General features: G+C 42.5%; 3 protein-coding genes across 7 annotated transcripts in view; 1 reads left to right on the top strand and 2 right to left on the bottom strand.

Annotated features, from left to right (window-relative positions):
* Positions 1-12,413: 12,413 nt before the first annotated feature.
* LOC139542106 (phosphatase and actin regulator 3-like) lies at positions 12,414-67,711 on the top strand. Of its 2 annotated transcripts, none has more exons than XM_071347144.1 (12): positions 12,414-12,761; positions 40,932-41,096; positions 44,160-44,324; positions 45,133-45,351; positions 46,615-46,834; positions 47,548-47,717; positions 48,928-49,081; positions 64,888-64,943; positions 65,589-65,650; positions 65,961-66,101; positions 66,515-66,591; positions 66,996-67,711. In XM_071347144.1, exons 1-12 carry the CDS (start codon positions 12,650-12,652, stop codon positions 67,009-67,011), a joined length of 1,557 nt encoding a protein of 518 aa, XP_071203245.1. In that variant the 5' UTR covers positions 12,414-12,649; the 3' UTR covers positions 67,012-67,711. The 2 variants fall into 2 exon arrangements, with proteins under 2 accessions (XP_071203245.1, XP_071203244.1); XM_071347143.1 differs by having other exon boundaries at positions 12,416-12,761; positions 47,476-47,717.
* Positions 67,712-96,554: 28,843 nt separating this feature from the next.
* Positions 96,555-106,961, bottom strand: LOC139542105 (cytochrome c1-like). 2 transcript variants are annotated; one of them, XM_071347141.1, is made up of 4 exons: positions 106,540-106,957; positions 100,455-100,796; positions 100,042-100,150; positions 96,555-98,029 (listed from the first exon to the last, which is right to left on the bottom strand). In XM_071347141.1, exons 1-4 carry the CDS (start codon positions 106,604-106,606, stop codon positions 98,023-98,025), a joined length of 525 nt encoding a protein of 174 aa, XP_071203242.1. In that variant the 5' UTR covers positions 106,607-106,957; the 3' UTR covers positions 96,555-98,022. The 2 variants fall into 2 exon arrangements, with proteins under 2 accessions (XP_071203242.1, XP_071203243.1); XM_071347142.1 differs by lacking the exon at positions 96,555-98,029 and having other exon boundaries at positions 100,038-100,150; positions 106,540-106,961.
* A 6,837-nt stretch (positions 106,962-113,798) lies between these two features.
* Positions 113,799-116,040, bottom strand: part of LOC139542104 (forkhead box protein J3-like) — a 91,530-nt gene continuing 89,288 nt past the window's right edge. For 2 of the 3 annotated variants that reach the window (XM_071347138.1, XM_071347139.1), the window contains exons 11-12: positions 114,465-114,653; positions 113,799-114,201 (exon numbers count right to left, since the gene is read on the bottom strand). In XM_071347138.1, the coding sequence (XP_071203239.1) occupies positions 113,921-114,201; positions 114,465-114,653 (470 nt within the window). In that variant the 3' untranslated portion in view covers positions 113,799-113,920. The remainder of the gene's footprint in view (positions 114,202-114,464; positions 114,654-116,040) is intronic. The other variant, XM_071347140.1, reaches the window with a different exon arrangement.

Raw genomic sequence — 116,040 nt, 5'->3', positions numbered from 1 at the left:
TGACATGGAAAAGTGCAAAGAAAAAGGACTATTTAAAAAAGAACAACCTGGGGTTCAAGGAGGATCTGACTGCATTTGATAAAGAAGCTCAGAATCGTCTGTGGCCAATGATTGAGAGAGCAAGGAAGGGAAAAGTGCATACTTTGAGTTGGCCAAGGGAAATTCACGCTGACTCCTAGCTTGTTGACTGCTGGATTTATCAAGTGAGTTGTGCAGGACTGAGTTTTATTTGCATCTGATAAAACTTTATATTTCTTGATTAAAGGGCATTGTTTGTGTGAGCTTAACTTTTTTATGGCAGGGAAATTCGCACTAACACTTAATGTTAGCTTGATGGCTATTCGTTTTACCAATCTATGGTACAATGTTATTTGCAATTGTATAAAAAAAAATATATAATTTAGGTCAACCACTTGCGTGGTGCAAAGGACTGTTTTTATTTGCAACTAGTAAGAACTTTTCTTTTTGTGAGAACACGATTCATGTGAACGTATACAAGTTTAATATTCTTCATATAGACACTGTAATAGTAAATGTCCATTTCTGTTTTTTCTATTACTGCCAGGGGAATCCGTAATATTTTGAAATGGAAATCTTTATTTTTGTATTGTAAGAGTGCCGACTTTTATTTCATTCAAGAAACTCATGCCTGTTCCACGGATACTGCGTTTTGGAAGTTTCAATTGGGGAATGATATTTGGTACTAATCGGTCAGCAGGTGTCGCTATTTTAAAAGGCAACTTTAAGGGTCATATATTGAGTCATGAAGCAGATAATACAGGGATATGGATTATGCTATTGGTAGATGTCAACCACGTTCAATTCATTGTTGTAAATATTTATGCTTCCAATAACAAGTCAAGTAACTGTATTTTATTTAGAGACATTGAAAAGAAAATAAGTAAAATTATGTCTAAATTTCCATTGGCCAAAGTAATATGGGGTGGAGATTGTAATACAGTATTACATGATCATCTAGATATATGGCTTCCTAAGGATAGCAATTACGTTTGTGAGATAAGGAATATATGTCTAAAGTTAGGTGTTCTAGATATTTGGAGACATAAGAACAAAGATAAGATTATGTTTACATGGAGTACCAAAGATGCAATCCCGTATTGATTTCTGGCTGATATCTGAAGATTTGGCTGACAAGGTTGATACAGTCTCAATTGAACCATTGATTTTAACAGACCACAAAGGGATCTCAATAAAGATAAATATGCATGGTTTGTCAACCCAAAAAAGTTAGTGAAGGTTACTGGAAAATGAACAAGACTTTACTAGAGAATGAAGTATTTAAGAAGGAAGTAGCAGGAATTATTGATAAATACTGGAATTGTGCCTGTGTTATGAATACATTTGGAAGTTACTGGGAGCTAATGCAATTTGATAAAGGCTTTTGGCTATTTCAATGGGGAAAGAAATTGCTCGTGCCAAGAGAGAGAAAGAATATGACATCATAAAGGGAATAATGGATTATACTAAAAAAAGTGAACTAACTAATCAGGAATTACTGGGGCTATCATCATTGCAAATGCAGTTAGACTGTATCTATGAGGAAAAGGCCCGGGGAGCGTTTGTAAGATCAAGACGAAAATGTATGGAAGAGGGAGAGAGAAATACAAAATATTTCTTTAATTTAGATAAAAGGGCAGGTGAAAAGACTTCCATATGTAAATTAATGATTAATAATACTCCCAATGAAAATCCAAAAGAAATCTCTCAGCATGTTGCCCAGTTTTATCAGAATCTGTATACATCAGCCCAGCCAACTTCCAATATAGATATTTTCTTAGACAATGTAGCAAACATTGCTAAGAAGATAGATGATGATTTCAGGGATTTTTGTGATGAGTTATCTGAAATTGAGATAAAAGACTATTAAAAGCCTTAAGGACAATAGGTCCCCTGGAAATGATGGTTTAATAAGCAAGTTTTATAAAGCATTCAATGATAAATTGATTCCTTTCATTCTTGCAATGTTTCAAGAATCAATAGAAAAAGGGGAGCTACCGGCTTCCTTAAAGCAAGGTGTAATTACTTTGATTCCCAAACCTAATAAGGATACTATTTTTTAGACAACTGGAGACCCATTAGCCTGTTGAATAATGATGGGAAATGATTTGCCTTTGTATTTGCTAAGAGGTTGAAACAAGGCTTGCATCATATAATTGATGAAGAATAATCTGGTTTTATGCATGGTCGACACATTAGTAATAACATCAGGCTGATCTTAGATATGATTCACTATAATGACCTCATCCTTGATGATAGTTTTCTTATGTTTGTTGATTTTTATAAAGCTTTTGACACTGTAGAACATGAGTTTATGTTCAAAGTTATATGTTTTCTGGGGTTTTGGTGACTATTTTTTTGAAAGCAGTCCAAACTTTATATAGTGGTTGTACTAGCTCTGTAAAATTAGCTCACGGGACATCCCAAAGATTTGATATTGGCCGTGGCATTAGGCAGAGCTGCCCAATTCGTCCATTTTAATTTTTATTGATTACTCATATTATGGCTCTTCATATCAAGAAAGGGAATTTAAGGTGTTTCAGCACTTGGCAAGGAATTTAAACTATGTCAATTGGCTGATGATACCACCATATTTTTGAGAGACAGGAATGAGGTTTCTAAAGCAGTTTCCTGTATTGAAGACTTTTCAGTAGTTTCGGGTTTGAAAATGAATACCAATAAGTCAGTCTTATTTCCACTCATCGATTGTGTTTTACAGGAAGTATATGGTATCCCAGTTAAAGATAAGGTTACTTATCTTGGAATTGTTATATGCAAGGATGAAAAACAAAGGAGTGAATTAAACTTTAACCCCATTATTGAGAAAACAAAGAAGAAATTGAACCTCTGGTTGATGAGAGATATTTCATTATACGGTCGGGTTTTATTTATACTCTCAACCAGCTTTTCCAACAGTGTTGAAGGAGTTCCCACATATGCTGAGCACTTGCTGTCTGCTTTTCCTTCACTCTGGTCCAACTCATCCCAGACCATCTCAATTGGGTTGAGGTCGGGTGATGCAGCACTCCATCACTCTCCTTTTTGGTCAAATAGCCTTTACATAGCCTGAAGGTGTGTTGGGTCGTTGTCCTGTTGAAAAACAAATGATAGTCCCACTAAGTGCAAACCAGATGGGATGGTGTATCGCTGCAGAATGCTGTGATAGGCATGCTGGTTAAGTGTGCCTTGAATTCTAAATAAATCACAGACAGTGTCACCAGCAAAGCACCTCCACATCATCACACCTCTTCCTCCACACATGCGGAGATCATCCGATCACCTACTCTGTGTCTCACAAAGACACGGCGGTTGGAACCAAACATCTCAAATTTGGACTCATCAGACCAAAGGACAGATTTCCACCGGTCTAATGTCCATTGCTCGTGTTTCTTGGCCCAAGCAAGTCTCTTCTTATTATTGGTGTTCTTTCGTAGTGGTTTCTTTGCAGCAATTCAACCATGAAGGCCTGATTCACGCAGTCTACTCTGAACAGCTGATGTTAGGATTTGTCTGTTACTTGAACTCTTTGACGCATTTATTTGAGCTGCAATTTCTGAGGCTGGTAACTAATGAATTTATTCACTTTAGCAGAGGTAACTCTGGGTCTTCCTTTCCTGTGGCTATCTTCTGCATACCACCCCTACCTTGACAGAACTGATTGGCTCAAATGTATTAAGAAGGAAAGAAATGCCACAATTTTGGGGGGAACAGGGCACACCTGTTAATTGAAATGGATTCAAGGTGACTACCTCATGAAGCTGGTTGAGAGAATGCCAAGAGTGTGCTAAGCTGTCATCAAGGCAAAGGGTAGCTACTTTGAAGAATCTCAAATAAAATATGTTTGGATATGTTTAACACTTTTTTTGGTTTCTACATGATTGCATATGTGTTATTTCATAGTTTTGATGTTTTCACTATTATTCTACAATGTAGAAAATAGTAAAAAATAAAGAAAAACCCTTGAATGAGTAGGTGTGTCCACATTTTTGACTGGATATGTATATACTGTGAGAGTTCAGTGACCAGCCGGAGGAAGACGACACGACAGCATCCTCAGGGGATAGGTACTCAGTGTAAAGCCAATTAGTACACAGCTGGGCCCACTAATTGCTTTGTGTCTTCCTCTGTATAGGTGTGCCAGGAGAGGAGGTGTTTGTTGTGTTACTCTCCCTTTTTGGCCACAGCCTTTTGGTCAACGGCTTAGTTTATGTTTTTGCTTTGTTACGCTGCTGTTTCAGCAGTGGACATTCCATGTATTTTTCCACTAACCCTACCACCTCTCCCCTAATTAGAGTAAACGAATGAACAACAACACTTAGGCTTCTACTTCCAGCTTATACATACTATATACATTTTATGGACACAGCTATTGTAAAACAGATGATATTTTGTTTGTTTTTACTCCTATCCTTCTGCTACCCTCAACCCCTCCCATCTATTTCTGAAGACCATCCAGTTTGATTTCTTTTTGCCATATATTTTTAACTGTGCTGTTTCACAAGTTCTGAACCTATATATATATTTTATGGACATAGTATATTTTACATTAGTTACCTTGTTATTAGTCCCACCCTGCATTTTGGCTGAGCGGCCAGCTCCAGGAAGAGTCTTGGTGGTTCCAAACTTATTACATTTAAGAATGATGGAGGCCACTGTGTTCTTGGCTACTTCAATGCTGCAGAAATTTTTTGGTTCCCTTCCCCAGATCTGTGCCTTGACACAATCCTGTCTCGGAGCACTACGGACAATTCCTTCGACCTCATGGCTTGGTTTTTGCTCTGACATGCACTGTCAACTGTGGTCCCTTATATAGACAGGTGTGTGCCTTTCCACATGTCCAAACAAATTAATTCACCACAGGTGGACTCCAATCAAGTTGTAGAAACATTTCAAGGATGATCAATGGAAACAGGATGAACCTGAGCTCAATTTCGAGTCTCACAGCAAAGGGTCTGAACACTTATGGAAATAAGGTATTTGTTTTATTTTTAGTAAGTTTGCAAACCTTGTTTTTGCTTTGTCATTATAGGGTATTATGTGTAGACTGATGAGGGGGAAAACATATGTAATACATTTTAAAATAAGGCTGTAACGTAACAAAATGTGGAAAAAGGGAAGGGGTCTGAATACTTTCCCAATGCACTGTATGGTGTTATTCCATGGTCAACTGAGGTCTGCAGTACGTGCCCAGCAACACTTTCTATTCCACCCACTCCATTGGTCCCAATACAATACAAAAAGGCCTATAAATTCCATATTGGCTTACAGAGAGAGAACTAATCTAGGTGCCAAAGTAAAATGTATGTATGCCGATGTATGTGCTGCCCCTCATCTCTGATTCTCTGCAGGGCGCGCAGTAGCAAGTGACCCTATATTTAGTGTGGTCTCAGTCAAATGATCCATAGCCTATACTAGGCAATAGGCCTAGGCTATATGAAGTGCATGCTCGGAGAAGCACAGGGAAAAGGTATATTTCTAAGAAAATGTACTTCCTTCCCAAGTTTTGCACTGCTGGAATGATGTAAATAAAACTGGCTATACTTCATTACACACTGGATGGATATCCCAATCCTAAACCCTGACCGGCCCTGCTCTTGCTGATGTAAACCTTTTCGTGCTGCCTAACCAATGTGTATGGTGGCACTTCAGGAGGTGAGTCAAAGACTTCTTCTGAAAATCATTTTTGATTTGTAAAAATATCCTTGCAAAAGTATTCATCCCCCTTTTTCCTATTTTGTTACGTTACAACCTGTAATTAACATAGATTTTTATTTGGATTTCATGTAATGGACATACACAAAGTAGTCAAAATTGGTCAAGTCAAATTAAAAAAATTACTTGTTTAAAAAAACTCAAAAAAATGTAAAACTGAAAGTGGTGCATGCATATGTATTCACCCCCTTTGCTATGAAGCCCCTAAATAAGATTTAGTGCAACTAATTACCTTCAGAAGTCACATAATTAGTTAAATAAAGTCCACCTGTGTGCAATCTAAGTGTCACATGATCTGTCACATGATCTCAGCATACACCTATTCTGAAAGTCCCCATAGTCTGCATTACCACTAAGCAAGGGGCACCACCAAGCAAGCGGCACCATGAAGATCAAGGAGCTATCCAAACAGGTCAGGGATAAAGTTGTGGAGAAGTACAGATCAGGGTTGAGTTATTAAAAAATATCAGAAACTTTGAACATCCCACGGAGCACCATTAAATCCATTATTAAAAAATAGAAAGAATATGGCACCACAACAAACCTGCCAAGAGAGGGCCGCCCACCAAAACTCACGGACCAGGCAAGGAGGGCATTAATCAGAGGCGCAACAAAGAGACCAAAGATAACCCTGAAGGAGCTGCAAAGCTCCACAGCGGAGATTGGAGTATCTGTCCATAGAACCACTTTAAGCCAGCCGTACACTCCACAGAGCTGGGCTTTACAGAAGAGTGGCCAGAAAAAAGCCATTGCTTAAAGAAAAAAATAAGCAAACACGTTTGGTGTTTGTCAAAAGGCATGTGGAAGACTCCTCAAACATATGGAAGAAGGTGCTCTGGTCAGATGAGACTAAAATTTTACTTTTTGTCCATCAAGGAAAATGCTATGTCTGGCTCAAACCCAACACCTCTCATCACCCCAAGAACACCACCCCCATGGTGAAGCATGGTGGTGGCAGCATCATACTGTGGGGATGTTTTTAATCGTCAGGGACTGGGAAACTGGTCGGAATTGAAGGAATGATTGATGGCGCTAAATACAGGGAAATTCTTGAGGGAAACCTGTTTCCGTCTTCCAGAGATTTGAGACTGGGACGGCAGTTCACCTTCCAGCAGGACAATGACCCTAAGCATACTGCTAAAGCAACACTCCATTGGTTTAAGGGGAAACATTTAAATGTCTTGGAATGGCCTAGTCAAAGCCCAGACCTCAATCCAATTGAGAATCTGTGGTATGACTTAAAGATCGCTGTACACCAACGAACCCATCCAACTTGAAGGAGCTGGAGCAGTTTTGCCTTAAAGAATGGGCAAAAATCCCAGTGGCTAGATGTGCCAAGCTCATAGAGACATACCCTAAGAGACGTGCAGCTGTCATTGCTGCAAAAGGTGGCTCTACAAAGTATTGACATTGGGGGGATGAATAGTTATGCACGCTCAAGTTTTCAGTTTTTTTGTCTTTTTTCTTGTTTGTTTCACAATAACAAATATTTTGCATTTTCAAAGAGGTAGGTATGTTGTGTCAATCAAATGATACAACCCCCCAAAAATCTATTTTAATTCCAGATTGTAAGGCAACAAAATAGGAAAAATGCCAAGGAGGGTGAATACTTTTGCAAGCCACTGTATCTGTGGAGGGACTGGTAGAGGGTGGACCTAGTGCTATAGTAGGAGTTGACTGTACTGATGGTGATGCTGTTGTCTGGTGATAGAGTTAACTGTGGAGTTGACCCTACTGATAAATGCATAGATCAGAATAATTTGACACAACAGATGATAAATGAAAATAATGCTGTTGAACCACCAAATCTGAAACATAAATTGTATGGGAGTGGCAGGGATGCTGCGGAGGATCAGAAAGTTAAGAATCACAAAAAATGTAGAAAAAATGTAATAAATGTTTGGATTACCATGCTATTTCAATGGCAATACATTCCGTTATGCAGCATAATGAAAAATGTGATTTCCAATTTTAGGAGGAAGTTGCCAAAACGTGTTGTCACTCAACGTAGTGTCAAAAATCTTAGGAGTATGTGGGACAAGAATAGAGGTTACATTCAGTCTTGTTAAGCAGATTGAGGAACAGGTTGAGTTGACCATCTCTTTGAGCCCGTCACCCATATGTAATGAAATAGGAGATGAGGGTGACAGCACAAGCTAAGTCAGTGCAACACAATCAAAGACAAACTAATTGATACAAAAACACCAATCAAACAGAGAGGAGAAATGGATTTAGTCTTAAAAGAGAACTGTGACACATTTATACATTCTATTGCTAGTGACACCAAGGTGAAATGAAACAACATGTTACAAACCCGAAAAGGTAAATGAAGCTCAGGTACAACACCTATTGCTTGTGGAGAGTTTAAATGAGGGGAGGTCAACTGCTCAGAGAAGACCCTCAGACTCCCAACTTAAAGGCTAAATGTACACACGTTTGAGGATAAAGACCCTGATTCTGTACTTCATCTTGATGTAACCAATAGTTCATATTGGGACTGAACACTTCCACTTAGAGACAGAAAGCTGTGGTAGGGGTCTATCAGATGAGGAAATTGTAAGCTCTATAACAACGCAATCAGATGAGCACTATGTAACTGGAAAGGTTGAAATCGAAATAAGCAAGGATACACTGAAATGTGTTTTGTCAGTTGAGGCCAATATTGGAGGATTTATGTTTACCACCTAAAATAATAGTGTGTTTCCCCTGACTTGTGACAAATGGGACAGGGTCCATTCAGAAAGAATTTGCACCTCTGAGAAAAATGTGGTCTAGAAAAGTTATTCTGCAGCCTCTGCTTTTTTAAAAAGAGTAGCGGCTGTGGTGTTTGTGTGCTTGTTCTCTAAAGCGGTCTTGGAGCAGGCAATGTGAATACAACATTTCACAATGGCATGCAATACTATATTTTACTTGAGTTATTGGAGAGTAAATGACTTAGTTGAAAGAAGTTAAGGTTTTAAGCTTGAATGATACAGCAGACTGATGAAATTAAGCTATATGCTTAATAATTAAATGATGTTTAAATATACATTTGTTATTTATTTCATGTAGTGGTGAGCACCAAAATCGATAATTTGATGTGATATTGGTATCGTTTTATATTGTTATGAGCAAGGCATATCGTGATATTGGTTTATTCTTACTGTTAACCTACACTATTCTGTAAAAAAAGCATACATGACTATTCCTGTATGCACAAAATCCTCTCACAGACCTTCTCACAGGCTGCTTAGCATACTTAAAAGTGCTAAAACGAAAAACAGGCTGTTTAGCGTACCCATCATTGCCTGATGATGGGCCATCAATTGTGGATGGGCTTTCCATTGTCTTAACACTAGTTGGATAGGTTTATACCACCAGAACACACCTGGCCCAGGTGTCTGGACTTCACAGAAAAGTGAACATTCACACAGTTGCAATGTATTTTCTCCGAACTGATATATCAAAATCTAATTTAAAAATGCAACTGATATTGACATAGATTTTCCATATGAAACAAAATGGTACATCACTAATTTAATGGATGAGGGGTTGAAACTACCTGTCCTCCAGGACACCTACACCACCCGATGTCACAGGAAGGCCATAAAGATCATCAAGGAAAACAACCACCCAAGCCACTGCCTGTTCACCCCGCTATCATCCAGAAGGCGAGGTCAGTACAGGTGCATCAAAGCAGGGACCGAGAGACTGAAAAACAGCTTCTATCTCAAGGCCATCAGACTGTCAAACAGCCACCACTAACATTTAGTGGCCGCTGCCAACATACTGACTCAACTCCAGCCACTTTAATAATGGGAATTGATGGAAATTATGTAAAAATGTACCACTAGCCACTTTAAACAATGCCACTTAATATAATGTTTACATACCCTACATTACTCATCTCATATGTATATGTATATACTGTACTCTATATCATCTACTGCATCTTGCCATCTTTATGTAATACATGTATCACTAGCCACTTTAAACTATGCCACTTTATGTTTACATACCCTACATTACTCATCTCATATGTATATACTGTACTCTATACCATCTACTGCATCTTGCCTATGCCGTTCTGTACCATCACTCATTCATATATCTTTATGTACATATTCTTTATCCCTTTACACTTGTGTGTATAAGGTAGTAGTTGTGGAATTGTTAGGTTAGATTACTTGTTGGTTATTACTGCATTGTCGGAACTAGAAGCACAAGCATTTCGCTACACTCGCATTAACATCTGCTAACCATGTGTATGTGACAAATAAAATTTGATTTGAAACGAATGAATGTATCATAAAGTGTGTTAGACCATAAATTTAAACTGACACATTTAAGAAAATTGTTGACTGTAGTGACTGTACCCATAGCCTGGTTGATATTCATTACATTTACATTTTAAATAAATACGATTTTCGTTTAGACTAAAAAGTTTGCCTTATGTGTTTGATTTTGAGTGTTGATAGTTTAGTGTGTATATAAGCATTAACTACTACGTGGATAGCACCGGGTAATTTGGAGGTGGTTTCTATAGACCGTATTGAGTTTTTTGTCTGGGTATGATATTTGTGCGTCTGTAACTTTCTCACTCATCATTATTAACGATTCATTCAGGACAATCCGTCATCATGGTAGCATCCACATGAATGTAGAGGTGTTTAGAAACATATTATATTCTTATTTACAATTAAAGTAACTTCAAAATGACACAATATATTATTTACCATTTATTTATATTGGGCACAAATAATCTGAAACACAATCAAAACAAACTGCAAATGCATCCAACAAATGTGTAGAGTCAAGCTTGATGTAATCATTGCGTGCTAGGAATATGGGACCAATATGGGACCAAATACTAAACTTTTGACTACTGTAATACACATATAATTGAATTTGTCCCAATCCTTTTGGTCCCCTAAAATGGTGGGACTATGTACAAAAAGTGCTGTAATTTCTAAATGGTTCACCCAATATGGATGAAAATACCCTCAAATTAAGGCTGACAGTCTGCATATTAACCTCATAATGATTGTATCATTTCAAATCCAACGTGCTGGAATACTGAGCCAAAACAACACAAAATGTGCCACTGCCCCAATACTTTTGGAGCTCACTGTATATAGGTTCTACAGACCCTAGTGAGTAATCCTATACATAGCTGTCTCTCTATAAACCAATATGTAATACAGTGATTTGAATTGTGGCCAATGTAATGGGCGGAGTAAAAGACCAGCAACACTCTGTATTATTCCGTGCTCCATGAAATGACACCATACATACATTCTCCAGACCCTACTCTACGGAGTATTCCCAACCCCACTTTTACATCGGCCCATAGAATAGTTTTTTCTCAGTAAGACAATATGTACATTTAGATTTTCCCCATATGTAGTTTTAATTTTGTATCATTATTTTAACATTATGCACTATTATTGATTTCGTATCATACGCATAGCGTTTTACCGCAGTCTTTTATTTTGAAGCAAAATCAGATAACCAGAAGTCTCAATGTAGCTGCCGGAACGCGAATGTTGCTGCAGTAACGCTAATACGGAAGACGGTACAGTAAATTCTAATACCAGACAGAGAGAGAGAGAGTGGCCCAACTAGGCGGAAAATCTGTGTATTTTCGTACACCAATCACAGTGATTTGATATGGAGGTTAAGAGTTTCGAATTTGGTCAACAACAAAAAACGAATGACTTATTTGCTGCGTGAGGTTTATTTGACTGAATAGAAGTTTCGTAATGCTTAAGCTGTTAAGAGTGTACTGATATAAGTAGGACACGTGACATCCCGTCAAGAAAAAAATACTCTATATAGGAGTTGTCTCGAGATGGCTATGCATATTAATGCATGAGGCTAGCGACGTAGTGTCTCTCTCTCGCCATTCATTGAATACAGGCGGTTGACGTCAACAAACTTCGACTATTCAAAAATGTTTACAACAATGAGATGTATCCACCAATCCAAAGAAAGGATAGGCGGGAGCTAGACAGTCCACCGTTCCACTTTGTGAACAACGACACCAATTTGTTAGGGCGGAGACACTTGTATCTTGTCAGTATATCCAAAATCTCTGCAACGGCAACTACTTCCTCATCGGCGCGTCATAGCAGGGTTGACCAATAGGATGAAAGGACTTCCAATGGACAATCATCAAGGCGCAAAATATGCGCATAAGGTCTACCATACATACATTTTCAAGTATTATTAATTGTTTGGTCAATTGAACCTAACATATTTACATTTGGAATATAATATAGTAATGTATGTGTTTTTCATGTACAGGTACAGTCGTTGAGCAGGAGGCTTAGGCTACATTGTCGTTTCTCATGGTATTAAAGCCAATGTTTGACATTTCTGTTCATTTCTGTCTATTACGCTCTCTACTATATCAATAGGCCTACTGATCTCCCTTCAGCCAATACCACTAGGCCTATGCAGCTGTTGTCTCTGAATACCTGAGATTTATTCAATGAACCAATTTCACCACGTGTTGATGTTCTGCTCTATACAACCTCATCACCATTCATATAGACCAAACCAGCATCATAAATCAGTAGGCTACATTAATAAATTCAGATTGTGTAAGTAGGCAGCCTGGCCTAAATTTGGGTCGCCGGCTACAATGTTGCGAGGAAAAATCAGGCAGTAGTGACATATAAACCGGCACATCCGTATCACCCCTCCCACGTCCACACGAGCGCGCACAGACACACACGCGCGCTTCAACCGTTCTTATTATACGTCAGTGGCTCCAACATACTAGGAATTTCTGCTCAGCACCCATGGCTCCCCATTAGATGCTCAAAGCGGCTGTTGTCAGAACGAATTATATCTGCACTACTGCTGCTTACTTCTGACCTTGCCTGCCTCTGGTAGGGTTTTGAATATTTTATTTTATTCATGTGCTCTATCCCCAATGGCTACATCCGATGGAAATGGAATAGATGTCTGTCTTCTGCATAGAGGCAGATCTCAAAGTGACCCAAACCTACTCACAGAGTCCGGCATCGATCTAGTGCACAGCACAGGTAAGAGACATGTTTTTTTGTTGTCTGGATATTCAAACGTTATAGGCTATGGTATTGGCGTTTTATTATCATCGTTTTGGCGATAGGCTACAGTAGTCTCCTAAAGCCATCCCCAATTGCTAAATGGGATTTGAGGACCATATCATAATAATAAGCACTCCATGCTTCCATTTGACAGAAAATACAATAAAAACAGAGATTCGCCGACAATTGGTAGGAAAATATCATGACGCGTTTGCCATTTTCCTCCAGTTCTATTTAAATTAATGGATGCTCTCCCAAAATAACCTGTTTGTTCGTGAAATGCTATGTAGTTTTGCAGTAAATGTGAAGATTATAAATTAACTTGAGCCTATAATGCAAAGCCTATTGTACACAAACCCATAATATTTCAGACATCATTGCATCAATTTGAATATATTTATATATAGGCCCAATAAGATTGGACGCAAAGATGACAGGCTACAGTGAAGGAAGCTCATTGTGTGGTCCATCATTTTAGGCGAAATGTCTAGACACATTTTTGCGTCGCTAGGTTATATTAGGATTCAATGTTACATTGAGCGCACAGACACTGACATTGAGCAGACACATTTATAATGATTATTTGAGCAATTTCGTTCTGCATAAGCCTCGGTTTCGGTGGTAGCTTATATTGGACCTTCATTCAATGGACCCTTGCCTATCCCGACTCGGCCACTGCGCTTGGCAGCATCAATTGGATCCCATGTTGAGGTTGAGCTGATCAAACAGTCCTATGATCAATGGCCCAGCGTTCCACGTGATGTATAGGATCAAAGACTTCGACGTCAGTGCTGCCCTACATATAGAAGAACATCAATTCCCTATGGTGTGGACCATGCAGGTGTGCACAGAGCACCTAGAGCAATCATAGGCTATTCCCCTTTAAGATAAATAAACAGGCCCTCCCTGCCTAGAAGCATGTTATTTACCAACCAAGCATTTTTATTCTCAAGTGCTTTTAGGCATAGTCTGCAAGCTTAATGGCATTTTTGTTATAATATATTTTTTAAACAGTTTAATAAAGTATTTTATTGGACAGCTATTAAGTATTGGTGCCAGGCTGTATCTGTTTAAGAAGACAGTATGTTTATGGCATATTTATGGCTAAATTGAGTGGGTTCTTCCTTTTACTGTTCCCTCTCCTTTTCTAACACACGCACGAACCCACGCATGCGCACACAAGTACAAGTTAACAGGTAGCCTAGTGGTTAGAGCCTTGGGCCAGTAACTGAAAGGTTGCTAGATCAAATCCCCGCGCTGACAAGGTATACATTTGTCGTTCTGCCCCTGAACAAGGCAGTTAACCCACTGTTCCTAGGCCGTCATTGTAAATAAGAATTTGTTCTTAACTGACTTTCCGAGTTAAATAAAGGTTAAAAAAAGACCGCTACAGTGCCTTCAGAAAGTATTCATACTCCTTGACTTATTCCACATTTAGTTGTGTTACAGCCTGAATTCAAAATGGGTTAAAGTGATTATTTTTCCCATCCATCTACACACAATACCCCATAATGACAAAGTGAAAACATGTTATTTGAAATTTTTGCAAATGTATTAAAAATAAATTACAGAAATATCTCATTTACATAAGTATTCACACCCCTGAGTCAATACTTTGTAGAAGCGCCTTTGGCAGTGAGTACAGTTGTGAGTCTTTCTGGGTAAGTCTCGAAGAGCTTTTCACACCTAGATTATGCAACATTTGCCCCAATTCTTTCACAATTCTTCAAGCTCTGTCAAATTGGTTGTTGATCATTGCTAGATAACTATTTTCAGGTCTTGCCATATATTTTTAAGTAGATTTAAGTCAAAAACTGTAACTCGGCCACTCAGGAACATTGGTAAGCAACTCCAGTATAGATTTGGCCCTTGTGTTTTAGGTTATTGTCCTGCTGAAAGGTGAATTCATCTCCCAGTGTCTGGTGGAAAGCAGACTGAACCAGGTTTTTCTCTAGGATTTTGCCTGTGCTTAGCTCCATTCCATTTCTTTTTTATCCTGAAAACTCCCCAGGCCTTAACGATTACAAGCATACCCATAACATGATTCAGCCACCATTATGCTTGAAAATATGGAGAGTGGTGCTCAGAAATATGTTATATTGGATTTGCCCCAAACATAACACTTGGTATTCAGGACAAAAATAAAAAAATTTGGCACATTTTTTGCCTATTACTTTAGTGCCTTGTTGCAACAGGATGGAATATTTTAATTCTGTTCAGGTTTCCTTATTTTCACTCTGTCAATTAGGTTATTATTGTGGAGTAACTACAATGTTGTTGATCCATTCTCAGTTTTCTACTATCACAGCCATTAAACTCTGTACCTGTTTTAAACTCACCATTGCCCTCATGGTGAAATCCCTGAGCGGTTTCCTTTCTTTCCGGCAACTGAGTTAGGAAAGACGCCTGTATCTTTGTAGTGACTGGGTGTATTGATACACCATCCAAAGTGTAATTAATAACTTCACCATGCTCAAAGGGATATTCAATGTCTGTTAAAAAAAACTCATTTACCAATACGTGCCCTTCTTTGCGAGGCATTGGAAACCGTCCCAACTTCTTTTTATATAATTTGTAAACATTTTCAAAATATATAATTCCACTTTGACATTATGGGGTATTGTGTGTAGTAGGCCAGTGACAAAACATCTCAATTTTATCAATTTTAAATTCAGGTTGTAACTCAACAAAATGTGTAAAAAGTCAAGGGGTTTGAATACCTTCTGAAGGCACTGTACAATAATGATTGAAGCAGTGGCTATGATAACCGTGTCTTATACTTGAATGTGCCTACACATGTAGCCTGCACCCATTCACAGGGCACTGCTAATGGACTATCCCGTAAATACAGTTCTGTGTCATTCAAGAGAGCAATAGCAGTGTCTGGTGACCCAAAGTACACATTGTCCATCCTCAGTGTATCATCACTGTGTGAGTGTCGCGGCTCACAGTCTTTGCCAAAGGATTACTAAGACTTTTACACAGTGGCCTTTGCAGCTGCAGAGACTGACACTGGAGAGAGAGAGAGAGAATGAGAGAGAGAGAGAATATTAGTTGTAGAACGTTCAAGGCAATTTTACCCTCCATCCTTGTTGGGGCAATGCACTGTATCACTAAGTTTGTATTATTTCAAGGACTGATTTGTATTTAAAGTACTATGGCTTGTATGAAAGGTTTAAAAAACAAATATTAGTCTGAGGTGTTGTTGCCAGGACAGGATGTTACTTTGGGGGGGTTTGCACCCCGCTTAAAGACCTTTAGGGAAAACACTGCAGGGTCTTATATTCCAATTGGAATGTATATGTAATACTAGCCATTGTTGTGAACAAACCTATGTTTGACACAGTAATGCAGGGCTCTACACTAACTTTTTCAGTTAGTGGCACCAGCACATGATTTGGTCACACCAATATTTTAAATAATTTATAATGACCTGGCCTGTGTCCCATAATATAACCGCATTCCATACAGAACAAGGCTAATAATGACTAGCCGTATTTTAAATAAGCAACATTGGATGTTCTAAGTCCACAACAATGCTTAAACCACATCTGGGGACAATTTTTGGGGTCTGGGAAAAATCTGAGAAATTTAGATTTCTTTCTGTAGTTGGCCTTTAAGTCAGGTAAGCACCAGCATAAGTTGTGTTTGTCTAGCAGTGTTGCGCAGTTGTGATGGGAGTTTTCAAAACAAATGACCACTGGATTGATGCGAATAATCATGATTCTGCCAGGTAGGCATAGGCTACTTTGTAGTTACCTTTTATTTGCCTTTCCATCTACCCGCAGATGTTTAGGCTATCATTAACATTGCTAATGGCTACACACACTGCACACACAGGGTTTCGACATTCAGGTAAATTTGCCAGCAGTCCGGGCCAGTGTCAACTGAAAGCTATTGGCACGAGTTTAAAAAATACTGACAATAGCAGATGATTTTATCTTTCATTTGTGGGCTGAGCAAATGTGTGCCTATGTGCCTCCTCTTCCCCGACCTGACTGAGTTCTTCTCTGCCTCCTGCTCCTGAGCACCAGGGCACCAAATAAAGGAAGACACGGGGCCGTATGTATCAAGAGTCTCAGAGTAAGAGTGCTGATCTAGGATCAGGTCCCCCCTGTCCATGTGATCCTATTCTTTGTGATCTAAAAGACATCATAACCGCCATCGATAAGAGACATTACTGCGCAGCCGTATTCATCGATCTGGCCAAGGCTTTCGACTATGTCAATCACCACATTCTTATTGGCAGACTCGACAGCCTTGGTTTCTCAAATGATTGCCTCGCCTGGTTCACCAACTACTTCTCTGATAGAGTTCAGTGTGTCAAATCGGAGAGCCTGTTGTCCGGACCTCTGGCAGTCTCTATGGGGGTGCCACAGGGTTCAATCCTCGGGCCGACTCTCTTCTCTGTATACATCAGTGATGTTGCTCTTGGTGCTGGTGATTTTCTGATACACCTCTACGCAGACGACACCATTCTGTATACTTCTGGCCCCTCTTTGGACACTGTGTTAACTAACCTCCAGACAAGCTTCAATGCCATACAACTCTCCTTCCGTGGCCCCCAACTGCTCTTAAACGCAAGTAAAACTAAATGCATGCTATTCAATCGATCACTGCCCGCACCTGCTCGCCCGTCCAGCATCACTACTCTGGACGGCTCTGACTTAGAATACGTGGACAACTACAAATACCTAGGTGTCTGGTTAGACTGTAAACTCTCCTTCCAGACTCACATTAAGCATCTCCAATCCAAAATTAAATCTAGAATCGGCTTCCTATATTGCAACAAAGCATCCTTCACTCATGCTGCCAAACATACCCTCGTTAAACTGACCATCCTACCGATCCTCGACTTCGGTGATGTCATCTATAAAATAGCCTCCAACACTCTACTCAACAAACTGGATGCTGTCTATCACAGTGCCATCCGTTTTGTCACCAAAGCCCCATACACTACCCACCAATGCGACCTGTACGCACTCGATGGTTGGCCCTCGCTTCAATCTCGTCGCCAACCCACTGGCTACAGGTTATCTACAAGTCTCTGCTAGGTAAAGCCCCGCCTTATCTCAGCTCACTGGTCACCATAGCAGCACCCACTCGTAGCACGCGCTCCAGCAGGTATATCTCACTGGTCACCCCCAAAGCCAATTCCTACTTTGGTCATCTTTCCTTCCAGTTCTCTGCTGCCAATGACTGGAAAGAACTGCAAAAATCACTGAAGCTGGAAACACTTATCTCCCTCACTAGCTTTAAGCACCAGCTGTCAGAGCAGCTCACAGATTACTGCACCTGTACATAGCCTATCTATAATTTAGCCCAAACAACTACCTCTTCCCCTACTGTATTTATTTATTTAGCCCCTTTGCACCCCATTATTTCTATTTCTACTTTGCACATTCTTCCACTGCAGATCTACCATTCCAGTGTTTTACTTGCTATATTGTATTTACCTCGCCACCATGGCCTTTTTTTGCCTTCACCTGCCTTATCTCACCTCATTTGCTCACATTTTATATAGACTTATTTTTCTACTGTATTATTGACTGTATGTTTTGTTTATTTCATGTGCAACTCTGTGTTGTTGTATGTGTCGAATTGCTATGCTTTATCTTGGCCAGGTCGCAGTTGCAAATGAGAACTTGTTCTCAACTAGCATATCTGGTTAAATAAAGGTGAAATAAAATTAATTAAAAAAAAATACTATAAAAATAAAGTAAAACATTTTTTTTTTTGCTAAACAACTGAAATATCACATTTACATAAGTATTCAGACCCTTTACTCAATACTTTACTGAAGTACCTTTGGCAGCGATTACAGCCTCATGTTTTCTTCGGTATGACGCTACAAGCTTGGCACACCTGTATTTGGGGAGTTTCTCCCATTGTTTTCTGTATATCCTCTCAAGCTCTGTCGGGTTGTATGGGAAGTGTCAGTGAACAGCAATTTTCAGGTCTCTCCAGAGATTTTTGATCGGGTTCAAGACTGGGCTCTGGCTGGGCCACTCAAAGACATTCAGAGACTTGTTCCGAAGCCACTCCTGCGTTGTCTTGTCTATGTGCTTAGGGTTGTTGTCCGTTGGAAGGTTAACCTTCACCCCAGTCTGAGGTCCTGAGCGCTCTGGAGCAGGTTTTCATCAACGATCTCTCTGTACTTTGCTCTGTTCATTTTCCCTCGATGCTGACTAGTCTCCCAGTCCCTGCCACTGAAAAACATCCCCACAGCATGATGCTGCCACCACCATGCTTCACCGTAGGGACAGTGCCAGGTTTCCTCCAGACCAGAGAATCTTGTTTCTCATCGTTTGAGAGTCCTTTGGGGGCCTTTTGGCAAACTTCAAGCGGGCTGTCATGTGCCTTTTACTGAGGAGTGGCTTCCGTCTGGCCACTCTACCATAAAGGCCTGATTGGTGGAGTGCTGCAAAGATGGTTGTCCTTCTGGAAGGTTCTCCCATCTCCACATAGGAATTCTGGAGCTCTGTCAGAATGACCATCGGGCTCTTGGTCACCTCCCTTTCCCAGATCTGTGCCTCAACACAGTCCTGTCTCGGAGCTCTATGGACAATTCCTTCGACCTCATGGCTTGGTTTTTGCTCTGACATGCACTGTCAATAGGGCAGTGGAGGTCAAGAAATTTTGTGAGACGGTAATTGTCAAGCAAATAACTGTCGGTCTCACAGTAATTGACCGTTAATTAACATAAACATTTAGCATCTCCTGGCTTCCAGCCTACAAGCCACTGACGCTGACCTTTGGAACATCTACATTTTAAAAGTCTAATAAATCCATGTAATACAGCCTACACCATCACAATAAATACATTATTTATTTTAGACAGGTCTAAAGAAGCATGATATGAAGAAAATGTAGTCTATAGCAGAATAGCACACTCTGAGTTGTCCTTATGTCAGGTCCTGATCTGGCTATGCCAAATGGCTGTGGGCTATACTAGTTAATTTAGCAGACAAGATTTTCTTAGAATTCCGTGGCATTATTTTAATTTGAGAGCACATGCGGGCAGCTATTCTGTGTTGAGGGATTAAAAAAGAAATAGGTTCTCCTATATGCTTAATTTAGAGTTATTATTGTAACTTTAGGTTTTCTACAAAACGTTGGGATATATGTTTTGACTTAATATATTGTAAGGCTGTAAGATGATTTGAAAAAAGTTGCTTGAAAGGCCTGAGCCCTGCTTTGTTTTTTTGCGCAGGCTGTACACACTTCATTAGTCTCTCATTCACAATTTGACAATCACTTGATAATGACAAAAATTTCACAGCGGCATCCCCTTTGTGGCTGCATTGCACCCTAAAAAAATCCATGCCTTTTGCGGCCAGTGGCTGCGTTGTGCCTTTCTCCCTGAGGGCAGTTTTGTATGCTGGGCATCATTCACAAGTGATAATATTTAATTCACAAGTGATGGGATCCATCTCTTTTTCGTAGAGGTTTTCTGGGCTCTCATTAAGTGTTTTAGTTTCTCAAAAACATTTGCATTGATGTCAGAGTGATTAGAGGGACAATGGAGTGCTGAGTACCAGGCAGGCAGTCAGCACGTTTGGTAGGCTACTAATGCCCATCAGCAGCATCAGAGCTTGGAGAAGTCTAATTACCATGACTAAACAGTCATGTGGAATTTGACTGCCTTCATGACTCGTGACCGCCGGTGTGGTGGTAATATGGTCACCGCAACAGCCCTAACTGTCAACTGTGGGACCTTATATAGACAGGTGTGTGCCTTTCCAAATCATGTCCAATCAATTGAATTTACCACAAGTGGACTCCAATCAAGTTGTAGAAACATTCCAAGGATGATCAATGGTAACAGGATGCTTATGTAAATAAGGTATTTCTGTTTTTTATTTTTAATACATTTGCAAACATTTCTAAAAACCTGTTTTTGCTTTGTCATTATAGGGTATTGTGTGTAGATTGATGAGGAAAAATTGTATTTAATCAACTTTAAAATAAGGCTGTTACATAAACAAAATATGGAAAAAGTCAAACGGGTCTGAATACTTTCCGAATGCACTGTATATGACAAGAATGAGCACAAAGCTCAAACGTGAGACTTTATAATATAAGTCAGGCTTCAATCTGATCGAACTTTGACCGCAATGCACGTTTTAAAGTAACTTTAATTCATATCATTATTAAGTTGTACGAAGTCTCTTTCACAGACATGTCAAATGAGAGGGTAGCTAAGTCAAATGATTGGTTCATTCAACTCGTGTTCATAATAGGCCTACCACATTCCAACCATATTTTTAACAAAAAATATGCTCAGCATGTGGTGGAAACATGGAAATGACCTGAATGAAGCTAATATATGACAGTATTTCAAGTGCCACAGATGCCTGGGGTTATTGATAAACATGCCTAGAAGTCTCAAGCCGGTTACTCAGAACGATAGTAATTGAAAGCACCTTCAAGCGCAGTTGAAAAGACAGACATGCTAGGCTTCTACAACTTCCAGTCCATTGTCTGCATGACTTGACTGACAGCACTGAGCACATCATGACTACTTCTAGTTCAGTGCTCCTGACTACAGGTCCAGGCTGGTGGCAGGATTCCTTTCCAACTGTAAGACATTTTCTCACTGCTGCTGTCCCATCTTGTCCAGTGAGGTCTTCACCATGGGCCTCGGATCTGAGGCATTTTCCTAATGCCACTTCCTATTGATACCAGCTTTTCTGCTAAAAGAGCTAGGGCCGTATCAAGCATCTCAAAGTAGGAGTGCTGATTTAGGATCGGTTTTGTCTTTTAGGACCTTGAGCGTGGCTGAGGCGAACCCATGACCAGCTCTGAAACCAGATTGCATAGCGGAGAAGGTACAGTGGGATTCGAAATGGTCCTGTTTGATAACTTGGGTTTCGAAGACCTTAGAAAGGCAGGGTAGAATAGATATAGGTCTGTAGCAGTTTGGGTCTAGAGTGTCTCCCCCTTTGAAGAGGAGGATGACCGCGGCAGCTTTCCAATCTTTGGGGATCTCAGACAATACAAAAGAGAGGTTGTTAAATATATTTAATACATTTTCATTATTACATTAATAACATCTCTAAAAACCTTTTTTTGCTTTGTCATTATAGGGTATTGTCTGTAGATTGCTGAGGGGGGGAAAACAATTTAATCCATTTTGGAATAAGGCTGTAAAGTAACAAAATTTGGAAAAAGTCAAGGGTTCTGAATTCTTTCCTGAATGCACTGTATACTACAAGACCGAAAGTATGTGGACACCTGCTTGATGAAACACTGAACAAAAATATAAACGCAACAATTTCAAAGATTTCAGGTCTTGTAAGGAAATCAGTCAATTTAAATAGATTCATTAGGCCCTACTCTATAGATTTCACGTGACTGGGAATACAGATAAGCATATGTTGGTTACAGTACAGATACCTTAAAAAAAAGGTAGTGGCTTGGATCAGAGAACCAGTCAGTATCTGGTGTGACCACCATTTGCCTCGTGCAGTACGACACATCTTCTTCGCATAGAGTTAATTGGGGCCTGTGGAATGTTGTCTCATTCCTCTTCAATGACTGTGCAAAGTTGCTGGATATTGGTGGGAACTGGAACATACTGTCATGCACGTCGATCCAGAGCATCCACATGTTCAATGGGTGACGTGTCCAGTGAGTATGCAGGCCATGGAAGAAGTGGGACATTTTCAGCTTCCAGGAATTGTGTATAGATCCTTGCAAAATGGGGCTGTGCATTATCATGCTGAAACATTAGGTGATGGCAGCGGATGAATGGCATGACAATGGGCCTCAGGATCTCGTCATGGTATCTCTGTGCATTCAAATTGCCATCGATAAAATGCAATTGTGTTCATTGTCCGTAGCTTATGCCTGCCTGTACTATAACCCTACCGCCACCATGGGGCACTCTGTTTACAATATTGACATCAGCAAACCGCTCACCCACACACGGTTGTGAGGCCGGTTGGACGTACTGCCAAATTCTCTAAAATGGCGTTGGGGGCAGCTTCAATTCAATTCTCTGGCAACATATCTGGTGGATATTTCAGCATGCTAATTGCACACTCCCTCAACATTTTTGACATCTTTGGCATTGGGTTGTGTGACAAAACTGCACATTTTAGAGTGGCCTTTTATTGTCCCCAGCACAAGGTGCACATGTGTAATGATCAGCTTCTTGACATGCCACACCTGTCAGGTGGATGGATTATCTTGGCAAAGGAGAAATGGTCACTAACAGGGATGTAAACAAATTTGTGCACAAAATGTGAGAGAAATAAGCTTCTTGTGCGTTTGGAAAATGTCTGGGATCTTTTATTTCAGCTCATGAAACATGTCGACCAAAACTTTACATGTTGCTTTTATATTTGTGTTTAGTGTATTTATACATACACAGTGCCTTCAGAAAGTATTCATACCCCTTGACTTATTCCCCCCCCAAAAAAATTTTTTTTTGCCTAAAAGATTTTCTTTCTCAACCATCTACACACAATACCCCAAAATGACAAAGTGAAAACATGTTTAGACAATTTTCCAAATGAAATACAGAACTATCTCATTTATCCTAAGTATTCACACCCCTGAGGCAATACTTTGTAGAAGCACTTTTGGTGGCGATTACAGCTTTGAGTCATCATGGGTATGTCTGTATTAGCTTTGCACATCTGGATTTATGGGGATTTTCTCCCATTATTCTTTGTAGATTTTCTCAAGCTCTTTAATAAGTTATATGGGGAACAGCAATCTTCAAGTCATTCCACAGATTTTCATTGGGATTCAAGTCTGGGCTTTGGCTGGGTGTAACGTGTGCGCTGAGAGTCAGGAAGCAAGTTCAGGGAGTGAGTGTTTTAATAAATAAAATAAACATGAAACACAAAACACAAACAAGGCACCGACATGAAAACAGAGTCAATAACACCTGAGGAAAGAACCTAGGGGAGTGACAGATACAGGGAAGATAATCAAGGAGGTGATGGAGTCCAGGTGAGTGTCATCAGGCGCAGGTGCGCGAGACAATGGTGACAGGTGTGCGGGATAATCAGCAGCCTCAAGGACTTTCACATTCTTGTTCTGAAGCCATTCCAGCATTGCTTTGGCTATATGCTTGGGGTCATTGTCCTGTTGGAACGTAAATCTTCCCCCCAGGCTAAGGTTGTTTGCACTCTGAAGCAGGTTATCATCAAGGATTTCCCTGTATTTGGCTCCATTCATTGTTCCCTCTATCCTTACCAGTCTCCCAGTTCCTGCCTGGTTTTCTCCAGATATATACTTTGCATTCAAAACAAATAGTTAAATTTCTTGCATCATTAGACAACGTAATCTTTTGCCTTATGATCAAAGTCTTTCACGTGCCTTTTTGCAAAGTTCAGCTGTGCTGTCATGTGCTTTTTTTTCAGGAGTGGCTTCCGTCTGGCCGCTCTCCCAAAAAGCAGAGATTGGTGAAGTGCTGTAGAGACTGTTGTACTTCTGGCAGGTTCTTCCATCTCAGTCAAGGAACGCTGTGGTTCTGAGTGGTCATTGGGTTCTTGGTCACCTCCCTGACCAAGGTCCTTCTTGTGCAGTTGCTCAGTTTGGTCGGACGGCCAGCTCTAGGCAGAGTCTGTGTAGTTCTATATTTTTACCGTTTCCCAATGATGGAGACCACTGCTCTTCGAAATTTTAACACCGTAGAAATTGTTTTATACCCTTCCCCAGATATATGCCTCATTACAATTCTACAGACAGTTCCTTGGACTTCATGGTATAGTTTCTGCTCTGACATGCATTATCAACTGTAGGACCTTATATAGACCGGTGTGTTTCTTTATAAATCATGTCCAAACAATTGAATTGGCCACAGGTGGACTCCAATCAGAAAGGATGACTAAAGGAAATTGGGTGCACCTGAGCTCAATTTGGAGTGTCATAATAAATGGCTGTGAATACTTAAGTTGAATATTTCTGTATTTCATTTTCAATAAATGTGCAACATTTTCTAAAAACATGTTTTCACTTTGTCATTATGGGGTATTATGTGTAGATGGGTGAGTAAACAATTATAGTTTGAATTCAGGCTGTAGCACAACAAAATGTGGAATAAGTCAAGGGTTATGAATACTTTCTGAAGTCACTGTATAATACTCAGTATTAGTGACATTCTACATTTTCATGAGGTGATAGGCCTACCACTGTTTTCTGTCAGTATCATTCATACCATCTCACCTCACATGCAACTAGTTCATTTCAGGCTTGATCGAAGGCCTACTTGGGTTTCTGTGTTTGTTCTTGCTCTAGCTGTGAGTCTGTATTTACTGTTTTACTATTTATATCTGATCTGTAAACCACATTTAAACAGATATTCACATCTCAGTTTCCAGCCCCTCAGTTTAAATTTCTCTCTGACCACCTCCCCACATCTACATTTTTCACTCATTCCTTCTCTCTCTCCCTCTGGCTGTCTATCTCACCTGCTGCTTCAGTGTGTCACAGTAACCCTGGTCTTGAAGCCTACCTCTGCACCTAGCTCTGCTGGGTGTCCCACACTCTCGCTGCATGCAATGTCAGGGTAATTGACGAGTCAGAAGCAGGATCAACTTGGACTCGGGTAGACGTAACATAGTAAATGTTACGCCAATTAGTATGATAGGCTACGTTTTGTATGGTACTATGTATTAATTTGTGGATGTCCAGCATCCATTCCGTATGATATGTTACGAATTCCAATTTGTTGTGGCTAACCTTAACTAGGTGGCTAATGTTAGCTAGGCTAGGGGTTTGGAGTTAAGGTTAAGGTTAGGGGAAGTGTTAGCTAACATTCTAAGTGTTTGCCAAATAGCTAAAAAGTAGTTGGAAAGTTGCTAATTAGCTAAAATGCTAAAGTTGTCCATAATGACATTTGAACACGCAACCTTTGGGTTGCTAGCCATTCACGTTATACACCTACCCATCCACCCGACCAACCACCCTACTTTAGTTTTTGTCTTAAGTAACCTTCTGTCAGATGTATTATTATTTTATTTTACCCCTTTTTCTCCCCAATTGGTAGTTACAGTCTTGTCTCATCACTGCAACTCCCGTACAGTTGGGAGAGGCGAAGGTTGAGAGCCGTGCGTCCTCCGAAACACAACCCAACCAAACCGCACTGCTTCTTGACACAGTGCCCACTTAACTTGGAAGCCAGCCGCACCAATGTGATAGAGGAAACACCGTGCACCTGGCGACCGTGTCAGTGTGCACTGCGCAGGAGTGGCTAGTGCGCAATGGGACAAGGACATCCCTGCCGGCCAAACCCTCCCCTAACCCGGACGACGCTGGTCCAATTGTGCGCCGCCCCATGGGTCTCCCGGTCGCGGCCGGCTGCGACAGAGCCTGGACTCTAACCCAGAATCTCTAGTGGCACAGCTAGCACTGCGATGCAGTGCCTTAGACAGTGGTCTTCTGTCTGATGTAACCATAGCGAATGTAACATATCATACTAATTTGAGTGTCCCGGATTTACGTTTACTATGTTATATCATGAGACCAAGCGGGCAGGATATGAGTCATCACTTTTGTTGCTAACTGGCTGCTAAAAAGAGCACGGCCACTACAGGGTGGGAGGGAGGCCCTTCTCCGAGCTTCTCTTCCCACCTCATTTAGATACTGTATAACAATTGTTGGGTTATCAATAATGGACTTTGGGTGAACTAGCCCTTTAAACCCATTTCTATTATGGAACTAGAGCTGTAATTCACAATGCTGTCAGCTCACGACTCATTCATCTCAGCCTGCCAAGATTGGGATGCCAGTTAAGGCCACCTGTTTGTTGCGACAAGAGCTCTGCTCATTTTCCTCTTGAGCCACTCATGTTCTCCATAGAGGACAACAGAAGCACTTTTAGCTTGAGAAATATCACAGAGGAACTACTAAGAAATACAAAAAAAAAATGCATACAAATATTAGTTTATATATTGTTTATTTATCCAAGTAATCCCATGCAGGTTAAAAGACTGTTATTGAGAGATGTGGGCCACGACTTGTACACTTGATCCATGAAAATGTATTTCATCAGTTGGTTGTAAATGGAGCTGCTACTTTCAAAGTGAGTGACTGTGTCTCTTCAGCTCTACACTTGGTAAATGAGAGTGAGTGCACGGGAGCATCTGTACCGCCCAGCATCAGTCACACAAGTATTGCCACTACAGTACTGTTATACTGTCCCCACTGACACCAACTCGCTATGTTCTTACCATTCAACCTGTACTGTAACATCACTGCATGTGGTACTGCAATATTGTAAATACAAGAACTGCAAGTGAAGTGAATGGGACAAACTGTTAGTGTATGCCTTGTCGAGCACTGCTCACTGTGGGATCGCTGTATTTCCCCACTAATGAAAATGGAACACAGCAGCAACAAGCCTCATGGTTATGCTTATTCCCTGAGGTAGTCGAAGCAAATTAGGCATTTTACAATGTGTGAACGGTGTGTGTGTGGTGTGTATGTGCGTGCGTGCATGTGTCTATACGCATACATCGACTTACGAGCATGTGTGTGTGTTGATGTGTTGGAGAACGGGCACGCCTGCCTGAGCTTGTGCAACACCGAAAAATCACAGATGGAATCAGACTGAGTGGGAAAGCAGTCAGCAGACAGCCCTTTGAGACCGTGGTGGAACTAGGACCCAAGCAAAGCATAGGCCTCAGTGTTAAGGGAGAAAATAATGGAGCTAAAGACAGGAATTTAGGAGGCCAAGCTACACTAGAGTAGAGCTATAAGAGGAAAGCTCTAGTTTTGGCCCTTGTACAACAGAGGACGAGACAGCCTCTGCCTGTGTGAAAAGCCAGAGAAATACTGTATTATTGCCCTCCTGGGCCTGCCTGCTATCTGGCCAACATTACAGGGATAGACTGTGTGAATCTGCTGTAAATACGCTTGTTGTAAAGTTACCTGAGCTCTATTGGATAGTTTCTGTATTCATCAACATCAATCAACAACTTCTCACCTTTTTTGAGGCTACATACCAATACCATGCTCTTGTATCCTTCTATTGTGTTTTCCCTTGTATCCTTTCCTTAGTAATTTTCCAATCAGAAACAAAAACCTTGGTTTGGTGAAAGCCATATGGTACAATTAAAGCCCACTATCCAGCTGGGTAGGAGGTTGCTTTCAACTATCCAGTCCTTTCTAATCAAGGGGAGCAGGGAACAGAATCATTGTAGACTAAGGGGCCTCACTCACCCTTTGCTTTGGCTGGTATTACAGCCAATCGTTCACTTATAGTATCCCATTGAAATCGATGCATTACTTAGTGAAAATTCGACTTAAGTGGAAGTTAGGATTCTCCCCACAATCTATAGTCTGGGTTTCCCACTCTGACGATGTGGCCGATTCTGTCAGAGATAGATGATCAAGGGAGAGGGAATTCCCAGTTCCTTACTCAAATAAACACTGTCTGGGCTGGGAACACAAGGGAATAGAAAGAAGGAGAGAAGGAGGGGGGAGGGGTGGACTGAAAAAGAACAATGAGCCCAAGGCGGACGAGGTAGAAGAGTTAGTCTTCCCAGCCACTCAATGGGTGCCATCATCGAATCATTACCGAGTGAGAGTAGAGGAAGCCCTTTCAGAGTAACTGTTAGCTTGATAAGCACTTACAGTAGAGCAGTATTGAACACAACAATCCTCACAGGCCCTCTCTAGAGATGGTAAATTAAATACATAGCTGTATTAGATGACAGTGATAGAAGGAATTTGGTTGTAAGGGAAATTAATTGATCTATTCATTGTCTCGCCGGACTGTTGTGAGTGTGTGGTAGGATGCAGGGCATTTGTGTATGTGTGTGAGAGAGAGGGAGAGAGAGAAGAGAGAGAGATGTATAACACTATTGTATGGATGGTGGGCATTCTGTATGTTTACATGGCAGCATTGGGGATTTCAGCACCATGGAGAGCAAAACACTCGCATTGCAGTGGAACTCCTAGGCCTGTATTCACAAACCTTATGAGAGAGAGAGGTATCAATTACAATGTTACCTGGGTCACCTCTCTATATGCACACACACAATGGATCATAGCTACTTATTCTTACTCATGGTTTATTTTCCCAACACACCCAGTTCATGTCTCTGTCTTCTTATGGCAGATATGACACATCTCTCTCTCTCTCTCTCTCTCTCTCTCTCTCTCGCACGCACGCACGCACGCACGCACGCACGCACGCACGCACGCACGCACGCACACACACACCCTAACCCTAATTGTGACCATAAACCTAACCCCTAAGCCTAAAATAGCCCTTCTCCTTATGGGGACCGGCAAAATGTCCCCACTTGTCAGAATTGTCCTTGTTTTACTATCCTTGTGAGGACTTCTGGTCCCCACAAGGATAGTAAAACCAAACCACACACACACACAGCTGCCGTTGACACAGTAATGTACACTTGCTGTCTGTGAAAGCTAACGCTTTAGTACTGTCTGCTGTATTCAGTGTCCAACTGAATATGCCATGTGTTTGTGTATTTGTTGAGTCAGAGCATTGGGATCCAGCATCAGAATATCTTTTTACACGTTATTATTCAGGATACATCATTCCCAGACATACTGTAGCCCATAACAAGGTTATTGTACTTGCAATAGTATACTGACTTAGTTTATCAATATAATGCTCAACCTATTTCTGAATCTATTCCTTATTCGTGGATATACATGACTGTAAAACCAGTATGAATCAGAGTCAAACCATTCCACGTAGGTATCATAAAATGTAAATGGTAGTGATTTTCCGTGTTCTGTGCGCCTCTCTTTGTCTTTCCTGCCTCGCCACAATGAGGCTGTAGTGTAGACTTCCAGTAGTGTGTTGCCTGCAGGGGGCCCAATGGAAGAGAGCCATTCACACTCATACACACTCACTGGTATGTGCACACCACACACACCTACACTCATGCACATGCACTGCGCACACATGCACACAGACAAATAGGTTTCAAGGGTCTACACGGAGAAATGTGCAAACTCCTAACGCATGCACATACATTCTCACACTTATGCACACACGTATGCACGCACACACACAAACACTCATGTTTTATATAAATCTGTCAGGCATTAACTGCAATAAACAAGCACACACCTACCTGATCCTGCTAGTCTCTACAACTATCAAGTAGACAGAAACCACCACCATTCACAAGAGAAAGGGGGCCCAAAACACCTGAAACTACTTTTTCCTGCAATCTAGAGCCAAAGATATGTATATTTTTCTGCATAGTCATCTAAGCATACCTCTTCACCTGTTCAATTGTAATTTTAACCAATAATGATGCACATTTATTCTTTTGAACTTTTATGCCTTAGGAGTTTGGTACAACTGCCGCACTGGTATATAGTTTCATAACCCAAGAATGAAAGCAAGTTTAGTATTCTCTAAAGTTTAGCAACCTTTCCAGCAGGCATGCCAGCTAAGATAGTCAGACAAGCTACTTTAACTTGATTCATAGCCTGAAATGGCTTGGTAGCTAGTTATGAGATTGGTAGATTTGGAACCTATCTAGCTGGATAAAGCCAACTTCATAAAAATGCTAGGTTGGCTAGTATTACATTTATCATTATATTATAATTTATTCATAAAGTTGGAATCGATAGGCTACATAGATTGATCAAATTCATTTACAAACGTACCTCCTGCGAATCATGCCCATCACCGGCAGCTAAAATAAAATAAAAAAAACTGTGCGTGTGTGTCACTCTACACTCTCTCTCCCCTCCACTGACAATACTGTTTGCGCTCACTAGAGTAGCTAACATCCTGTCTCGCATATCTTTGCTCCTTGGTGCACCTTGGAAGGAAACACTTACTAGGAAGAATAAGAGATGGTGGTACTCTTTGCCGGGCCCAGTTAGTGTGCCCCCCCTGCAAAGTACCGCTGGAAAAACATGGGCTAAAAACCCTTAAAATGTTTAGTAATTCATTTAATATCTGACAAATTAAAAAACAGTACACATCTGAGGGAGAAGATGCCCTTGTGCCACCTATGGGCATGATGCCTGTCTAGTTTTTTTCTCCCCAATTTCGTGATATCCAATTGGTAGTTACAGTCTTGTCCCATCGCTGCAATTCCCGTAGCGAAGGTCGAGAGCCACGCGTCCTCCCGAAACACGACTCTGCCAAGCCGCACTGCTTCTTGACACACTGCTCACGGAAGCCAGCCGCACCAATGTGTCGGAGGAAACACAGTACGCATGTCGATGTGTCAGTGTGCATGCACCCTGTCCGCCACAGGAGTCGCTAGAGCGTGATGGGACAAGGACATCCCGGCCAGCCAAACCCTCCCCTAACTCGGACGACGCTGGGCCAATTGTTTGTCGCCTCATGGGTCTCCCGGTCTCGGCCGGCTGCGACACAGCCCTGGATCGAACCTGGATCTGTAGTGCCTCAAGCACTGCACCACTCGGGAGGCCGCCTCTGTCTACTCTGATAACTGTTGGAAACCAAAGACCTGTGGGTGCTCTCTCTTTTTCTGGCTAAAATGACACATGTCTATTCTTAGTGCCTGAGCCTATTATGTGGGTGACAGGAGTTGGGCAAGAGAGACACTTTTAGCAGGACTGGCTACACTGGCTCCCACTGGGTGGATCTGTTGGCCCTGGCTTTCAGGGAGATGCTGGATCCCTAGGGTGGTAGTGTGTGTGTGTGTGTGGGAAAGATTGTATACAACACACATTACAAATATGAGTATGGGCCTGTTTTATGACTGTCTGGCTCTGTGGTCACTGTGTGTGAATGGAACATACACTGTCCTGGTCAGTGGTCAGTGGGTACACCACGGTATGTTACAGGTTTTACCCGCAAAGCAGTATGCCAGGTTCAGGCTATGTGACAATGGTGTGTGTGTATACGTGTTTGTGTACGCGCATGCGCCGTGTTTGTGTATACGTTTGTGTGTAGTGTACTTGTGTGTGTCAAAATCAAAACCAACTTAGCTCTTAACCTAAGCAGCATACAAACCAAGATACTAACCAAAGGGACAAAATAGGCCTCATTGAAAAGATGTTAAACAAGACTTGATCCTAAGTGTTTTGTAGTGAGGCTGCATGCAGTCTCTCCTTTAAAGCCAGTAGCCCACACATTTGAGAATACCACACATAGACTGGTTTCTCAGAGTAAATGTACTTTGTATTTGTATTTATTATGGATACCCATTAACAGCTGCCAAGGCAGCAGCTACTCTTCCTGGGATCCAAACACATTAAGGCACTTACATCACATATAAAACAAAATATAAAATAGTACATCATATAACATTATTCCACCACTACATACAGTATATACAATACAAAATGTATAATACCACCATAAAACAATATTACAATGTACATGTGTGTAGAGTGCGTGTGTCTGTACCTTTGTGTGTGTCTCTTCACAATCCCCACTGTTCCATAAGGTGTATTTTTACTTGTTTTTAAAATCTGATTCTACTGCTTGCATCAGTTACCTGACGTGGAACAGAGTTCCATGTAGTCATGGCTGTTCTGAGCCAATTGTAATTTTCCTAAGTCCCTCTTTGTGGCACATGACGACACGACTGAACAGTAGTCCAGGTGCGATAAAACTAGGGCCTGTAGGACCTGCCTTGTTGATGGTGTTGTTAAGAAGGCAGAGCAGCGCTTTATTATGGACAGACTTCTCCCCATCTTAGCTACTGTCGTATCAGTATGTTTTGACCATGACAGTTTACATTCCAGGGTTACTCCAAGCAGTTTAGTCACCTCAACTTTCTCAATTTCCACACTGTTCATTACAAGATTTAGTTGTGGTTTAGGGTTTAGTGAATGATTTGTCCCAAATGCAATGTTTTTAGTTTTGGAAATGTTTAGGACTAACTTATTCCTTGCCACCCATTCTGAAACTAACTGCATCTCTTTGTTAAGTGTTGCAGTCATTTCAGTTGCTGTAGTAGCTGACATGTATAGTGTTGAGTCATCTCTGTACATAAACACTCTGGCTTTACTCAAAGCCAGTGGCATGTCATTAGTAAAGATTTTAAAAAGTAAGGGGTCTAAACAGCTACTCTGGGGAATTCCTAATTCTACCTGGATTATGTTGGCAAGGCTTCCATTAAAGAGTACCCTCTGTGTTCTGTTAGACAAGTAACTCTTTATCCACAATATTGCAGGGGGTGTAAAGCCATAACACATACGTTTTTCCAGCAGCAGACCATGATTGATAAAGTCAAAAGCCGCACTGAAGTCAAACAAAACAGCCCCGCACGATATCTGTATCATCAATTTCTGTCAGCCAATCATCAGTCATTTGTGTAAGTGCTGTGCTTGTTGAATGTCCTTCCCTATAAGCGTGCTGAAAGTCTGTTGTCAATTTGTGGTCTGTAAAATAGCATTGTATCTGGTCAAACACCATTTTTTCCCATAAGTTTACTAAGGGTTGGTAACAGGCTGATTGGTCGGCTATTTGAGCCAGTAAAGGGGGCTTTACTATTCTTGGGTAGCGGAATGACTTTTGCTTCCCTCCAGGCCTGAGGGCACACACTTTCTAGTAAGCTTAAATTGAAGATATGGCAAATAGGAGCGGCAATACCGTCCGCTATTATCCTCAGTAATTTTCCATCCAGGTTGTCAGACCCTGGTGGCTTGTCATTGTTGATAGACAACAATAATTGTTTCACCTCTTCCACACTCACTTTACGGAATTCAAAAGTACAATGCTTGTCTTTCAGAATTTGGTCAGATATACTTGGATGTGTAGTGTCAGCGTTTGTTGCTGACATGTCATGCCTAAGTTTGCTAATCTTGCCAACGAATAAATCATTAAAGAAGTTGGCAATATCAGTGGGTTTTGTGATGAATGAGCTTTTTTCCCCAAAATTTAATTTAAGGTGCTCTAAAGCTTTTTACTATCATTCTTTATATTTTTTATTTTATATATTTACATAGTATAGTTTATTTGCCAATCGGTCATGCTGCCACTTTTATTTGCCATACCTTTCTCAACCATAAAATGTTTAAATTCCTCATCAATCCAAGGGGATTTAACAGTTTTAACAGTCATTTTCGTAAATGGGTGCGTGCTTATTAGTAACTGGAATAAGTAGTTTCATAAATGCATCAAGTGCAGCGTCTGTTTGCTCCTCATTACACACCACAGACCAGCAAATATTCTTTGCATCGTCAACATAAGAATCACTACAAAATGTATTGTATGACCTTTTATACACTGTATTAGGCCCAGCCTTTGGGAACTTTGGTTTTCCTAGATATGGCTACTATATGGTGATCACTACATCCTATGGATTTACATACTGCTTTAAAGCACATTTCTGCAGCATAGTAAAGATGTGATCAATACATGTTGATGATTTCATTCTTGTGCCGTTTGTAACTACCCTGGTAGGTTGACTGACAACCTGAACCAGGCTGAAGGCACTGGCCACAGTTAGAAATTTTTTCTTGAGTGGGCAGCTTGATGAAAGCCAGTCAATATTTAAATCACCCAGAAAATACACTTCTCTGTTGATCACATACATTATCAAGCATTTCACACATATTATCCAGATACTGACTGTTAGCACTTGGTGGTCTACAGCAGCTTCCCACAAGAATGGGCTTTACTCCTGAATGGGAAAACTGAAAAGCATATTGAATGCAGAATCTCGATTGAACATGCTTTTAAGTTTAGGGTCCGTATTCATAAAGTGTCTCAGAGTAGGAGTGCCTTTAGATCAGTGCCGTTTCAATCATAATGAATAAGATTACATGGACAGGGGGGACCTCATCCTAGATCCGCACTTCTACTCTGACACGCTTATTGAATACGGGCCCAGGAGTAGAATAAATCTAGTTGATATGTTATATTTCTGATATAGCTCTACCTCACAACAGCCACTCACCCATTGACTTTGCATAAGGATGCATCTCAAAATAGCTTTGTATGGAAAGGTCTGCTGTTTAAAACTGTTTATACAGTAATTTGTTTAAGGGAGAGGATTGATACCCTTTTCATTCTCTGTAATGATATATATACAGTCCCCCAGTGAAAGTCTACACACCACTTGCACAGTCTTGTAACGGCTTTCGTTGGTGGTATGAAGAGTGGACCAAGGCGCAGCGTGGTAAGTGTTCATGATTCCTTTATAAAAATTTAAAAAACACTCAAACAAAATAACAAACGTGAAAACGAAAGCGCACAGTTCTGTCAGGCAGAAACACTAAACAGAAAACAAGATCCCACAACCTAATGGTGGGAAAAGGGCTGCCTAAGTATGATCCCCAATCAGAGACAACGATAGACAGCTGCCTCTGATTGGGAACCACACTCGGCCAAAAACAAAGAAACAGAAAACATAGAATGCCCACCCAAATCACACCCTGACCTAACCAAATAGAGAAATAAAAAGGCTCTCTAAGGTCAGGTCTTCACATTTTGCTGCCTTAAAATGACATCTTAAATGGGATTCAATTCGATTTTTTTGCGATCTATCTCGACAACCTACTCCACATTTTCAAAGTGAAAGACAAATTATAGAACATTTTCCAAATGACTTAGAAATACAAAATGAGGATGTATTGATTGCATATGTCTTCACACCCCAGAATGAATCCTTGGTGGAAGCAATTTTGACAAAAACAATGAACATATGTTGCCCTAAGAGTTGTGCATATAATATTATTCAAAACAATTCACAGCTCTAATGGCTGCGAAAGGTGTTTCCACCAAGTATTAACTCTGGGGTGTGAAGACATCAAGACATTCGTTTTTTTATTCCTAATTAATCTGGAAAATGTTCAATGACTTTCTTTCACTCTGAAAAAAAAGTAGGTTGTGTAGAACTGTAGGAAAAATAATTTAATCCCTTTTTAGATTAAATGTTTAGGCAGCAAAATATGAAGACTGTGCAAGGGGTGTGTAGACTTTCACTAGGCACTGTATATACAGTGGGGAGAACAAGTATTTGATACACTGTCAATTTTGCAGGTTTTCCTACTTACAAAGCATGTAGAGGTCTGTACTTTTTATCATAGGTACACTTCAACTGTGAGAGATGGAATCTAAAACAAAAATCCAGAAAATCACATTGTATGATTTTTAAGTAATTAATTTGCATTTTATTGCATGACATAAGTATTTGATCACCTACCAACCAGTAAGAATTCCGGCTCTCACAGACCTGTTAGTTTTTCTTTGAGAAGCCCTCCTGTTCTCCACTCATTACCTGTATTAACTCCACCTGTTTGAACTCGTTACCTGTATAAAAGACACCTGTCCACACACTCAATCATACAGACTCCAACCTCTCCACAATGGCCAAGACCAGAGAGCTGTGTAAGGACATCAGGGATAAAATTGTAGACCTGCACAAGGCTGGGATGGGCTACAGGACAATAGAAAAACAGCTTGGTGAGAAGGCAACAACTGTTGGCGCAATTATTAGAAAATGGAAGACGTTCAAGATGACGGTCAATCACCCTCGGTCTGGGGCTCCATGCAAGATCTCACCTCGTGGGGCATCAATGATCATGAGGAAGGTGAGGGATCAGCCCAGAACTACACGGCAGGACCTGGTCAATGACCTGAAGAGAGCTGGGACCACAGTCTCAAAGAAAACCATTAGTAACACACCACGCCGTCATGGATTAAAATCCTGCAGTGCACGCAAGGTCCCCCTGCTCAAGCCAGTGCATGTCCAGGCCCGTCTGAAGTTTGCCAATGACCATCTGGATGATCCAGAGGAGGAATGGGAGAAGGTCATGTGGTCTGATGAGACAAAAATAGAGCTTTTTGGTCTAAACTCCACTCGCCGTGTTTGGAGGAAGAAGAAGGATGAGTACAACCCCAAGAACACCATCCCAACCGTGAAGCATGGAGGTGGAAACATCATTCTTTGGGGATGCTTTTCTGCAAAGGGGACAGGACGACTGCACTGTATTGAGGGAAGGATGGATTTGGCCATGTATCGCGAGATCTTGGCCAACAACCTCCTTCCCTCAGTAAGAGCATTGAAGATGGGTCGTGGCTGGGTCTTCCAGCATGACAACGACCCGAAACACACAGCCAGGGCAACTAAGGAGTGGCTCCGTAAGAAGCATTTCAAGGTCCTGGAGTGGCCTAGACAGTCTCCAGACCTGAACCCAATAGAAAATCTTTGGAGGGAGCTGAAAGTCCGTATTGCCCAGCGACAGCCCCGAAACCTGAAGGATCTGGAGAAGGTCTGTATGGAGGAGTGGGCCAAAATCCCTGCTGCAGTGTGTGCAAACCTGGTCAAGAACTACAGGAAACGTATGAACTCTGTAATTGCAAACAAAGGTTTCTGTACCAAATATTAAGTTCTGCTTTTCTGATGTATCAAATACTTATGTCATGCAATAAAATGCAAATTAAATACTTAAAAATTATACAATGTGATTTTCTGGATTTTTGTTTTAGATTCTGTCTCTCACAGTTGAAGTGTACCTATGATAAAAATGACAGACCTCTACATGCTTTGTAAGTAGGAAAACCTGCAAAATCGGCAGTGTATCAAATACTTGTTCTCCCCACTGTATATAAATATATATATAAAAAACAGCAGCCCAAATCTGCTCTTGGTCAACCCTATTTGGCCTGTTAGTGGAATATCAGATAATTCAGATTTTTGGCATCTAAAAAAGATGCAATTATACAATGTTATCATTCAAGGCAGTACTATGCAATGACTAAGATATACGGGACCAGTTGCTAGCATGGGCACTCCACTCTTCATAAAGACTGGGTCACTCTGAACTCTGCACCTCCCTTTGTGTAATGGTGGTGCAGCTGCTCGCTAGTCTCTCTCAGATCAGGGGTCTTAAATCAACGTGTGGCTGCTCACTAGGAAGCATAGACACAAGCATCCTCTCACTCTCTTCTGGTAGTTAGCTGTGTGTTCAGACTGTGACAGGCCCGTAGGCCATGGCCAGATGGCAGCACAGTTGCAATGCCAGGGGGGTAAGTGAGGAGGTTAGCTGGCATGGCATGGCAGTGGGTAAGGAGGTGGCCTGTTCAAGGGCACATTGTTAGTCCTCCAAGTGAAGAGGGTGAGGGGGGTGGGAGGAATGGATTTGAACAGGGCTGACCTGAGAAGACCCTGAATCCCAAATCAACCCCTAGCCCCTACCCCGTATACACTTGGATAGATAAGAGATGATTGGATAGGTGAAAGCGATATGGCAACAATTCCACCTGGCCTATCAGAGGGCATGATGGAGCAATTGACATATAAATATCTAGACAAAGCCATATCCTGAGCTTTGAATTGATTTCTGAAGGTTGGGGCGTCCATTCGTTTTCACTGTGAAACATGTCACTCTACAAGCCATGTGTACTGTATATGGTGTGTGTGACCTCCATCAATTGTGACATTGCACCATGAAGTGTCCTTCAACAAATGCCCTTGAAACATGCTCATAAGGCATATGTTTGGTCTACTTATGTCATTGCACCTATGAACAGCCCACCTTTCAACTCTACCGTAGGACAACAGCCGTTTAGTTACAATCGTGTCTGTCGTGCATTCTGTCAGTCATGTTTTACGTCAGGTTACTTTTGTCATTAGAGAGACAGCTGGAAATGAATTGCAATTATTTGTTACAGCTGGCAGTATCTCACTCAGTGTAACGTATTACTGAGATGTGTCAGGGAAAGGCAAACTAAGTAGCACCAAATACAGAGCAGGGTCATGTTCATTAACGCACACAACATAACACATTTTATCATGATCTGCATTGGAAAACCAGCATTTATTATTGGACAAGTCTAACTAGTCCCTCCTTGTTTCAATCTGTTTTCTTCCATTTGGTAGGAACATGACCCTGGTCTTGAAGTGTGTGAACAGTGAGGGAGTTCATCTTGGCCAGTCAGCAGGGCACAATTTGAAGAACTCTTAGCTACCACAGCTTCCACAATAACAGGGTATACATTACAACATATTAAGGCCTATATAAGATGCAAACGATGTTGTATGTTTTTCATAGTTTTATATATATTTTGCTCTATATCTGAGCGTCACACATATATCTCTGTTGATTGTGCACTTTGCCTTGATTCAAAGAGACACTGGAGTCACAGGAAAATAGAGTGTATTAACATTGGATGTGCAGCAGCGATAACATATATTATTTTAGGAGGGTGAGATGTAGCTCAAATCTTCTTCATGTTGAATTTTGAATCTGTCCTGTCATATGTCCATGAGTGGCAACCAGAATGTCAGTTAAAATTACATTTGCTTTGTTCTCCTCACTTTCACAGTAAAATCCTCGCTGTGGAGCTATACAGAGCAGGTTTGCTCTGTAGAAATGTTCCGGTTTTGAATTCACTGACAGCATGGTTAAACGGGGTGGGGTCCCCAGTGACATGCAGTACCACTGTAGTTCTGAGTTTAGTACACTAGGATTCTTTATTGAATCCTCATCATTATTAGGTAACATTGCAATGAATATGGATTTCTCCTATATTCTTCATATTTCTAACATCCTTCTTAAAGTTTATAGTAGGCTAGCACGTGTGAAAACTAGAATACTGTATGCAGAGTCTACTATGAAAATCATTGGACTCTCATGAACACCTCTTATGCTGCAATCATAAGATCCCCCCTTTTTTCACACAAAATGTATTTTGCCTAAATGTGATAGGTTGGGTAAGTCTTCCAGACTTTTAGCACTTGTAGGCTAGACACTCGCAACAGCTGGAAGACTAATACATACTGTGGACAATGTACATTACTGCAAAGAAATGGGGTGCTGCCTAAACACGATACCTGGATTTAATTCATCCAAATGTACATTAGCATATTCATTGAAATTGTATTGTTCACCACACGTGGTACAGCCCATTCACGATGGAAATTTTACATACTTTTTTAATATATCCCCATCCGGTGAAGAAACAAATTCTGAGCTTTCTCCAAATTCAATGTTATCTGTTACTCCATTTTTTAAAACAGGTTTCCCTCTATGGAAAATGTAGAAATACTTGATATACATTATGAATTACTGGGCTCTGATTGGCTACTGGAGATTCTCCTTCCGTATGGCAACAGCCTAGAATCCCCCCTCAACTCTCCTCTCCTCCCTCCCACCTAGCCCCCCCCTCCCCTTTTCTACTCACTGACCTCCTCCATGCTGCTTACCCCCTTCCCTGCATGCAGTTGGGCTGCTCTGCCTCCAAGGAGGCTCCTCTCCACCGACTGACTGCAGCATCTGGATGTTGTCGCCATGGCAACAGCAATGCCCCCCCCCTTCCTCCTTTCTACCTCCTCCCCCCTTCTCTAATCTCGCTGTGCTCGCTGCCGCGCGTCTTCAGGCTTGACCTGGATTCTGTTGTGTGCTGGTTGACAGTTAGTCGGCCAGACGTGCGTGCCGGTCAACTGACTCGTTTCTCCATTATTTGGGGTCAAACTCCAGAGCCCGCTTCTCCTCCACATCCCATCCATCCACATCCATGTTGCACACGGCATCGGGGCTCTGTCCACCCTCCCTCTCCTCCACTGTACTTCAACAACACTCAGTTCCTCAGTGAAGTGAGGTTTTCCAGTCATTTTCCCCCTGTTTTGTTGAAAGCCTCTGTAGCCTGTACTGACTACAGAAACCAAAATGTCTGCCTCCTGCCTGTTCCTGTTGTAGTGGGTTTAGTCACACTAATGTTTACCGCTTGGATTCTTTCTGGTCTATTTATTTATTTATTTATTGTATGTATGTACCCTGTTTGTTTGTGATTGAATGTGAACACAACACATCAGTAAGACTATGTGTACATCAGTGCAGCTGTTGTGTGGGCCTGTGGCCTTATGACTCACGCGGTAATTCAATGAAACTTGGTTCTCTTCTGATGTTGAGGAGGTGTTGATGTCAAATCAATCACCCCGGACGGTTTTCTGTACATACTCTGGTTATGTCTTCATGAGAAACTTGTTTGGGTTGATGCAGCTGTTTTGCTCTTGGCTGTGGCTTCTATATCCAGTGCTCCATCTTTAGTAGCTGTGGAGTCTTGCTGTAGAGTTTCTCTTCTCTAGTGTTAAAGGGGAGAGCTATAGGGAAACCATCTGTTAATCAAAATCAATTTATTTAAAGTAGGTTTAATTTGCATAATGAATAGGGTGAACATTGACACAAGACATGATTTGCATAATTGCCTGCTAACTAATATCCATCCTCCCTGTCTGCTACACACCCCTCTGGTTGCAGTGGAGGTGATGGACCATCAGAGGGTGCTGCATACTGGCTGCCTGGTGTCGGGGGTGCACACCCCGCCCATCCGCCGCAACAGCAAGCTGGCCAGCCTGGGGCGCATCTTCAAACCCTGGAAGTGGAGGAAAAAGAAAAACGAGAAGCTGAAGCAGAGCTCCACAGGTGAGCGAGAGAGAGAGATGGGGGAAAAGAGAGAGCGATATGGAAACTACACAAACATGCACACATGCAGACGTAGTAGATGATGAGTAAAAGGACTCGAGTAATGCCCCAAATCTTTAAAATGGCTTTCTCTATCTCAACTCACCATGACCCCAAATAGGACTCTCCATTTCTGTCAGATCAGGGGTCATGAAAGAAAGGACACAAAAAGGAAGCCATTTCAGAATAGGGTCGTTCCATTTGAAATTAATCACTTTTTGACAGCACCCATATTGTATACCCCACCATACCATGAGACATCCATGTCTTCATCAATGAAAAATATTAACGGTTTGATATAATTTAAACGGTTACAATCAGGTTAGTCAAACTATTTTATAATTTATTTTTTAACCTTTAACATGAATTTTCTTAGTGCGTGAACTCTGATGTTTTTCATTTTCGCATATGCTGTAGCTTAGACCCTAATTTTCATCTTCTGAGGTGTTTGTGTTGTGCACGTCATCGGTTGAGACAGCTGCATACCCTTGAATACAGGGTGCGTGTAATTTCAATCACTTCAGGCCACTACAGTTTCGCTGGTACACCATTGACATTTAAAACTACCACAAAGATGTCCGCTGGTCTATCCACCGCCGAATGTCTACTTACATTTGCATTTATATTCTATTATCTATATTTCTATGATTTCAATAGGTTTCCTATGGAAGATTGTCAGTATAATTTAAAACAAATTATATTCCCATTCAAGTCAACATTCTCTGATTCTCTATTCAAGAGTATGCTAAGTCTCAACCGATTGCAGGCACAACACAAACACCTCAGGTGATGTAAATTAGAGTCTAAGCTACAACATATGCACAAACAAAAATGGGTGGGTGTATAACACGAACGTCAAGCAACCCAAAGGCTGTGAGTTTGAATCTCATCACGTGTAACTTTAGTATTTTAGCCTCCCCTTCCCTAACCGTTACCCTTTAAACCAACCCTAACTCCTAAACTTAACCCTAACCCAGCCAGCTAACGTTAGCCACCTAGCTAGCATTCGTAACAAATCATGCATTTTGCAAATTCGTAACACAATGTACATGTTTTGCTAATACGAAATGGGGGGTGGCCATCCACAAATTAATACATACAGTATTTTTTTATTTATCCTTTATTTAACTAGGAAAGTCAGTTAAGAACAAATTCTTATTTACAATGATGGCCTACCGGGGAACAGTGGGTTAACTGTCTTGTTCAGGAGCAGAACAGACATTTTTACCATGTCAGCTCGGGGATTTGATCCAGCAACCTTTCGGTTACTGGCCCAACGCTCTAACCACTAGGCTACCTAACATATCATCCTAAATGGAGTGTAAATTGTTTTTCTCCCTCATCAATCTACACACAATACCCCATAATGACAAAGCGAACACAGCTTTATAGAAATTTTTGCAAATTTATAAAAACTGAAATATTACATTTACATAAGTATTCAGACCCTTTACTCAGTACTTTGTTGAAGCACCTTTGGCAGCGATTACAGCATCGAGTCTTCATGGGTATGATGCTACAAGCTTGGCACACCTGTATTTGGGGAGTTTCTCCCATTCTTCTCTGCAGATCCTCTCAAGCTCTGTCAGGTTGGATGGGGAGCATTGCTGCATAGCTATTTTCAGGTCTTTCCAGAGATGTTTAATCGGGTTCAAGTCTGGGCTGTGGCTGGGCCTCTCAAGGACATTCAGAAACTTGTCCCGAAGCCACTCCTGCGTTGTCTTGGCTGTGTGATTTGGGTCGTTGTCCTTTTGGAAGGTGAACCTTTTACCCCAGTCGGAGGTCCTGAGCGCTGTGGAGCAGGTTTTCATCAAGGATCTCTCTGTACTTTGCTCCGTTCATCTTTACCTCATTCCTGACTAGTCTCCCAGTCCCTGCCTCTGAAGACATCCCCACAGCATGATGCTGCCACCACCATGCTTCACCGTAGGGATGATGCCAGGTTTCCTCCAGACATGACGTTTGGTATTCAGGCCAAAGAGTTCAATCTTGGTTTCATTAGAGCAGATAATCTTGTTTCTCCTGGTCTGAGACTCCTTAAGATGACTTTTGGCAAACTCCAAGCGGGCTGTTATGTGCCTTTTACTGAGGAGTGGCTTCCATCTGGCCACTACCATAAAGGCCTGATAGGTGGAGTGCTGCAGAGAATGTTGTCTTTCTATAATGTTCTCCCATCACAGAGGAACTCTGGAGCTGTCAGAGTGACTATATGGTTCTTGGTGACCTCCCTGACCAAGGCCCTTCTCCCCTGATTGTTCAGTTTGCCCGGGCGGTCCAGCCCTAGGAAGAGTCTTGGTGGTTCCAAGCTTCTACCATTTAAGAATAATGGAGGCCACTGTGTTCTTGGGGACCTTAAATGCTGCAGCAATGTTTTGGAACCCTTCCCCAGATCTGTGCCTCAACACAAACCTGTCTCGGAGCTCTACGGACAATTCCTTCAATCTCATGGCTGGGTTTTTGATTTGACGTGCACTGTCAACTGTGTGACCTTATATAGACAGGTGTGTTTCTATCCAAATCATGTCCAATCAATTTAATTTACCACAGGTGCACTCCAATCAAGTTATAGAAACATCTCAAGGATGATCAATGTAAACAGGATGCACCTGAGCTCAATTTCGAGTCTCATAGCAAAGGGTCTGAATATTTATGTAAATAAGGTATTTCTGTTTTTTATTTTGTAATACATTTGCAAACATTTCTAAAAAACTGTTTTTGTTTTGTCATTATGGGGTATTGTGTGTGATTGCTGAGTTTTTATTTGATTTCTATTCCCTTTTTGAGTAAGGCAGTAACTTAACAAAATGTGGGAAAAGTCGAGGGGTCTGAATACTTTTAGAAGGCACTGTATGTATGCAAAGTTTTGTTCAAATCTAAAGGGGTGCAAAAAGTGATTGAAATCAAAGGACCGACCCAATATGGAGATAATGTAATGTAGTCATGCTATGGAGACCATGAGCGTGAAATAGAAGGTAAAACGTGTAGAATACTGCAGACTAAGCCCTGTACGTTGTCTCCCTGCAGATGTGGCATTGTCCAGTGGGTGCATCTCTCCCGAGCCCGGCTCCCCCTTGCAGGGCTCCTCAGACGGGACAGGCATGTTGGGGAGTTTTGGGGGGTCGCTCAGCGCCACTCTCACGGTCAGCAGTGTGGAGTACCTGGGCCCAGAGGAGGAACTCCCCCCGCCAGGTAGGACAGCCCAAAAACCCTACAAAGCAAACTAAGACCCAATCCTAAATCCTATGGTTTATTATGCACTTATGGAGATATGAGAGGATTTGATTGGTATATATGATGAAACTTCCACCTCTTAGCCTGTCATAGGTCAAGGTGGAGCTACAGTTTTTGGACAGCGAAGCAATTTTTTTTATTTTGGCTGTATACTCCAGCATTCTGGATTCGAAATCAAATTAGGAATATGAGCTGAAAGTACTGAATTTCGCCTTTTCTACTTTGTACTCCTTTAGAAGAAGATTAATTATTTGACACAGGATAGGATAGCCGAGAAGTCTACCATCAACCGTATTGCTTTCGCCAGTGACACATTTCAGAGTAATCAAACTTACAGAGGGCCATGGAATTCGACTGAATCCTTCGTGTGTATCTTTGATAATAGTTTATAGGCATGTCAAAGGGACTATATAGACTTTCAAAATATATCTTCTAACCACAATTGTATTTTTTCTTTATAATTATAAACAATTATTCATAAACTTTTGACAGTATTTACAATAGGAAAAACTCAAGATACATGATCTATGATATGGAGCGATCACCATTTTATTATTCATGTTCTTATACTGTACAAATTATTCAAAGTAGGTTACGTTTAGCCACATGATACTCACAAGAGCCACTAGGGGGCAACGGAGAAAATGTATAAACAACCAGAATGGTACTTATAATAGCATCGTTCATTCACTGACAACTTTCTCACAGCGAATGGTGGCACCTGATTTAAACTTTGATTTAACTTAATTAAACAAATGTCTTTCAGCGGCTGAGCCTCCAGAGGATTGTGAGCCAGAGGAGGAGAGCAGTCAGAAAACAGAAGAGGAGGGAGAAGAGGAGGCGCAGCCTAGTGCCGATGCCTCCGATGAGGTCCAGGAGGGCATAGAGGAGACGGAGGAGAGACTAGAAGAGGAAATACCTCGAGGAACCACGCCACCTCCAGTAGCGGCCAAACCGGTGATGCCACAGCTGAGCAGTGGCGAGGGTGAGCAGGCTAGTGTAGTGTTTTCAGGGTAGGGGTCAATTCGAATCGAACTCATTCCAATTCCAATTTTTCCTCATTGAAAAGCATTGAGAAGAATTGGAATTGATTGAAATGGAATTAACCCAGTTGGAGTATATTAATAGGAAGGGACCATCATGCCAAAACACATAGGCCTGCGAATACATACACATGTACTGCACTGCCCTCTCAGACAAGGGTAGTGTGAACCCCACATGTACAAGCACACAAACACCCAAAAACATGTGACGGAGACCATCCATGTACGGCCGACCAGGATTCGATCTCACATCAACAATGACACAAAACTACAAAAGCTAGCATGCTTCCTTCCTACCATTACCTTACCAATAGTTTTGTTTGGCTGAGGGTATCACTACTTTGTCATGGCATGATGGGTACTACTAGCACACACAGCTAACTAGCTGACATCTGCTACATATACTTAACACAACACACCAAAGGATCACACATCTGTGCATGAAGAGGATGGACCACCCATACCACTAGAGTAAGAGTTTTTAAAATTCACATTGAGCATGCGATTATGGCGGATAGTCAGGTTGATATAATAGTTTGATTAAAACGTTTACATGCTTTGCAAGAAGGCCGATTTCCCATAATAATCCTGTTTACATGGATACATCTGAAATCAGGCTACCTGATGGCACTCTGATAAATGCAAAACATCGGCAATCAAAATAAACGTTCTACCACATCGACCATGTTATTTTTGGGAAGCATATTTGATTCTGAAAACTACTTCTAAGACGCATACATTCAGTTGTTCCGAACTCGGCTCGCTCGGCTGGTGCTGGCACATGCACAGATCAAATAAATTGCTGGAACGCCGATTAAGGTGTTTACATGTCCTAATAATTTGAAAGATTGCTCAGAAAACCAGGTGTTTTAATCGGCATATGCTTACTTCGTTTTTTGACTTTACACCGATTAAGATAAGCTGAGTAAGGTGTTTACATGACTATTGCATAATCTGCCTACTGCCATAAACAGTTTCATATGGAATTATTCCTGTACATGTAAACGTACCCATTGTGGACCACTCAAATCGTTTTTTGACACTGTGCTGTCATAGACAAACAAAGTACAGATTTTAATTTGGAGTCATCATCATCTAAACATCATTGGTATCAGTTATTACATTGTACATAAGGTCATCTATACATGCATAAACAAATACAAAGTACAGTAGATACCTGACCTCTGTCTTTCTTTGCCCCTCAGACCCATCCCCTGTGTCCTCACACTTGGCCAACTCTTTCCTGCCTAAGGAGCCTCCCAGGGCTCCCGAGAGCCTGGCCCCCATGGTGTCCCTGCGAGGGCCCCTCTCCAACTCCTCAGGGTCTCCTCACCTCACCAATATTATGCACCCTCCAATGCCCCCTAGCTGTATCATGGAAGAACTACAACGAGCCTTTGCCTCAAAAGCGAATCGGCAAGAAAGGTGAAGAGCACCACCCATTCACTGCAAACAGCCATATAATCTTCCCATCATGTGACCGGGAGTTCATGTTGTCTCTAATGTTTGGTAAAACTTAAAGCCTGTGGATAGAATTCTTTATAACTTGTTATAAGCATATATGAGCCTTTTATAATGTCTTAAAATAAAGTTTATTATAATATGTTAGGTCTCTGTATCAACAGTTCCACTGACTCAAAATGGCTGGTATTTAGTCATGCTCATTATGAGACGATGATAGGACATTATAAACACGGTCACACATGCGACTAGACATTCTCATGTCTTACAATGCATTATAACTGGATCATAATGCATTATACCTACTGGTGTTGAGTAAAGTGTTATTTAATGTTCAACCCCACATCTAACCTCAACATCATCCCTTTCAGTGATGTTACAGCCAATTAGCTTACTACCTCCATGTTGCATTTTCACTATCCCATAATTGAAGAACCCAGTGTTCACTCCTATGGTATCTTCACCACATGCTCACCCATCCACGTTAACTCCTACCTGTTACCTTTCAAATTGACCAAATGCTACCTCCCATACTAACCTGCACTGCCTTGCTCACCCGTCCATTAACCCCCCCATGCTCCCTCCTCCCTCCCGTGTCCCCTCAGTGTGCATGGGCCTGCTGAGCTGTGCTCGCCCCCTTGGCGGCGCTCTGACGGGCGGATCTCTCGCTCCTCCAGCTCGGAGAATCAGTCGGTGGCGGGTGGTGGCGTTGTCGACTGGCTCCACCAAGCGGAGAGGAAGATGGAGGCGGAGGAGAACAAGGAGAATGTGCGGCTGGACCAGTGCTTCTCCGACAGCTCGGGCCTCCCCCATGATCAGGACGACTGGAACGACTCTGTCATATCCGGTGTGTCCATTCTTAAAGGAAAGATCGCATAAAATGATATCCACCAAATGAACAACATAGATTAATGACATCCCCCTTGTTAAACTAATTCCCAAGCAATATACAGTTGAAGTCGGAAGTTTACATACATCTTAGCCGAATACATTTAAACTCAGTTTTTCACAATTCCTGACATTTAATCCTAATAAAAATGCCCTGTCTTAGGTCAGTTAGGATCACCACTTTATTTTAAGAATGTGAAATGTCAGAATAATAGTAGAGAGAATGATTTATTTCAGCTTATATTTCTTTCATCACATTTCCAGTGGATCAGACGTTTACATACACTCAATTAGTATTTGGTAGCATTACATTTAAATTGTTTAACTTGAATCAAATGTATTGGGTAGCCTTCCACAAGCTTCCCACAATAAGTTGGGTGAATTTTGGCCCATTCCTCCTGACAGAGCTGGTGTAACTGAGTCAGGTTTGTAGGCCTCCTTGCTCCTTGCTGGTCTACAATTATATTTCTGAGGTATTGGCTGATTTCTTTTGATTTTCCTATGATGTCAAGCAAAGAGGCACTGAGTCTGAAGGAAGGCCTTGAAATACATCCACAGGTACACCTCAAATTGACTCAAATTATGTCAATTAGCCTATCAGAAGCTTCTAAAGCCATGACATAATTTTCTGGAATTTCCCAAGCTGTTTAAAGGCACAGTCAACTTAGTGTATGCAAACGTCTGACCCCCTGGAATTGTGATACAGTGAATTATAAGTGAATTCATCCGTTTGTAAACAATTGTTGGAAAAATGACTTGTGTCATGCACAAAGTAGATGTCCTAACCGACTTGCCAAAACTATAGTTTGTTAACAACAAATTTGTGGAGTGGTTGAAAAACGAGTTTTAATGACTCCAAGCTAATGTACTTCAACTGTAGTTGAAATAGACTTTAAAAAATAGACTTTCATTTTTTAACTTTATAACTCCTGGGCTAAACTTTTTTGGGGAAAACAGACAGACACAAATGGCAGACACAGCAGTTTTAATCTGACAAATTGAAAAAGCTTGTTTTGTTTTTGGTGGGCATTATGGACTCTCCTAAACTTGAGATGTCCACGTGATTTACAAGAAGGTTTAAGTTGCATGTGAACATTTTAGGTTAGGTTTCTGTCCTGTGAGAGTGATCTTGAAGTGATCGCTGACGTCGTTTGTGTGTGTGTGTGCAGGTACACTACCTCGCAGGCTAAGGAAGGAGCTGTTGACGGTGAAGCTTCGGAATCGGCCCAGCAAGGAGGAGCTGGAAGACCGGAATATCTTCCCGGCACGGACCGAACAGGAGCGTCAGGATATACGCCAGCAGATCGAGATGAAACTCGCCAAGTAAGTAGTCATCTTCTCTCCTCACCCACTCCTTTCTCACTTCATCTTTCCATAATACCTCACATCGTCTCGTCACCCCTTTTTCTCAAAAGGCATTGGAGAAGAAGGTCCAAGGAAAGGGACCTTGATCTTCTTCTCCAATATGGTTGGGAAGGAGGCAAGGAGCAAGGAATGGCGAAAAGGCCAATTGAGAAAAGTCCCATCTAGATCACATCCTGTAGGCCGACCTCAATGACACCTCTCCCTCTTCAACATCTTTCCTACCCTAGAACAGGGGTACTACTAATTGAGAAGGTCCAGTGTTCACAAATTCCCTAGATGGCAAACGTACGGATGGATATGGTCCTTTATCAGCACTGTGGTACAGCGTAGTAACAAACATAGTCATCTAGGACTTAGGAAACATGTTGTTATATAAAATGTACATTAAATGAGACTAAGAATTTGAATTAATTACAATTTCTTTCAAATGTAAACATGTGCAAAATTGCATCAACATTGCTGAGGAACAAAACATTTAAATAAAATCAAGTGCATGTTTTCTGAAGAACAAAGAATAAGTTTAACAAAAATAATAATCTTAATGCACAGAACGTCACTGTGGGCCATGCAATATTCATGTATAAGTCACTCTGTGCCTTGTCCTGCATTAATGAGAGAAATGACACTTTCTGTCTCCTGCCAATGCTTTGAACTTAGGCACAAATGGTGTGAGAGCAACTCTGAGACACTGGTGCAGGTGTTCATTAGTGAGCCTGGTGCGGTACTTGTTTTTAATGAAGTTAATTGTGGAGACGGCTGATTAACCGCTGTATGTGGAGCCAAACATGGTCAGGATTTAGTGGCAGTTTCTTGAGAACATGAGAACATCAGCTGCAGGCACTATCTTTCCCAGAAAGTGACAGGGTCCATCACTCCATTTATAGTGATTTAACATCTACCCATCTGAAGATCTGTTTTGGTTCTTCTGACAACCTTGTCACATTTGTGACCAAAAAGGTGTTCTGGATGAGCAGAAGCAGTTCTCTTCCAAAAGTGAAATCATTAAAGCGAGCCTTGAAGTTATCCATCAGCCATCAGCCTCCAATCAACATGGTTGGGAACAGCTTTATCTCGCTGTGTTTGCACCAGAAGATTGGGGAAGTGGACAAGTTCTCCCTGGAGATAATTCACCAGCATTACCAGCATTACGACCAAGAATACGACTTTCCCGAATCGGATTCTTTGTTCGTACCCACCAGGGCAATTTAACTGATTCCAGAGGCTGTTCCAAAACACTGCGGGCGGAAAAGAAGTACTCGGAGGGGACTTTTAGTCCGACTCAGGAGTTGCGCACAACACCGACCGCTTCCGAGTCTATTACTCGCTAATGTTCAGTATCTGGATAATAAAGTTGACGAGCGCAGGGCGAGGATTTCCTTCCAGAGAGATATCAGGGATTGTAACATACTCTGTTTCATGGAAACATGGCTCTCTCGGGATATACTGTCTGAGTCCGTACAGCCAGTTGTGTTCTCAGTTCATCGCGCAGACATGAATAAATATCTCTCTGGGAAGAAGATGGGTGGAGGTGTATGTTTCATGATTAACTACTCATGATGTGATTGTGATAACATACAGGAACTCAAGTCCTTTTGTTCACCTCACATAGAATACCTCACAATCAAATGCCGACCGTATTACCTCCCAAGAGAAATATCTTCGGTTATAGTCACAGCCGTGTATATTCCCCCTCAAGCCGATACCACGACGGCCCTCAAAGAACTTCACTGGACTTTATTCAAACTGGAAACCACATATCCTGAGGCTGCATTTATTGTAGCTGGGGATTTTAACAAAGCAAATTTGAGAAAAACGTTACCAAGTTCTAACAACGCATTGTTTGTAGTATTCGCGCTGCTAAAACACTCGACCACTGCTACTCCAACTCCCGGGATGCCTACAAGGCCCTCCCCCACCCTCCCTTCAGCAAATCTGATCACGACTCCATTTTGCTCCTCCCTTCCTATAGGCAGATACTCAAACAGGAAGTACCTGTGCTAAGGACTATTCAACGCTGGTCTGACCAATCGGAATCCACGCTTCAAGATTGTTTTCATCACGCGGAATGGGATATGTCCCATACATAAACTCAGTCACCGTATCAGTCTATCAGGAAGTGTATAGGAGATGTTGTACCTACTTTGACTATTAAAACCTACCCTAACCAGAAACCGTGGATAGATTCACGCAGCATTCACGCAAAACTGAAAGTGTGAACCATCGCATTTAACCATGGTAAGGTGACTGGGAATATGGCTGAATACAAGCAGTGTAGTTATTCCCTCCGTAAGTCAATCAAACAGGCAAATCGTCAGTATAGAGACAAAGTGTAGTCGCAATTCAATGGCTCACACACGAGACCTATGTGACAGGGTCTACAGACAATTACGGTGTACAAAAGGGAAAACCAGCCACGTCACGGACACCGTCTTGCTCCCGGACAAGCTAAACACCTTCTTTGCCTGCTTTGAGGATAACACAGTGCCACCGACGCGGCCCGCTACCAAGGACCGGCACCAAGGGCTCTCCTTCTCCATGGCCAACGTGAGTAAGACATTTAAGCGTGTTAACCCTCGCAAGGCTGCCGGCCCAGACGGCATCCCTAGCTGCTTCCTCAGAGCATGCACAAACTAGCTGGCTGGAGTGTTTATGGACATATTCAATCTCTCCCTATCCCAGTCTACTGTCCCCACATGCTTCAAGATGTCCACCATTGTTCCTGTACCCAAGAAAGCAAAGGTAACTGAACTAATTGACTATCACCCCGCAGCACTCATTTCTTTCATCATGAAGTGCTTTGAGAGACTAGTCAAGGATCATATCAACTCTACCTTACCTGACACCCTAGACCCACTTCAATTTGCTTATCGCCCCAAAATATCCACAGACGATACAATCGCCATCACACTGCACACTGCCTTTGTCCATCTCGACAAGAGGAATACCTATGTAAGAATGCTGTTCATTGACTATAGCTCAGCATTCAACACCATAGTACTCTCCAAGCTCATCATTAAGCTTGAGTCTGAACCCTGGGTCTGAACCCTGCCCTGTGCAACTGGGTCCTGGACTTTCTGACGGGCCTCCCCCAGGTGGTGAAGGTAGGAAACAACACCTCCACTTTGCCGATCCTCCCCACAAGGATGCGTGCTCAGCCCCCTCCTGTACTCCCTGTTCACCCATGACTGCGTGGCCACACATGCCTCCAACTCAATCATCACGTTTGCAGACAACACAACAGTAGTAGGCCGGATTACGAACAATGACGAGACAGCCTACAGAGAGGAGGTGAGAGCCCTGGGAGTGTGGTGCCAGGAAAATAACATCTCATCCAACGTCAACAAAACAAAGGAGCTGATCGTGGACTTCAGGAAACAGCAGATGGAGCACCCCCTTATCCACATCGATGGGACCGCAGTGGAGAACGTGGAAAGCGTCAAGTTCCTCATCGTACACATCACGGACAAACTGAAATTGTCCACCCACACAGACAGTGTGGTGAAGAAGGTGCCTCTTCAACCTCAGGAGGCTGAATAAATTTGTCTTGGCACCTAAAACCCTCACAAAATTTTACAGATGCGCAATTGAGAGCATCCGGTTGGGCTGTATCACCGCCTGGTACGGCAACTGCACCACCTTCAACCGCAGGGCTCTCCAGAGGGTGGTGCTGTCTGCCCAACGCATCACCGGGGTCAAACTACCTGCCCTCCATGATACAGCAGCACTTAGACCTTCTGCACAGATTCTGTCAGACCTGGGCCCTGACAGTAAATCTCAGTAAGACAAAAATAATGGTATTCCAAAAAAGGTCCAGTTGCCAGGACCACGAATACAAATTCCATCTAGACACCATTGCCCTAGAGCACACAAAAAACTATACATACATTGGCCTAAACATCAGCGCCACAGGTAACTTCGACAAAGCTGTGAACGATCTGAGACAAGGCAAGAAGGGCCTTCTACGGCATCAAAAGGAACATAAAATTCGACATACCAATTAGGATCTGGCAAAAAAATATTTTTATTTCACCTTTATTTAACCAGGTAAGCTAGTTGAGAACAAGTTCTCATTTACAACTGCGACCTGGCCAAGATAAAGCAAAGCAGTGCGACAGAAACAACAACACAGAGTTACACATGGAATAAACAAGCGTACAGTCAATAACACAAAAAAATAAAGTCTATATACAGTGTGTGCAAATGGCATGAGGAGGTAAGGCAATAAATAGGCCATAGTAGCAAAGTAATTACAATTTAGCAGATTAACACTGGAGTGATGATGATGGTGTGTAAGTAGTGATACTGGTGTGCAAAAGAGCAGCAAAGTAAATAAAAACAATATGGGGATGAGGTAGGTAGATTGGGTGGGCTGTTTACAGATGGACTATGTACAGCTGCAGCGATCGGTTAGCTGCTCAGATAGCTGATGTTTAAAGTTAGTGAGGGAAATGTAAGTCTCCATCTTCAGCTATTTTTGCAGTTCGTTCCAGTCACTGGCAGCAGAGAACTGGAAGGAAAGGCGGCCAAAGGAGGTGTTGGCTTTGTGGATGACCAGTGAGATATACCTGCTGGAGCGCGTGCTACGGGTGGGTGTTGTTATCATGACCAGTGAGCTGAGATAAGGCGGAGCTTTACCTAGCATAGACTTATTGATGACCTGGAGCCAGTGGGTCTGGCGACGAATATGTAGTGAGGGCCAGCCGACCAGAGCATACAGGTCGCATTGGTGGGTGGTAGGGCGCTTTGGTGGGTGGTAAGGCGCTTTGGTAACAAAATGGATGGCACTGTGATAGACTACATCCAATTAGCTGAGTAGAATATTGGAAGCTACTTTTTAGATGACAGCGCCGAAGTCGAGGTTCGGTAGGATAGTCAGTTTTACTAGGGCAAGTTTTGCGGCGTGAGTGAAGGATGCTTTGTTGCGAAATAGAAAGCAGATTCTAGATTTGATTTTGGATTGGATATGTTTGATATGAGTCTGGAAGGAGAGTTTACAGTCTAGCCAGACACCTAGGTATTTGTAGTTGTCCACGTATTCTAGGTCAGAACCGTCCAGAGTAGTGATGCTAGTCGGGCGGGCTAAATACTTGAATCAGTTATAGAAACCATTGCCCTTTATGGTTGTGAGGTCTGGGGTCAACTCACCAACCAAGAATTCACAAAATGAGAAAAACACCAAATTGAGACTGCATTCAGAATTCTGCAAAAATATCCTCAGTGTACAACGTAAAACACCAAATAATGCATGAATAGCAGAATTAGGCCGATACCCGCTAATTATCAAAATCCAGAAAAGAGACGTTAAATACCACAACAACCTAAAAGGAAATGATTCCCAAACCTTCCATAACAAAGCCATCACCTATAGAGAAATTAACCTGGAGAAGAGCCCCCTAAGCAAGTTGGTCCTGGGGCTCTGCCACTGTGTACTCTCTGTTTAGGGCCAAATAGAATTCTGTTACTTGACACATTGAAAAGAATTTACAAAAAAACAGAGCAAACTAGAATGCTATTTGGCCCTATACAGAGACTACACAGTGGGAGAATACCTGACCACTGAGACTGACCCAAAATTAAGGAAATCTTTGACTATGTACAGACTCAGTGAGCATAGCCTTGCTATTGAGAAAGGCCGCCGAAGGCAGACCTGACTCTCAAGAGAAGACAGGCTATGTGCACACTGCCCACAAAATGAGGTGGAAATTGAGCTGCACTTCCTAACCTCCTGCCAAATGTATGGCCATATTAGAGACACATACTTCCCTCAGATTACACAGACCCACAGAGAATTTGAAAACAAATCCAATTTAGATCAACTCCCATATCTATTGGGCGAAATACCAGTGTGCAATCACAGCAGCAAGATTTGTGACCTGTTGCCACAAGAAAAGGACAACCAGTGAAGAACAAACACCATTGTAAATACAACCTCTATTTATGTTTATTTATTTTCCCTTTGTACTTTATTTAGCACATTATTACAACACTGTATATAGACATAATATGACATTTGAAATGTCTTTATTATTTTGGAACTTTTGTTAGTGTAATGTTTACTGTAAATGTTTTATTGTTTATTTGACTTTTGTTTATTATCTGTTTCACTTGCTTTGGTGATGTAAACATGTTTCCCATGCCAATAAAGCCCCTTAAATTAAAACAAATTTAAATCTATCCCCCTTTGTGTCAACTTCCCTTTGATGGCCTCATGGATATCCTCTCCCATGTGTGTGTGCTTCCAGATTTGTTAAGCCCAACAGCTCCTCACAGGATTCCTTATTTTTAAAATCTGACAAACACCAGAAGCTGGGCATTATCAGTGTTATTCATCCACAGCTAATGAAATGCATGGTGCATTCTGAATGGCCTCATCAACTTGTGAAGTTAAATCTTCAGCTAATATTTCAGTTCTCCTTATTGCTGTGGAATCTGACAGTGGAATATGTTTGATCTTTTCCCCGAGTTCATATTTTTGTTTACCTTAACCTCACTAGGGTATGTGGGACGGTAGCGTCCCACCTCGTCAACAACCAGTGAAGCTGCAGGGTGCCAAATTCAAAACAACAGAAATCCCATAATTAAAATTCCTCAAACATACAAGTAATTTACACCATTTTAAAGATACACTTGTTGTAAATCCAGCCACAGTGTCCGATTTCAAAAAGGCTTTACGACGAAAGCACACCAAACGATTATGTTAGGTCAGAGCCAAGTCAAAGAAAAACACAGCCATTTTTCCAGCCAAAGAGAGGAGTCACAAAAAGCAGAAATAGAGATAAAATTAATCACTAACCTTTGATGATCTTCATCAGATGACACTCATAGGACTTCATGTTACACAATACATGTATGTTTTGTTCGGTAAAGTTCATATATATATATCCAAAAATCTGAGTTTACATTGGCGCGTTATGTTCAGTAGTTCCAAAACATCCAGTGATTTTGCAGAGAGCCACATCAATTTACAGAAATACTCATAATAAACATTGCTAAAAGATACAACTGTTATGCATGGAATTTTAGATCCACTTCTCCTTAATGAAACCGCTGTGTCAGATTTCAAAAAAACTTTATGGAAAAAGCAAACCATGCAATAATCTGAGTACGGCGCTCAGACGACAAATCAAGCCAAACAGATATCCGCCATGTTGGAGTCAACAGAAGTCAGAAATAGCATTATAAATATTCACTTACCTTTGATGATCTTCATCAGAATGCACTCCCAGGAACCCCAGTTCCACAATAAATGTTTGTTTTGTTCGATAATGGCCATCATTTATGTCCAAATACCTCGTTGTTGTTCACGCGTTCAGTACACAATTCAAACTCATGACAGATTATTGCATGGTTTGCAAGTCCAGCGGAAAGTACCGACGAAAAGTCCAAAAAGTTATATTACAGTCCGTAGAAACATGTCAAACGAAGTATAGAATCAATCTTTAGTATGTTTTTAACATAAATCTTCAATAATGTTCCAACCAGAGAATTCCTTTGTCTGTAGAATTGCAATGGAACAGAGCTCGCTCTCACGTGAACGCACGAGACTGAGCTCGTGGCTCTCTGGCAGACCTCTGACTCATTCCCCTCTCATTCGCCCCCACTTCGCAGTAGAAGCATCAAACAATGTTCTAAAGACTGTTGACATCTAGTGGAAGCCTTAGGAAGTGCAATATGACCCCATAGACACTGTGTATTCGATAAGCCAAGAGTTGAAAAACGACAAACCTCAGATTTCCCACTTCCTGGTTGGATTTTTTCTCCGGTTTTTGCCTGCCATATGAGTTCTGTTATACTCACAGACATCATTCAAACAGTTTTAGAAACTGTCAGAGTGTTTTCTATCCAAATCTACTAATTATATGCATATTCTAGCTTTTATGGCTGAGTAGCAGGCAGTTTAATTTGGGCACGCTTTTCATCCAAAATTCCCAATGCTGCCCCCTACCCTAGTGAAGGTAGGTGTCAGCTAGGTGTCAGCAACTTCACACATGCGTATTCTTTTACCATCTCAGCGTCTGAATTATTTTTCGTTTTCCCAAAACCCAAACTATCCTCAGTGAACACTCCATTGCACGTTGTTGGGCTGTAAGGGAATTGACAAGGACTTTAGTGGACTTCTCATATTGGGATTTGAGTTGGTTAATCTTGTTTGTTCTCACCTCCGTGTTCAGGGGATACGTCTGATCGAATGTATTATGCCTGGTGCCATTATGGCGTTTAACATGGGCCCTTTTCACGAGAGCTACGGCATATCAGGCACATTGGTTTTGTGCTAGTTGCGGGGAGAATGAATACTGTTCCGTCCACTCGTCTTTGAATATACGGTTTTCAGGGTCAACTTTTTTTTTTAACAAGCCATATTAAGAAAGATAAAGGTAACTAAGCTCCTATCTGTGATATTGAAAGTTGAACCGCGTTTAAATCTTTCTGTTTATTTCTGCCTACTTGTCCCAAGGTTCCGCAGAGGATATTTGGATTAATGTGATTGGGTAAAACGCGGCCTCTTGTAATTGCATATAACCACTCGATTGGATTAGACGGGGCACTAGTAGAGACGGGCGTTGCTTTGGGAGAAAGAGAGAGAGAGTGAGAAAGAGAGGTTGCTGAGTTAAAGAGGCCCGCTGTGTCCGGTAGATAAAAAAAAAAAAGCTGTCTAGAAACATTGGATTGACTTTTATATAACAAAACAGACCACAGTCCGCCAGTTGAGTTGGGCGGCCCTAGAATGTATGTAAGCAGACCTGGGTTCAAATACTATTTGAAATCTTTCAAATGCCTGCCATATGGGTAGGGTTTGCAGGTCTGGAACTATTCTACTGGTAATCACAAATAAAGTATTTGAAAAATTATAAAAAATAGTTCTTGAACCCAGGTCTGGATGGAAGACATTAACCTGAAGGCTCTTTCGGGACATAAGACCACACCATTGATATTGATTGCATATGAATGTCAATATAAATACAGTAAATTCCAGAGTGACTTACAGGAGCAAATAGGGTTAAGTGCCTTGCTCATGGGCACATTGGCAGATTTTTCACCTATGAATGTCCATGAGAGGAGAGTCTGAACGGTGAACAATGAGTGATAGGAAGGGATGAAACTGTAAACTTAATGGTAGTGGTTATGTAATGTTGAACGGTGGAGGGTTTAGAGCGGAGGTGAGAAAGACAATCTGATCTAGGAGGATTACCTCATTGGCTTGCATTGACTTGATTTGCGTCCGTCAGTTAATCTGGCATTGTTTTGTACATACTCTGGAATTGATGCTTGGACTCGGCCAATCCTGATCCTGGATCAGTCGCTCTATTGTGTTGGATTAATTTTACAGCGGCCAGGTGCTAAACCAGCTGATTGAACTAATCAAGGTCTTGACCAAACCAATCCCTAGTTGAGGAAGAGAGATTTCATCACCAATTGGAGTAAGATCCTGCAAACTTGAAATGTGGTTCATTTGTGGACCTGAGTTATACAATTAGAATGTGGTTCACTATGGTGGTAAAATACCCAGATTCCTTTTCAAGAGCAAAAACTCTTTGATTTCAAGAATGTTACTGGAGAGTTAAAGATAAAAAATCAGGAATCCTGAATTTCCTGTTTTCTATTGCCTTGTTTGTGTACTGTTTAGGTTCACTGTATGTGCCAACCACACACAATACATTCCCTCACAGGAAGTTATTAGAATTCAAACTTCCAGTAACAGTCTTAGCTATGTACAGGCCAGTGGGACACTATGGATGTGGATACATCACACTTCTCTAAACAAAAGCATTTAGAGAATGTTCTCGTACTGTATGGTTTCTTATTTGCGGAAAAACACAACAGTTTGCAACGAGGGCAGAATGTGAAGGAATTTAAGAACTATAACTGCTGTTGTTTCTCATCACCATTTTGTGAAGCTAGGGGTACACCATCATGTTACGTAACCAGCCATGTAATAACTCACAGTTGAGTGCTACTCATCTTCAAGAAAAAGATTTAACAGTCAGACTCCCATGGAAACGATCAACATCAGGCTATTCTTAGTTCCCGCTCGGACCACAGGGTCCTCAAAGTGTAATATTGTCACTGGACAACAAAAACAATTCACTACCGGCTGCAAACAAACACCTTATGTAAAAGGCCAGAGCAAAGCAGCATGACTCCGGCTTGCGTAAGAGCCCCAGGCAGTGTGCTCTGTGAAGACAGGGGGTTCCTCTAGCATGGGAGTGAGATGTGGAGCTGTCTGGGGAGAAGGTCACGTTGAGTGCACCATTGTAGGCTAGTCACACAAAAGACCACCGATCTGCGCAAAAACTACCATAAAGCATTATAATTTTTTCATTTAAATGGATGTATTCGATGCACACAATGCAATTGCAAGTTGTATTTGGAACTTCCGTCGAATAATATGCTTTCCTGTCTATTTGAAATATTATAGTTATTTTGCTCACTGCTCAATGGTCACGTGCACTGCCATTTGCTTCTGCGAAATTCTGTCTTGAGTGTGTAAAGAACTGGCACCAAATCCTGGTCTTGGAGAACAACTGTGTGTCCTGTAGGCAATGTGTACTGAATTAGGCCCATTGAGATGAACTGCTGAACACAATTCAGGGGACCGCTATACATCTAACATTTCTCTCCCTAAATGTCTTAGTTTTGACCGTTGAATTAAGCCTGGTTATGATGTGATTGTTTGGTTGAAACTAAAACCTGCATACACAGTGGGCCTCCAGGACCAAGACTTAGAGTCCTGAGAGATCACTGTGGAAGATAACTCACAGGAGCATAGGGCACAACTCAAGCAGCCGGTACCAATTAGTTTCCTACATCTTCCTCAGTGGCTCCCTGTGAGTTTTGCAGGGTGGAAGCAATGTGGTGAAAGCTCCAACACTACATTGCTCCTACCTATCCAGACTACTGAAATCAGCAAACATTGAAAGGTAAGGGGAAGGGGCAGGTGTAGGGATCGGTTTGGGATTATCCTACTATATTGCAATTTGTGCTCCCATTTTCTAGCCACGGTTACCTCCAGACAAAATAGAGACCACATATGAAAAGGTCCACTGTAAATTAGTAAACGTTCCGATTCCCACACCAGTGTAGACATTTTGTTGAGGTCATGAGCTGATTATTCCTTCTTTACGTGGTGCCATTAGTGCGTACAGTGAATACGGAAAATATTCAGACCCCTTGAACTTTTTCCACATTTTGTCACGTTACAGCCTTTTTCTAAAATTGATTCAATTGTTTTTTACCCTCATCAACCTACACACAAGAATACCCCATAATGACAAAGCAAAAACAGGTTTTTCTTAAATAACTGAAATATTATATTTGCGTAAGTATTCAGACCCTTTACTCAGTACTTTGTTGAAGCACCTTTGGCAGAGATTATAGCATCAAGTCTTATTGGGTATGACACTACAAGCTTGGCACACCTGTATTTGGGGAGTTTCTCCCTATCTTCTCTGCAGATCCTCTCAAGCTCTGTCAGGTTGGATGGGGAGCATCGCTGCACAGCTATTTTCTGGTCTCTCCAGACATGTTCAATCAGGTTCAAGTCCGGGCTCTGGATGGGCCGCTCAAGGACATTCAGAGACTTGTCCCAAAGCCACTCCTGCATTGTCTTGGCTGTGTGCTTACGGTCATTGTCCTGTTGGAATGTGAACCCTTGCCACAGTCTGAGGTCCTGAGCAGGTTTTCTTAAAGGATTTCTCTGTACTTTGCTCCGTTCATCTTTCCCTTGATCCTGACTAGTCTCCCAGTCTCTGCCGCTGAAAAACACCCCCACAGCATGATGCTGCCACCGCTTCACCGTAGGGATAGTGTCAGGTTTCTTACAGACGTGATGGTTGGCATTCAGGCTAAAGAGTACAGTCGTGGTTTCATCAGACCAGACAATCTTGTTTCTCATTGTCTGATAGTCCTTTAGGTGCCTTTTGGCAAACTCCAAGTGGGCTGTCATGTGCCTTTTACTGAGTGGCTTCCATCTGGTCACTCTACCATAAAGGCCTGATTGGTGGAGTGCTGCAGAGATGGTTGTCCTTCTGGAATGTTCTCCCATCTCCACAGAGGAACTCTTCTTCCGAACTTCTTCCATTTAAGAATGATGGAGGCCTTCCCCAGGTCTGTGCCTTGACACAATCCTGTCTCTGAGCTTTACGGACAATTGCTTCAACGTCATGGCTTGGTTTTTGCTCTGACATACACTGTCAACTGTGGACCTTATATAGACAGATGTGTGCCTTTCCAAATCATATCCAATCAATTGCATTTAGCACAGGTGGACTCAAATCAAGTTGTAGAAGCATCTCAAGGATGATCAATGGAAACAGGATGCACCTGAGCTCAATTTCGAGTCTCGTAGCAAAGGGTCTGAATAGTTATCTAAATAAGGTATTTCTTTATTTTTATACATTTGAAAACATTTCTTAAAAACCTGTTTTTGCTTTGTCATTATGGGGTATTGTGTGTACATTGATGAGGGGCAAAAAATATTTGATACATTTTAGCTGTAACGTAAAAAAATGAGAAATAAGGGAAGGGGACTAAATACTTTTCGAATGCACTGTATAGGTGCCCGTTTGCCGTGCATGCTCCATATTTTGGTTACACTGCGCTTTTTCAGAGAGGGGAAAGCCCAACTATATTTAGCCCTCAAGATGGTGGAGAAGAGGGAAGCTTAATGAAGGAGTAAAGTCTATTTCCCAAGGGTACTCTTAATGAATGACCAAATAGTCTATAACTCCGGGCTCAGATCTCCCAAGATGACTGCTAGCTTAGATTGAATCGTCTTTTTCTGAGCCTCTTTCCACGTCGGGGAGAAACCGCCAGACAGGAAAAAAAGCTGATAAAAAGATGCTGTCCTAGCTTATCACTGGGATAATGACACCTTGCCTGTCCGTTGTCACAGAGTGAGATGACCTTTCCATCTATAGCACTCTGCTCTCTGCCTGCCACTTCTGCTGCGGTGGCGCTTCGCCGGTGCTATTCTTAGCTTGGAGACTATTGAATAATACATCCCGGTGCACTCCTATCTCTCCGCCTCCCTACTCCTCCTCAAATGTGTGTTATTGAGGAGTTATGTGAGGAGAAATGGTGGGGGGAGGGCAATACAGTTACAGTAGGCCAGAATGCAGGAGATGGGGTTTTTCCATTTTAAAGGAGAGCGGAATTCCGAACTCATTCTTTTTTTTTTTTATGACAGGATAGGAGCAGAAGAAGGGAGACAGAGTAATGGCAGCAGAAATGTGTAGAGTTCATGCCTCAATAGAACCGGGATCCCCACTACAGGGGAAGTGTATGGTTTCGGAGGCGAGAGCATTACCCGCTCGACCAGACTCCGGGCCAGCAAGAGGTGTGTTTTGTGGAGAGCTGGTTTATTGTGACTGCTCGCTGCAGTTTGGCTGCCAATTTGTGGCTGAAGGAGAAAAGGAAGCTAATGCCTATTGCAACCACCCACTCAAGGTTGTCTATCCTTTTCTCTCCCGTCACAAGCAATGCTTTACATATTTATACTAGTATTGAGAAATACCCATCTAGCACATAACATTCTGAGAACCATGTTTCTTAGTGGTGGTTGAGTTTTGTCTGCACCAGATAGGTCTGTCACGGTTTTCTTCCTGGGATGAAGGAGAGGACCAAAATGCAGCGCGGCTAGTGTTCAACATGTTTAATAGACGAATAAACAGTAACACTAATACAAGTAACAAAATAACAAATGTGAAAACCGAGACAGACCTATCTGGTGCAGACAAAACTCAGAGACAGGAAACAATCACCCACAAAATCCCAACACAAAACAAGCCTCCTATATATGATTCTCAATCAGGGACAACGATTGACAGCTGCCTCTGATTGAGAACCATATTAGGCTGGACACAGAAATAGACAAACTAGACACACAACATAGAATTCCCACCCAGCTCACGTCCTGACCAACACTAAACAAGCAAAACACATAAGAACTCTGGTCAGGACGTTACAGGGGGTTTATTCTCCAGGTCTTTAACCGTTTTCCAGAACTTCTTGGGTTTAGACCCACAGGGAGAGAACTGCTCCTTAAAGTAACTAACTTAGGCCTTCTGGATAGCCTAAGTGCAGTTATTTCTCATTTGCCTGAATGAGAGCCAGTCAGCCTGAGTATGTGGGTGCCGAGCCTTTCGCCAAATGCAATTCTTGAGGTGGAGTAACTCTGCAAGATCACGGTAGAACCAGCGGCTGAACCTGTTTTTAATTCTCATTTGCTTTATGGGGGCGTGTTTGTTAACAATACCACTGCAAATATTTGAAAAAGGTCCAAGCCTCTTAGACAGAGGAGATCAAGCTGATTCTATACCATTTTACAATTGAAGCCATTGTATTTTTGATGCTGTTCAATGTCATCATCCATCTCTTATGATCAAACCCTAAGACAAACAGTACAATGATGACTAAATGTAATAACATTGTTTACGTCTAGTCGTCTTGCCGTAATAGTCGTACCATTAAATACATTGTCTTGAATACAAGCATGATTATTCTGTATTTTGCATTTCATTGTATGCATTTGGTATGTATATACGTTGCCTATAACTGTTAGGGCTCCAGCACCTTGATCACCTCTTCAGAGGGAAAGAGCAGCAGTGTGGCAGGGCAATGGGCACTACTGCCACAATACCCAGCTGTGGCACGTCAGTGGCGAGCTCAGCGCGTGCCACTTCAAGGTGTGTGACCTGACTTTTGTCCTCACTCAGAGCTCTGGAATTGAGGTTTGAAGTTGGTCGGGGGCGAGACATGCTGTGAGGTTGTGTGGTGCACTCTGTCTCGTTACCTTTATCTTTTGGGCGGTGAGTTTGCCACATGCACTGAGGGCTGAGCCCTATCTATTATTGATATCAAAGTCTTTGAAATGCTCACATGCACAGGTGACTCCAAAGTCATGGGCATTTGGTTTTTGTGGACTGTTTGAAGCTTTGATGGTGAGGTTTAAGCAAACATGAATTAGTCATTATTTTGATTGCTTATTTGTATGACCCGGTGACCATCTTATTAGTATCCCATCATTTTTAATGACATTTTAAGAAAAAAAGTATATACAGTTTTATAATCAGATTGAGATAGGCCTATAGATGTGTTGTAGCTAGCTACCCATATCAGGAGTACATACATTTTGATGGGTGAGTCAAGATACTAAATAAAGGTTAATTGTAACCTATTTTACAATTCGAAACAATAGTATTTGAACAATAGAAGCAATTTTGTGAAACTGAGAAATGTTGTCTGAGTGATCGTGGATAACTTGAGTGGGAATCTCGTATGCACCTCCTCCCGACAGCAAATTATACATTCAGTCGGGAAAGGGGGGAGGTTCGCCCGAGTAGCGCATCACGACTCAGTTCAAGAAGGGTGCTGCCTGTGTGTGTGGAGTAGACTGCAATGGATGAGAGTGAAGCGAGCAGCTGCACATGCAACAGCAGACGATAGTAGACCTAGTGTTTGTTCCTCGTCTCTCTGATATTACAAGATTTGAGACAATAAGATAAGACAGCCAGCGGTTTCAACAGCGGTAAAACGTGAAATACAAAAAAATCGCGCGTCTGTGGTTATTCCAGATGTGGGGGGTGCCTCTAGTAAAGCATCATAGTCGATGTTTAGACGCGAGATGGAAAAACAAGGTGTTCCCCAATAGAACGACTACATTGAGGAGAATGATAGGCGAACTTGGTTTAAAAGTATACTTATTTGATGTTGACCTAGCTTGAATCGAAAATGGTTCAGAACGTGGTTCTGGTATTTTTTCGCAGGAGACTCAGCCAGAGGCCGAACGTTGAGGAGTTGGAAAGCCGGAATATTCTAAAACGTGAGTTGTAAAACTGCCTTTTTATTTACATTTATGCACTTTTAATCTTTCTTTTCATTAAGTAATGTGAAATTCATGCGCAGGTCCTAAATGAATCTACCAAGGTAGACAATACATACGTGTATTATGATACACACATTCACTCGTGCAAAATTCAGGAGAGGGAAAGGATGAGCACACATTGTTTTCCAACATACATAATGTAACATGACTTTGTGTTGAGAAATTCGTTTAGAGAATTGACCAACAGCACATATTATTTTGGGCAGGCTACAGCGTTCTGTTTCTCTTACATACGCGTTTTAATTTCGAGATTCTATGTGAATTTGGATCTGACCCAGAGTGAAACAAGATTTACACTTAGACCAAGAATTTATGTTTAAAATGTTCAAATATACATATATATCCCCATAGATTAGACTTGATTTGTAATATCTGAATCGGTGTCTACAGTCAAACACAGTGGTACACTGGTATTGATTTCATAATCATTCACCCATAGATAAGGTTTAGGGTCAAACAGTGACATCACTGACATGTGGATTAGGGGGAAAACTGATGAAAATCAGTTGATACCTCAAGTGTTCTTATCAGTGTCGTTGTCTTCGGCCTATCACTAATTGTATTATTCTCATTGGTTTAAAGAGAGAAATGACCAGACCGAACAAGAGGAGAGGAGGGAAATCAAACAGCGGCTCAACAGAAAGGTATGTTACACTTTTTTATTACAGTACTTAGTTACTATGTATAATTATTAATTTATTGTTTTTATTGTCAATGTAATAATACACTGTGCAGACATCCCATTACTCCTGACTGAAGTACTTGTTCTGTTTTTATACTTTATTTCATGCTATACACTAGTTGCATCAATGTTTTGGGAAGTGCTCTGGATAAGACCATAATAAGAAATCTTGTATAAGCCTACTATGGCAAAATCGTTACTTTTATGAGAGCAGCATTATGATGCCAAAACCACAGATGAATACAGGAATTTCAGACCATTGTGTATTTCAGCTCAATCAGCGGCCCACAGTCGACGAACTACGGGACCGAAAGATTCTCATCCGCTTCAGCGATTATGTCGAGGTAGCCAAAGCTCAAGATTATGACAGGAGAGCAGACAAGCCCTGGACCCGGCTTTCGGCAGCCGACAAGGTGTGTGTGTGAGAATGTCAACAATGTGAAAAATAAGGATCCTTCGACTGCATCTCCCATATTTCACATTCCACACAAAATGTATGATTCCCCACTCAAATGGCAAAGTGACTGGCACATACCCTTTTTTTAGCATTTTGTGATGTAGGTTACATGTCCTATTTATTGCCCTGGCTGCCTCCTCCATAAAGCAAGAATGTCTCACTGTTTTCTAGCTAGCTTCAGCTTTTTTTCTCACTCCATATCTCAGATTGTGGCTAAGACCTTGTCATTGTCATCTTTCTTTTGTTTACTACGCTCCCGGTGCTGAGTTTTGCAGACTGTGGGTCGATGCATGCGAGGGTCGATGGGTGCGTGGTAAGCCTCTGATTAAGAATGCTCTCTAGTCTAACGCTCGTTTTCTTCCTCTGCAGGCGGCTATCCGAAAAGAGCTGAACGAGTTCAAAAGCACTGAGATGGAGGTACATGCCTCGAGCAAGCACCTTACGAGGTCAGTGTGTGTTCTGTGCTTGCTTCTATTCTTGGCTGCGGCCGACTCTATTTTTAGCTCCTCTTACATGTCTAGAAAAGGTCCACAGCGCTAAAGATAGATGCGTAAAAGGGGAGGAGGGGAGTCCGTGCTTACCTTCCCCACGGCCTGATATTGGCAAGAGAAATTACAAATGCTGTCTGTCCCCAATTAAGTGTGTGCGGTAAACGAATGTCCTCCAGTCGATTTGTACCAATGATCTAGGGAGACAGCAGCCCCACTCTCCCGGTACACATAGCCGTGCTAAAAATAGCCTCACAAGATTGATGAATAGCTGTAATCATAAGTGGAGGGATTACAAAGGCACCTTCTGAGCTCATGACTCTTCCTCCCCCTCACTCTTCCCCCTTCCTTTCCTTCTGTAGGTTCCATAGGCCATGAATACGAAGGGGAGATACTTCTATGAAGAAATACTGCTGAGCCTAGAATTTTCGGTTGCTGCGTCGGCAGCGGTTAGAAAACTGCCGGAGCACTTAAGCCATTCTTCCAGAGCCCGGTCCTTTGTCTGCAGGGTGTCCTCGATTCCTCCAGCACGCCCCTGGCCTTCATCGATAGGAGGGGTGGACGGATGGTGATGTTTGGGTGTGTGGCAGTGAATCCCAGAGGCTGTCTCCCCACTGTGGGAGCTGCCTGGAGGCAGAATACTAAAGACGGAACCCCAGACTCCGTCTGTCTGTCTGCCCATTGGTTAAGATGGAGCCGAGGGAAGAACAATGTACTTCGGTCTGTGTGCGTGTGTTTTTTTAACAGTCTCCTTTGAGAAGGTGGCAAATCCGTATGGGGAAGATGACGGTTGTGCATGTGACCAGCTTCACCTTTTACATTTAAAAAAATAAATAAGTGTCACTTGGGGGGGGGGGGGGGGGGCTGTGTGGTCGGTCAGGGGTAGATTTTGTACCAACTGTATATGTCAATCTGAACCGGACTGTCAATGTCTTTACTGAAAATAGAAAACCTTTGTAAGCACTACTTGTCTTCAAAATACAAGGTCTTTAAAAAATGTTTTTGCCTCTTATTTTTGGTAATTAGCATATTTTTTGGAAAGTATTAATAAACTGATTGCTAGGCAGCTGAACAGAGAGCATTAGTAATGTCGTCTTTTTTGGGCACTAACATAGGCTCACTCCGTCATGGCACGTTGGCCAAAACATTTATGTTTTTGGGGGGGGGGGGGGTTTGGATAAAGGTCTGTGGTAAACACAGAACGTTTTGTTCTATGAGATAATCTTCATCAGCTAACATAACTTTTTGTGAACTTGTAAGCATTTATGTAATCAAAACAAGCTCATAAAGGCTTCATAATTCATAAAAGTCATGTTAATTGACTGATACTGTATTATCTCATAGAACAAAATGTCTAAGATATCCTAAGCCTGTATTAACCTCAGACCTTATTTTTGGCATATATCCCAAAACCCCTATCTTTCCCCATGAATTTCCAACTAACTGGAGGTAGAAAATGAAAACTCATTTCAGTTTTTTAGGACTACAAGCTGGCGAGCTCTATATGTAAGAGCAAAGCCTCGATCCAGCCTTCCCCTTTGTGTTGCTCAGAAAGTACTCAGGTACAGTGGTAAGCAGGGTGAATGTGAGACTCATGAGTCTGGCAATGTGAGATTATGTAAAGTATAACAGTTACTCAGACACTCAAACTGATACTCAAATGGATATTTGTCCATTAGAATAACGTGAATAAGTTGAAGTACTACTTTCATATTTCCCTGCCAAATAAGGTAGTTTAGTTTATCTGAATTCACATTATAAAACATTTTAAAAGTGAAATTAACTTCAGGCAATGTTAACAGCAGGCATGCCATTAGAACAATTTTCACAGAAATGCATTATATATTTTGAAAATACTACTCGCAGCGAGAGACGGTTAAAACCATAAAAAAGCTATTAACAGTGTCAAACATCACTGCAATAATACATAAATTAATTCATAAATATACAAATTATATATTAATATCATATAAATGAACATTTTATACTTTTTAAATAAGGCATCTAGATTTCTTTTAAGTTATGCTCAATATATTTAATTGATTGCAATTAACGTAGAATGACGAGAAAACTTAATGGAGCACAAACATATCTTATAAATGTGCAGAAACCCACTTGATTTGGGTTTAGAACCTTAATCCCCTCAGGCAGGAAAAGAGCCTGTAGTCCTCTCCTCACACTCAGTATGTCCTGTCTTGTTAATGGGAGAGACACAAAACGCAGCACTCAAATACACTCGCAACACCTCAGGGGGTGCAGTCAGCACTTTGAGTATGGCCTACAAAAGAGGGACCTCTTTAATGCTGCGTGAGTGGAAGGGCAATTTTGTTGTTGTTGTTGTTTCTAGCCTAGTCACGACTGTCATTTACACTCACCATCTTCTTGAAGAGTCTGTCCTGAACTGACCTCATGCCTTTCCTCGTCAAGCACATCTGCAAACAGCAGGTGACAAAACGTTTTCGAAGGGTTTGAACTCTTCAGTGCCAGACAGAGTAGACAGAAGAGGAAATGGGGATAAGCACAATGCCATATAGATCTGTCATTCTCATTGAAAGCAAGTCTAAGAGGCGGTAGATCTGTTCTATGTACGCTATGTCTATGCTTCCCAGTCTTAAGTTTTGTTTTTCAGTCTTACTTTCAGTTTGGTAAATCAGCTTGAAACAGCTGAAAATACAATATTTTTGGTTATGGGAAAGATATTTCACAGCGATTTAGATCGTACAATGATTCTCTACACTACACTTGCTTGTTTTGTCACATAAACTGAAATTAGGCAAACTATTAGAATTTTTGCAACCAGGAAATGGCGGAGGGATTTCTGCATAGTGCATTTTTAAATAAAATCAAACTGTATTTAAAGTGCATTTAAAGTTTGATTTGATTTAGTCCTATTCTTTAACTTAGATTGTTGGTTGAAATGGAGATGTGATTTAATTAAAGCCAGACTCAGTGGCACAGATGGAGCTGTCCAAGCAGAAGATGCATCTCTTTCAAAAGTTGATATTTGGTTGCGTTGTCAACCAAGCACAATTCAATATTACTTTTGTAAGACCAAGAATAGCTAAATGTTAAGGCAATCTTACAAACTACTAAACCTTAAAATGAGTAACACATCCATGGCTACATTTTGAGTTTACTATAACAAATGTCTTCTTATGTAATCATAGAAAGTGTGCATGTAGGTCTGTGGAAATCTTCACAATTGCTATAATAATCTGCACATGCATGTAGCCTACTTTAATGTCATCTCAATGACTGCAATCCAGGTCATTTGCTTGTGCTATTAGATCAAGCACAGTGATAACACATTAAGTTGTATAAATAAACAAAATATCTGACATTGTTTTTCCATTTGAACTTTAGTGTGCTAAACCAAAAATCTGACATTGTTTTTCCATTGGAATTTGGTTGAGCTTTTAGATGGTTGAAAGCACAGTGATAACACATTTGGAACAAATTCCTGGCTGTCTTTTTGAGTTAGTTCAAATAGGTTGGAATCTGATTGATCAGCGTACCTACCAAATATTACCCAATTCACAACGTTGAAATGATGTGGTGTGCCCAGTGGGTTGGCTGTTCCTCTTTCCCTATTCTCTGTACTTATTCCACATGGAATTGTTTGATTTATGACCAACATAAGAGGGCTAAAGTTCGGATGAAGTAGGGGGCTAAAGTTTGGATAGAATCCACATCTGAGAGGTGAAGATCCTCTCCTTGTACTCCAGGCTGTGACACACGTTGGTCTGGAAGTTGGTTGAGGCTCTGCAGTCTGATGAGGGCACAGGAAGAGAAGAAGAAGAGCCCACGAAAGAGCGAGCGAGCCAAAGGTCAATGTGTGTGAGAGAGAGAGAAATGAGAAAATGAAATATTAAAATACAAAACCAATACCACATTCACATGTGCATCTTTCTGTGGTGTTGTGAATAAAACATTTAAAAACACAAATTATGAATCAATAAAAAACAACTAACTGGCAGTGACTTTCTTCTGCCGATTTTTTGTTGTTGTTGATATTTATTGAACTGTCCACAAAATAAACGTTTCGATGTAAGGGTCAAACGTGAGAGAGAAGGCCCTAATACGACAATGGGAAATGAGACCAAATGTTATTTCTCATCACAGGAGAGATCAGGTATTTTTCTTATTCATTATGTTTTAAATGGGGGCTAAACTCAGTTTTCCTCCTAATGAAGAAAAAGGGCAATTTGCATCTTGGGGGTGTGGTTTGACACATTTTGTTATGTTTGCTATATCCTACCCTAGCAGTTATTGTTGTTTGTTTCCTCTTCACTCACTGTAGTTGAGTTACCCCAAACAGCCTGAGCCACTGTATTATCTATGACTTTGACTAAAGGAATGATACTTGTGTTTGTGATGCTAACGTTAGCTCACGAATGTGTAAATGTTTGAGTAGGAGAGAAATTTCAGCCACACCCGTTGCTGACAGCTATATAGAATTGAGCACACAGCCACGCAGCCACACACAGACAAACATTGGCAGTAGAATGTCCTTACTGAAGAGCTCTGTGACTTTCAACATGACACCGTCATAGGATGCCACCTTTCCAACAAGTCAGTTCGTCAAATTTCTGCCCTGCTAGAGCTGCCCAGGTCAACTGTAAGTGCTGTTATTGTGAAGTGAAAACGTCTAGGAGCAACAATGACTCAGCCGCCGAAGTGGTAGGTCACACAAGCTCACAGAACGGGACCACAGAATAGTGAAGCGCATAGTGTGTAAATATTGTCTGTCCTCGGTTGCAACTACTGAGTTACAAACTGTCTCTGGAAACTACATCAGCACAAGAACTGTTCGTCGGGAACTTCATGAAATGGGTTTCCATGGCCGAGCAGACGCCAAAGCCTAAGATCACCTTGCGCAATGCCAAGCGTGGAGCAGTGGAAACGCATTCTCTGGAGTCATGAATCATGCTTCAACATCCGGCAGTCCAACAAACAAATCTGGGTTTGGCGGATACCAGGAGAACACTACCTAACCCAATGCATAGTGCCAACTGTAAAGTTTGGTGGAGGAGGAATAACGGTCTGGGGCTGTTTTTCATGGTTCAAGCTAGGCCCCTTAGTTCCAGTGAAGGGAAATCGTAATGCTACTGCATACAATGACATTCTAGACGATTCTGCGCTTCCAACTTTGTGGCAACAGTTTGGGGAAGGCCCTTTCCTGTTTCAGCATGACAATGGCCCGTGCACAAAGGGAGGTCCATACAGAAATGGTTTGTCCAGATCGGTGTGGAAGAACTTGACTGGCCTGCACAGAGCCCTGACCTCAACCCCATCAAACACTTTTGGGCCTAATCGCCCAACATCAGTGCCAGACCTCACTAATTCTCTTGTGGCTGAATGGAAGCAAATCCCCTCAGCAATGTTCTAGAATCAAGTGGAAAGCCTTCCCAGAAGACTGGAGGCTGTTATAGCAGCAAAGGGCGGTCCAGCTCCATATTAATGCTCGTGATTTTGGAATGAGATGTTTGAAGACCAGGTGTCCACATACACTACATGATCAAAAGTATGTTTCGTTCGTTGTCTCATGTCAATCAAACAAGTCCCGAGGGACTGTGTTATAATGACTCAATTGGGTAATTCTGCTGTCTGTAAAGAAATGTAGGTTGATTCTGCAGCTACGATTGGAAAGCGTGGGGCATGCTCCGACCATTTGGGTGCTGCCAGACAGCTGTTCCGTGTTAGGGGGCATGATTGGAATCCAGACCCAACCCTCAAATATTGGTAACATCATTCATTTCCTAAATCTATCAAATCTCTGTTTTGGAAAATGTTGTCTTATAATGACCAATGTTAGTCAATTTCAGGACTAGAATTTATGTTTATGACTACTAACGATGCCACATTTACCATTGTGCTGTCGTGAGAATGATTGTTGAGAAATCTCCACCTAATAGATTCACTGTTGCTATCGAAATCATTCCAAAAGGTAGGTTCAACAGAGCAAATGAAATGTAACCATATCAATCATATATCATCAATTATGCTATTTAGGCATATAGCATTTGGGAAGTCATCAACAGCTATTGTTGAAAATCAGCCCAGGATTCAATTAAGCAATACTACATGAGAAGCCATGTGTTATGACATTTTTATCATGGCTGGTAGACCACCACAGCCATGATAAAAATGTCATAAAATTGTATATTTTTTTATTTCACCTGTATTTAACCAGGTAGGCCAGTTGAGAACAAGTTCTCATTTACAACTGTGACCTGAAATATGGACTTGAGTGTATAATTTATTTTATACAATGGGTTAACTTCTTGACGCTAGGAGGCAGAATTCTTATGTTTGGAAAAATAACATTCCCAATGTAAACGGCCTATTTATCAGGCCCAGATGCTAGAATATGCATACAATTGACAGATTAGGATAGAAAACACTCTAAAATTTCCAAAACTGTCAAAATATTGTCTGTGAGTATAACAGAACTGATTTTGCAGGCGAAAACCTGAGGAAATCCAACCCGGAAGTGCCTCTTATTTTGAAAAATCCCTGTTCCATTGCCTGCCTATCCTCCATTTAAAGGGATATCAACCAGGTTCCTTTTCCAATGGCTTCCACAGGTTGTGAACAGTCTTTAGACATAGTTTCAAGCTTTTATTCTGAAAAATGAGCGAGATTTATCAAATCGCGTCAGTGTCCTTGATTAGTTCTTGTGCGCGAAAGTGGTAGCTCGACATCTTATTTCTGTCTTGTATTGAATACTTTACCCTCCGTTCTAAATATTATCGATTATTTATGTTAAAAACAACCTGAGGATTGCTTATAAAAACGTTTGACATGTTTCTACGAACTTTACGGATACTATTTGGAACTTTCGTCTGCCCTTCATGACCGGAACGAGCCTGTGGATTACTGAACATAACGCGCAAACCAAATGGAGGTTTTTGGATATAAAAATCATCTTTATCGAACAAAAGGAACATTTATTGTGTAACTGGGAGTCTCGTGAGTGCAAACATCCGAAGATCATCTAAGGTAAGCGATTAATTTGATTGCTTTTCTGACTTTCGTGACCAATCTACATTGCTGCTAGGTGTTCGTAAGGTCTTGTCTAGTGATCGACAAACTCACACAAACGCTTGGATTGCTTTCGCTGTAAAGCATATTGACACGACAGGTGGATTAACAACAAGCTAAGCTGTGTTTTGCTATATTGCACTTGTGATTTCATGAATATAAATATTTTTAGCAATTTTGTTTGAATTTGGTGCTCTGCAATTCAGCGGTTGTTGATGACAATTATCCCGCTAAAGGGATCCGTGCGCCAAGAGGTTGTTAACGGCATTAAAAAGCAAGATTATTTCCCAAACCATAATTATTTTTACAAAATGTGACGCTACATTCACTAACACTGGTTGTCAAGTGCAATTGTATGTGCTCACTGGTCGTTAGTTCTATTAGTGTTGACTGCCATGTAAAGCAAAACTACCTAATCGCCGATTGATAGTTCTAGAACTTTGCAGGTCGCTATGGCAAACAAAACTTCCCCCCTTGCTAGCTAGCCAACTAGACAGCTAACACAATCACTTCAGACTGAAGCTGGAAAGAGCAAACTAACTGCGTTTCGATTTACCAACATCAAATAATGATCGACATATTTTCATTAAAAAAGCTATTTTGATAAATATATTTGTACTATTTCATCCTTCCACAAGATATAGTCCCGACACAAATCTAGGGTTGCTAGAGACGCGACCCAGTCGTTCGTTCTTTTTGTTCTGCATCTATGGACGCGACCCAGTCGTTCGTTCTAAATGTTCCATTGCCATACTCACTGGAAACGTTCTTATCCCTTGCTTGCTAGCTAGCCAACTACGGCTACTTTACAGTCACGTCAAAAAGTACAGCCAGAAAAACAGCAAAGTAGCTGCATTTGTTTAAGATGTTTTCTAGTGAAATTTATTTGGATACATCTATAACAATGAGCTAATGAAGCACAATTTCCTCTGGCATAGAAAATGTGCTCCCTCGTTAGGACGCTGTTGTTCTGAGGAGCTAGCCAACAACACAGCTAACATAATCACTTCAAACTGAAGCTGGAAAGACTGCCAACTAGCTGCATTTCATTTGACCTGTTTTCTATTGACATTTCTTTGTATATATCCATAAAAATGCCAGTTTATTCACGATTTCGACTGGCTGAGAAAAGCTGCCTGTCTGTCACATTCATTACTATGGGACAGTTGGAGATCGAATTTCAATATTGAAACAATGTTCCAAATTTCGGAGAGACAGACAGCAAGGTTTATACAGTTCTCCGCTATTGAAAACCAAATGTTAGTCTAAAAGAAATGGGAGATAATGTCTAGATGTTTTTTATAGTGGAGATCAAGTTAATGAATTGCCTGGCTGGGCTGATGAGGCAGTGGATTGCACAGTGAGATGGAACAGAGTAAATAGGCATGTCAACGTCATAGCTTTAACCGGTGGTAACTTGTTTTAACCAATCAGCATCCAGGATTTGACCCAACCGTTGTATAACTAAAAACAGACAATACATATAGGCCTAGGGTTTCAACACTTGGTTGATTAGAAATATATCAATATAATAGCTTCACCTTTACAGTTGAATGAGAAGTCATTGAAAATGTACTCTTTTTGGGTGGATTACTCAATTCCAATTTGACTGACCTCAATTCGAATACCCTGATAAATTTAACGAGCACACTTTCTAAGAACATTTTGAAATAATGTCGTTTTGTTCTGAACAGTCATGTGACTAGGCATGCTATGACCACATCCTGAAGAAACAAGTAACTATCAGTTCTTTGGAAACAGATCCAGCATCAATGACAACAGATATACTTGTATTTTTGGTCACAGTTAATTTCCCCTAAGTTATAAATTGGGCAATGTGTTATATGGTCCTTTTGAAATGGAGCAGGTGATGACTCAAGGCTAGATTGCAATCTTTGCAGTGTGACCTTTTGAGCAGGTGGAACAACGTTTTTCCACTTTTCCCACACATTTCACACTCCCCGAATATGGCGCACACACACACACGAGTACACAATCTCTCACCTTCTGGTCTCTTTCTCCTGGTATAAGCGGAAAACCACAGACTACTTCCTCCAGTGTGTCTAAGGAGAGGCGAATTGATAACAGTGATTAAATCAACATACCGTCAACTAAAGCCCAGGAGGACTTCCCATAAACAAACCAAAACTGAAAATGTTTTGTTATTTGGAATACTGCATTGTCAGAGATGTATCTTACTATTAAATAGAGTTTATGTTGGAGTTCAACTATGTTGAATCTGTTGGGCTAGGTTGGTATACCCTTTAAAAGTAATGCAGATACATATTACATGGGCCCTGTCATTGTTTACAGCACATACACACGACCAGTTGAGAGCTAATACAGGTGTTCTCAAAGTGTGGTCCACAGGTTCTGCAGAGGTACTGTAGTGGGTCCGCGGGCAGATCTCAATATATATACAGTACAATACATAACCAAAAGTATGTAGGACACCTGATGGTCGAATATCTCTCCTGCTATAACAGCCTCTACCTTTCTGGGAAGGCTTTCCACTAGATGTTGGAACATTGCTGCAGGGACTTGAAACAGGAAAGGGCCTTCCCCAAACTGTTGCCACAAAGTTGGAAGCACAGAATCATCTAGAATGTCATCGTATGCTGTAGCGTTAAGATTTCCCTTCTGGAACTAAGGGGCCTAGCCCGAATCATGAAAACAGCCCAATACCATTTGTGGAAAAGGCCCATGGAGTTGGTGGAATCGCCCTTTAATTCATGGCCACTTGCGCAACTGGGACAGAGAGCTTTAATTAGGTCAGCTGGAAAAGTCTGACAGCTCTCAACTCATTAAAAAGAGGAAATAGCCACCGCCCGACCTCGCTGCTTTCTCTCCCCTAATGTGTGCTTCCGCTAATCAACGTAAGCACATAGAATCAGTTCTCTTTCATCTGAACTATCTGCTGCGATCGGGAGAGCGGGCCATCAGTTATTGTTTATAGTAAATACCACAGAGCGCGGCTTGGAGCGCACGCTTCAAACCTATTGTGTAATATCAATGGGCAATGATCACGGCCCTACGGATCATCACCGGACAATTATTCCATTTACATGTGGTTAAAATTTAACAAAATGACATGTACATATGAAGAAGCTAGAGTGGAAGCTAGAGTGGAAACCGGTCGCATTCCGCTTCGCTCCTCAGGTAGTATCACATTTTCACATTCTCATTTCATTTCATTACAGTACAACGGTTTGATTTGTTTAATCTTAGCTAGCTACTTAGCCGTCTTTGTATCAAAGATAATTGCGTAGCTAGCCAGCTATTCTTCGTTCTTTTAACGTAACTTTTAACGTAACGTAGTCAACACTGCTACCTAGCCAGCTTCGCTACCTTCCGCTTCGCTCCTCAGGTAGTATCACATTTTCACATTCTCATTTCATTTCATTACAGTACAACGGTTTGATTTGTTTAATCTTAGCTAGCTACTTAGCCGTCTTTGTATCAAAGATAATTGCGTAGCTAGCCAGCTATTCTTCGTTCTTTTAACGTAACTTTTAACGTAACGTAGTCAACACTGCTACCTAGCCAGCTAGCCACCGAACAGCAACACTGTAGTAACTATTACATTCAACGGAACGACTCGATTAGTGTAGTGTTAGCTAGCTACATAGTTGTCTTTGCTGTCTTTGTTTCTAAGATAACTGCGTAGTTTAGACTAATTCGGTTAGCTAGCCAGCTATTTTTCGTCCTTTTAACGTAACGTAACGTAGTCAACACTGCTCGCTAGCCAGCTAGCCACCGAATAGCAACACTGTAGAAACTATTACATTCAACGGATCAACGGAACGATTGATTAGTGTAGTGTTAGCTAGCTACATAGTTGTCTTTGCTGTCCTTGTATCTAAGACAATTGTGTAGTTTATACTAATTAACGAGCCAGTTACCGAGGTTACATAGCTAGCTACCGAGGTTACCTAGCCAGCGACACTCTCAAACAAAGTCAACAACGCAGCCACTGCTAGCTAGCCCACTTCCGCAGTACTGTATCATTTTAATAATTTTGGTCAATAAGATTTCTGCAACGCAAGCTTAACTTTCTGAACATTCGAGACGTGTAGTTCACGTGTCATTCCAATCCCCTTTGCATTAGCGTAGCCTCTTCTGTAGCCTGTCAACTATGTGTCTGTCTATCCCTGTTCTCTCCTCTCTGCACAGACCATACAAACGCTTCACACCGCGTGGCCGCGGCCACCCTAACCTGGTGGTCCCAGCGCGCACCACCCACGTGGAGTCCCAGGTCTCCGGCAGCCTCTGGAACTGCCGATCTGCGGCCAACAAGGCAGAGTTCATCTCAGCCTATGCTTCCCTCCAGTCCCTCGACTTCTTGGCACTGACGGAAACATGGATCACCACAGATAACACTGCTACTCCTACTGCTCTCTCCTCGTCTGCCCACGTGTTCTCGCACACCCCGAGAGCTTCTGGTCAGCGGGGTGGCGGCACCGGGATCCTCATCTCTCCCAAGTGGTCTTTCTCCCTTTCTCCCCTTACCCATCTGTCTATCGCCTCCTTTGAATTCCATGCTGTCACAGTTACCAGCCCTTTCAAGCTTAACCTCCTTATCATTTATCGCCCTCCAGGTTCCCTTGGAGAGTTCATCAATGAGCTTGATGCCCTGATAAGCTCCTTTCCTGAGGACGGCTCACCTCTCACAGTTCTGGGTGACTTTAACCTCCCCACGTCTACCTTTGACTCATTCCTCTCTGCCTCCTTCTTTCCACTCCTCTCCTCTTTTGACCTCACCCTCTCACCTTCCCCCCCTACTCACAAGGCAGGCAATACGCTCGACCTCATCTTTACTAGATGCTGTTCTTCCACTAACCTCATTGCAACTCCCCTCCAAGTCTCCGACCACTACCTTGTATCCTTTTCCCTCTCGCTCTCATCCATCACTTCCCACACTGCCCCTACTCGGATGGTATCGCGCCGTCCCAACCTTCGCTCTCTCTCCCCCGCTACTCTCTCCTCTTCCATCCTATCATCTCTTCCCTCTGCTCAAACCTTCTCCAACCTATCTCCTGATTCTGCCTCCTCAACCCTCCTCTCCTCCCTTTCTGCATCCTTTGACTCTCTATGTCCCCTATCCTCCAGGCCGGCTCGGTCCTCCCCTCCTGCTCCGTGGCTCGACGACTCATTGCGAGCTCACAGAACAGGGCTCCGGGCAGCCGAGCGGAAATGGAGGAAAACTCGCCTCCCTGCGGACCTGGCATCCTTTCACTCCCTCCTCTCTACATTTTCCTCTTCTGTCTCTGCTGCTAAAGCCACTTTCTACCACTCTAAATTCCAAGCATCTGCCTCTAACCCTAGGAAGCTCTTTGCCACCTTCTCCTCCCTCCTGAATCCTCCTCCCCCTCCTCCCCCCTCCTCCCTCTCTGCAGATGACTTCGTCAACCATTTTGAAAAGAAGGTCGACGACATCCGATCCTCGTTTGCTAAGTCAAACGACACCGCTGGTTCTGCTCACACTGCCCTACCCTGTGCTCTGACCTCTTTCTCCCCTCTCTCTCCAGATGAAATCTCGCGTCTTGTGACGGCCGGCCGCCCAACAACCTGCCCGCTTGACCCTATCCCCTCCTCTCTTCTCCAGACCATTTCCGGAGACCTTCTCCCTTACCTCACCTCGCTCATCAACTCATCCTTGACCGCTGGCTACGTCCCTTCCGTCTTCAAGAGAGCGAGAGTTGCACCCCTGCTGAAAAAACCTACACTCGATCCCTCCGATGTCAACAACTACAGACCAGTATCCCTTCTTTCTTTTCTCTCCAAAACTCTCGAACGTGCCGTCCTTGGCCAGCTCTCCCGCTATCTCTCTCAGAATGACCTTCTTGATCCAAATCAGTCAGGTTTCAAGACTAGTCATTCAACTGAGACTGCTCTTCTCTGTATCACGGAGGCGCTCCGCACTGCTAAAGCTAACTCTCTCTCCTCTGCTCTCATCCTCCTAGACCTATCGGCTGCCTTCGATACTGTGAACCATCAGATCCTCCTCTCCACCCTCTCCGAGTTGGGCATCTCCGGCGCGGCCCACGCTTGGATTGCGTCCTACCTGACAGGTCGCTCCTACCAGGTGGCGTGGCGAGAATCTGTCTCCTCACCACGTGCTCTCACCACCGGTGTCCCCCAGGGCTCTGTTCTAGGCCCTCTCCTATTCTCGCTATACACCAAGTCACTTGGCTCTGTCATAACCTCACATGGTCTCTCCTATCATTGCTATGCAGACGACACACAATTAATCTTCTCCTTTCCCCCTTCTGATGACCAGGTGGCGAATCGCATCTCTGCATGTCTGGCAGACATATCAGTGTGGATGACGGACCACCACCTCAAGCTGAACCTCGGCAAGACGGAGCTGCTCTTCCTCCCGGGGAAGGACTGCCCGTTCCATGATCTCGCCATCACGGTTGACAACTCCATTGTGTCCTCCTCCCAGAGCGCTAAGAACCTTGGCGTGATCCTGGACAACACCCTGTCGTTCTCAACTAACATCAAGGCGGTGGCCCGTTCCTGTAGGTTCATGCTCTACAACATCCGCAGAGTACGACCCTGCCTCACACAGGAAGCGGCGCAGGTCCTAATCCAGGCACTTGTCATCTCCCGTCTGGATTACTGCAACTCGCTGTTGGCTGGGCTCCCTGCCTGTGCCATTAAACCCCTACAACTCATCCAGAACGCCGCAGCCCGTCTGGTGTTCAACCTTCCCAAGTTCTCTCACGTCACCCCGCTCCTCCGCTCTCTCCACTGGCTTCCAGTTGAAGCTCGCATCCGCTACAAGACCATGGTGCTTGCCTACGGAGCTGTGAGGGGAACGGCACCTCAGTACCTTCAGGCTCTGATCAGGCCCTACACCCAAACAAGGGCACTGCGTTCATCCACCTCTGGCCTGCTCGCCTCCCTACCACTGAGGAAGTACAGTTCCCGCTCAGCCCAGTCAAAACTGTTCGCTGCTCTGGCACCCCAATGGTGGAACAAACTCCCTCACGACGCCAGGACAGCGGAGTCAATCACCACCTTCCGGAGACACCTGAAACCCCACCTCTTCAAGGAATACCTAGGATAGGATAAAGTAATCCTTCTGACCCCCCCCCCCCCCCCTTAAAAGATTTAGATGCACTATTGTAAAGTGGTTGTTCCACTGGATGTCATAAGGTGAATGCACCAATTTGTAAGTCGCTCTGGATAAGAGCGTCTGCTAAATGACTTAAATGTAAATGTAAGACAAACATGAAACTATGAAACGTAATTATTATTTGCTAAATTGATAATCCTGAAATAAAACTGAGATTATAGATTGAATAATTGATAACTGATTGATGTATTTGCATTATCATGATTATGATAAACGGTTATGATCCTAAACGACTCATGTTTCATATTGAACAGAACTGTTGAATTACTTCATTATGTTAATAATGAGAATGATTGTTGTTATGATTTTACTTTTGTGATTATGAATTTGATTTGATACATGTTATTCTTGTTTACGTGCTATAGACTTGCTTACGTGCCGCTGTGCGGTTTGTTGCTAACCTTACTTTGTTACCTGCCAACTTTAGTTTTTACTTTTGAATTAACGTTTATATTTTTAGTTTTTCCCTAACTCGACTTTTTTCATTCATCTTTTTCATGCCTTCTAATTGCAGTCGCTGTACTCATAATATACAGGAGAACGATCGCCTTATGGCGAGGATAGCTGTGCTGCAAGCCCAGCTTCAGAGGCAGTTGTTAGGCAAGGGTAATTTAAGTGTAGGAAAGGATGAAACAGCGTCTGTGCCACCAGTAAGTACAGATAGTAGTATAAATCCCCTCGCACAGTCCCTGCAGCCGGACAATTTTCTCATGGCTTCTGGAAGGAAATGCTGTAGGAATGCTCAAATCAAATCAAATTTATTTATATAGCCCTTCGTACATCAGCTGATATCTCAAAGTGCTGTACAGAAACCCAGCCTAAAACCCCAAACAGCAAGCAATGCAGGTGTAGAAGCATGGTGGCTAGGAAAAACTCCCTAGAAAGGCCAAAACCTAGGAAGAAACCTAGAGAGGAACCAGGCTATGAGGGGTGGCCAGTCCTCTTCTGGCTGTGCCGGGTGGAGATTATAACAGAACATGGCCAAGATGTTCAAATGTTCATAAATGACCAGCATGGTCAAATAATAATAATCACAGTAGTTGTCGAGGGTGCAGCAAGTCAGCACCTCAGGAGTAAATGTCAGTTGGCTTTTCATAGCCGATCATTAAGAGTATCTCTACCGCTCCTGCGGTCTCTAGAGAGTTGAAAACAGCAGGTCTGGGACAGGTAGCACGTCCGGTGAACAGGTCAGGGTTCCATAGCCGCAGGCAGAACAGTTGAAACTGGAGCAGCAGCACGGCCAGGTGGACTGGGGACAACTGGTCTAATGAAACCAAGATTGAACTCTTTGGCCTGAATGCCAAGTGTCACATCTGGAGGAAACCTGGCACCATCCCTATGGTGAAGTATGGTGGTGGCAGCATCATGCTGTGTGGATGTTTTTCAGCAGCAGGGACTGGGAGACTAGTCAGGATCAAGGGAAAGATGAACGGAGCAAAGTACAGAGAGATTCTTGATGAAAACCTGCTCTGGAGCGCTCAGGACCTCAGACTGGGGCAAGGTTTACCTTCCAACAGGACAACAATCCTAAGCACGCAGCCAAGACAACGCAGGAGTGGCTTCGGGACAAGTCTCTGAATGTTCTTGAGTGGCCCAGCCAGGGCCCGGACTTGAACCCGATCGAACATCTCTGGAGAGCCCTAAAAATAGCTGTGCAGCGATGCTCCCCATCCAACCTGACAGATCTTGAGAGGATCTGCAGAGAATAATTGGAGAAACTGCCCAAATACAGGTGTGACAAGCTTGTAGCATCATACTCAAGAAGACTTGAGGCTGTAATCGCTGCCAAAGGTGCTTTAACAATGTACTGAATAAAGGGTCTGATTACTTATGTAAATGTAATATTTCAGTTTTTTTTTTACAGTTGCAAAAAATTTTACTTCTGGATCGGAGTCAATTAAGGTGGGTTTGAGGCCATGTTTCACAACAGCTTCCAATTCTAGTTCAGTTTTGATTTGGCGTAGAAGAGGTGATGTGGCAGTTCTAACTTTTGTCAAGGGTTGACCAGGTCTCTCTTTTCCTGTGCGGGTAGCAGCCTCTTCTTTAAGAGCCTGACTGATCTGGGCAAGATTAATAATCACCGCATCCAGTCCAACTACCTCACATTTACTGACAGTGCTTGTTGACACAATCTTCCCGTCAATATAAAAGCTGAGGTTCTCTGAGATGTTACTAGAGATATTCAGCATATATTGCTCCTCTTGGTCCCCTACATTCTTAAGAAATGCTATTGAGCTCGTGTTGGAGGGGTCGTGTTGAGATGTAATAGGAGTTAGCTTCAGAGGTTTTGCCTCCTGCAACAGAGGGGCTTCCTTACCTTTGAGCCACAGGTGGCGCTCGTGGATCCTGCACTGATGTTGTTGTATGTTTGTATGCAAACCAAAAACCTTTTTACATTACTTGCAAGTGTGACCACCCTGCAAATTATCTATGTTCATGTGATGTGGATGCCTGTTCTCCCTCTGTCAAAACAGAGGCACTGGAGCTACTGGGAGAAGAAACACGTTCTGGACCGTCACTCTGAGGGGAAGAACTTAAAGGGCCCACAGGCTTTATTAAAGATCCAGGCCTTGCCTTAGCATTTTTGCGTCTCCTCTCATGCCGTCGCCGGCCAATCTTAGAGCCAAAGGACTTGATGCAGTACTTACACTTGAATATGTGTGCATGGTGATTAGCAAATGTGTTCTAAGACTTCCTTGCTGGTAAAATGTCTCTCACAGAATTGGCAGGCAAATAAGTCCTGGAGCTCTACATTAGGGTTGTGGTCAGGATCCTGTAGGATCTCAGGGATTGTCGAACGGTAGACCAATTCTAAATCCTGCTTCAGACCACAGCCTTTGGCCTTAGGTTTTTGGCAACTCGTGTTTGAATCTGCCAGATCATCAGTTTCCATGGGCTTAAAATAAAGATTGCAGTGACTTTCCTCTGGCTCCTTCTCCCCATCTCCTCCTCCTCCACATTTTCATCATCCCTCAATTCTGAAATGTATAAAGTGTGAAAGTTGTCCATGGCCTTGGGAAGCTGCATTCCCTTTTCTGTGACACAGAAACTTTGTGCAGGGATCGACAGGAGGGAGAACATATATACAAATTAAGATCCTGTAATTTAATATCTATTCAGACTAAGGGCCCCATATTGACAGTGCAAATATATCACACTAGTCAGGACTCAACATTTCCACTTGCCTGTTGGCCCGACAATGTCTTCTGAACATCGGGCCAGTTAATCAATCTTTCCAATGGCCCGCTCAGACCAGTACACTTTTAAAACTGCACAACAGAAAACAAATATTTAAGGGACAATCTGGGAATGGTGCTCTGAACAAATTAAGGGAATCATTCACAAACATTGGCACATTCTAAGATCCGATGACAGTATCGGTAAGGTTTTCGGACCTGCCCTCTTTTGTATTCTCGTCGGGCAGAAATCTCTGGGATCAATTGGTAAACTCTGATTTACCAACCCAGAATACCCCTGCACAATGTCTATTTGCAACTCTACAGGATGAAAACTAGAAGTATAATGGCTGTACTCAAACCAATGGCACTTACAAATGTACAGTTGAAGTCTGAACTTTACATACACTTATGTTGGAGTCATTAAAACTCGCTTTTCAACATCTCCACAAATTTCTTGTTAACAAACTATAGTTTTGGCAAGTCGGTTAGGACATCTACTTTGTGCATGACACAAGTCATTTTTCCAACAATTGTTTACAGACAGATTATTTCACTTATAATTCACTGTATCACAATTCCAGTGGGTCAGAAGTTTACATACACTAAGTTGACTGTGCCTTTTAAACAGCTTGGAAAATTCCAGAAAATTATGTCATGACTAATTGACATCATTTGAGTCCATTGGAGGTGTACCTGTGGATGTATTTCAAGGCCTACCTTGGGAGCAATTTCCAAACACCTGAAGGTACCACGTTCATCTGTACAAACAATAATACGCAAGCATAAACACCATGGGACCAAGCGGGCGTCATACCGCTCAGGAAGGAAACACGTTCTGTCTCCTAGAGATGAACGTAATTTGGTGTGAAAAGTGCAAATCAATCTCAGAACAACAGCAAAGGACCTTGTGAAGATGCTGGAGAAAACAGGTACAAAAATATCTATATCCACAGTAAAACGAGTCCTATATCGACATAACCTGAAAGGCCGCTCAGCAAGGAAGAAGCCACGGCTCCAAAACCGCCATAAAAAATCCAGACTACGGTTTGCAACTGCACATGGGGACAAAGATCGTACTTTTTGAAGAAATGTCCTCTGGTCTGATGAAACAAAAATAGAACTGTTTGGGCATAATGACCATCGTTATGTTTTGAGGAAAAAGGGGGATGCTTGCAAGCCGGAGAACACCATCCCAACCGTGAATCACGGAGGTGGCAGCATCATGTTGTGGGGGTGCTTTGCTGCAGGAGGGACTGGTGCACTTCACAAAATAGATGGTATATTGAGGAAGGAACATTTTTGGGATATATTGAAGCAACATCTCAAGACATCAGTCAGGAAGTTAAAGCTTGGTCGGAAATGGGTCTTCCAAATAGAAAAGGACCCCAAGCATACTTCCTAAGTTGTGGCAAAATGGCTTAAGGAAAACAAAGTCAAGGTATTGGAGTGGCCATCACAAAGCCCTGACCTCAATCCTATAGAACATTTGTGGGCAGAACTGAAATAGCGTTTGCGAGCAAGGAGGCCTACAAACCTGACTCAGTTACACCAGGTCTATCAGGCGGAATGGGCCAAAATTCACCCAACTTATTGTGTGAAGCTTGTGGAAGGCTATCTGAAACGTTTGACCCAAAACAATTTAAAGGAAATGCTACCAAATACTAACAGAGTGTATGTAAACTTCTGACCCACTGGGAATGTGATGAAATAAAAATATGAAATAAATCACTCCCTACTATTATTCTGTAATTTCACATTCTTAAAATAAAGTGGTGATCCTAACTGACCTAAGACAGGGAATTTTTACTAGGATTAAATGTCAGGAATTGTGAAAAACTGAGTTTAAATGTATTTGGCTAAGGTGTATGTAAACTTCCGGCTACAACTGTAGATCCTTTAAACACCCCCAAGCAGGGAAACGTATCCCAATCAAAGGCGTTATCACGTGCTCCACTAGGGCAGTTATTTATAACTTATAACTTGTCCTTGTGGTAAAAATGATGTGGGTAAAACGAAGCGCGAATTAAAAATATTAATCTCGGAGCATCAGAGCACCATTAGGTGCAAAAACTCGACGTACCCAGTTGCGGCCCACTTTTTGGAAGCGAACCACTCGATTTCATCCCTATGTTATATCGGCATCGAACATGTCACCCTCCCTAGGAGAGGGGGTGACCTCAAAAATATATTGTTAAAACGAGAGGCTGTCTGGATCTTTCATTTAAAGACCATTGCTCCCCTCGGTCTCAACGTAGACTTTGATCTGAAGCCATTCTTGTGATTTCGCTATTAATTGTAAATGTTTGTAGGCCTATGTCGCCAAATTGTATCTATGATCGCATGCTATCCACTCATGTTTTTTGTATGTTCTATTTATAATTGAAAATTAACCAATGATATCAAGCCACACCCAGCCATGATTACAGACACCTGTGTGTGTCATTTGACACTATACAAACTAGTGTGTGTCATTATCAGGACAAGACCCAGATGCAGACAGTTCAAATCATAGATGTTTATTTACAAAACAGGGGGCTGGCAAACAACAGGTCAAGGGCAGGCATAGGTCAGTAATCTAGGGAAGTGTCAGTAAGGTACAGAACGGCAGGCAGGCAGAGGTCAATGTCAGGACGGTACAGAGCGGCAGGCAGGCTCAGGGCAGGTAGAATGGCCAAAACCAGGAGGACTAGAAAACAGCAACTATAGACACTCAAACACAGGATAACATAATGGTAGGATTTGACAAGACAAACTAGCATTAGACCAACAGAAAACACAGGTATAAATACACAGGAGATAATGGGGACAAATGGGAGACACCTGGTGGGGGAGGAGACAAGCACAAGACAGGTGAAACAGATCAGGGTGTGACAATTATACCCTAATGAAGACAGCTTGTCTGTCAAAACATTGGTTATTATTGCATCTGAGCTCCTAGAATGTGCAGTTCTCCTCTTCTTTTTCAAGCAATCTGGGAATGGTACTGTACATATATTTTGGGACTTTAAATTATATAGCCATTGATCCTTGAAATATATAACTTATGAATGCCTAATAAGCTTAGTACAACTATAACTTCAAAACATGGTTAACTACAATTTTTATGTTATGGATGGTGAGTCCTTGCATCTATAGCTCAGCCTATGCATTTGAGTGGTTGCATTTCTCCAGCCCCATCCCTCAGCTGTTAACTGCTTTGTTTATGTGTGACTCCCATATTTCCACTTTAATCTTTCACAATCTTCCTGAAACAAATGAGGATCTGTTGAGGTGCAAACTTGGCTTGGAAAATTGCCTAATGTTACTTGTACTAAACATGAATCTCTCACTGAATGGGATGTGTGAGATAGTGATCAGCAGTAGTTCAGGTCTTTGGGTGTTAGTTACTGGTTATTTGGATGTATCAGGATTGGGTGAAGATGTTGCTTAAACTGCTTCACTTCGAGTTCTTTGTGCATGTGCCCACACGGATTGGGTGGGGCCTTTGGCTGAGAGTTTCCTTTTGAAGTTTCCATTCTCACAAACTGCCTGAACTCTTTCTAAGTATAGACCCACAAGTTAATCATGCAGTTAACCAAATTATGCAAGATTTTCCTTCCGGGTTAACCAAGAATGAAACAAGAGATGAATCAAACATGAATGGCTGTAAGTCTGACGCACAATACTTGGTTGTTATGCATCAGCGAGTCCTGGGCAATTCCACGGTAACAGAATGATGCTGAAACTCTGATTTTCACTTTAAAAGTATGCCAAACAAAATCCATTGATTCAAAGTTAAACAAACCATACAACTCTATGCACAAGGACTACTTTAAAGTTTAACAGAAACTATACTATACTATTTGACTATACTATTGATGGATTCAAGGTCGTTTTTAATTGTTCTCAGATTCTCAATTTGTCAGTGTCAAAGTAGCTTGTCATTTCGAATGTCATGATATGCATGTAATGCTTTATTATAATGGGGATTTTTTTTATCATGCTTTCTCATCCTTTCGCGCTCACTTTTTGTACTGGCACGTCTCAATTTACAAATGAAGCACTGAAGTCCTCATCAGCTCATCGACAATACAGTAAAACCGACTATTCAAATATACCTTAGATGGGGTTTAATGATGCATCTGCTTCCTCACCTGTAAACAAACATTCCAACAGAGCTTGCCTGAAGGCTGTAATTGACCTTGCAGAACTTGTATTTTTTAAGACTGTCAGCTCAAAAAGTCTCTTCTATTTCAGAGGCATTCATATCCGGGCCTTGAGGTCTGCAGTGCTGCAGGTTTTCTTTCTTATGTCCTTTGACTAATCAAAGCCCACACACCTGGTCTAAATTGGTCCAGATCCAGGATTAGAGGGGAAAGATGAAAACCAGCAGTTCTGCAGACACTGATCATACATGCATTAGCTTTATTCTCCACTAGAGTGCAGTATGTCCCAATGTATAGAAGGAGATAGACCACTTTCTCCAAAGTCAGCATCTGATACTGCAGGCTACATATAGCAAAGAATACCTTGCTTTGTTTGGAAACATAATTATGTAGCTCATTATACAATAAACAGGTAGTAGAAAATAGTAGTAAATGTTAAGATGTTAAAGGCATATAATATTGAATCTGTTGTATCCTAGAGATTATGTAGACCTACATTTATACTGAACAAAAATATAAACACAATATGTAAAGTGTTGGTCCCATGTTTCATGAGCTTTGCCAAGATAATCCATCCACCTGACATGTGTAGCATATCAAGGAGCTGATTAAACACCATGATCATTACACGGCTGCGCCTTGTGCTGGGGACAAGAAAAGGCCACTCTAAAATGTGCAGTTTTGTCACAATGCAATGCCACAGATCTCAATTTGAGGGAGCGTGCCATTGGCATGCTGACTGCGGCAATGTCCACCAGAGCTGTTGCCAGATAATTGAATGTTCATTTTTCTACCATAAGCCGCCTCTCCTACAATCTTTTTAGCTAGAGAATTTGGCAATGCGTCCACCCGGCCTCACAATCGCAGACCACATGTAACCATGCCAGCCTAAAACCTCCACATCCAGCTTCTTCACCGGCGGGATTGTCTGAGAGCAGCCACCCGGACAGCTGATGAACCTCTGGATTTGCAAAACCGAAGAATTTCTGCACAAACTGTCAGAAACCGTTTACTTAGTAGGTCTGGATTTACTTGTGGTGTCAGTCTCTCAGAATTAGAGCTTTTTTTGTGTGATAGTGATGTGTGAATTTGACCCAATTTTACTCTGCGTTTGCTAGAGGTTCACATCTCGCTGGTATATTCATGGTACTTCAATCAAACTGTTACATTTCCTAAACGATACTGTACCATTGATAAATAATGCCTATGGTTCAAATGCTGCTTTAAAGCCGTGCCAAACCAAAAAATGATGTCAATTTATCAAACCTAAAGTAGCTGTAACACCATCTGAAAAGAAGTTCATTTGGATTCACTTTTGACCTTAGTTGTAAAGCATCTGTATTTCATAAGTAGCTCTACAGCCGCCCTTCTTCTGTTTGATTTAATGGGCATATACTGTATGTTAATATACCATAATGAGATTAAATGAATGAGGACCACACACAACTGAAAAAAACAACAATGGTGTCTAACTAGTGCCAGACAGCCACATAACACATGCCTGATAATAATCCAATATTACTCAGATTATGGAAGAGGAATTAGAAATCTTGCAAAGTCTTACTCTTATCTATATAAATCAGAGTAGGGTCTTAATCAAAGTAATCATACTCTGATTAAAACGCATAGAATATCAAACAGCTTGGAAAATTCCAGAAAATTATGTCATGGCTTTAGAAGCTTCTGATAGGCTAATTGACATCATTTGAGTCAATTGGAGGTGTACCTGTGGATGTATTTCAAGGCATACCTTCAGTGCCTCTTTGCTTGACATCATGGGGAAATCAGCCAAGACCTCCACAAGTCTTGTTCATCCCTGGGAGCAATTTCCAAACGCCTGAAGGTACCACGTTCATCTGTACAAACAATAGTACGCAAGTATAAACATCATGGGACCATGCAGCCGTCATACCGCTCAGGAAGGAGACGTGTTCTGTCTCCTAGAGAGGAACGTACTTTGATGCAAAAAGTGCAAATCAATCCCAGAACAACAGCAAAGGACCTTGTGAAGATGCTGGATTCTTGGGCCGACTCTCTTCTCTGTATACATCAATGATGTCGCTCTTGCTGCTGGTGAGTCTCTGATCCACCTCTATGCAGACGACACCATTCTGTATACTTCTGGCCCTTCTTTGGACACTGTGTTAACAACCCTCCAGACGAGCTTCAATGCCATACAACTCTCCTTCCGTGGCCTCCAACTGCTCTTAAATACAAGTAAAACTAAATGCATGCTCTTCAACCGATCGCTGCCCGCCCGTCCAGCATCACTACTCTGGACGGTTCTGACTTAGAATATGTGGACAACTACAAATACCTAGGTGTCTGGTTAGACTGTAAACTCTCCTTCCAGACTCACATCACACATCTCCAATCCAAAATTAAATCTAGAATCGGCTTCCTATATCGCAACAAAGCATCCTTCACTCATGCTGCCAAACACCCTCGTAAAACTGACCATCCTACCGATCCTCGACTTCGGCGATGTCATTTACAAAATAGCCTCCAATACCCTACTCAATAAATTGGATGCAGTCTATCACAATGCCATCCGTTTTGTCACCAAAGCCCCATATACTACCCACCACTGCGACCTGTACGCTCTCGTTGGCTGGCCCTCGCTTCATACTTGTCGCCAAACCCACTGGCTCCAGGTCATCTACAAGACCCTGCTAGGTAAAGTCCCTCCTTATCTGAGCTCGCTGGTCACCATAGCAGCACCCACCTGTAGCACTCGCTCCAGAAGGTATATCTCACTGGTCACCCCCAAAGCCAATTCCTCCTTTGGCTGCCTCTCCTTCCAGTTCTCTGCTGCCAATGATTGGAACGAACGACAAAAATCTCTGAAACTGGAAACACTTATCTCCCTCACTAGCTTTAAGCACCAGCTGTCAGAGCAGCTCACAGATTACTGCACCTGTACATAGCCCATCTATAATTTAGCCCAAACAACTACCTCTTCCCCTACTGTATTTATTTATTTATTTATTTTGCTCCTTTGCACCCCATTATTTCTACTTTGCACATTCTTCCACTGCAAATCTACCATTCCAGTGGTTTACTTGCTATATTGTATTTACCTCACCACCATGGCCTTTTTTTTGTTGCCATTTTCTCACCTCATTTGCTCACATTGTATATAGATTTTATTTTTTCGACTGTATTATTGACTGTATGTTTGTTTTACTCCATGTGTAACTCTGTGTTGTTGTATGTGTCGAACTGCTTTGCTTTATCTTGGCCAGGTCGCAATTGTAAATGAGAACTTGTTCTCAACTTGCCTACCTGGTGAAATAAAATAAATAAAATAAAATGGCGGAAGTTATAATCAGAAACATATACTGTACAGCGCATTTTCTATATTTGCGGGTTATGATTGGAGGCAGGTGTCAGATTTTCACTTTATCACATAGTCGTGCGGATGGGTTATTAGCAATTGCAGGTGAACAAACAGCTGACCCGCGCATCATACACACAAAAACACACACACACCCTGCTCAGTGCTCTACCTGTCACCCACACTTGCCCCCCCCCCCCCCCTACACACACACACACACACACACACACATTTTCCCCACCCTCTGCCACAGCTGTCTGCTGTACTCAAGGCCTATGGACTGATATTCTCTCCATGACATCAGGATCTCATGCATTTTCACATTCAGGCATGTGTCACTCCCTGTCATGTGCAGTGTACACACTGGCCCATCAAGCCCACTAGCAGAGCAAGCCATGCATTCATGCCAACTCCCTGTGGAAGATATGGGCATACTAGCCACATGTATGGAAAAATACACACGTTCATGACATGGGCGACCTGCCTACAACTGTAATATACATTGGTCCAAATGATGGTTGGGATATATTCCGTTGTATTATGTTGTTATGCAGAACAGATAGTATTGTCTGAGACTTAATGTGAAATGATCTTTTATGAGGAATATAACTTATAATATGCTAATTGTGTTATTGTTGTTATTTTGCCACCTATGTGAACGTCAATTCATTTCTGTATATTTGAAATACAAAGTTACAATGACATACACAAGTAGACTGGTATAAAATGACTTCGTCCGTTTCCCTCGAACCCATTTTACCTCAAATCAACTAACCTCTGTTGTCATGCAGATTGTGTTGTCTGCTGAGATGTAACTTCCAATATGCTCTTTTTTTTTTTAACTACCTCAGTGAACAACAAGTAGTACTGTTACAAAATGGCTTTATTAAAAAATGTTGTGCTCAACATGTGTATTCATTTTTAACAATATACAATACACACATACCAGAGGATCACATCACAGATATCAGCAATCATGACCATACACATAAAACAAAATGTACTTTTATAGGAACAATAAAACTATTTACATACTGTCAAGGGTTTAGATCATAACACAGAGTGCATAGATTTGATAATCATACAAGGAAGGTTATATATAACTAATAAAAAAAAGATGTTCTCTCTTCCTTACCAACTAGGTAAATTGTTTAGGATCAAGAATTGTTAAGATCTGTTAGTTTGTCATAGTCCTGTGGCTCCCAAACTTTTTATAGTCCTGTACCCCTTCAAACATTCAACCTCCAGGTGCGTACACCATCTAGCACCAGGGTCAGCTCACTCTCAAATGTTGTTTTTTGCCATCATTGTAAGCCTGCCACACACACACATTATACAATACATTTATTAAACATAAGAATGAGTGTGAGTTTGTCACAACCCGGCTTGTGGAAAGTGACAAAGAGCTCTTATAGGACCAGGGCACAAATAATAATTAATAATTTTGCTCTTTATTTAGCCATCTTACATATAAAACTTTATTTGTTCTTCGAAATTGTGAATAACTCACGACAGGTTAATGAGAAGATTGTGCTTGAAAGGATGCACATAACTCTGCAATGTTGTATTGTGTATTGGAGAGTCTGTCTTAAATCATTTTCCACTCATAGTCTGTGCCTGTATTTCGTTTTTTTGCTAGTGAGGGCCGAGAATCCACTCTCACATAGGCATGTGGTTGCAAAGGGCATCAGTGTCTTAACAGCGCGATTTTCCAAAGCAGGGTACTCAGCGCAGTCCAATCCAGAAATCTGGCAATGGCTTCTGATTAAATTCAATTTTCCCCCGAACCGCTTGTTGCAATTTCAATGAGGCTCTCTTGTTCAGATATCAGTAAGTGGACTGGAGGCAGGGCGTGAAAGGGATAATGAATCCAGTTGTTTGTGTCATCCGTTTCAGGAAAGTACCTGTGTAATTGCGCACCCAACTCACTCAAGTGCTTCGCTATATCACATTTGACATTGTCTGTAAGCTTCATTTGCACACAAAAAATCATACAATGATGGAAAGACCTGTGTGTTGTCCTTGTTAATGCAGACAGAGAAGAGCTCCAACTTCTTAATCATAGCCTCAATTTTGTCCCGCACATTGAATCTAGTTGCGGAGAGTCCCTGTAATCCTAGATCCAGGCGAGAGAAAAAACATCACCCAGATAGGCCAGTCGTGTGAGAAACTCGTCATCAGGCAAGCGGTCAGACACGTGAAAATCATGGTCAGTGAAACTTTAAGCTTGTCTTGCAATTCCAAAAAACGTGTCAATACTTTGCCCCTTGATAACCAGCGCATTTCTGTATGTTGTAAAAGCGTTACATGGTCGCAGCCCATATCGCATAGTGCAGAAATACACAAAGTTCAGGGGCCTTGCTTTAACAAAGTTAACCATTTTCACTGTAGTGTCCAAAACGTCTTTCAATCTGTCAGGCATTGCTTTGGCAGCAAGAGCTTCTCGGTTGATGCTGCAGTGTACCCATGTGGCGTCGGTAGCAACTGTTTGCACGTGCGTTACCACTCCACTGTGTCTCCTTGTCATGGCTTTTGTGCCATCGGTACAGATACCAACACATCTTGACCACCAAAGTCCATTTGAGGTCGCAAAGCTGTCCAGTACTTTTAAAATATCCTCTCCTGTTGTCCTGGTTTGCAGAAGAGGATGTCTTCCTTAATTGACCTCCCATAAACGATGTCTGCAGAAAGAATGGGGTGCCAGCGATATCATGACACATTGACATTGAATCTACTCTGTTTATTGAACTTCAGTAAGTGAAGTGGATTTACACCCAGTAATGGAATTGCAGTAACGGAATTTCATCATGGGGCGCTGATCTGTACTACAAAGAAATGCATAATTATGGATGTGAATGTCGTTCTCTTCATGGTGATGTATCCTAAATAGCGACACAGAGGTAAGAAGATGCAATACCATCCTTTGGATTTGGGGGTATTATTCTACACACTGGCTGTTGTTTTAATGAGCTCTGCACCCAAAACAAGATCAAATCTGAACCAATCATTAGACGTCGATGTTTCACAAGTTTGGACTTCAAAGTACAGCCCAGTATAGTAAAGTACAGTAGATTAGTGTACTCAACTCGTGTACTGTACTGAACTCTCCTGTGTGGTCCCAACTTTGACTACTATGATTTACCATTGTAGCCAATTCAATTGCAGATATTCTGTTAGATTTTAATTTCAAGTTTTAATCACTTAACAAAATTGATATCAGTAAAAACACTAACTAATTGATTGGTCTACCTTTACTTGTTATTTCTGTGAACTTTTATTATCCTCCCTCATGAGGGAGAGAAATTAGAAAATATGTTAAGAATGTGGGTTTTTGGTAACGGAATTCCAAGGCACAAGGCAACGTTTCTTTAACTTCCAGAAGGCAGAACATTTTCTCAAACTAAATAGAAGTATTGATGTCAGTTGGCAGGGGTCTTTACTTGACCATTATTGTGATTTGATGTACTTTAAGACTTTTTCTGGTCGATGTTGTGTATCTATTTGACCAGAAATCAAGGCCTTTGCTTATTCCATTTTTTGGGGGGTGGAAAATGTAGATATGCCTTCATTTTGAAAAAAATCTAGACCCTTAGCTTTCATTTGACATGTTCCTATGAACTTCACATGTTGGCACTCATTGGTCCTTTTACATGGACAGGACCTACACAAGATCTCTAAGGACTTTCTATTTGGAATTTGTCTGCTTGCCTGAGTTACTGTATTTCTGTGCGTTTTCCCTCTGTTCGGCCTTCCTGAGTCGACAGGCCTATGAAACAGCCCGTCACCTCTTGAGCAGGACAGGGGTGTGTACGTGTGCGCGCGCAGGGATGCTGGGGGAAGCAGCCATAAAAACCCGGGCAGGAGGACACCGGCACAAGGATTTATTTCACACACACCAAGCTCATGTTTACACCTGCACACTGCACAAGTGGGAGCTTATGAGGGAGGTATTGTTCACGTGAGGCAGGGAGTTGTGAATGTGTGTGCAGACAGACATGACTGAAGCCGTGTTTACAAAAAATAAAATAAAAATGAATCGGGCAGCCCAATTAATTTTTTTCTTCAACCAATCACATCAAATATTTTTCAGAGCTGATCTGATTGGTCAAAATACCAATTTGTGAGAGTTGGGCAGCCTGAGTTTGAGTGTGGCTGTGTGCCTATCCGGGCTTCTGCATCAGTGTGAAGGTGATGCTTGTAGTCTTCTGTGTGTGCGTGCATTCATGTGTACAGTATGTACCTGTAAATAATAATGTACACAGTTGTTGTGCACATCTGCATGTGAGTGAGTGAATGGAGGAAGTGACTCCACCCTGGAGCAATGTACAGAATTTGCCCTAGCACCTCCTGTGGGGTGGGTGGGGAGTCCATGCAGGCTGTGTAATGACAGGAGAGCAGAGCTGGGTGAGCATCACAACGGCCCATAGCCTCTCCATCTTTTCCCTCTCAAAAGACTCCATTGTTCCCTGTGTGGAGGGAGAGAGCAGAGCTAAAAGGGGATGAAGCTGGCAGACTGGGGGCGGCTGGGGCAGTGGGTTTTGGGACGCTGCCTAAAACCACATGGAGGAGAGAGCAAGACACAGGCCAGCTCTGTGTGCCTCACAGCTCACTGTTGGAGAGCTGCCCCAGGTTAACAGTGCCGTACGAAAAACTCCACAACATAAAAAAAAAACACACGTAACTGTCAGAGAAACACCCCAGCCGGAGAGAGCTAACGGACTCAGCAGTCTCAGGGCAGTCCATACAGGACCGCATTTGGCCGTAGTTTGTCTTGATTCAGTGGAGGGGTGTTTTGTGCATTACCTGACTGGAGCAATCAGCTTTCGCCACTGACTTCTACCCCAGTGCATGCTGGGTAGTGGTGTGTGCTAATTTTACACTGAAGGTTGTGTAAAAAGCAGAGTCATGAGATAATTACTTCCTGTGTCAGCACCTCTTGTTGCAATTTTGGGGGAAATGACTTGGGAAACTTGATTTGATAAGCAACAGCCAAAAAACAATGGAGCAACAAAGACAATATAACGTCTGAATTCTACCAACACACACACATAAAAACACGTCTCAAGCCAGCGTATATTTGGAGTGTTTTCACTTGTTTATTGAAACAGTATGAACAAAAACACTGCAATTAAATAAAAGGACTCTAAAAAAAAATCTGAAGAGTAAAATGAAAGACCTAGATTTGATACTATGGAGCAGAAGCAGAAACAAACATCGTTGCAAACGATTGCAGTGTCTAAAGCGGATCCATTAAACAATTGTCATCACTCATTCAGTGCACTTATTAACAGTTCTTAAAGCAAGCGGAGCTAAGCTGAGACTGAATACTTTTGACACCCATTGATGTCCTAACGATTATGAAGGAAATGTGCCTAAAACTGGGTGCAACCATAGAAGTCAAAACATCCTTTGCATGCATTCAGGGGGGAACCTGCATTTAAAGATTGTGTGTTTGCTTGGTATACTCTAAAGTAAGCAGAAGTACAGTGAATACATTGTAAAGGACAATGCTAGCAGAATGGGGGCTGATGACTTCTACCTGTATATGGAACACATGATTTTGTGAAAACCTGAAGTCGTCAAAGCTGTCCTATTGGAATGGGTGACAGTTAAAGTACAGTCCATTCACATTAATGCACTTCAAAAGTAAAATCTCAAAACTATCCAGGGAATACCAGAGACAGTGGCACAAACCCTTCTGCAAAATTTCACAGATCTGTATTAGGTTTTTATATGTCAGTGTTAAAGCTGGCAGAATGTCACGTTACACTTGCAAATGAGGCGTCTTTTCATTAGCCCCTCGCTAACCCTCAGAACATGAGCACAATGTCGAAACAACTTCTGCATACAGTGCTTCATATAGTTGTTGAACACTTTGGTAGGTAGGGACTCATTGGCTAGGTGTTAAGGTGAGAAAATACTATGTGGGTGTTTTTGGCTGCTTTGCAATGTTCCATTAACTGAATACTATAGTGAGCAACTGCAACATATAATCAAGTAATAACTGTAGTCCCTTTGCGTGGTATATACACCTTATTAAATTCACCACATTCTCTTCCTCCTTTTTCCCCCTTCTGTATTCAACTTTTTATTTTCTGTTTCTTTTGTGTCGTGTTTTTAGGTCGTCTTCAACTCAAATGCAAATTGGAATTAATGTACACACCACTGCATAAGAGAGCGTTTTCTACCACAAGTTAAATAATCCCTTACTTCCTTTCTTTTTACAAACACATATGAAAAATCCTGAAATTCACTGACATCCTGTGGGTCACTGTGGATGTCAGTGGGGGGTCACCCCCCCGTTTGGTTATCGGTGTGGAGGGTTGCTGTGTGGTTGGGCAGGACCATTGATATCAATGGCTCCGTCTGGGGGTTGGGGGGAGAAACATCCTTCTCCCCCCACACCTCCCCCTCCTTTTGGCAACAGTACAAGATCTTGGTTAGGTTAGTGCTGGTAGCATGCTTGTTTAATGACAGGAAATGACGTAGTTCAGAATTGGCATAACTTTTTGGGGACTTCCCGTCTTGCAGCCTTTCTCCTCAGGGGCTGAGGGATGAAGAGAGAAGGAGAAAGAGTAAAACACACAGGCCAACACTCAAAACAAGATCTGCTCACGGCTCATACATTTCAGATGATTGAAAAAATGGTTTGGATAAATTATATCTAAAAAGCTGCTTGGTTTATGATTTTAACGATACCACAGCACATGGAGAACATGACTTTTAGTACATTTTTCATGAAATGTGATCATTCGTAGGGGGAGTCACCAGTGATTGTAACTGAATTAATTTCAAAAGTCACTCATATACTGCATGCTATCTTAGTTATGGGCCCTACAGCCATTCAGCTTGTATAAGGATATAGTTAGTTTTGAATGGTTTAAAGGAGAAACATACTTAACATAATGGTATTTATTTAATACATTTTACTCAGTTTAGGTCAAGTTGGTACAATAAAAAACAAAAGTGATTCAAAACGGACCAACAACAACATCTCTGTGTTATCCTGTTAACTAATTCATTCAAGACAGCCTTGAGTTGCTACTCCGCTTCGAACCATTATGCCATTGAGACAGCCAGCATAATCAATCAGAACTGATGTAAAGCCAAACAGCTGGGAAACCATTTGTCAATGGACCCACTAAGTCCAGACATGAGCCTTTTGACTGAAATTGAAGTGCAAATGAAGCCACTTGTTTCACTGAATGAACAATGCCTCATGGCTCATTGGCCCATGAGTGAATGTCTCAGAGAGCGGTAGCAGCCAACAGCTTGTCGATCGGCGACGGACAGACACAAAGGGTGCATCCTAAATGGCACCTATTCCCCTTTATGGAGCCCTACTTTTGACCAGAGCCCTATAAAAGGAATAGGGTTCGATATGAGACGCATCATTTGTTTTGTGTCTGAGTCATGGGGTTAAGATGATTAACTGGGAAAACAATCAAAGAGAAAATTACAGAAACCAAGATGCTCTCTTTTGTGTCAGCCTTTTTCTTAGCAGCAGCAGCCCTATGGCATAAAAAAAACGTTCCCTGTTAGCAGGCAAGCACATCCCCAAACATAACAATATTTTCAGAGGAAAAAGGTGTGGTAAGGAGTACAGCATTATTATTTATAAATAAATGTCAAAAATTACCGGCCGGCTGCGACAGCCTGGACTCGGAACTCAGAATCTCTAGTGGCACAGCTAGCACTGCGCCGCAGTGCCTTGCGCCACTCGGGAGGCCAAAACTTATTTTTTAAAGGAATACAGACACATATTTGAATCTATGATTCAAATGTATTATGTTCAGAGGACCAGTTATGGTTGACAAGTGATGCAGGTTGTCTTATCTATTAAACCATGTGCGTCGTAGCACCCATTGCACCCACTTCACCATAGTATTTTGGTATTTTGGCAATGAAGCACTTTATCTACTTCCCCAGAGTGAGATGAACTCGTGGATAGCAAACAGTGTCGGCTGCTGAGGGCAGGACGGCTAATAATAATGGCTGGAATGGCGCGAATGGAATGGCATCAAACACATGGAAGCCATGTTTGACGTATTTGAAACCATTCCACTCCAGCCATTACCACGAGCCCATCCTCCCCAATTAAGGTGCCACCAACCTCCTGTGATAGCAAATGTTATGTCTCTGCGTCCAATATAACGGATGCTAACCGATCCCGAAGACTTCGTGTTTGCGCTAAGCTAGTTAGCATTGGCTTGCTAAACTACCTCTAACTTCCCTCATACTGGATGCAGAGAAAGAAAATGGTTCATCTGACTCTGGGAAAGTAGATAAAGGGCTTAATTGCCAAAATCCCAAACTAGCCCTTTAAAGTACATGTATAAGTTGTGAAAATGAGAGTATAGTTTTATACAGTAGTAGCATGCTGTAGCAGCATGAAGCTTAGTCCTCTCATAAGATCACAAGGCAAACAGGACATGCAGAGTGTGCGTACATGTGCACATGAGTGTGTGTGTGTGTGTGTATATATATATTCATAGAAATACATTGACCAATACTTTGACCAATTCTAGTTCAATGGGTGTATCCCTTGGAGGTACTTACGAGTATTTGCCCATTCTCCTCACCAAGGCGATCACCACGGCGATGACAATGATCACTGCCACCAATGCGCCAATCACAATACCCACCACTTGTCCAGAGCCAGTGCCCTCTGTGGAAGGAACACAAAGACGAAGTTACCCCACCAGACTGACCTCGATAGGGAATCAACACGTTTGGTGAAACAGGAAGGAAACCGAGAGAAGGGGGAAAAATTATGGAAATAAGGAGAGTGAGGCAAAGGCAAGGATAGAAATTTAGAGACCAGGGGGCAGAGCAATTTCATCGTGTCTTGAGCTCTACACATATCCTTGCCCTCTTTGATTCCCGCCTATGGGAGCATCTACAGACTGTAGCATTGACAGGGTTTCTCAGCTTCATGACCTCTATCTGTTGCTGACATCTTCTATCCTTACCCTCCTCCACCACCAACTCCTCCTCAGCCTCTGCAGCTGCCGTGGCCTGGGCTTCGGGATACGCCGGGGACGTGGTGGCGACAGCAAGGGCCTCCGTTGTGGCCGCCTCCTGCTCGGCAGCCTCAGTGGCCTCGGTCTCCGTGGGAGCGGCCTCTGTCACCTTCGGGGTAGCCTCATCGACCTGAGTAGTGACAGGTTTATCGGTGGCAGGGGCTTTCGTTACGACCTCATCGGCCGCAGTCTTGGGTTCAGCCGTGGGGGCATCGGTGGTGCCTTCTTCTTTGAGGGTATCAGTGGCAGCAGGGGTATCTGACACCCTGTCTAATGGTGTCACCAGTGTACCTGAGGGGCAGCAAAGAGAGGTCAGAGACTGCTAGAGGCAAATTAACAATATTTACAAACGCTGAAGAGAAGGGCTAGCACTTGTGATTGGATACATGACAACTGAGGTGAATTACTTTCTGAGTATGACCATAAAACTTCACTCTGTCATTTCACAATCGTTTTGAAATGTATTCGCTGGAAAGAGGGAACAGTTGGAAAGTCCCTCATTGCAAGGGCATTGTGGGAAAACTCAAAAGAAAAAACGACAAATATTAGCTCTTCCTTTACATTTTTTTTTCTTCTCTCCCAGCCCATAGCTTGACACATCAGTAGCAGTAAGAACATGGCTGCCACACCCCATGACTGAACAAATGTTGGTCCTCCCTCCTCCCCAGTGCCATCCACCTTGCCCCTCTCCATCCTGTCTTGGGCCGTGTTTGTGCACTCGCATGCCTCATCCGCTGCCTCCTTTCCTGTTCATGGAGTCTCCGCCATAACAGCCCCTGGATGGGGATGGCAGGAAGTCAGCATATGAGGCCATACCATTAAAACATAGTCACTAAGAGGGGAAAGAGGGGGAGGCAACAATGGACAATTCAGGGTAAAACAACACAACTGGGTGTTTAACAGAGATAACGGGATCCAAATTACTTGGATGTGTTGGAATTTGTTGTTGGTGATATTACGAGAGACCAAAGACCTACATGGATCTCAACTTCAAAACATCCTCTCATCAAGCCATTTTTTGATGGCAATAAGAGTTGTAATGGAAGCTCTGAGTTCAGTGGACTGTTTAAAAAGACCCTAATTTTACCAGTTAAGTTGACTGAGAACACATTCTCATTTACAGCAACGACCTGGGGAATAGTTACAGGGGAGATGGGATGAATGAGCCAATTGGAAGCTGGGGATGATTAGGTGTCCATGATGGTATGAGGGCCAGATTGGGAATTTAGCCAGGACACCGGGGTTAACACCTCTACTCTTACGATAAGTGCCATGGGATCTTTAGTGACCAGAGAGAATCAGGACACCCTTTTAATGTTCCATCCGAAAGACGGCACCCTACACAGGGCAATGTCCCCAAACACTGCCCTAGGGCATTGGGATATTTTTTTAGACCAGAGGAAAAAGTTCCTCCTACTGGCCCTCCAACATCACTTCCAGCAGCATCTGGTGTCCCATCCAGGGACCAACCAAGACCAACCCTGCTTAGCTTCAGAGGCAAGCCAGCAGTGGGATGCAGGGTGGTATGCTGTTGTCAATGCTTGAAGTGAAATCTACCATCATCTATCCTATAATTGAATGAAACCCTCTTGTAATAAGAATAGCCTCTTTGATCAAAGGGTTGGACCGCAAAGTACAAGCTGAGTGAGACCTTACTGTTGTGCTCTACAACCCGTCCTATCTGTGCCTGTTGGAAATATTCCCCTCCACACCACAACTGAAAGCTTTGCTTGGACAGCGCAGCTTCGAAATTAAGAAGCAGAAGTCAATTTCAGTGAAGGACTGAAATTATGGTTAACTTGCAAACTGGCAACATGTCCTTTTGCAATCCCTCCTTTTCCCTGAAAGTACTTTTTGCCCTTTTCGAATGTGCAGTTCAAAACTTCTCCCAACTCCAGAAATAAGAAGCTGAGCGATCGGTCTAAACTTAGACCCTGACATCATTTCTTCGTCCTTTTCCCTGATTGTTCGAGACCGTTCGTAATAGAGAATTCTTTATGAGTTAAATAACATTGAATAGATGACTCCCTCTCTCTCGAGTTGTCCCAGACCCATTATTCTTAGTTCTCTACTTGCTCTAGCGTTCATTAGAAACAAGCAGGTTTAAATATAACAAAAAGTTGTTCCCCCACTACAGATCATGAAGCACTTGAAACTGCAACGTTTATGTTTGTTTGGAATGTCTGTGATGATAAAGTGCCCATGCTTGAGTGAGAATAGCCTTGCGCTATATGTATTCATGCCCCCCCCCCACTCCGCTAACAATTGCTTCATTATGTCTGCTGTGCTCACAATTAGCTCTAAGTACTATTTCCTTTCCACTGCGTTGGCTAATACAGATGCGCTAGTGAGTAAGAGAACACGACATCTCTCTCCCACCATACCACTCTCCCCCTATCTTCTCTCTGCCCCGCCTCACCCCGTGGATTAAGTTGTCCTGATAAAGGTTTTGGGAATGCTGTAGCTCTGCAAGAGGAGAGTGGTGTAAAAGGGTGGAGGGAACCCCAAAGGGAACGGTATGTTTTTTTACTTAGAGGGGAGAGCTCAGCGGCAGCCCATTCCGTTTATTCGCGCTCTCTAGCTCTATTTTGTGAACAGGGGCCTAGTCCCACAGTCTGTCTCTGATTTAATGTCCCATGATAGCCTGACCTCAGAGCAGATGTGTGAGTGCGTGCATGCTTGAGTTTGAGTGTGTCATCAGCTCCCTTAACCACCGCTGCGCATTAAATGTCTCTCAATCGCCCTGCATTAAAATTTCTCTCAAACAAGCTCTTTGGAGAGAAGGGGGGCATACAAGGCAGGCAGGCAAAGGGGCGAGAGTGAAAAGTGAGAGAGTGAGAGAATACAGCAAAGGGCCAGGAGAAGCGGTGGGGCCCGTATGGGGTGGAGATCCTGCCTGTCGGACAGTAATGGCATCGTGAGAGGGGGAGAGAGAAAGATAGTGTGAGAGCGAAGGAGGGAGCAGGACACATCCATCACCATCACAATCAGCTGCCACTGAGGCTCCCCTGTGTGTGCATATGAGTGAGTGTGTGTGTAAGTCTGTGCTAAGCTGTCTGTAGACAGGAAGGGCCCATCACCAGACTTGTGAGAGAGTGTGTGTCTGCTGTGGCCCCGGAGCCCAAGAATGTTGTTAGCTGGGGAGGGATGTATCTGCCCATCTCATCACAGTATGGCACCTTGCAGCCCAGCTAGCCTCCCACGCTAGCTGTAGGAGTCATGCATAAACATATAGCGCCGCACCTCGCTGCCTGGCACTTTGAGTTGAGTGGGAGAGGTCCGATAGAATATTCCACTCTGGCTAACTGGCTCTTATCTTAGACACAATAGTGTCCACATACAGGCCGCGTTTATTTTCCCATGAGTGGAGATACAGGACATTAAACATTTATCTTCTGGACAACATCAGTGAGGCAACCAATGGCACAAGACTTCTATGAAGCCATGGGCCTATATCAAATGTACTTGAACAATATATCGGGCAAACAATAATCATCAATAACGGACTTGTGAAATAAAGTCATCACAGAAATACTCCAATTAAGCCAATTTATTAGATACACCACCCCATTCACAAAAATGTTCGCTCCTACAGACAGTGTGGCCGTGGCTTATAAAGCAGGCAGACAGGCATCCAGTTACAGTTTGATTGAACGTTACAATGGGCAAAACAAGTGACCTAAGCGACTTTGAGCATGGTGCGATCATGCTGGACAATTGAGTTGTGGAAAAACATTGCCTGGTCCGACAAATCCTAGTTCCTGTTGCGTCATGCTGGTGGCAGAGTCAGGATTTGGCATCGGCAGCATGAGTCCATGGCCCCATCCTGCTTGGTGTCAGCGGTACAGGTTGGTGGCGGTGGTGTAATGGTTTGGGGAATGTTTTCCTGGCACACGTTAGGTCTCTTGAGCAACATTTGAATGCCACACCTTGTAGAACCCATGCCACTAAGAATTCAGGCTGTTCGGGAGGCAAAGTGGGGTCCGACCCCGGTACTAAATGAGTGAACCTAAAACTGGCCACTGAGTGTATAGCGATAAATATATGCTGTGAAACTCAATCTATTATTCATTACATTAAGTACAGCAAAAATGATTTGAGATGACTTAAAAAAGGGAGCCACAATAAATATCAGGGAACGTTAGTAATATATCAAATGAAAGTCCAGAAAAACATCAAATTATTCTCAGTCCACTGGTGTATACGTTTCTATGCATCCCTGTGGGTTTTTTCTTCTTCGCTCCGTGTCTGGCACTGTGGCGTAGGTGCTGGAGACATGAGACGTTCATGCTGACAGTGAAGACACACAAACCCTTGGTTCGGCCATGTTGTGGGAGTGCCCCCTTGGTCTAATGGCAGGGCTGAATTACCCTCTCTGTCAGTGCCTGCCACACCAACCCTACAACTACGTCTGGGGCTACCTCGTTCGTGAGATAAAATGGCCTCCGCCAGGGCCGACTCAAATAGATGTTTGTTTTCTCACCGCACAGATTTTGCTTTACAGAGGTAGGCTTACAACTTTCAACTCTACATTTTGGATGGCAATTTTTAATTTTTTAAAATCGATGTAAGCAATGCTTTTCCTGAGTGGATTTTACATCGTACACCTCATATTTGGCGAATGAGCACACACTTGAGTCACTTTACAAGGCGGCACGGACAGAGAGCATTGACCCGTGTCTGCAGCCAGATGTGCTGGATGGAGTCTTTTAAAAAGGCGAGTGGCTCAGACAAAGCTCATTATGAGCTGGGTGGGGCGTCGGCGAGGAATGTAGGGGAGTCCAGAATCACCAGGCTCTGTTCGGAGCGTGTGCAGGTTGTTACATTTCTTTATTGTTGTCAGGGTATGGAGCAGAGAGGAGAAGCTTGAGGAGTTAACACTCTTACAAACAGGCCTTCGTAGGAAAGAGGCACGTCTGGTTGGTAAAGGTTGCCGTTTAAAAATAAATCCCACCAACTTCCTCCGCCCCTAGACTCATCATCCGGGAGTAGGGGGAATAGTATCAGGGGGCGGCCGGAATGAGGGGTGAAGGGGGCCTGTAAAGCTTGATACCCTGCCTAAGATGGGTAAATGTGGAGGGGGCGGTGGGTCCTGGCAGTCTAACAACATGTGGTAGGGGTGGGGCAGCAGCAGCAGCCCTCACTGTTAAGCTCTCACGTAGCCGGGTGTTCGCTCTCCCGGTCCCATCCATGACAGTCTTAAAATATAGAGCTTCCCTCTATTAATACCCACACGCAAACCAGCCCTGCCCTGCAGCACTCAGTCTCTGCCCCCTTCTCTCCTTCCCTCCCACCCCATGGGGAAAGACTTTGGAACCCAGGATTGGCGAGGGAGAGTGGGAAAGGGAGAGCGATGGAGAGGGGTAAGCTTTCCGATAAACGTGTACAGTGTGTATATTTGGCGAGTCAGACCCGAGCACTATTTGGGAGCCTTCCAAAGGATATTCCTTTTACTCCCTGCCGGCAGCCAAGAACTCATGTGCACGAGGCACAAGACCTAGCACCATTACATCACATTCCCCCTTGTCTCCAAATCAAACTTTTCCTCATCCCCGAGGCTTGGGGGGGGGGGGGGGGGTAGAATCGACACAGACTATCCACCCAGTCGGCCCTCTGTATTACATTAACACCCTCAGCCAAGGCTTGTCTTTTTCCATCCAGGATGAGCCAAAGAAATTCACTGCTAAATGAACGTATACCTAGAGGAGAATACATGAGTCCTATACCATAGCTGAGCAAATGTTAAATGACAAAGACTACTGTGAAGAATAAAATAAAACCTACATCAAACAAACCAAAGAGAACATGTGTACGCTCTTCCTTGAGAGTGGAACTTTTGAACTAAGGACAAAGAGCTTAGAGCAGCCCCGAGATTCAAATTCAGAACGCTCCCGGATACAAGCCAAACAGACAGAGTGTGTGAGTATGAGAAGAGAGGTGTGGTGTGTGTGAGTAAGTGTGAGAGCCGAGCAGAGTGACCGGACAGAGCGGACACGGTGTGCTGCGAGGGCTCGAGCCCTGGATGTTGACTTACTTGCTCGTGCGACGGCACAGAAGTGGCCGACCAGGCCCAGCAAGAGCAGCAGCTGAACTTTGATCATGGTGACAAGTAGTCTTCTCCTCCGGTCAACAGCGTACAGAGACCCCAATGGCGAAGAGCAACACTAGACCCTATCACACACAGCACAACCCGCACTGGCGTCTCAAGGGAGGTATCAAAAAAGAAAAAAGCTATTGAGGAAAAAGTTTCTGAAAAAGTCCCAGGGAACTTGTTGCAGTTGTAGATAGATAGACTTGGACCGTCAGCGGCGGCGAGGGCAGACGGGCACGGCTGAGGGAGAAAGGCGTGAAACACTCGAGGGATGTCGACAGGGCAGAAGAAGAGAGAGGAGGTCTGGCTGGCTGCTTGGTAGAATGGAGAGAGACAGTCACAGGGCAAGGGAGAGGGAGTGCGAGTGTGTCGGGAGTGGAGGAGGGGGGCTGGGTGGGGGGGGGGGCTGAGCAGTGTAAGGTGGTCTCAGCCCCGGTCCTGCCTCCCTACTTGAACAGGCCAGTCCTGAGTGAGCCCCACTCTTCATGTAGTCCACCCCTCTCCAGTCCACTGAGGCTGCTGACTGCCTTGCAATACCAGCAGCACACAGAAATACTGAAAATAAATAAATACACCAATATATTTATACACACAAGGTAGACACCACAAAAACATAAGAAATCCGTTACATACAAATATACCCTCAAAACAAACACCTTCTATCCACACAAAATCTTTACAGTGAATGGAGAAAAACATTCTAAACAATGTTTTTTTGTTCGAATTCACCATTTAATGATATGCAAGCAGTCCAATTGGATCAAATTACACCAGGAAATAAGTTATGTACTTAATCAGATTGTGATTTTAGATTCAGCTAAATGGTGAGTTTTCCCCCAATATACATACAAATACATTTGACTAAAAGGAGTGCCCATTTAGTTCTATAGAGAAGTCTATAGGCAATACACTACTGTTTTAATAGATTTATCTTGTGGTTTCACTACATGGTTTAGGTTAACATCCAGTCGTTGTTGACAGTGGCCTCCACAGTAAATGCAGTTTGAACACTATGTGACTAACACATGCGGTCATGGTGGTCCAAATAGTTGACGAAAGTGCAAACATGCTCTAGCTTTGCACACTAGTGACATCTGTTGGAGGAAAAAGCAGCACGGTGTGTAAAATGTAGGAAATAAATAATCAAAATCAAATTTTATTTGTCACATGCAGCGAATACAACTGGTGTAGACCTTACAGTGAAATGCTTACTTACAAGCCCCTAACTCTTATTTTTCTGCATTGTTGGTTAAGAAAATATTTACTAAATAAAGTAAATAAGAGCAATAATAACATAACGACGCTATATACAGGCGGTACAGGTACCGAGTCAATTTGTGGAGGTACAGGTTTGGACACACCTACTCATTCAAGGGTTTTTCTTTATTTTTACAATTTTCTACATTGTAGATTAATAGTGAAGACAAACTATGGAATCATGTAGTAAACAAATCCAGATATATCTGAGATTCTTCAAATAGCCACCCTTTGCCTTGACAGCTTTGCACACTCTTGGCATTCTCTCAACCAGCTTCATGAGGTAGTCCCCTGGAATGCATTTCAATTAACAGGTGTGCCTTCTTAAAAAAGTTAAATTGTGGAATTTCTTTCCTTCTTAATGCGTTTGAGCCAATCAGTTCTGTTGTGACAAGGTAGGGGGGTGTACAGAAGATAGCCCTATTTGGTAAAAGACCAAGTCCATATTATGGCAAGTATGTTTCTTCAAGTGCAGTCACAAAAACCATCAAGCGATATGATGAAACGTTCTCTCATGAGGACCGCCACAGGAATGGAAGACCCAGAGTTACCTCTGCTGCAGAGGATAAGTTCTTTAGACATACCAGACTCAAATAAATGCTTCAGAGTTCAAGTAACAGACATATCAACTGTGCAGAGGAGACTGTGAATCAGGCCTTCGTGGTTGAATTCCTGCAAAGAAACCCCTACTAAAGGACACCAATAAGAGAGACTTGCTTGGGCCAAGAAACACGAGCAATGGACATTAGACCAGTGGAAGTGTGTCCTTTGATCTGGAGTCCAAACATTAGATTTTTGGTTCCAACCTCCCGTGTCTTTGTGAGACGCGGTATGGGTGAACGGATGATCTCCGCATGTGTATTTCCCACCGTAAAACATGGAAGAGGAGGTGTTATGGTTTGGGGGTGCTTTGCTGGTGACACTGTCTGATTTATTTAGAATTCAAGGCACACTTAACCAGCATGGCTACCACAGCATTCTGCAGCGAAAAGTTATCCCATCTGGATTGCGCTTAGTGGGACTATCATTTGTTATTCAACAGGACAATGACCCAACACACCTCCAGGCTGTGTGAGGGCTATTTTACCAAGGAGAGTGATTGAGTGCTGCATCAGATGACCTGGCCTCCACAATCACCCGACCTCAACTAAATTGAGATGTTTGGGATTAGTCGGACCGCAGAATGAAAAAAAAGCAGCGAACAAGTGCTCAGCATGTGGGAAATCCTTCAAGACTTTTTAAAAATAAATCCAGGTGAAGCTGGTTGAGAGAATGCCAAGAGTGTGCAAAGCTGTCACCAAGGCAAAGGGTGGGTATTTGAAGAATCTCAAATATGAAATATATTTTGATTTGTTTAACACTTCACACAGTTGTCCAGAACAGCTGGCGCTCTCATGCATGCGTCAGTGTTGCTTGCCTCGAAGCGCGCATAGAAGTGGTTTAGCTCATCTGGTAGGCTTGTGACACTGGGCAGCTCAGCTTCCCTTTGTAGTCTGTAATAGTTTGCAAGCCCTGCCACATCCAACGAGCGTCAGAGCTGGTGTAGTAGGATTCAATCTTAGCCCTGTATTTATGATTTGCCTGTTTGATGGTTTGTCCGAGGGCATAGTGCGATTTCTTATAAGCGTCCGGGTTAGAGTCCTGCTCCTTGAAAGCAGCAGCTCTACCCTTTAGCTCAGTGCAGATGTTTTCTCTAATCCATTGCTTTTGGTTGGGGTACGTACGGTCACTGTGGGGACAACGTCATCAATGCACTTATTGATGAAGCCGGTGACTGATGTGATATACTCAATGCCATTGGATGAGTCCCAGAACATATTCCAGTCTGTGCTAAGACATACAGTACCAGTCAAAAGTTGACACACCTACTCATTCCAGAGTTTCTTTATTTTTATTATATTCTACATTGTAGAATAATGGTGAAGATATCACAACTATGAAATAACACATATGGAATCATGTAGTAACCAAAAAAGTGTTAAATCAAAATATATTTTATATTTGAGGTTCTTCAACATAGCCACCCTTTGCCTTGATGACAGCTTTGCACATTCAGGCCAAAGAGTAAATCTTGGTTTCATCAGACCAGAGAATCTTGTTTTTATGAGAGTTTTTATGTGCCTTTCGGCAAACTCCAAGCGGGCAGTCATGTGCCTTTTTTACTGAGGAGTGGCTTCCGTCTGGCCACTAACATAAAGGCCTGATTGGTGGAGTGCTGCAGAGATGGTTGTCCTTCTGGAAGGTTCTCCCATGGAGCTCTGTCAGAGTGACCATCAGGATCTTGGTCACCTTCCTGACCAAGGCCTTTCTCCCCCGATTGCTCAGTTTGGCCAGGCGGCCAGCTGTAGGAAGAGTCTTGGTGGTTCCAAACTTCTTCCATTTAAGAATGATGGACACCACTGTGTTCTTGGGGACCTTCAATCCTGCAGGTACCCTTCTCCAGATCTGTGCCTCGACACAATCCTGTCTCTGAGCTCTACGGGGAATTCCTTCGACCTCATTATGGGGTATTGTGTGTAGATTGATTAAATACAAATTGTAGAATAAGGCTGTAATGTGGAAAAAGTCAAAAGGGTCTGAATACTTTACGAATGGACTGTATTGGAGAATTTCTTGTGAGCAAGAATCATTCCTATGCCTCCTGAGTGGCGCAGTGGTGTAAGGCACTGCATCACAGTGCTGGCTGTGCCACTAGAGATCCTGGTTAAAATCCAGGCTCTGTCGCAGCCGGCCGTGACCGGGAGACCCATGGGGCGGCGCACAATTGGCCCAGCGTTGTCCAGGTTAGGGGAGGGTTTGGCCGGGCTCAGTTCACGCTGACACGGTCGCCAGGTGTACGGTGTTTCCTCCTCCGCTTCCGGGTTAAGCAGTGTTGTATCAAGGAGTAGTGCAGCTTGGCTGGGTTTCGGAGGACGCACAGCTCTCGATCTTCGCCTCTCGCGAGTCCATACGGGGGTTGCAGCGATGGGACAAGACTAACTACCAACTGGATACCACGGAATTGGGGAGAAAAAGGGGTGGGAAATTGACCCAAAAAGACAACAAAATGAAGTAAAATTGATCAATACCATTTTAATAAACATTGAAACATTTAACTATAAGACTGCAGTACAAGGAAGAGTGTCACACAAAAAGCCAATGCATTTGATCACATTTATATATACACACATACGGTTTCTCTCTTGAAAGAGGAAGAACAAAATACTACCCCTCCCTCCATTTGTTTAATTCATGAGTCCCTTCACTGATGATTGCAATGACATACAGTTAGCACAATAACACACTGACATACAATATATTGTTTCTGGTCGTCATCAAAAACCAGCACATGACAGAAATCAGGAATCTTGACCATAGATGCGGTAAAGAGGTCAATGGAAATGCCATGGAAACATATGGGGAACGTTCCCGAATCTCATCATTACCCCCCCAGCAAAATGATCCTACACTTAGTGTGAAGTACACATGTAAACAATAGCCTATGTTGAGGTAAAAATTGGAGTACAATGCTTGTATGGATGTCACATGTTCATTCATCGTCACCAATCAACTGCATTACAGTTAAAAACAACTAACACCACCGATTTCGCTCATAAACGTGAGCTAGCATTTAGCAGTCACTTCTTCTAAACCTGAATAGGGACTACTTCTAAATGTTATGTAGCAAAAACATCCAAATATATCTAAATCTGACTTTAGTAACCCCATTGTGGGCCCGTTACAATAAATCCATCATTACGGATTTGACGAATATCCACTTTGTTAGAACAGATTTGTTGAACGTGAGGCCATCCGGCATCTGTTCCATTGACCTCATTACCGCATTTAGAACTCGTTTGAGTTCTTTAAAAGACACGAGCACTTTGGGTCCCGTTTTAATAATCATCCCTGTATATATTCAGTTAAATACTGATTTACATCGTTCAATGGATATGATTTCAATTATTGAACTGTAGGTATACTAAAGGGATACAGAGAGAACAAGACACTGAACAATGTAAGTATCACAGTTCAAATGCAGCTCATTTGATCATTTTGTCTGTTTATTTATTGTTTCTACTGCATTGTCCACCACGCTCTTTCCCTCACTGAGCTCTTTTTATGATTTTTCCCCCAGAAGATAGGGGACAGGTTAGGGCCATCAGTCCAATCATTTTCTCTACTTGATGCTACCGTACCCAGCATTGTGCAAAAACGGCTTACCCTCTCCCATCCTATGACTAGGCACCTTGGAATCATCGGTGTCCCCGTCCATTCCGATTCTTTACCCTCCACATTTCAAATAACCGGATTGGTGCAAGTTAATTCCTTTTAAATCTATGAGGGGCAATTCAAGGATACGATTACACACTTCGGGAGAATCGGAATGTAGCCAATCTGTAACCATGTGATCATTTTGAACAGGAGGATTACATGTTATTTAGTGTCAGTCCAAATTAATATAATCCTTGACTAAAGTCACGTTATAGTAGTCTCGTTCACCAGTTCACCTGGCACGCGAGTCTACTATATACTAAGTCCTAAATCCACATTTCACTTAATTTAGCTTATAACGTAGTACATTGGGTGTACCTTTCCACCACAGTGGTCGAAACACCTGCCAACAGGTACATTAAACTACACACATACCCATTTGACCTTTGACGTTTTGGTAATGCTAAAAAAGGAAGTGGGGGTTATGCATTATTCTGAAATAACAGGAAACAGGGACCCTGAGGGCTTCGTACCATGGAGTTACTAACAGGACATTCCTTATGAAAACTAACACATACTTGCACACTCTCACACAGGCACAGGCGCATGCACTCACACGCACACAGACACCGAGATAGATACAACTGTAGACACCATAACACCACCAGTAAGGGATTGACAGGTGATACATACATAGCATTGGCCCAGCGTCACAATTTTTTCCCATGAGCACAGAGTTAAGTGGTGACATAGAAAGCACAAAATAACTGCTACAGTGGAAGATTTTTGTTCATCAAACCATTGAAAGTTAAAGCAAGTTACATAGACATTAAGGATTTTAAATAAAAAAATGTAAGGGTGCAATTCAGACCTGGGTTCAAATTCTATATAAAACTTCAGCTGTGCTTGATTGAGCATGCCTTTTGCGATGGAACCAATAGAACCGTCCTTAAAGTGCAAGCCTCACCCATCTGGCACTCAAGGCGGGCTGAAACAAATGCTAAAAGAATTTGAATGATTTCAAAAAGTATTTGAACCGAGGTCTGGTGATTGTGATTTCTCCTCTGACCAAATACGGTCAATTTCCTCTGCAATATAAGCCTGCAACCACAAGATGGTGCTCAATTCCATACAATTGGCATTGTTTGAGTCAGTCAAAGACATCAGACACTTGTTAGAACGAGCATCCTTATCTGGTCTTCCCTTATCAAATGTTGAACTAACTTTATTTCTTGGAAGTGGCGAAAGTATCATTCCATGGATCACTCCTGTCAGATAGGTGAGGGCTGCTACATTGAGGTACAAGGAGTTGCAATACCGTCCGGACTAACTGGCAAGATGCCAGATGTTTGTGTAGCGATGGAACAAAAATTAATCACTTTGAGGCAAGTCTTGTTCATATGTATAATGGCACTATCTTTTTCATCCACGCCCATTCCTTTCAGTTCAGTGGCAGGCGGACGTTCCTTAAAAAAAAGTTATTGTGAATCACAAACCCTAGCTTCCACTTTCAGTCTTCAGTGGAAAGAAACGAGAATAGAAGCATGAATAAAAAAATATATACTTCACCGACACTTGTAAAACTGTTTGCACTCGGAACATTGAGACGAGACAATGCAAACCATTCCAAAAGTGTTTTTTTCTCTCAAATGTGACCATCCAACTTGTCTACTGGCAAACGTTGACTAGTCTCCCTCTGTGTATGATTGTCTTCAAAGTCACTCTCTATACTCTCGTATAAAAAGACCAAGATCATGGTATTGATATTCCTCTTCTGGAATGTCTTTTTTTTTTTTTTCAGGGCAGGTGGTTGTTTCCACTCTCCTCACGCCCTCTCCCTATCCCTCCTTTTCTTCCTCGCTTCAGGGTGATTCTAAACGATGGCGTCCCAGTCAAAGTCGTCCTGGATGTCGTTGGTGGGCAGCCTCATCTGGTAGTGCCCGGGTGGCATCATGTGCTGCTGGTTCATCTGGCCATGGTGCCCTGAGGAGGTAGACATGTAAGGCAGCTGCAAACACACTATAAGAGGGTCTGAGTAGTTAGCAGTAGTACCTGTCACCGTGGAGCCTGCATTGCTCATGGGGGGCATGTGGGGGTAACCCGGGGGTCCCATCATTGAAGACATGTTCTGTCTGGAGTCCATGTACAGATTACCTACAGGAGATGAAGACATCCAACAGGAAGCAACAGTCATTCAGTTCTTACCTCACAACTCCACTGATCTATAGACTGTGATGAGACTTCGTTTTAAGCAATCCAACCCTTTCAGATCTACGGGACGCACGTTAGAGGTTGCCCTTAGGCATAGACCTAGGATCAGCTACCGTCCTCAACCCTAACAGTTACTATAGGGGAAAACGCAAAACTGAACTTAGATCAGTGTCTAGTGAGGCAACGCCATCCTAATGGCCACTGACCCGTGTTGATGTGCTGGCTGGGCTTGCTGGTGTGCATGGGGCTGTGGCAGGCGGGCAGGGGTGGCCCCTGTGGTGGGATGATACCGGTGCGTGTGAAGAACTGGTTGATGGAGGAGCATAGGTCTGCTATCTGGGCCAGGTCCAGGGACCAGTTGTTCAGCTCCGCCTGCCTCATGTTCTCCTTCAGTCCTGTCATAGACACACACAGTCGTTCTCATTTCACTAGTCCTTAGTGGTTTCCTCTTCTCCTAGTCTCCTTTCCCTCACCTGCACATGACAATCATACCCATAGCATGATGCTGCCACCACAATACTTGAAAATACAAGTGTTTCACTCTGTGTTGTATTTGATCCAAACCTGTAGTTTTTAATTTAGCCCATTCACATCCTTGTACTTTATTTAGTACAATAGCAAAATGCATTTAGACAATTCACATTGGAGTTAAGACTGTCATTATCTATCATACTTTCAGTGTCAAAGTTGCGATTGAGAAAATTGAAAAAAAAATGTTACCTGAACAAAAACGTAAAGTCTCATGAGCTGAAATAAAAGATCCCAGACATTTTTTTGTATGCACAAAAAGCTTATTCCTCAACTTTTGTACACACATTTGTTTACATCCATGTTAGTGAGCATTTCTCATTTGCCAAGATAATCCACCTGACAGGTGTGGCATGTCAAAAAGCATGATCATTACACAGCTGCACCTTGTGATGGGGACAATAAAAGGGAACTCTAAAATGTGCAGTTTTGTCACAACATGATGCCACAGATGATCAAGTTGAGGGAGCATGCAATTGGCATGCTGACTACAGGAATCTCCAGCTCCACCAGAGCTGTTGCCAGATAATTTAATGTTAATTTCTCTATTATAAGCCACCTCCAACGTAGTTTTAGAGAATTTGAATGTACGTCCAACCGGCCTCACAACCGCAGACCATGTGTAACCATGCCAGCCCAGGACCTCCACATCCGACTTGAGACCAGCCACCCGGACAGCTGATGAAACGGTTGGTTCGCACAAGTGAAGAATTTCTGCACAAACCATCAGAAACCATCTAAGGGAAGCTCATCTGAGTGCTTGTCATCCTCACCAGGGTCTTGACCTGACTGCAGTTCGGCATCGTAATAGACTTCAGTGGGCAAACGCTCACCTTTGATGGCCACTGGCACGCTTGTGAAGTGTCCTCTTCACGGATGAATCCCGGTTTCAACTGTACCGGGCAGATGGCAGACAGCGTGTATGGTGTTGTGTGGGCGAGCGGTTTGCTGATGTCAACATTGTGAACCTCTCCAAGGTGTTGGAAAAAGTGGTTGCCGTACAGCTCCAGGATCATCCCAATCGAAACAACCTGTTTGAGAAAGTCCAGTCTGAGTGCAGCGTTCAATACCGCTATCCTCCTCGAACGCCTCCGGACACCATCGGACCAGCCCTGAGTTGGTTCTGCTCATACCTCTCCGTCAGAACGGAATATGCCTCGCTAGGTGGGTCCAGGTCCCAGACCCACCCTGTCAACTGCGGTGTCCCACAAGGATCCATTTTTGGACCCATCCTGTTCATTCTGTATTAGCTAC

This window comes from Salvelinus alpinus, chromosome 17 (genome assembly GCF_045679555.1).
Source record: "Salvelinus alpinus chromosome 17, SLU_Salpinus.1, whole genome shotgun sequence".
Lineage (NCBI taxonomy): Eukaryota > Metazoa > Chordata > Actinopteri > Salmoniformes > Salmonidae > Salvelinus > Salvelinus alpinus.
Note: the sequence above shows the minus strand (reverse complement) of the source record. Positions and strands in the feature narration are given on the sequence as shown.

Bases quoted from the DNA above. Each gene is read 5' to 3' on its own strand.
- LOC139542106 (XM_071347143.1), top strand. From the start codon at position 12,650: ATGGCTACATCCGATGGAAATGGAATAGATGTCTGTCTTCTGCATAGA. The intron at 64,944-65,588 runs GTGAGTTGTAAA...ATTGGTTTAAAG, and splicing joins AAGCCGGAATATTCTAAAAC to AGAGAAATGACCAGACCGAA. The intron at 66,102-66,514 runs GTGTGTGTGTGA...CTTCCTCTGCAG, and splicing joins GGCTTTCGGCAGCCGACAAG to GCGGCTATCCGAAAAGAGCT.
- LOC139542105 (XM_071347141.1), bottom strand. From the start codon at position 106,606: ATGATCAAAGTTCAGCTGCTGCTCTTGCTGGGCCTGGTCGGCCACTTC. The intron at 100,797-106,539 runs GTAAGTCAACAT...GCTGCCCCTCAG, and splicing joins CTGTGCCGTCGCACGAGCAA to GTACACTGGTGACACCATTA. The intron at 100,151-100,454 runs GTAAGGATAGAA...TTCCTTCCACAG, and splicing joins GGAGTTGGTGGTGGAGGAGG to AGGGCACTGGCTCTGGACAA.